Source organism: Acinonyx jubatus, chromosome B3 (genome assembly GCF_027475565.1).
Source record: "Acinonyx jubatus isolate Ajub_Pintada_27869175 chromosome B3, VMU_Ajub_asm_v1.0, whole genome shotgun sequence".
Lineage (NCBI taxonomy): Eukaryota > Metazoa > Chordata > Mammalia > Carnivora > Felidae > Acinonyx > Acinonyx jubatus.
The window spans coordinates 117,471,220-117,600,111 of NC_069386.1; the positions used below are offsets into that span (position 1 = coordinate 117,471,220).

The 128,892-nt window shown below is 40.1% G+C and overlaps 2 protein-coding genes, 2 long non-coding RNA genes and 1 pseudogene across 7 annotated transcripts; 3 read left to right on the plus strand and 2 right to left on the minus strand.

Annotated features, from left to right (window-relative positions):
• The first annotated feature begins 11,470 nt into the window (after positions 1 to 11,470).
• Positions 11,471 to 86,000, plus strand: YLPM1 (YLP motif containing 1). Of its 4 annotated transcripts, XM_027066169.2 has the most exons (21): positions 11,472 to 12,531; positions 21,583 to 21,819; positions 22,743 to 22,922; positions 23,689 to 24,683; positions 41,426 to 43,546; positions 46,170 to 46,290; positions 53,330 to 53,750; positions 53,863 to 53,955; positions 54,175 to 54,370; positions 55,049 to 55,167; positions 56,073 to 56,227; positions 59,655 to 59,717; positions 60,005 to 60,124; positions 60,593 to 60,769; positions 60,849 to 60,932; positions 61,221 to 61,304; positions 63,507 to 63,587; positions 66,729 to 66,780; positions 71,831 to 71,961; positions 85,087 to 85,269; positions 85,585 to 86,000. In XM_027066169.2, exons 1-20 carry the CDS (start codon positions 11,656 to 11,658, stop codon positions 85,231 to 85,233), a joined length of 6,453 nt encoding a protein of 2,150 aa, XP_026921970.1. In that variant the 5' UTR covers positions 11,472 to 11,655; the 3' UTR covers positions 85,234 to 85,269; positions 85,585 to 86,000. The 4 variants fall into 4 exon arrangements, 3 of the variants coding, with proteins under 3 accessions (XP_026921971.1, XP_026921970.1, XP_053080695.1); XM_053224720.1 differs by lacking the exon at positions 41,426 to 43,546; XR_008299520.1 differs by lacking the exons at positions 66,729 to 66,780; positions 85,585 to 86,000 and having other exon boundaries at positions 11,471 to 12,531; positions 85,087 to 85,225.
• On the minus strand, positions 51,298 to 52,238 carry LOC128316075 (homeobox protein NANOG-like; annotated as a pseudogene).
• A 10,138-nt stretch (positions 86,001 to 96,138) lies between the features above and the next one.
• Positions 96,139 to 110,639, plus strand: LOC128316076 (uncharacterized). The gene is made up of 2 exons (XR_008299522.1): positions 96,139 to 100,988; positions 106,815 to 110,639. It is a non-coding gene; the product is annotated as an uncharacterized LOC128316076 (long non-coding RNA).
• Positions 103,982 to 115,891, minus strand: PROX2 (prospero homeobox 2). The gene is made up of 5 exons (XM_027066174.2): positions 113,666 to 115,891; positions 112,494 to 112,505; positions 109,581 to 109,682; positions 108,356 to 108,550; positions 103,982 to 106,900 (listed from the first exon to the last, which is right to left on the minus strand). Exons 1-5 carry the CDS (start codon positions 114,980 to 114,982, stop codon positions 106,715 to 106,717), a joined length of 1,812 nt encoding a protein of 603 aa, XP_026921975.1. The 5' UTR covers positions 114,983 to 115,891; the 3' UTR covers positions 103,982 to 106,714.
• LOC113601385 (uncharacterized) lies at positions 112,461 to 119,581 on the plus strand. Its single transcript, XR_008299521.1, has 3 exons — positions 112,461 to 112,660; positions 116,495 to 116,658; positions 116,748 to 119,581. It is a non-coding gene; the product is annotated as an uncharacterized LOC113601385 (long non-coding RNA).
• Positions 119,582 to 128,892: the final 9,311 nt, after the last annotated feature.

The window sequence follows — 128,892 nt, forward strand, 5'->3', positions numbered from 1 at the left end:
TTCAGATTCTGTGTCTCCCCCTCTTTCTGCCCGTCCCCTGCTCATGCTCAGTCTCTCTCTGTCTCAAAAATAAACAAACACATTAAAAAATTTTTAAAAAAAGAATAGACAAAAACAATGGAATTGGAGAGTTTTGTACATAGGAATGTGACAACTATTAAGTAAAAGGAATGATAGAGATATAAAATCACTGTTTAACAATCACCATTGTAATACTGTTTCAGGGAGGAATCATCAGTGGATGCTAGAACCATTGGTGAACAACTGTGGGGAACAAGATATTTCCAGAGCCTCAAAGTATCATGCCACAAATTAGTTATATATTTTTTTGCAATAGAGAAATTCAGCAGACATTACCTTAACAAAATGATCATACTTGATGTTGCTATTAAGGGGACAAACTGACATAATGTACATCATGATGTGATAGATATAAAAGGATACATTACACATGTAATATTTCTCTCCCAAATTAAAATTATTTTACCTAAATCTAATTGTGAGGAAACTATCTGGCAAATCCAAAATTGAGGGACATTCCGCAAAATAATTGACTTGGATTCTTAAAAAATGTCAATGTCATGACAGACCGACAAAAAAAGGCTGGTGAACTATTTTACATCAAAGGAGACTAACAAGGCATGACAACGAAATGCAACGTGTGATCCTTGATTGGACTCTGAGTTAAAAGAAAAAAAGAAGCCATAAGGGATATTGTTAGGACAATTGGGGAAATTTAAATATGGACTGATGGTTAGATAATACAATTATATTTATGTTATATTTCCTTATGAACATTATATAGTAGATACATGTAAGGATACCCTTGTTTTAGGAAATACACGTTGAATGTTTATGTATGAAGGGTCACAGTATCTTCAAGTATCTGAAGGTTTGGGGAAAGATGGATGGATGCATAGATAGATACGATAGATCATAAATAGATGAGAGAGAAAGAAGGAGGAAGAGGGAGAATGTAAGAAAACATTAACCAATGTGTGCCTAGATGAATGGTAGAGGGTGTTTATTTACTATTTACTATTCTTACTATTTATTTACTATTCTTACTTATTTACTATTCTTACAACTTTTCTGTAGGTTTGGCATTTTTCAAAATAAAAAGTAGTGAAAAAGATAAGTGACACATATAGTGGAGAGAAAAGGTAAGCGACGGAATAATATCGAGGGATGGAATCTAGAACATGAAGGCCAGCATTAACTTGGGACAGGAGAAGAGCACTCAAAACTGGAGGAAGTACCTCCTACGTACTCTACCTGCTAAGATACCTAAGTACTTTAGTACCTCTGCCTAAGGAAGTAGATCCTCTCTTGGGGGAATTTAGGTCTCATGACATGAAGAGTTGAACAGTTATAGCCAGAGTAGAAGCCATACATAAAAGCAGGGGTGCATCTAACACCAGTCCTGGGGTAGGAATTGATCAAGAACTTTCTAATGCCGAGGGAGTGACAGCTACATCTACTTTGGGTCCTAAGCACCATTCATATCCTGATACACATTCCAATCTCTGTAAGGCCCACAGGTGCGGCCCTTCTTGTAGTGCCTAGTGGAGTTTCTGAGTTTCCATGGGGCCCAACTGTGTATCTGAGATTCTTGTTTCCATACGTGTCCTTAGAGTATATATCCGGGTTTCAGTTAGGGTGCTTTCAGTGCAAACAATAAGGAGATGCATCTTGAATAACAGGAATTTCAAAGGTAGTGCAGCTCTATGCACAGTACAATCAGATCTGAAGCTCTACATCCCTCAATTCCCAACTTTGCCTTCTGTTGGCTTTGTCATCAAAGCCCCCAGTTGGCTGTAAACAGCAATCACAGCCAGAAGCTCCTTGTTCACATCCACTGGAAGGAAAGAGGGCTTCTTTCCCAATCACTTAATAAAAATCCTTTGCTTCAGTATGATTGTACCAACTTTGGGCAGATGCCAACCCTTGGGTGGCCAAAGAAATATCACGTGCTGATTAGGTTCCTACAGAACCTCCCAGTAAATGCCAATGGGATGATCTAATCACAATGGACTTAAACTAATTGGGACCTACTCTTAGGGCTGGAGATGGTTGGCTTTTCTGAGTGACATGAGATACATAATGGGAGATGTGAACACCTGAACAACATTGGAATTTTATTAAGAAGGAAGAACAAGGGGCGCCTGGGTGGCGCAGTCGGTTAAGCGTCCGACTTCAGCCAGGTCACGATCTCGCGGTCCGTGAGTTTGAGCCCCGCGTCGGGCTCTGGGCTGATGGCTCGGAGCCTGGAGCCTGTTTCCGATTCTGTGTCTCTCTCTCTCTCTGCCCCTCCCCCGTTCATGCTCTGTCTCTCTCTGTCCCAAAAATAAATAAACGTTGAAAAAAAAAAAAAAAAGAAGGAAGAACGAAGGAAATGGATGTTCTGCAGGCAAACAGTAGTATTCACTACACCTAATTCTCAAACACTTGACTGAGGTGGGATTACACAGCTTGAAGCTATGTTTTAGAGTATAGAACAAGTGTCTTAATAATTTTTTCTAATTTTTCCTCAATTAACCCACTTTAATATTTCTCCATTCTCCTTTAATTTTTCCACATTAAAATATATAATATATGCATTTGAAGGTATAAGTTTATGTTATATATTTAAATATATATGCCTTCGAATTATGAAAGGTAATATAACATAAAATACGGCCCATATGGAGCATATTTAAGGTAAAAGATTACTAAGATGGAACCCCTTTGCACCCCATCCCAATTTAAGAAAAAGAACATTACCCATAACTTTGAACCTTCCTTGTAATCCTGCCTGATGACATTCACTTCTCCCAACTCCACCCCACCTCAGAGGTAATGGTATTTTGTGTTTGTATTTGTCATCCTCTTGATTTTCACTATAGTTTTACCCATTATTTGAATACCTTGGCAATATGTTTGTAAGGTGTATGTTTGTGAGCTGCCTATAAACGAAATCATTTGTAGTTTTTTTTAATGTGGTAAAATACACAAAATTACCACTTTAACCATTTGTAAGTATACAGTATGGCGACATGAAGTGCATCCGTGTTGTGCAACCATCACCGTCAACCAATTCCAGAATTGTTTTTCATTTTCCCAAACTGAAACTCTGTCCCCATCAAACAACTCCCCATTCTCCTCTTCCCCCAACCCCTATCAATCATGATTCTATCTTTTGGGTCCATGAATTTTAGTACTCTAGGTACCTTATTTAAGTGGAATCATACAGTATTTGTACTTTTGTGACTGGCTTATTTCACTTAGCATAATGTTCAAGATCCATCTATGTTGTAATGTGTCAAAATTTCCTTATTTTAAGGTTGAATAATGTTCCCCTGTATGTATAAACCACATTTGTTTATCCATTCATCTGTCAGTGGACACTTGGGTTGCTCCCACATTTGGTTATCATGAATAATGCTACTATGAACATGGGTATTCAAATATCTCTTCACATCTCTGCCTTAGTTCTTTTGGGTATATTCCTATTATGTATAGTCTTTTTTTTTTTCTGAATTAAGTTTGTGAGATTCATCCATGCTAATACATTTAGCTGTCCTTCATTTGCCTTAATTGCTGCATGAAATTTGTGTGAATATTAAACATTTTGTTTATCCATTCTCCTCTAGATAGTCTCCTCTAGATTTTGAGTTTCCAAGTTTTGCTATTACAAACAGGGCTGCGTTTTTTTTTACATGCCTTCTTGTACATATGTATAAAAGTATCTCTAGTCCAAGATATATATTTAGAAGTGAAGTTGTGTCATAAGGCATTATGTGTCTTCAGTTCTGTTAGATACTGTTAAATTACTCTTTAAGTTCACATTTGTATTCCCATCAACAGTGTATGAGAGTTTCTGTTGCTCCACAGCCTTATTAGAACTTGATGTCGTCAGTGTGGCAGATACTGCCAGTTGTCCCCAGTATTCACTCTTTCATCTTCCCTTAATAATATATCTAATGAGTTTTATCTGGTTTCCAAACCTTCCTGAGGCTAAGCAGAGCCAACCAACTAAGTTATAGCCAACAGGATGTAACTGAAAGTGATATGTATCACTTCTGGGTCATGACTTTAAAAGGCATGCTCCTTAAACGTCTGCTTCCCTAATCCATCTACTTGCCTATTAGCTGGATGCAGATTTGATGGCAGGAGCCAGAGCAGCCACCTTGAACCTAGAGGCGGAAGCTTTATGTTGAAGACTACAACTTTGGGCTGCTTACCTCTGAACTGTTGTATAAATGAAAAATAAACTTTTATTTTGTTTAAGCCACTATACCTCAATGTCTCATTGTTACAGCAGCTTAGTCTGCATCCTAATTAATACATGAGTTATTCAGTTTTAAAGTAATTCGCAATTTTACCCTTGCTAAAAGTGCCTGTATTTGTTCTTAAGATCTTCTTGGTGATGTTCTTTTTGCATTTGATCTATACTGCCTAAGTCCTTTTTATGCTCCTGTCTTTAAGCATATTTGCCTGACAACAGAGGCCCAGGGTAGTGAATGCTTGTTGTTTTTGCTTGCCCACATCCACTCCTCCTTCCTAACAGCACCCGAACTTTTTTGTTTTGCTCTGTTTTTGGAGTGTTACATTCTCCCCAATTGTGTGCAGCTATGATGAGATCAAAGTACCCAGCCTTTTCACTATAGAAGATGAGGGGGGCACTGGAGGCTCTTTCTTCCAGATCTTTCCTCTCACCATCCCACATATCTGAAAAGGCACTGAATGGCTAAAGGTGTAAAAAAAAAAAAAAAAAAAAAAAAGAGTTGAACTTTGTTTCTTATAGAATTCAGAGCTTTGATGGTAGAATACCTCCTGCCTTGGTTTCTTCCTACTCCTAGATCTAGTTAAATGACCTTTTGGTCTATTTTGTGACTTCCACAGTATCTTTTCAATACATTTTTTTAAGTTGCAGCTGTTGCTATGGATAACATCCAAAGAACTGTAATGGACACAACCATCCTCAAGGTCCGGGCTCACCTAAGCTGTGATCCATTGGGAATGGTTGAAAGGACTGTCTACATGGCAATTGGGATTCCATAGGAACAGCTATGGGTTTCTTTAGGATAAAATGAGAGCATGACTCCATGGTAATAGGGAGGGGAAGAAACACTAACGTTGCCTAGGTTACGCATGACCAGGTTACTCTAAGTCTAGACACCATCCAAAATCCTTATGGAATGCCTGCCGAAGGATGCATAGGTCCAACAGTAGATGATCTGCCTCTAGATGTTGTTTAGAACAGGACATGCTGCAAGAGCTAGCAGAGATTTTTATTCCTCAAAACGGCATGTAAGCCATCAGCCAATCAGAATATGACCTCAAACCACTAACCAATCAAGTGCTACCTCCCAGCCCTCACTCAAGTCCCCCTAGCAACAGCAAGAATGAAACATAAAAGAGAGAAGTATAGCTGGGTTATAAAACTACTCCAGAGAAGACTCATGCAAGTTGACTATGACAGCATTGACAGTTAAGAGCTAACCCCCTCTGGAATCTCCTACACAAAACCTTCTGTGTGATTTGTGCTTTAATTCATCCCTTAGTTCATTTTGAATAAGAGCGCTCTCTCTCTCTCTCTCTCTCTCTCTCTCTCTCTTTCTCTCTCTCTCTCTCTCAGAGAGCACAGGGGTGGGGGGAGAAAAAGAGAGAGAGAGAGAATCCCAAGCAGGCTCCACACTGTCAGCACAGAGCCTGACATGGGGCTTGAACTCATGAACCCTAAGATCATGACCTGAACCAAAATCGAGTCTGATTCTTAACCAACTGAGCCACCCAGATGCCCCAGAGCACTTTATATTTTTATTGTTATTTGCTTTTTTCATGCTAGATTAGTAAAAATTTATCTCTGAAAAATTGGCCTGGGGTTGGTCACATAATGTGAAATCAGTGTTATTAAAATGTCACCAGGAGAGCATTACACAATGAAGCTTTTTTTACTGGTATAGATAGGGGTTCTGTATCATAAAGGCGGCTGTGATTTTTGAAAATCGTGCAGGCTTAGAAGGTTTGAGTAGCCAACTATATCTTTGTTCCCTGAGAGTAAGAATCTAGGGCATAGGATTTCTATCGCATCTCAACAATGCCCAATTGGATCTTTATCTTGAAACAATGAGGAGAAAGAATGTGGAATGGGCTGTTTAAACAAAGGTGCTGTCTCCCAAGTAGGTGCTGAAAGACGAATGGTGGTTGAGAGATGGGATGGTGGTCACGACAGCTAGAACCTACTATCCCTGAAACCTTTCCACTTCCCTCCACCTAATCTCATCTTTCTCAGCTTTCTGCTAATATCACTTTTCTCCTTCCCACCTTTTTTTTTAAAAAAAACCTTTTTTTAATGTTTATTTTTGAGAGAGAGACAGAGCACGGGCAGGGGAGGGCGGAGAGAGAGAGGGAGACACAGAATCTGAAGCAGGCTCCAGGCTCTGAGCTGTCAGGACAGAGCCCGACGCGAGGCTCAAACCCACGCACCGTGAGATCATGACCTGAGCCAGAGCCGGACGCTTAACTGACTGAGCCACCCAGGCGCCTCTTTAACTTAAAAAAAAAAAAAAAGAAAAAAAGTGAAGTACATCATACAAACAAGAAAGCACGAAGGATAAACACACAGCTAAATAAGTTTTAACAAAGCAAGTATCTGTGTAATTACTATTTGGCTCAAGAAATAGAACATTGTTAGCACTTCCGAAACCCTACTTGTACCCCCTTCCAGTCCCTACCCTTTTCCTTCTCCCCAAAGGCAACCACTGGTGTCACTTTTAACATTACAATTTCATTTTGCCTATTTTCGAACTATATGTAAAGCCAATTATACGGTAAATATTCTCTTGAACTTCCGTCTTTCAGGGTTTTCTTAGGTACATTCATTGAATTATACAAACAGGAAAGTGCATAAATCCTACGTGGCACAGCTTGATGAACCTTTCACAAACTAAACATACCCATGTAACCAGCACCCAGATCAAGACACCAAACGTTACCAGAAGACGTCTTCATGCCCCCCTTCAGTCACTATCTCTTCACCCCAAGGGTCTATCCTGAATTCTAACACTACATATCAATTTTGTATATTTTTGAATTTATATATGTGAACGCATACAGGACATATTCTTTTTTGCCTAGCTTCTTTTGTTCAACATTATGTTTGTGAGATTCACCTGAGTTGTCGCAGGTGGTTATACTTCGTTCATTCTCACTGTTCTGTATTCCATTGTATAAATATACCACAATTCCGTTATCCGTTCTCATCTAGGTGGACATTTGGGTTGCTTTCCAGTTTTCAGGCATTACAAGGAGTGCTGCTGTGAACATGCCTTCTGTGTAACATCTACATGCATTATTACGGCATTATGTGCCTAGTAGTGGGATTCCTGGGTCATATATGTGTCTGTTCGGCTCTAGTAGATACTGCCAAATAGTATTTCAGAATGGTCATCCTAGTTTACACGTGTGCCGTCAGTGTCTGAGAATTCTATCTGTTCCACTTTTTGGCTTGCAGCTGCATAACTCCAATCTCTGCCTTCAGCATCACGTGGGCATATCTGTGTCTTCACATGGCCATCTTCTCATAAGGACACTAGTCATATTGGATTGACCCGACTATAGGATGATCTCATTTTAACTAATTACATCTTCAACGACTTTATTTCCAAGTAAAGTCACATTCCCAAGTCACATTTTTGGCGGGGAGAGGGTGGTACGCAATTCAGTCCACAGCAGATGTGATGGTCGTGGGCATCTGTTGTTGATCCTAGTGGGAAAACTCGCAGCGTTTCACACTTAAGTATGATGTTTGTCGTAGTGTTTAAAAATAAGTGCTCTTGGGGCACCTGGGTGGCTCAGTCCGTTCGGCGTCTGGATTTGGCTCGGGTCGTGATCGCACGGTTGGTGGGTTCGAGCCCTGCAGCTCTCTGCTGTCAGCGTGGAGCCTGCTTGGGTTCCTCTCTCTCTCTCTCTCTCTCTCTCTCTCTCTCTCTCTCTCTGCCTCTCGTACCACCCCCTCCCACCCCGCTCTCTCAAAAATAAATAAACATTAGAAAAAATACTCTTGAGGCACTGCTGAGGTCCAGCCCCAGCAGGTCCAGGGGTTCCCGAAGGATGAACGGTGTCAGTGAAACTAACAAGTGGACACAGACAACAGCAATATGTTAGACTGGCCGCTTTATTGTGGCAAATGTGGCATTATATTTGTTAGCAATTTCCCTGTAGCGTGCGTCATCTATGTTTCTCGGCTTTACCTAATTCTAAAAATGTTCCTTTGTGTAATCACCCATTAAGGAACCTCATGGTTATTTCTTTGTAACGTTCCCTCCTGCCTTTTGCTTATTGATTAATTTCTTCATATTATTTTCATTATGTATCTATGTTTGCCTATAAAGCATTTGCCCTGCTATTTTCATGAAAGGTCATCTATCTCTCAACACCTCAAGTGGAACGTTTACAAGGATATGACTTCTTTTTTTTTTTAATGTTTTTATTTATTTTTGAGACAGAGAGAGACAGAGCATGAACGGGGGAAGGTCAGAGAGAGAGGGAGACACAGAATCCGAAGCAGGCTGCAGGCTCTGAGCTGTCAGCACAGAGCCTGACGCAGGGCTCGAGCTCAGGGACTGTGAGATCAGAACCTGAGCCGAAGTCAGACGCTTAACCGACTGAGCCACCCAGGCGCCCTGGGATATGACTTCTTAATTGTTCCTTTGAACCATTTGCAGTACAAGGAACAAAGGTATGCACTTTGGTCTGGGGTGCCGGGAGGGAGCCAAGAGGGCCCTGGGAACCCATGCCTTATGCGTTCCCAGAGAGACAATATATACCTAGGAACTAATGAACCATTCTGTACCTTAACCCACCAGGTCCAATCATCATCTGGAATGCCTCCTGGGGCCCACGTGGGCCTAGGGGTTGGAGTATCCATAGATACATTCCTTTGTTCCCAGAGTGGGGATTTTGAACCCATTTGTCCCCTCCTTGTCTGGGAAATGTATGGGGCTATCCTTCCTTTAGGTAGAGGAATCTTTATAGGGGGTGGCAAGGGCTAGATGTAGGGCCGCATAATTTCCCTGCGGAATCTTATTTCTTTCCCCAATGATTCTTTTCCCGGGGGGCCTGTCGTGGGCAATTCCCCAAATGACAAATCCCCAGGTACTTTCATTGGTAGGGTGGCTGCCCTGACCAATGCTAAGGCCAAGTTACATAAAAGCAGGAGTACAAGAAGCTTCACTTTCAGTGGGCCGCCATGCAGTCCCAATCCGTCCACTGCCCAGGCCCTGCCATCAGGCTGGTTGGATAGCTTGGCTTTCAGCAAGGCGCATGAGTGGCTCAGTCGGTTAAGCATCAGATTCTTGATTTCAGTTCAGGTCATGATCTCATGGTTTGTGAGATCAAGCCCCATGTTGGGCTCTGTGCTGACAGCTCAGAGCCTGCTTGGGATTCTCTCCCTCTCTCTCTGCCCCTTCCCCCCCCTGCCCTGTGTGTGTGTGTGTGTATGTGTGTGTGTGTGAGCATGTGCACTCATGCTATCTCTGTCTCTCTCAAAATAAATAAACTTTAAAAATAAGTAAATACTCAGGGTTGCCTGGGTGGCTCAGGCGGTTGGGCATCCGACTTCGGCTCAGGTCATGATCTCGCGATTTGTGGGTTCGAGCCCCACGTCAGGCTCTGTGCTGACAGCTCAGAACCTGGAGCCTGTTTTGGATTCTGTGTCTCCCCCTCTCTCTACCCCTCCCATTCTCATGCTCTGTCTGTTTCTCTATAATAAATAAACGTTAAAATTTTTAAAAAAATAAGTAAATATTCTTCATAAGATTTGGGTGTTCCCTTTTATTTCTGGTTTGCTAAGCTTTTTAAAAATCATGAATGGCGGGGCACCTGAGTGGCTCAGTCAGTTGAGCGTCCGACTTCAGCTCAGGTCATGATCTCACAGTTCGTGGGTTCAAGCACTGCATCGGGCTCTGTGCTGACAGCTTAGAGCCTGGAGCCTGCTTTGAATTCTGTGTCTCCCTCTCTCTCTGTTCCTCCCCCGTGCATGCTCTCTCTCTCTCCTTCAAAAACAGATAAAAACATTTAAAAAAAATAAAAAAAAATAAAAATCATGAATGGATGTTGAATTTTATCATATTCTTTTTCTTCATCTAATGCAATGATCATCTGATATTCTCCTTTAGGCTATTACTATGGTAAATAACTTGTATTTTTATATTTTTCAAAAGAGAATTTCAATAGCAAATATTAAAATTGCAAGTAAATGGGGTTTATGAGTTGGATAATGTTTTCTTTCTTTCTTTCTTTCTTTCTTTCTTTCTTTCTTTCTTTTCTTCTTCTCTTTTTGAGAGATGAAGGGGCACAAGGGCAGGCATCTGACCTGGCCCTAATATTCTGTTTCTTGATCTGGGTGCTATTTACACAGTGTGATTGGTTTGTGAAAATTCACTAACCTGTACACTTATGATGTTTAATTTCATGTATATATGGTATACTTCAAAAAGGAAAAAGAGAATGAAAAGCTCTCCCCTCTGAAAGATCCTTGGATGCCCCACTTTCTACTCACATCCACCTCCTAAGAGAGGTGAAGATCTGGGTTTGCTAACATGGAAGAAAGGTCGAATCTTTAAGTGGTGCACGACTGACACACTGACACACTTAGCGTTCTCAGAGTTAGGTTCTTCTTTTCTTTCCAGAATTCAGGGTGTATCAGCCCAGTTTTTCAGTAATTCACTCAAGCCAAAGTTGAGTATTTTGCTGACAGATTGGATTATTTTCTAGGTCACCCTCTCTAGACAATCTTTGCATCTGGTTTTTGCTATCTTTGCTTTAGCTGAGATTCCCCAACGTGAATTTTTATGTGTTGAGTTATTCTAAGGAATTCTATTTCTCACCTTTTACAATAACTGCAGATGTTACCTTTCATGTAAGTGTGCACCATATATTGGTGTAGTCTTACGTTCTGTCTTCAGAATGTTTCTATTCTTCACAGATTCGTTCCTAATTGGAATTTTTGTTAGAACTGAACTGAATCTATTCATTGAATTTGAGAGGAACTGACATCTCTACAATTTTTCCTCTTTTCATTCAGGATCATGGTAAGCCTCTCCATTATTTCAAGTCTAACTTATCCCCGTCGGATATGATCCTGTATGGTTCTGTAGTTTTCTTCATATAAATTCTACATATTTCTTATGAGAGTTATTGCTACTTGTTTCATGGCATTTTTGTTGTTGTTGAGATTGTTGCTATTGTGAATGGAACCTTTTTTTTTTCCATTCAAAAATGAACCCGTGGAGCGATACGATCTCTACCACCCCTTTCGGCTGTGAGACTCTATGGTTCCTCGATTCTATGAGAACATTCTACTCGCGCCTACATTATCCGAACCCGAAGGAAGATGGCAACCGAGAGTCTCCAAGCAAAGGGTCGCTCTATCTCGCCTTTGTTCTCCTCTCGGTGGCTACTGCGCAGGCGTAGTCGCCCCAGTGCCGTCCCCGCCTTCCCGGTCGCGGGCCCAGCTCGGTAGCGCCGGCGCACTGGCGCGCTCCGTTTACACGCTCCGGGGCCTGTAGGCACCGCGAGTTCCGGCTGTCGCCGTCGCCGCCGCAGCTCCTGGAGGTCGGTTGCGACGAGTAACGGCGCCGGGACGAGCCCTGCGCCGCCTTCTCCGATATGTACCCGAATTGGGGCCGGTATGGCGGGAGCAGCCACTATCCGCCGCCGCCGGTCCCGCCGCCGCCACCGCCGGTGGCGCTTCCTGAGGCCTCGCCGGGGCCCGGGTATTCGAGCTCGACGACTCCCGCGGCCCCCTCCTCCTCGGGCTTCATGAGCTTCCGCGAGCAGCACCTGGCGCAGCTCCAGCAGCTGCAGCAGATGCACCAGAAGCAAATGCAGTGCGTGCTCCAGCCCCATCACCTTCCTCCGCCCCCCCTGCCGCCCCCGCCGGTGATGCCGGGGGGCGGCTACGGGGACTGGCAGCCACCGCCGCCACCGATGCCCCCGCCACCTGGGCCGGCCCTCAGCTATCAGAAGCAGCAGCAGTACAAACACCAGATGCTCCACCACCAACGAGACGGGTCTCCTGGTTTGGTTCCCATGGAGCTGGATTCCCCCCCTGAATCTCCCCCTGTACCGCCGGGGTCATATATGCCCCCGTCTCAATCTTACATGCCCCCACCTCAGCCACCACCCTCGTACTATCCCCCGGCCTCGTCTCAGCCCTACCTGCCTCCCGCTCAGCCGTCCCCTTCTCAGTCCCCACCTTCCCAATCCTACCTGGCGCCCACCCCCTCTTATTCTTCCTCTTCCTCCTCCTCGCAATCCTATTTGAGCCATTCCCAGTCCTATTTGCCCCCTTCTCAGGCATCTCCTTCCCGCCCCTCCCAGGGCCATGCTAAATCCCAACTATTAGCTCCACCACCACCGTCCGCCCCTTCTGGGAATAAGACAACTGTCCAGCAAGAGCCTTTGGAGAGTGGGGCCAAGAACAAGAGTGCTGAACAGCAGCAAGCTGCCCCTGAGCCAGATCCCTCAACAATGACTCCACAGGTAAGAAAGCATCTGCCTGAACTGCATCTTTCACCTAGAGGGCCCTAAGTGAGCAGGCCTCAGTGCTTTAACCAGTGCTTAGGCTAATTCCAGCACAATGAGTAGCTAATTTACACTCCAAAGGATTCCTTGAGAGTCAGAAGTCTGACATCCCAGCTTTTCAAGTAGCTAAATGTGGATTATTAAAAGAACAGTTCTTGAAGATGTTCCTAAACACCATGGAGTAGTGAGGTGGGTTAAGAGTTACTTCTCAGATGTATTCTTTGGTTTCCTCTGACTGACCTCCTAGATTTTGTTGCTCTCGCAAAGCGCTTTGTTTTAAAATTGTATTTTAAACTCAAATTGCCGTTTGAGAGGCAGCATAAAAAAGAAGCTTCCCAAAGGGCTGATACCTGAAGTGCATATGAACCTTATGGCCAGTTAGCTTCTTTAAAAAGTTATTTAGGGGGCCACCGATAGCTCTCAGCTACGTGAATTACAAGGTGTTAGCAGATGAAGAATGAAGTCATGTTCTAACAGAAGCATCCTAATTATGCTTATAGATACATATGCAATCCATAGGAAGTCTCTTCACCTTTTACCCTTTTGGGAGTATCTTGGTAATTTGAGGAGTGGATCCATACATCCTTTTCTCACATCACTTAAAGTTGTAAGATATAGCCAGTTTGCTGCATTGCACTGTTACCATTCACTCCAGAGTAACTGCTGTGGAATGTGGCCAAGGTGGAAAAAAGTTAGTGATATCTCTTCCTTTATGAGAGAGCTGTTCCTCTAAACTTCTTTAAGTGATTCTTCCTACAGAGCAAAGATATCTAGGATAGCAGTAATAAATGAGTTCCTCCCTTAAGAAAAAAGACAGAACGAAAGTAAATATAGATAGATAACTTGTAGATAAGAGTAGATAACTTGTTATGAAAACTTGTTATAGATAAGAGTAGATAGCTTGTTATGATTTCTTGAAATAGACACTTTTAGCAATTACTAATCCACCTTAGATTCCCTAATGAAAAAGGAGTCTTTTAATCTACAAGCTGAGATTTACATATAAAAGATTACCAAAAAATAGGGATATGGTACTCTAATTTTGTGGTGGTTTGGCATTAGAAATTAAGAACATAAGTAAGTTGTTTTAAGTAAGCAAGATGTTGTGTTTGGCACATCATCAGGAGAAAACACTTGTAATGCTGGAGTAAAATAGAAGAAGGGATTCTGTTGGCTTATACCAAATTAGTACCATCCCACCAGGTTATTTCCCTCAGATTCCTCTATAATAGAGACAACATTTCTGTCCCCCGTTCCCAACCCATTCTGAAATTACCAGTGCTTTTGTTGTCAAACACTCTCAGAGGTAGTCCAAGCCAAAGTACGACGTCTGTATCCTCCTCTGTTTACTAGACAAACGAATTGTTTTTGGAGGGAAAGGAGGAGGAATCAGACCAGTCCTTAATACAAATACCATGAACACTGGTTTCCTGGTTTTGCTTTTCTGCCTTTGTACCCTTGTTTGTATTGAACTTCTTTCAATGCTTTCAGTATTCATTGCCTCCAGTTTTTTGTGGAGATCCGGGGGAAAAAAGTGGAAGATGACTTGAGAAGTGTGGGGGTCAGACCAAGAAGGACTTTGTAAGCTTGTTTAGGCTTCCTTCCCTCTGTCTAGAATTCATCCCAACTTCCTCAACCCTCTCTCCCTGCTTATATAGTTGTATTGCTTTAAAGGTACATCTCAAATGTCAGGTCTCTTTAAAGCCATCCCTGAGCTCACCCACCTGGTTTGGTTCTGTTTTTCAGATAGTAAGTCCCTTGCAGACAGGGACTATCTCACTCATCTTTTAATCTTCTGTAGCACCTAGGACAGTGCTACAAAGTTGTCATGTTCTAGACTTAGGATACTTTGATTTATTAGATTATAAAGGTTTTCTTCATGCCAGTGCCAATCTCTTACAATGAACCCTTCTGCACATGTATTATTCTTTGCTTCATACTTTACTTTTGGAATATGTCATTGGAAATTTTTATGGTGAAAGATTATAAACATACACAAAAGTAGAGACAATGGCATGGTTCCCCCTATATACCCATCGTTCAGATTCACCAACTATCAAGATTTTATCATGTTTACTTCATCTATACTTTTTTATTATTGCTGCTGAAATATTTTAAAACAAATCTTAGATCTCATGTTGTTTCATCCCTACATTCTTAGTCATCTTTCATAAAAAAATGGACCTTTTCTTAGGTAAATACATCATAACACCTACTAAAAGTAGCAATAGTTTCTTTGTATCATCTAATACCTGACCCATTTAGATTTCCCCTATTATCTCATCATACTAATGGAATTTAAAATAATTCTCTGATATCATCCATGTTAAAATTCCCCAGTGGACTCAGTTATGTTTTATTAGTTTGTTCAAATCAGGATCCAATATAGACACCGTGAAGCAGGATAATTCTTTGTTGTGGAGGGCAGTCTGTGTGTTGTAGGATGTGTAAGCAGCATCTCTGGCCTCTAACTACTAGATGTTGGTAGCAGCCCCCAGTGGGAAACAGAAATGTTTCCAGACATTACTAAATATCCCTTGGGGGTTAACATCACCCTCAGTTGAGAACTCCTGATCTAGACCAGTCTCTTCTATTCTCTTTTTCTATCCCATGCCATTGAATTTGAGAAATCTATCTCAGTGGTCCTGTAGAATGTCCTGCATTCTGGATTTGTCTGCTGTCTCATAGTTTTCCAATCATTTGAGTTGTTGCATTCTCTTTCACAGTTCTGGTAAACTCTGAAAACTTAGGTTTAAGTTCACCTTTCTTTTCGCAAGTGTACTTCATAACCAGAATGGTCCTGTGTGCTTCATTTGCATCCCATCAAGAGACACACAATGCCTGGTTGTCCCACTATTAGTGGTGCCAAGATTGATCGGGAGGAACAGTCTGGTCCCTCCATTGTAAACCTTCCCATCAGTTTTGCCTCTAATGTTTCATCCATTATAGTCTCTGCCTGAGTAAATTATTTCTCCATTAAAGATTATAACGTAATTTTTTTTCTGTCATTTCTTCATTTTCTATATGGAATTCTGTAAAGAAAAGCTTTCATAAATTAGGACTATTTAATTAGAAATACGGTTGGTATAGGAAAGACAGGATAAGTGCTTGATATGCTTCCATTTAATTTCTAGTTTTCAGAGTAAAGCATTGATGATTTAATGGAATGTATCTTTTTTGAAGCATTAACTTTTCTGTATGTTTAAAGGACTGGCTAGGTAAAGTGCATACTACCCTTTATTTCATAAATTGTGACTTTATCCTTTTATTCTCAAAACTTATTTAGGTAAAGCTGTTGACTTTGATTAGAATTTTTAGTCATTTATTTAAAATTCAGCTATTTATTGAGTAGCAACTATGTACCAAGTATCTTCCTTAGTTTAGTACCAGAGATGAAATGGTGAAGAAAATTTACATAGCACCTGCCCTCATTGACTTGTTCCAATGGGAAGAACAAGCCATTTAATAGGTAATTCTGAGCAGCACAAGGTGCTGTGGAATTGTAAAAAATGCCTAAAATATCACTAGACTGTTTGATGAGGAGTGGGAAAAGGTGAGGTTTTTTTGCTTTTTTGTTTTAAGCTCACCATTGTATTTACAGTGCCCTGCTCAGGGTCTAGCACATAGTAGGTGAAGAACAAATATTTTTGTAAATGATTGGATATAGCTGACAGCTGTAACTGAGTTGAAGAAGTTTCCCTTTGTAAGTGATATTTAAGTGAAACCTGAAGAATGAGTGGGAATTATCCAGATAGCATTTAAAGTAAGGCTTACTGAAAGCTCAGGGTGTGAATGGTAGACACAAACCAGATCAGGGTGGGCCTATGAGGACTTTTGGGAAGTAGGACGACATTGAAGGATTTTATACAGTCAAATGTGACAGATTGGCATTTTTGAAAACTCACTGTGCTTACAGTGTGGAGAGTGGAATTGAAAAGATCAAGGGTGATTTAGAGAGAGCACTTAGAATAATCCAGGCAAGAGATAATAGTGGCTTGGACTTGGATGGTAAATAGTGGAGATAGAGACAAGTGGAAAGTCTGGAGAAGTATTTGTATACTAGAATCTAATTGGAGATTGAGTAGTAGTGGAAAGGGAGGTGGCAAGGATGATTCCTGAGTTTCTGGAATAGACTGCTAGGTACATGGTAGTCCCATTTACTAATAAAATAGGAAAACCTGGAAGAGGGGGAAGAGCAGGTCTGGGGAGGAGGGGAAAGCATGAGTTTGGTTTTAAACCTACTAAGTTTGAGGTCCTTGAGACACATGATTCCAAATGGAGATGTCCAATTGGAAGTTAGATACAGGTCTAGAGTCTAGAATCAAGACCTTGGAGACATGATAGACTTGTGAGTCATCAGCATAAAAATGGTATTTGGGGCACAGAAATAGCATCATTCAGACATGTCCTCAGTGACTCCAAAAGAAGGGTGTTTTTAGCTCTATCGTAGAAAGGAATGAAACCTGTCTGGACTTCCTAATGAAGCCAAAGCCAAACTAGTGGTCAGTTCTTCTGATTGTTCCATCGTGTCAGACAACTCCATCTCACATGGGATGTTAGTTCCTCCTGAGGTCTCCTGAGGAGTGTGTGTAGAGTAAGGATAGAGTTTAAAGGATATTGAGCCTAGCCCCGCAGAGTCTCAGTATCTAGGGGAACCAACAGAAGAAAGACCAAGTGGATAGATGGAAAGTCAGGCCAGTGCAGTCCCACGGAAGTGCAAAGAAGACTGTTTCTAGGAGGAGGGAGTGGTCAGCTGTGTCACTACCACTGAGAGGTCAAGCAAGATAAAGACCGTGAGTTATCTTTTGCATTTACTGACATGTAGATTATTGTTGACCTTGGCAGGAGCAGTTTCATAGTGACTGAAGCCATATTGCATTGATTTGAGGAGTGATGGAAGGTGAGGAAATGGGGATGGTGAGTATAGACAACTCTTTCAAGAAGTTTGACTGAAGGAGAGAGAGAGAGAGAATGAGGGCAGGAGCTGGAGGAAGAGGTGAAGTAAAGGAGCATTATTTTTTAATTTTTAATTTTTTTAGATGGGACTAAGATTCCTGGAGTAGAATGTGCACTTCAAGAATACTGAAAATAAACACTTTAAATAAATCTAAAAGATGGAAAACCAATTCATTATTTTACCAGATCTCTCCCCACCGCTTGCTTTAGGATGTAAGACATAGGACATTTAGTGTTACAGGCATTTATAATAACCTGGATAGGAAAGGCAACCTTCTAAAATTAATCTCTAAAACATCTCTCTCTCTCTCTTTCTCTCCCCCTTTCTCTCTCCCTCTCTGTGTCTCTCCTTCCCCTCCCCACCTCACACACTCTCTTGCTTTATACTTCCCTGCTTGGAAAATCATTTAGCACATAGTTCATTACTGTACCAGCAAGTGGTCAGTAAGTGTTGAATAAATTCGCATCTTTTTTGGTAATGATATTTGTGGCAAATAGTTCTTACATCCTTTTTAATTGTCTTCGTTCAGTCTCTTCTTGAATGCGACATGTGCAATGATTTTCCTCTACCTATGAACTAACATCCCATGTGAGATGGAGTTGTCTGATACGATGGAACAACCAGAAGAACTGACCACTAGTTTGGCTTTGGCTTCATTAGGAAGTCCAGACAGGTTTCATTCCTTTCTACGATAGAGCTAAAAACACCCTTCTTTTGGAGTCACTGAGGACATGTCTGAATGATGCCCATTTGTAGAGCTTTAAAAATGTGCCAAAGCCTAGTCCTAAGATTGAATTAGATCTGGCTTCTGCTTATTGTGTTCATATGAAGTAGAAATTGAAATTGACCTACAATGCATGCTATCAGTACATCAACAACTACTCAAGCTCCAACAAGGTGTTTTGTTTTGTTTTGTTTTTTTTTTTTTTAGGTTTATTTCTATTGAGAGAGACCGTGAGTGGGATAGGGGCAATGAGAGAGAGAGACAGAGACAGACAGAGAGAGAGAATCCCAAGCAGGCTCCACACTGACAGCACAGAGCCCAGAGTGGGGCTTGATCTTGCAAACTGAGGTCATAACCAGAGCCAAAATCAAGAGTCAGATGCTTAAGTGACTGAACCACCAAGGTGCCCCTCCAACAAGGTTCTTCACCCTAGACTAGGTCTAGAAAACATTGATAATAAGATGGGTATAAATTGATTTAGAATCTAGGTCTTGTACAGTCTGTAGCTATTGGCTTCTAGTTGATGTAAGGTGGTTTGCGTCTTTGTATCTTTTAGCGATGCTTTCAAAGCAACTAAAAACTAAAGGAAACTTTTAACTTCTGCTTGAAAGAGACTGAGTTTATTAATATTTTTAAGCTGAAAGATAAGACTGTTGCTGTTTTCATCAAATAGTGGAAGAAAGTTGAAAATGTTTTAATGGTACATTATTGTCACCTGCATGGTCAGTGTCCTGTTTTTTTGTTTTGTTTTTATGTTTAATAGGAAGAGTAATTATATCCCTGGAGCTGATGATTATGTGCATGGTAATTAAAAACAGAAAGGCCCAATCATGACCCAGACTGCAAGATGTAGTTAGTGAGATGGAATTTATTCTTCCCAATGGTTTGAAGCAAGGTTCAGGTCATAGAAAGGAGTGGCCTAGAAGGGAAGTCTTCATTTGATCAATAACCATTTATTGACGTTCTCTTGTGCTCCAGCAGTATGTGTAAGCACCAGATAGGATATAAGAAAAACATGAGACAACTCTCTCCCAAGAAAATTCTATTCTGTGGGTGAAAAAACAGATAACAAAACATGATGTTTAGTGAGAAAAGAGTCTATATTATGTATATATTTTATGCATCTTGTTTGCATGTGGGAAATTAAAGAGGATGTATAATAAAATATTAACAATGTAGGAAATCCTGGTTATCCAAAGATGATGAATTCCCCTGAATCTAAGGAAAATGAATCCATTTAACACAGGAACCAAAAGTTTATTGTAAAAAGTAAAAAATTTGACTTGGAACACAATCTTAAAAAACAAAGCCCAAAATCATAAGAAATAGCTGAGTCTTTTTTTTTTTTTTTATTGTTTATTTATTTTGAGAGAGAGGGAGAGAGAAAGTGTGAGCAGGGGAGGGGCAGAGAAAGAGAGAGAGAGAATCCCAAGCAGGCTCCACTCTCAGTGCGGAGCCTGATGCAGGGCTCAATCTCACGAACTGAAATCAAGAGTCAGACACCCAAATGACTGAGCCACCCAGGCGCCCTAGGAATAGCTGAGTCTTAGAATGAACAAAGACTGGTGTTGATTTGGTTTCTGTACTACAATTTTTGTGACAAAGTCGTATGGCAGTATTATATATCATCTTGTATTTTGGTTTTGGATATGTTGAAAAAAATGTAGGGGTTTATCAATTTTCCCAGGAGCTGTTTTCAACCTTTAATATTCATGTCCTTCTCTTTTGCAGTTCTTATTCTAAAAAATGTTTTGGTTGTAATTGACAGGACTTAGGCTAGATCCTCAACTATCAGTAATGAGTTCCAAAGTTCTCCAACATCACTTTCGTAAAATCCTGCACCTTTATAATTATAGTAGAAATGCATGCTGTTGTTAATTATGGAACTATAAAGGGTATTACATTAGTGAATATTTTAGTGTTATGACAACTTTTTTCTTATGCAACCTTGTAACCATAGGGAGTTATATAATGAATACTGGGAAAATGAAGATCCTGTAGTTATGTCTGCGTGGTGAGATTTTTTATTGATTTTAATTCATCAGTTACTGCTTATTTGTACAGTTGATTCTCCTTATTTGTGTTGCCAGGAACACTGGCAAAAAAGTGACCAGGAACATTGAATTAATGAATATTAAACCACTGCTCCCAGGGGAAATACAGGGTTAGGTTCCTATGAGCTTTTGGTCTCATGTTCACCAACCAGTTAATACATAACCTTGTTTTATATGTGTTCCTGTTTAATGACACCTTATTTAATGTATATTGTTGATTAACATTGAACTCACAGCCAATAGCACTATAACACATGGGTGTGAATGAAGTTAGTATCTACAACAGATTTTCTGTATTAAACACATCAGTCACAGCTTTCTTGCGCTTAGGAACACTAGACAGCACACCACACTATACTTGGGGCCATTTTAAACAGCAAAATCACCAACAAAAAGCACAGAAATCTGAAAAATGTGGTCCTCAATAGACCATGAAAAGGACACTTATTTGCAGTATGAGAGCCAAACAAAAAGGCAGAGCAAGGCCTTGTTCTGTCACAGCAGGAAATGTGCAAGGCAGGCAACTCAGATTTTTCACTGCTCTGCCACGCATGTCCACAAATGACAGCCAAAGATTCCTGAGTATTGATTTTGGAGTTAGAAATAAATTTTAGCAAGTGGGCAAATTTGCAAATATGGAAGCCATGAATAATGAGGATCAGGTGTATTTTCTAATTATTTCTGCATTAAACTTGTTTTTGTTGTAACTTTTTTAAAGTGGAAGCATAAAACAAGCTTCCAGAAAATTGAATTATTGGAAGTATAATTTGGAAGACAAAGCTGAGACTTTTAAAATAAATAGCATTCTAAAACACAGTATATTCTCATTTATGTGTATATAACTGGGATATAACAGGTGTTTAAAAGAGAGAAGAGCACTGGAGAGAGAGAAGGCAGAGAAGAGACAGAACTACTTGGTTATATTCATTAACTACAAGACTCCTTGATAAATCCACACCAAGTAATGGCAGATTAAAAACAAGCAGCTGTGAATATTGAAAGCATTTATCAAAAAGACTGCTCTCACTTCCAAAAGCGTATGTGTTGAGAGAGTAGAGAAGTATGTTGAATTAATATATTTGCTTAACTTAAATGTGTAAATTTAGAGGAGGAATGGAAAGATCTCGTGTACTTAGGTGCCTTTCTCAGTCCAGCTTTGCCTTTTCTTACATATAGACCTGTGAACACAGATACCAACGCAGGTCTCTGTCAACACTGAGTTTCAGATATGTAGGATTGTTAATTACAATTCTTAAAAATGGCTTCTGTTGTAGGAACAGCAGCAGTATTGGTATCGACAGCACCTGCTTAGTTTGCAGCAGAGGACAAAAGTACATTTGCCAGGACACAAAAAAGGTCCTGTCCTAGCAAAGGATGCCCCCGAGCCAGTAAAAGAAGAAGTTACAGTACCTGCCACCAGTCAAGTACCAGAACCCCCTTCATCTGAGGAGCCCCCGTTACCACCTCCTAATGAGGAGGTACCACCTCCTCTCCCACCTGAGGAACCCCAGGTAACCATAAAATTAATTACTTGGTGTTTACTAAATTATTCAGCTTTTTTTCCTGATTCATTTATATATACCTTTGTCAAAACGGATATATGTTTTTATGTATGTTTTTTTTTAAGTACATGTAGAATTCTGTTACGGAATAATCAGATGAATGCCTGATCAAATTTAGAAAAGGCATTTTTTTTCATGGTTTCAGTGAATAAAGAATTAGACACTCTTCTGAACTGAGAGTCTCTAAGGACTAACGGGCTACCAGGGTGTTTTCATACTGGCAGCACAGGGCAGTATTTAAGAGCTTCAGCTTCTGTTGTCAGACTGCCCAGCCTGTAGTCGAGGCACTGCCACTTGCTGGTGGTGACTCTGCACAAGTTAGTTAACTGTTCTGTGCTGTAATTTCCTCATCTGCAAAATGGGTGGTAGCTATCTTACAGAGCTGTTGAAGCATGAAATGTGATAATCCTTGTCACTTAACATATTAACTGACACATGGAAAGTTCTCACTTTGATCCAAAGGCACCTTTTCTCCCAGAGGCCATGTGGAAACTTTATTGAGCCATAATGAGTACATTGTCATCTATTGGTGAAAAGTGGCTAACGTGAAAAAGGTTTCTCCTAGAGGGCAAAGGACATAGCTGTAAATTTGCTTTTTGGGGGAAATGATCGCCCTACTTAGGGACAGCGGGATGGATTATTATTCCAATGAAGACTGTGGAATTTATAAACTCCATTGTATTAGTATTTGTAACCCGTAGTCTGAATAGAGCCAGGTCTTTTATCTAAACATAAAATAGCTTTTCTCAGTCAGCCAGGGTTGTAGGGGTTCTGGACTTTATAGTATACTACTTTGTAAAATATTCAGGTTTCTTGTTAGTTTTGTTGCTGATTTGTTACTTACATAAGAATATATTCTCTCTTAACTGTAGTCTGAAGACCCGGAAGAAGATGCCCGGTTGAAACAGTTGCAGGCCGCGGCAGCACACTGGCAGCAGCACCAACAACATCGAGTCGGCTTCCAGTATCAGGGAATAATGCAGAAGCACACTCAGTTACAGCAGATCCTGCAACAGTACCAGCAGATTATACAGCAGCCGCCGCACATGCAGGCAAGTGCTTCCTCCGCTGACACGTGGGAAGTTGCCCCAAGTCATTTAAAGGAGTTGTTATTCCTGAGAGAGATTTAAGTATGAAGAAGGAAGGATGTTAAATACTGACAGATAGATGTTTCCAAGGAGGGCCCAGGTAGTTTGCTATCTGTCACATCACCAGGGATTTGGGAAGTATGGTTTTATGGAAATGCTCTTGGGGTGGGGCAGGTATAGTGGAGTCTCCTGGTCATGTCAGCCGAGGTGGATGTTAGAGCACTGTTGCTGAGGATCTTAAGAGCCAGAGATTCTTACCAGGTAGCTTCAGGTTGCCTACAAATCACTACAGTGACAGACAAGCCAAAATCCATCAGAAAGATCAAAGCCACCACCATAAAAACCTAAGGAAATACACCATAAAAGATACTTGTTTTTCTTGTATCTTGAAGATACAAACTTGTGTTTGTGTGTCTATAATAATGGATCATTTCTCAAGTTCTTAAAATGATCCACGGTAATATTAAAAACCTGAAAAGTAATTATTGCTGAGATAGGTATTTGCTTTGGTATTTAGTTGGTTTCTCCATCTCGGTGATAACTTACAGAAACGAGTCAAAGGAAGAAAGATCATCACTGAAGAGATGTAACAAGCTTATCCTTAGTGTCCCAAAGTCTCTAGGGTTTTAATTTCCTAAGACTTCAAATGCCCTGGATTCATTAATATTTTAACTTTTGATGAATTCTCCTCTATGAATGTCTTGAATAATTGTTACCCCTTTATTCGTAGACCATGTCTGTAGACGTGCAGCTGCGGCATTATGAGATGCAGCAGCAACAGTTTCAACATCTCTACCAAGAGTGGGAGCGGGAGTTTCAGCTGTGGGAGGAGCAGCTCCATTCTTATCCTCATAAAGATCAGCTTCAGGAGTATGAGAAGCAGTGGAAAACATGGCAGGGACATATGAAAGCGACTCAGACCTATCTCCAGGAGAAAGTCAATTCATTTCAGAACATGAAGAACCAGTATATGGGGAACATGTCAATGCCACCTCCTTTTGTTCCATATTCTCAGATGCCTCCACCTCTACCAACAATGCCCCCTCCGGTATTGCCTCCATCATTGCCACCACCAGTGATGCCCCCTGCCCTGCCTGCTTCAGTGCCCCCGCCTGGCATGCCCCCACCTGTGATGCCACCTTCTCTCCCAACCTCCGTGCCCCCACCTGTGATGCCTCCATCTCTCTCTTCTGCAGGGCCCCCACCGGTTCTTCCCCCACCTTCCCTCTCTTCTGCAGGGCCCCCACCGGTTCTTCCCCCACCATCTCTCTCCTCAGCGGCACCTCCACCTGTCCTGCCCCTCCCACCATTGTCTTTAGCCACACCTCCTCCAGGATTACCTCCCCCTGGGGTTCCACAAGGGATACCTCCTCAGTTAGCAACGGCCCCAGTTCCACCCGCCTCCAGTTCTCAGAGTTCACAGGTTCCAGAGAAACCTAGACCAGCACTGCTTCCCACTCCTGTGTCTTTTGGTTCAGCCCCACCCTCAACCTACCATCCTCCACTGCAATCAGCTATTAGCCCATCAGAACAAGTGAATTCTAAAGCCCCTCTGAGCAAGTCTACTCTGCCATATAGTTCGTTCTCATCTGAGCAAGGACTTGGGGAGTCTTCAGCTGCTCCATCTCAGCCAATCACTGCAGTCAAGGACATGCCAGTGAGGTCAGGTGGACTGCTTCCAGATCCTCCTAGAAGCAGTTACTTGGAAGGCCCAAGAGGCCCAAGGTAGGTCTGCCTTTGTTTGGATGATTGGTTGGTTTGGCTTGGCTTTTTTGTTGATTTAGGCTGGGTAGGCCTTGGTATAAAAAGCTTTTTTTATATGATTTTTATATTCTCTCTGTACTTTTATATATATTCCTGGTTTACAATTAATAATGTTAGTGTTGTTCACTTACTCGATGTGACATAATAAAATCTAGAAATAGTAACATGCCCCATTTCTTTGATGTCACTGCTTTTATTCTATATGTAAAGATTATAATTCAGGGTGAACGTCGTGTTTCAGAGTAATGCTTACCAATTTTTTATTGACCTTTTAGCTATAAAAGTAATATTTATTAAATTTATTTATCTTTTTTTTTTTAATTTGACAAATAACTGAATTGGTAACTTCTCTTTGTTAGATAATACGCTAGCTGTTGGAGATAAAAATGAATAAGCCAATATTCTAGTGAAATAAAGCAACAAAATTTAGTGTAAGGGTAAATAGGACTTTTATCCATTTGCTCAGCAAATATTGATTCCTGCTCTGTGCTTATGGCAGTGAATATAATAGAACAGACAAATCCCTGCCTCCATGGAGCTTATTTCCTGTATATTTCACTTAATCTGGGAGATATTTTCCTTTTGTCTGAACCACATTTTTATTTAGAAAAGCACACAGAAAAATTAACTAGTAGTTTCTGAGTTTCTTCTTTGCTTTTTAAAAAGTGTTAAATTCATCTTTTCAAGTTTATAGAAGTGTATTCTTCTACCCAAGTTGACCTAAATGTTAATTTTCCTATAGAAAAACATTTTCAATCGTATTTTTTCCAATTGAAAATTGTGATAGAAATACATATTCCTTATACTAAATCTAGATAGTACAGAAAAACATTTTAAAAAGGAAGTCCCCTAATTTCACCATTTAGAAACAATAATTTAAAAACATATACATCAGAAAAATTCGATCGTACTGAGTATGTTGTCTTGTAAACATGCTCTTTCCACTTAGTATGTTGATTAATTTTTCACCTCAGGGTCAATGTATCTACATTATCATTTTTAATTTAAACTTAATTTCAGCCTTTGGAAACAATATATCATTTGTTCCCCAAATTTGTAACTCTGAAAACAACATGGTGCAAAACTCCATCCAAAGTCAAAGCTATTTAGAGGCGGGGCAACTCCACCGTGTAAGGTGTTGACAGTTTTCTAGACAGTTTATTTCTTGCATTAAACCTAAATGTGTTGCTGTAACTACTACCTGTTCTAGATCTGCCACTGGTGCAACACATAATTAACACGAGTTCCTCTGGGTACCAGAAGCCTTGCCAGAGGCTTTACATATGTTATCTCATGGAATCTTCTCAGCAGCCTGTGAACTAGGCAGGTTCATATCCTACATTTACCCTTTACAGACTGGGACTGATCAGTTTGAGTAATTTGTTCAGTATCACGTAACTGGGAAAGTAGAGCCTGAGTCCACACCCAGTGGGAGCAGAGTCCGGAGAGTCCCCAAAGTGAAAGCACTATTAGTTAAGCACTGTGTTTCATGCCATGATTCAGTGATATTAATACTGTCAGTGATTACAAGTGCATTTTGTAGTCTTGATTTATTTGGAATGTGTAACTTTTTAATTTGTATTCTTATCTCTTGGATTAAGCATTGCCTTTTAGATCTGGTGACTAATTTGCTATCAGAAAAGTACATTCTTAACACCTTGTGAAACAGATTTCCTGCTCTCTTTTTTTCTCTCATATTAATATTTTCTGTCTTGCCTACCAAATCTTGTTGTAAATTTAGCACCTATTTTAAGTTTTTTCTTGCCTTAAGGTACCTTAATAATTTCAGTGCTAGGAGGATCTTAGCAACTATCTAGTGCAGTATCTCCTCTGTAGCAACTTGTATATGTGCTGCATATGGTGCTGTCATCCTGGGTCTTGCACCTATTATTAATTACTTCTTATTACCTGATTTATTCTTCTCCGTGATCTCATGAAGTAAACATAGGAAGCTGAGATTTGGAGAGGTTATAAATGAATTGCCTCAGATGACGTAGCTAGTAAATGGTTGAGATAGAATTAGAATCCAAGGCCTTCTGATCCACATTTAAGTTCATTTTACTTCCTGTGACAAGTGGTTGATGGCCTCTGATTAAACACTGGCACTGTGATCAGGCATACCACTATATAAGGTGTTGACAGGTTTGGGGGAAGTTTATTTATATTGAGTGAACCTGAATGTGTTGCTGTCACTTCTGCCTGTTGATTCGATCTGCCTTTGTGTGCAACACATAATGAATTACCCTGTCCCCCTACTATAGTGTGTCCCTGCAGTTATTTAAATGCCACGCTCTTGTCTCCCCGATCCTGCCTTACCTGCTCTTCTCTGCCGTCACATAAACTCAGATTCTTCTTTTCTTTTCACACTAACATTGGTTCTAGCCTCCTCCTGCTACGTTGTTCATTGTCTTGTGAAGGGCCTTTGGTCAGTCTCCTTCAGAACAAACACTTCAGACGCAGGGAGCCATAGAACCCATTACCAACTTTGCTATGAAGAACATAAATGGATAACTAAACAAATTGCTTTTGTTGGTCCTCACTCTCACAGCGTTGGCTTATGTTGAGCTTAATTAACACCCATTTGGCTTCCCTGGTCTTTTTCACATTAGCTGTTATTAAACCAGGTCTCTCTCATCCTGAACTTGTGCAGTTTTTGTTTTGTTTTGTTTTTCTCTTTTTCTAAGACTTGGTTTTTACACGTCATCTGGTTAGGTTTGGGCCAACATTCTGGCCTGCTGAAATCTTAAGAAACATTGATTACATTGCTTTTAGATGTATGTTCCGCTCCAGCTTTTTCGCCTGCAGCTTAGATAAGGATGGCTTTTTTTGTTGTTTTTGAATTGGATCCTGCTCACATGTACCCTGTTTTTAAAACCTTCCCCCAGTCTAGCTTATGTCATTTCCATTTCTATTATTCTTCTGCTTTTGCTCTCTGGGCTCATATTGAGTGTAGTTTGTGACTATTTACCAAGCATAGTTCTTTTTTCTCTTGTGTAACTAAGTAAAAAAAACATATATCAGTGGACACTGGTGAATGAAAGAGAATGAGGTAGAAATAATCCACACTATTAAGGAAACTTGTGAATTTTTCTTACTAGTTGAATCCAGAGTTTGTTATAAACACGTAACTGATACGGTAAGCCACTCTGTTTTGCCTTGTTTTTTTTTAACACAGCTGGGTAGAAAAACAAGAATTCAGAACACAGATAACTGATTTACCAATAACACACTATTGAAATAACACACGATTAAGGGGTGCCTGGGTGGCTCAGTCAGTTAAGTGTCTGGCTCTCAGTTTCAACTCAGGTCATGATCTCACGGTTTCGTGGGTTCGAGTCCCGCATCGGGCTCTGTGCTGGGACTATGGACCCTGCTTGGGATTCATTCTTTCTCTCTCTCTCTCTCTCTCTCTCTCTCTCTCTCTCTCTCTCTCTCTCCCCCCGTCTCTCTGTCTCTCTCTGCCCCTTCCCCACTCACACTGTCTCTGTCTCTCTCATAAATAAATAAACTTAAGAGAAGTTTTAAATAACACACTGTTAAGATAGAGTTTTTGCAAAATCCAGATTTAGGCTGCTGTTTAAAAAAACTGAAGGTTTCCAAAAGGCAAGTGATAGACCTGCATCATGTGTAAATATCATACTACATTGTTGAGCATCTGGAGCAGCTATTTTGAAATTGTGTGTATGTGTGTGTATTGTTGGATTCATCAAGTCTTCTAGAAGACTGCCCTGCTCCAAGAATCTATTAGAGGTCAGTGGATGTTGGTTTCCTAGAACCTTTTATTTTTCAATCGTAAAACTTATTTATTGAAGAGTAACATACAGAGATGTGCACAATCCTGGGTGTGCAGCTTAGTGAATTTTGACAAAGGAAACACACTCATGTTACAGTACCGAGATCAAAAAATAAAAATTACTGGTGTCTGAAAAGTCCTCCTCATGCCCCTTCTGATTTTCCCTTGCCCCAAAGATAATCACTATACTGATTTTTTATGCCATAGATTAGTTTTGCCTATTTTTGAAGTTTCTATAAATGGAATCATACTGTACATACTCGGTGGAGTCTAGCATCTTTCACTCGACATTATGTTATTGTGAGGTTTATCCATGTTTGTGTAGCTGTAGTTTGTTCATTCCCGTTGCTTTACAGTATTTTGTTGTATGAATTTACCACAGTCTATCTGTTTTCATAGTGATAGTCATTTAAGTTTTTTGGTTATTATGAAGAATGCTGCTTTGTGTCTTTTGGTGTTGTATGTGTCCCTTTAGGTGCATCTGTGTGTGTGTGTGTGTGTGTGTGTGTGTGTGTGTGTGTGTGTATTTAATTTTGTTTAGAAATGTACAAAGGATTGGAATTACTTGATCATGGGGTATGTGCGGTCCTGCTTTGGTAGATGTTGTCAAACAGTTTTCCAAAGTGATTGTATCCATTTATATTCTCACCAGCAGGTTTTTTGTGTTCCAGTTTTTTGGGGTTTTTTGTTTGTTTGTTTTTTGCATCCTCATCAACACTTGGTATTATTAAAATTTTAAATTACAGTAATCTTGGTGGATGTCTAGTGGTATTGTACTATGGCTTTAATTTGTATTTCCCTGATGACAAATGAGGTTAACTTCTTTTTCCATTTGATTATTGTTAAGTTGGATTTCCTCTTTTACGAGATGCTTATTGAAATCTTTTCCCCATGTTTCTATCAGGTTATGATTTTTTCTTACTGATTTGTAGGAGTTCCTTATGTACACGAGATAGCATCCTGTGTCTAGATTGTCTTGACTGTTTTCTCATTGTGCAGTCCTTTTTCTTTCTTATCTTCAGTATGCCAAAAAAAGTATCACCTAGATCCAGTGGGCCATTTTTATTTTTGAAATTTTAAAGTAATTTTACAAATAATGTACAGAAGTAACAAAGGGATAGTGAAAAACTGCTTATTCAAAATTTTAATAAAAATTTTAGAAGAGCAAAACCCTGCATCAGGTAAATTTTGGCACAAAACATAAACATAAAAGATGAAATAATCCTGTCACTTATTCTTCTGGCAAAGCAGAATGGTCCAGGTTCTTGGCACAAAATATTATGTGGTGACATCCTTGCAGTTTAATAACTAAGTGGATGATAGTACTACATTTCCTTTCTGTCCTTAGAAATATATTGTTCATTCACCGAATCTTGAATTTGAGAATATTCATCTAGGATACTGTCATCTGAGGACTTACAGTTGGAGATTTTACTTACATGATCAATGTCACATCTTTATTAGAGCTTAGAGTCCTTCTGTCTCTGTGTTTATTTTTTGATTTGGACACAGCTTTCTCTCTCACTTTTCTCTGCTGTTATAGTCAGGAAATGAAAAATTTTTAATTCTCAATTGTACTCAGTGAAGCCTAAAAGTAGGCTGTAATATTTTGGGCAATACAAAGTGGGGGGGTGACAGCTTATTTCACTTTTGCCTCATCTTTAGGCAAGTCCATCATTCCTTCATTGTCTTTGTATTTTAATCTTCTTTAGCATAGATGGGGATAATTGATAAGTAATGATGAGTAAAGATTTTGAGGGTAAGGAAATTGCAGAATGCTTTAAGATTCAGAGAAAAAGTCACTTAGGATCCCATAATGTGTCTTAGATTTATGAAAGGTTCTAATGGACCCATATAGTAATTGCAAGATAATGTAAGTTTCATTCTGTTTTTTAAGGAGTAAATTTTCTTTGTTCTTGGGGAAGCCTATGAGAGAAAAGTCACAAAGTTTCAATCCTTATGATGGAGCTGTTTATTTTTTATTTTTTAAAAGTTTTTATTTAAATTCTAGTTAGTTAACATGCAGTATAATATTAGTTTCAGGTGTACAATGTGATGATTCAACACTTTCATACACCACCCGGTGCTCATCACAAGTGCACTCCTTAATCCCCATCACCTATTTAACCCATTCCGCACCCACCTACCCTCTGTAACCATCAGCTCGTTCTGTGTATTTGAGTCTGTTTCTTGGTTTGTCTTTCTTTTTTTCTTTTTGCTCTGTTTTGTTTCTTAAATTCCACATATGAGTGAAATCATGGTATTTGTCTTTCTCGGGCTGACTTATTTTGCTTAGCATGGTACTCTGTAGCTCCATCCACTTCATTGCAAATGGCAAGATTTCATTCTTTTAATAGTTGAGTGATATTCTGTTATATGGACACACACACACTACAACTTCTTTATCCATCTATTGATGGATGTTTGGACATTTGGGCTCTCTCCATAGTTTGGCTATTATTGATAATGCTGGTATAAACATGGGGGTGCCTGTACCCCTTTGAATACATTTCAGTATTTTTGTATTCTTTGGGTAAATACCTAGTAGTGCAATTGCTGGATCACAAAGTAGTTCTATTTTTAACTTTTTGAGGACCTACCATACACTTTTCCACAGTGGTTGCACCAGTTTTCATTCCCACCAATAGTGTAAGAGGGTTGCCCTTTCTCTGCATCCTCACCAACACCTGTTGTTTCTTGTGTTGTTGAGTTTAGCCTCTCTGACAGGTATGAGTATAATAGAACTATTAAAAAAAAAAACAGTTCTTGGGGCACCTGGGTGGCCCAGTTGGTTAAGCATCTGACTCTTGATTTTGGCTCAGGTCATGATTTCATGATTCGTGGGTTTGAGCCCAGCACTGGGCTCTGCACTGACAGTGCAGAGGCTGCTTGGGATTATCTGTCTTTTCCTCGCTCTCTGCCTTCCCCCCCACCTTGTGTACACGTGCGTGTGATCTCTCAAAACAAACAAACGAAACCTTAAAAAAAAAAAAAAAACAGTTCTAAAACTAGGATCTGAACCCAGAGGGAACCCCAAGGGTTAATGGTGTCTTTTTTTTTTTTTTTTTTGGTGAGTGTGCGTGTGTGTGCACATGCAAGGTGGATGGGGGAGCAGAGTGAGAGAGAATCTTAAACAGGCTCCATGCCCAGCACCCAGCAAGGAGCCCAATGCAATGCAGGGCTCCAACTCATGACCCTGAGATCATAATTTCAGTCAGAATCAAGAGTCATATGCTTAACGGCTTAACCAGCTGAGCACCCAGATGCCCCTGGTGTCTTTTTTATTTTTTATTTTTTTAATGTTTATTTAATTTTGAGAGACAGAGAGAGCAGGGGAGAGGCAGAGAGAGAGGGAAACACAGAATCCGAAGCAGAGCTTCAGCATCTGAATCTGAGCTGTCAGCACAGAGCCCAACGTGGGGCTTGAATGCATAAACTGTGCTTTCATGACCTGAGCTGAAGTCAGACGCTTAACCGAGACACCCAGCCGCCCGTGGTGTCTTTTGATTAATAGAAATTCTTGATTTTAATTTAGCAGTCCAATTTATCGATCCGTTTTTCTTTTATGGTTAGTACTTTTTTGTGTCCTGTTTAAGAAATCTTTGTTTACCCCAAGGCCATAAATATATTATCCTATTTTATCTTCTGTCTCGTTTTACCCTTTATTTTTAAATCAACAATCCATATAGAATTGATTTATTTGTTAATGAGGTATGAGGTAAGGATCATGGTTTATTATTTTTCATATGGCTATCTAGTTGACCCCAGCCCATCTTTTCCTTACTACTTCATGCTATCTTCATTGTGAGTCAAATGGCCATATGTATGGATTTGTTTCTAGACTCTATCATTGTACCAGTGTCATACTGTTTTAATTACTGTAGCTTTAGGGGCGCCTGGGTGGCTGTCAGTTAGGTGTCTGACTCTTGATTTTGGCTTACAGTTCATGGGATTGAGCCCTGCATCAGGCTCTGGGCTGACAGCAGGGAGCCTGCTTGGGATTCTCTCGCCTCGTCTCCCTCTGCCCCTCCCCCACTCGTGCTCCCTCTCTCTCAAAATAAACACTTTTAAAATATTTTTTAAAAAATTACTGTAGCTTTGTAATAAATCTTGATACCTCTTAGTGTAAGTCCTCCAGTTCTGTGTTTCTAGATCAGAGGTTGCAAACTTTTTCTGTGAATGGCCAGATGGTAAGTATTTTTAGGCTTTGCAGGCCATGTTTGGTCTCTATCACTTATTTTTCTTTCTTCCTTTTGTTTTTCACATTTAAAAATGTAAAAGATCACTCTTAACTGGATTTGGCCCTGGGGCCCTGGTCTACTGACCCCTGATCTAGATTGTCTTGATTATTCTTGGTCCTCTCTGTTTCCCATGTAATGCTTAGAATCAGCTCGTCAGTTTTCAGAAACCTGCTGGAATTTTGATGAGCATTGCATGGAATCTGTTGACCATTTTGTGGAAGAATTGACATCTTTGTAATATCTAGGCTCCTGATTGGTCATACATACTTTTTGATTGGTTTTCGGATTATAATTGTGGACCTCTTCTATTCTGTAGCTGTCTTATTTGCATTAGCAAGGGACTGTAAACAATACAATTTTACTCTGTGCTTCCATTTGCCATGGTTGTTCCTATTTATAGCAATTACTTTTTGGAGGGAGAGTTTTGACTTTAGGGTTTTAGTTATACATATTAGAAAATACTTAGAAAAATCATCTCGCATGAAAACTAAAAGGGCAGGAATTTGACTCCAGAATTTAATATTTTGTAATTCCCATGGTCAGCTCATTTGACTATGTTTATGTAAATATTGTGATAATAAGACATTTGTATTTCTGCGCATACCTCTTAAGTTTTTATACCCACTTGGGGTCTATTTTTTATGTTAAATCGTGAAATTTTTATACATACCTCTAATGTTTTCATACCCAGCTTTAGGGTTTTTGTTTTTTAGAAGTTTATGAAATACCTAACTGTATACAAATTTTCTAAATATTTAAACACCAGATATTTGTTTTACTTTTCATCTAACCAATGGGCAATACATGTGTTTTTCTGTGATTGTATTTAGTGAATATATGCTATGTTTGTACTTTATTTCAAATGTTTTTATATGTTAAAAAGGTCATAGCATTTCATTGTATTAATGTAAACATGGCTAATTTTTGTGCATATTTTAAAATTGAGTATCTCTTAATATATTTATTCCAAAGGCTTTAAAATTCTTTTATGAATACAAAAGGTTTTGATAGTCTAACATTTTGTTACATCCTTGAACTTTGAAAATTTGAAAGTGCAGTATTGATACATAATTGCCATTTATATGTAGTGTTGAAAGTATATTTCAGTTGGTTTTTTTCTGACCCCCAAAATAAAAATAAAATGATGACCCTTGGCTGTTGATCAGCAATTTAATCTGAAAGCAAAGTACCCTATCCTGTCCTGGAAATTGCATATTATATGTGCAGGCATGAGGCTTGCAGTAGTGAGTTAATTGCCTTTTACAACCTTGTCACCATGTTCTCTTTTCCTTATCTGTACGTCGTTTAGTGCCTCTTGCTTCCTTTATCTTTCCCTCTGGCCATTCTGTATACGTGCTCTTCTCTTTGTTCAGAGTTCCTTTCCTGCCAGTTTTTGCTTTACTAATTCCTAGTGCAGGGAGCACTTCAGTAATTATGTGTTGAAATCCTTTGGTGAGTCAGACAAAGGGGATACCTCTGTAAAGGCCAGCCATCGTGTTCCATTTTATCAAGTTATGTTCTAAGTTTTAAGTAAATCAAATTGTTGGTTTACCTGTCTCACTCTTCCCTTGGACTGTGAACTCCTTGAGTTAAGTATCCATTTATTTCCAGCACTAACATAGTGCCTGACAGATGTTCAGTAACTGTTACTTATGCTGGAATGTCTCAGTTATGGATGAAATTCTCAAGGCATTCACAAATTGGTTAGGAAGGCAGTTTGTTTATATTCAAAATTTGATTATAATATTAGGTAACGAGTTGACAAGGGTTCTTACTGACTCTACCTTGTGGAGAATAGTCTCCTCTTAGCACTTCCATGAACTGATCATTGCTGAATTGAATCCAAAGCAGATGGTTTTACACAACTTTAATGATCTAAGGTGTTTTTCCAGGCACTTTGAATTAATAAATGGCACTTCAAGAAATGGAACGAAACCCTCACAAGCCCTGAAACAGTATCATATATAGCTAAATAAGTAAATAAGTGGTCTCCCTCTTTAGTATTGTGGTGTGTCCTCTGATAAGTCTCTAGTCAGCTCCTGTCCCTGTGGGCAACAGTAGCTGTGCCAAGCCTTCACTGCTGTGCAGAGACCATCTGCACTGTTGTCTCCACAAACATTTTTCTTTCGCTTTGTATCTTTAATTTAGATTCCTGCCTCCCAGAGGAAATCGAGACTTTCAGGCCCAGTGAAACTCACTTCCCACCCTTGTGTTGACCTTACCTTATTGTCCTCATCTTTCTTCTTCTAGTCTCAGAAGAAGCTCTTGTTTCTCCCAGTTAGGGCTAATCTCTCTGTGTCACTTAAATTCATTTTACATTTTTATCAAAGTGGTACATACATAGTTTTCAGAAATCAAGAAAAACAGCCAGCCACTGCCCCAAGCCACCCTAGATGTGTTTTCTAATGACATCTTTTCGTTCTTTAGCTGTTTCTTTTGGTAGTTACCTTCCTATCACTAAAAAATATGCTGCTGCTTTCTTGAACTTCCACATTTTAAACGTTATATATTTACTCCCAGTTCTAACAGAGATTTGCTTCTTCCACTACTCTAACCCCGTATGTCTAATACGTGTCACTGTTTTTAGATAAGTAAACAATGTCCGCTGTAGAGATAAGCAGTGTGTTATAATTATATTTCCTTTAGTGTAATGACTTTTCTAGAATTTCCAATTGTCTTCTTGAAAAATCTTTAAAATAATTCTCCAACCCTAGTCCCAAAAGCACCATCTCTTTTTCTCTTGAGGTGATCTCTCTCCCATATTTATGCATCTTCTTGCTTTTCACCTGGCTGGGTTGGCTGCTTGGTTGCTTTCAAGATCTGCCATATGGCTGTTACTCCAGCATTTCCCTTGATTACCCTCCTGGATTGTATTCACTGTTTACTGAATGTCATGGCTTCCTGTTTGTGGTTTAATGCCTCTTTTTCCCAGAGTGCATGCTCAAGTAACTTAGTAAGAAATTGTGGTTTGGAGGCAAATTGTCTGCGTCTTGTGTGCCTGAAATGTTTTTATTCTAACCTCACACTTGATTATAATTTGGGTATAGACTTTAAAGTCAAGCATTTAAAATTTTTTAATTTATTTAAACTAAAAACAAAATTAGTTCACCCATTTCTCCTATGCCCACCCCTGCCTCTGGCAACCACCAATCTGTTCTTTGTATCTATGAGTTTGGCTTTTATCTGTCTATCTATCTATCTATCTATCTATCTATCTATCTATTTATTTTTAGATTCCATGTATAAGAGAAATCAGTATTTGACTTATTTCACTTAGCATAGTACCCTTGAGGTTTATCCATATTGTCATAAGTGGCAAGATTTCATTCTTTTTTGTGGCTGAATAATCGTGTGTTTGTGTGTCTGTGTTACACATACATACATTCTTCCATTGATGGACCCTTAGGTTGTTTCCATATTTTGGCTATTGTAACTCATGTGCAGTGAACATGGGATGCATATATCTCTTCAAGTTAGTTGTCTTGTTTTCTTCAGGTAAATATCCAGAAGTGTAATTGATGGATCATCTGAGGGTTCTACTTTTAATTTTTTGAGGAGCCTTCATACTGCTTTCCATGTGGCTGCACCTGTTTACATTCCCCTCAACAATATACAAGGTTTCTTTTTTCCATATCCTTGCCAACACTTATTATTTCTAACCTTTTTGAAAACAGCCATTCTCACAGGTGTGGGGTGATATTGTGGTTTTGATTTGTATTTCTTGGCTGATGAGTGATGATGAGTCTCTTTCCATGTGTCTCTTGACCATTTGTACATTGTCTTTGGGAAAATGTCTGTTCAGGTCCTCTGCCCATTTTAAAATCAGATTATTTGTATTTTTGCTAGAGTTATAGGAGTTCTTTGTATATTTTGATCAGTAGCCCCTTATCAGTTATAAGATTTGCAAGTATTTTCTCCCATTCGGTAGGTTGCCTTTTCGTTTTGTTGATGGTTTTCTTTGCTGTGCAGAAGCTTTATAGTTTGATGTCATCCCACCTGTTTATTTTTGCTTTTATTCTCCTTGCTTTGGATATCAGATTCAAAAAACCATTGCCAAGGCCTGTGTCAAGGAGCTTACACCTATGGTGTTTTTCTAGGTTTTGTCCTAGGAGTTTCATGGTTTCAGGCCTTACGTTCAAGTCTTTGGTCCATTTTGAGTTAATTTTTGTGTACAGTGTGAGATAACACTGTAGTTGCATTCTTTTCTGCATGACTCTTCACTTTTCCGAGTATCATTTATTGAAAAAACTGTCCTTTCTCCATTTTATATTCTTGGCTCCTTTTCATAAATTAATTGACCATATACACATGGGTTTATTTGGGGGCGCTCTGTTCTGTTCCATTGATCTGTGTGTCTGTTTGTATGCCAGTACCATACTGTTTAATACCATTTATGTACTGTATAGTAAAGTTGAACATAATTATTCCTCAAAAGTTTAGGATCACCATTCTATTTTCTTCTGCCAGTCACTATAGGTGCTATACTGTTCTGATTCTCTTCCTTTTTAGATGATGTCTCCCTATTGCTAGAAACTTGATTCCCCCCTGGTATTCTAAAATTTCATAGTGGTTTTTTTGTTTGTTTAGTTTTAATAGTTATACTTATTATTTACTAAGCTAGACCTTTTCTGTCTGAAAATTAGAGTCTTTTAACTCTTAAATCTTTCTATTTCTTCATTAATTTTATTTTTCTTGTTTTCTGTTTTTCTGGAACTCCTCATTAGTAGGTTTTTGGACCTGCAGGATTGATTATATTTGTCTTTTTTTCATTTGATTGTACTTTCTGAGATACTTCTAATCTTTTTATTGCATTTCATTTGGAGAATTTTTAAATTTTTGTGCAGTTTTCTTGGTTCTGATCAAGTTTTATTCTTGATTTATATTTACAGTATCTCATTATGAATCTTTCTGAGGATACTACTTGAGGGTTTTTTAAAAGTTATCTTCTGTTTTTTGCATTATCTCTGTTTTTTCTCCAGATTTATGACCCGTTTACCTTTGGTCTCTTCCTTCCATTTTGGAGACATTCCTCAAGTTTCTAGTGATCCTTGGTTGTCCATTTATATTTAAGAGCGGGGGACACTGACAAGCTAATTGGAAGCTCTGTGTGCATATGAGGCGCTCATCAACTGTTGATGCGCCCAGTCAGCAGATTCAGGCCTTGCTTATGTGGTAGGGCAGAGAACTGTCAATGTTAGAGGACCCTCGGATTCAAGAATATAGGGACATTCGTCCCAGAGAAAGTCTAGTTGATGGTTCTGAATATAGATTTTAATTTACACATTTTTAGCCCCAAGTCTTACCCCTGTCCTTCCCCAGCACCTCTGGTAACTGAGAATTCTGACTCGCCCTGGGTTTCTGTGGGCAGACCAGCCCCGTTTTGATTGTATCTCCTTCTACCAGCATTCTAAACTCCAGCTTCTTCTTGCGTATGTTACCACTCATGTTTGCCCTTTGTCTTCCAGAATTTAAAAACCATTTGCTGGCGGTCCCCTTTCTGTTTATAGTCAATTTACGTATATTGACATTCCTTGTGATGACTCTGTGTGGTGTCAACTTGGCTAGCCTATAGTACCTTTCATAGAGTTCCCTTATGTGTTTCTGATTAGGGTGGGACACAAAGAGATTTTTTCATCTGATGTGAAATATTTATCCCTGAACAACTAAAAAAAAAAAAAAAAAAGATTCTTACCTGTTTCCCAGAAAAGGATATATAGTCCCTTTCATCTTTTTGTCTTTGGGAAAATCTTCATTCTTCTCCTAGCTGGTTCACATTCTCTCTTTGATACTCTGTAATTGAAATTCTGAGATATAGGGGCACCTGGGTGGCTCAGTTGGTTAAGCATCCACCTTTGGCTTAAGTCATGATCTTGCAGTTTGTGAGTTCGAGCCCCTCATCAGGCTCTGTACTGACAGCTTGGAGCCTGGAGCCTGCTTCACACTGTGTCTCCCTCTCTCTCTCTCTGCCCCTCCCCTTTTTGTGCGCCGCACCTCTCTCTCTCTCTTTCTCTTTCTCTCTCTCTCTCTCTCAAAAATAAACATTAAAAAAAATTAAATTCTGAGATATAAAAGTAACTATTATTAGTACATCTAATGTTAGAGGATGACAAAGAACGATCAACCAAGGACATTTAACTAATACATGTGTATGTATTTAAACATATAGTATCAAATTAAGGAAGAAATACTTGTAGCTATTACAGTCCTGCTTTCTGCAACTGGTCATGTAACCATAGTTGGTATTTATAACTATATTCTTCCACTACACCTTTCATAGTCCCTTTGTTCTCAACATGCATTTCAGTTGGTCCTCGTTTTTTGCCTAGTGGAGTGACCCAAACCTTCATTCTTGAAAGGTCTGGGCTCTTGGCAGTCCTGCCTGGATTGAGTTATTGTAGTTTTCTGTTGACTTTGATCACAGGACATGAAAGCGCTAAGAGGTGTTCTAGAGGCTCTCCGTTCCAGACATCTTCCTCCGTACCCTCATTGTGTACTAGTGACCCAATTTCCCCTTGCAACTCAGGACCAATCACTACCAGCCAATGTAGTTACTTCTTTCTTGGCCTGTTTATTCAGAACCCAAGTAGCCAGGTGGCAGTCTCAAGTTGAATTTAATGGAGTTACTGTGGTGTTTCCTGATGGAAGCATTCTTCCTTTGAAACTAAGACTTCTAGACCAGCAGAAAGCCTAATGTCAACAGGGATAGGAAATAAATATTCTCCTGAAACTGAATTTAGCATTCTTCATTGATTTCCCAAACAAATGAAAGAAAAACTCTCTGTTTCTCATTAAAAACATGAAAGGCATCATCATCCATTTCGTCACCTAAGCCAGGAAACTTGGAATTGTCCTAAATTTTTCCCTTTCTATTATCATTTTAATTTCACTTGTTAGAAAGTCCTATCCATTTTACCTTTCTTCACATCTTTCACTTTACAATCTCCTCTACATCCTCATATCAGTCACTGCCTTAGAACAGGCTTCACTTTAACTTACTCAAATTGTAGAAACAACCTACGGTAAACTTCTCCTACCTATCTGCTACTTTTCTGCTAGAGGAATCTTTTAAAAATCAGACCATCTATAGTGGCTCTAAGTCTCATTAGGTAATTCCTAACTTCTTACCCAGCTGAATTAATTCATTGGTGGTAACAGAGATCTGAAGTCCTACGCTTTAATAAGTTAAAGGCTTATTCTCTTTTAGCACTTATGTGATGACTCTACAGTGTCAAGAATCCAAGTTCCTTCTGATTTGTTACTTCTCATCCCCTAGTATATTGCCCTTATCTACATGGTCCAGGATGCTTCACCACCATGTCAGAGCCAGCATGAAAAGGAGATGGTGAAGAGGAGGATGTGCCCTTCCCTTTGAGGCTATAACCCGGAAGAAGCTGTCGGTCATTTTCACTCTCAGCCCAGCCAGAACATGTCTACAAGTTTTAGCTACAGGAGAGTTTGGGAAAGAGAATCTTTAGTCTCGCTAGCTTTGTGTCCAGCTAAGAATGAAGAAGCTCAGATACTTTAGGAAAAGGGGGAATGCATATTAGAGGAGCACCAGTAGTCCCTGCCACACAGAGTGTACAAGGTCTTCTGGAGCTCGATTCTTGCCTACTCTTTACCTTATCTCTTTGTTCCCTACCTTTCCACTCCTTTCCCAGCTTTCCTACTCTCTTTGCTTGAGCCATGTTTGCACTTCCAGACTGCTTTGCTGGTGTGTGTTTCTCTGCCTTTCCTCATAATGCTTCCTTAACCTTAGATGTCCTTGCCACCCATTTCCCTTATCTCCAACACACTCTGTTAGCCTGGCCTCAGAGAATTTGTCTTTCAAGACTTAATTTAAGCATCATCTATTATATAAAGCCTCTATTGGACAGCACCCCGTCCCCCCTTACCCTGGTAGAATTGACCATCCGCTCCTCTGTTGCCCTTGTTGTATGCAGATAGACTTCTGTCATTGCACCTTTGGGCGTTTATTTATACTTAGATTCTCTTTCTCCTTGATTGTAAACCCTTTGAGGCACAGATGACGTTTTATTTGTATATCCCCTAGGTGTAGTATAGCTAGACAGACAAGGAATGTAAATATTTTCTGAATGGGCGAGTGGGTCCGTAGCAAATCGTCAGGGCACTGTCCAGACTTTAAAATATCAGGGCACATTCTTAAGATATAGCTGGCTACTGGCTTTTTGAATTTTTGTCCAGTAGTCCAGGTGATAATGTTAGCTCCAACAATATTTATAATCATCCTATATTATCTTGTTAGTTGTTTCCTACTTAGATTTTAGTTATATTTTAATTCTCAAAGTACTCTCAGAGTTAGCTGTGGCACTTTTTCCCCCATTTAAGATGAGTGGGCTTTTCTGTCTACTAAGTCACAATACTTATGATTGCTTTTTAACAATTTAGTGTATCAGTGACTTGCTGCAGGAGTTGTTTTGGAGTGGATGATAATAATACTGACATGATTTCCAAAGCCTGTCCTAAGACCTCTGAGCACTGCCACTTTAGCATACCGATTCTAAGATAGATACCTCAGGATTTATTTAATGACTGAAAGAGTCATTTTTGTAAACAGATTCTAAGGCAAGATTGCCTTAAATATTCTTACATGGAGAATATTTTTTTTTCTGCTTTACTGTCTTGAGTAATATCTTTTGTTTTACTTGTAGATTTGATGGTCCTCGAAGATTTGAGGATTTAGGGTCAAGGTGTGAAGGACCGAGACCCAAAGGGCCTCGTTTTGAAGGAAATCGCCCCGATGGGCCAAGACCCAGATATGAAGGTCACCCAACAGAGGGCACTAAAAGCAAATGGGGAATGATTCCCCGGGGGCCAGCATCTCAGTTTTATATTACCCCCAATACATCCCTCAGTCCTCGACAGAGTGGACCACAGTGGAAAGGCCCCAAGCCAGCTTTTGGACAGCAACATCAGCAGCAACCTAAGTCACAAGCAGAACCTCTTTCAGGAAACAAAGAACCATTAGCAGACACCAATAGTAACCAGCAGAAGAATTTTAAAATGCAGTCAGCTACATTTTCCATTGCTGCAGATATAAAGGATGCCAAGGCGGCTCAGTCAAATGAGAATCTAAGCGACTCTCAACAAGAGCCACCTAAAAGCGAAGTCTCGGAAGGGCCCATAGAGCCTTCTAATTGGGACCAGAATTCTCAAAGTATGGAGACTCAAATGGACAAAGCCCAAGCTGTTACTCAGCCTGTACCCCTTGCAAATAAACCTGTACCTACTCAATCTACTTTTCCCTCAAAACCAGGGGGGATGGAGGGAGGAGCAGCAGTGACAACATCATCATCATTAACTGCAGATAATGATTTTAAGCCTTTGGGTATTGGTCTGCCCCATTCAGAAAACAACCAAGATAAAGGGCTGCCTCGGCCAGATAACAGAGATAATAGGTTAGAAGGCAATCGAGGCAGCAGCTCATCTTACAGAGGTCCTGGGCAAAGCAGAATGGAAGACACACGGGATAAAGGACTAGTAAATAGAGGTCGAGGTCAGGCAATCAGCCGTGGCCCAGGGTTGGTCAAGCAAGAAGACTTTCGTGATAAGATGATGGGTAGACGAGAAGACAGTCGAGAGAAGATGAGCAGAGGAGAAGGCAGCCGGGACAGAGGGTTGGTGAGGCCAGGAGGCAGTCGGGAGAAAATGCCAGGTGGTCTTCAAGGCAGCCAGGACCGGGGTAGAGCTGGCAGCCGAGAAAGGGGACTACCTCGGAGGGCTGGCAGTCAGGAGAGAGGACCTCCTCGAAGGGCTGGGAGTAGGGAAAGAGTACCACCACGAAGAGCTGGGAGTAGGGAGAGGGGACCACCTCGAGGGCCTGGCAGTAGGGAAAGGGGACTGGGAAGACCAGATTTTGGTCGTGACAGAGGTCCATTTAGACCAGAACCAGGAGATGGTGGGGAAAAAATGTATCCATATCACCGAGATGAGCCTCCTAGAGCTCCATGGAATCATGGAGAAGAGAGAGGGCATGAAGAGTTCCCATTAGATGGTAGAAATGCTCCAATGGAACGAGAAAGACTTGATGATTGGGATAGAGAGAGATACTGGAGAGAATGCGAACGTGACTATCAAGATGATACACTAGACCCATATAACAGAGAGGACAGGTTCTCAGCACCACCATCTCGATCTCATGATGGAGATAGACGAGGCCCTTGGTGGGATGATTGGGAGAGAGATCAGGATATGGATGAGGACTACAACAGGGAAATGGACAGGGACTTGGACAGGGATGTGGATCGGATTGGAAGACCCATGGATATGTATGATAGAAATTTGGATAATGAGTGGGACAGAGATTATGGGAGACCACTGGATGAACAAGAATCACAGTTTCGTGAACGGGATATTCCATCTCTTCCACCTTTACCACCCCTCCCACCTCTTCCACCTTTGGATAGATATCGGGATGATAGATGGAGAGAAGAAAGAAATCGAGACCATGGGTATGATCGAGATTTTCGTGATAGGGGTGAGTTGAGGATCCGAGAGTATCCAGAAAGAGGAGATACATGGCGGGAAAAGCGAGATTATATCCCTGACAGAATGGACTGGGAAAGAGAACGGTTGTCAGACAGATGGTACCCATCTGATGTGGATAGACATTCCCCCATGGCGGAACATATGCCCTCCTCACATCATTCTTCTGAAATGATGGGGTCGGATACAAACTTAGACTCTGACCAAGGCCTTGGAGGGGTAATGGTTCTCAGTCAGAGGCAGCACGAAATCATTTTGAAAGCTGCACAAGAACTGAAAATGCTTCGGTAAGTTGACTACTTAAGATTTTCTTTTAGTCAAAACCGCATTCAGACTGCTCTTTTTTAAAGTGATGCGATGTATGTGAATGGAATCATTTTGCTTCAAGTTCTTGTAAATTTTAATTTATATTTCTGGCCATTCAGTGCTGCTTTAGTGTTAGGAAATGTATTTTGGAACTGTGTTAATTGTAAGCTTATGTCCTGAAATGTGAAAGTTTGGTAGCCATTCTTGGCTTTTATAGATGTGTTGCTGACATATCATGCCTGTACATGTTTCAGTGTCAAACTTCAACTCTCCAGTGCTCTGGATTTCACAGAGCTCATATGTAACATCCTTTTTTTTCCCCAGGAGGCATTTTGTTCTTTGGTATTAGATCTTATAGACTTCATATTCACGTATCTTTGATAAAACTTTGGAAAGTGCTGTAAGGTTTTTCCTCTGTTGAAGCTCAGAATGGTTTACCTGAAAGCGTCCTCAGATTTGGCTAACTGCTGACACTTTCTTTCTGGGGTGTTTTATCTTTTCCTTATAACTAAAAGCAGATATCTCTACTTGAGGATGTTACTTATTTCTACATAATCAAATATTTTCTTTGTGAAATGGAGAATAAAATTTGGATTTCTTGATTTAAAATCACCTCTGTATAAGTATCTATCTAATGCTTTCCAGGGAGTAACAATTAAAAAAAAAAAAGAAGAAGAAGAAGAAGAAGAAACATTGCATGCTTACTGTGTGCCAGGAACTGTTCTGAATACTGAATACTTTGTGTATGTTCATTCAATCCCTAAACCAACTATGTCCTGAGATAAGAATTTAGCAGTCATTGATAGATTGTAAGCTTTTTGAGTAAGTTCTTAGGAATGAGCAATGTTTTGAGAAAATAAATTAATGGTTAGGTTTTGACATATTCCAGTGTATTGTGTTTCCTTCATTTTTCAATTCTGGTCTATGTTTGTGGATTGTACCAATTGAAATCATAACTGAAGCTTTATGACTAGAAAAGTACAATGAGGAAAAATCCCTGTAGGTAAAGATGAAACATCCGGTGCCTCGGGCAGCACAACAGATTTCTGTGTATAGAAGATACGCTCTGAGAGATTTTACTTTTCCAGATTACTCGTGAAGAAAATGTGGAAAGCATGATAGAGAACGTTTAGTTACCACACCATTCACTGTTAAATTACAGACGCCTTTAACTTAACACCCACCATGTGCTGGGCACTGTGCTAATAATTTAGCCTACATTGTCTTAGTCTTCCTGTCTCAGATCCTTTTATCTCAAAGGCCTGCGATGATAAGTAGACATACCCTACTTCACAGATGACACTAAAGCTCAGAGAGGTTAAGTCCACTTGGCTAATCAGTGGCAAACCCAGAATTTGAACCCAGTCTGTCCAGCTCTAAAATCTGTTTTGTTTATGGAGAACACCAAGCTGGTTAGTGTTCCCAAACTGCCAAGTTTTCTTTCCTTTTCTTTTTAAAATTTCCTTTTCATCTGTTATTACTTTGTATAGAAAACCTTTTGATAAAAGGTGCTTCTTCTTCATCATCCTTTTTTTAAGCTCTTTCTAGGCAACATAAGCATAACTAAAATATATGAAGTGATGGATAAGAATTATCATAGTTGAATACAAGTAAGCTATGTTGTATTGGTGTGAAGTCATAATACGATTTACATGAGGTAGAAAATAAACTTTTTTGACCCTTAGTTTGTGTCCATTTGGGGCACTACATCCAGTGTAGGAAGAAAATTGTAAAAAGTCTAAAGAGGTTGTAGTAGATGTACACCTGTTTATGGTGGGCATTGTAATGAAAACTCAAAAAAAAAAAAAAAAAAGGAAGGAAGGAAGGAATTGGACCAGAGAATTCAAGAAAAGCATGAAGAGTTCCATGAATCCTTTTTAGGAATATGAAGTGTTGTTTTTAAAGGTATAGACTGACATTAGCTCTCACTGGGCCATAAACTAAAGTACCCACAAAAACCAGACAGGTAACTATAATGAGTGAAAGTGGGCCAGGGTAACTCTACCGAATGTGGTGAGGACTATAGCAACCCACTTCATCTAAAGTGGACGGCCATCACTCCAGTCAGCTGATTGTTGGCATGTGGGGACATAGACCCATTGTTACCAAATCTCTTTACAATTTGAATTTATATGTGAAATATTTTGCTTCGTAAATAACAGCAGCTAATTCAGATTTTAAAAACTGATGGGAAAGCCAATTAAAAAAAAAACAAACAAGAAACTTTGTAGGCCGTATTTGGCCACCAGTTTGCAACCTCTCATCTAGCGAGAGAGTATTGAACAAGGAAAATAGTGAGAGAACTTTTTGTTCAATGAAAGAAAAAGGTGACCAGTAGATGCTATTTTAGAATAGACTAATGAGGCAGGTTGTGGAACCTGTCCTTGAATAGGTTTAGTAATTTATAGTCATTTATAGGTTGTAGAAGACTAGTCAGTTAGCTACATAAAGGCAAGAGAGTGTTACCCTGGAGATGCCCTGGGGGCACCATAGAGGGTTTTGGAACAGGGTTCTTAAGATCTCTTTGTCTTTGATATCAGTTGTAGTCACTGGGTCTGGAGTAAACATGCCTTAATGTACAATGGCAATTTTATTTGTTCACAGGGAACAGAAAGAACAGCTTCAGAAGATGAAAGACTTTGGGTCTGAGCCACAGATGCCTGACCATCTGCCACCCCAGGACTCGAGGTTGCAGAATGCATCTTCAAGGCCTGGAATGTACCCGGTATGGAAAAACGTGTGCTCGGGAAATGAAATGATTCCTACTTTGTATGTTTGTATGTTGTTTGATTTTTTCCCATTGTAATAGGTATAAATTTCCTCTATAAAAAATGTAAATTTGCGGTGCCTGGGTGGCTCAGTCAGTTAAGTGTCCGACTTCAGCTTGGGTCAGGATTTCATGGTTAGTGAGTTCGAGCTGCATGTCGGGCTCTGTGCTGACAGCTCAGAGCCTGGAGCCTGCTTTGGATTCTGTGTCTCCCTCTCTGCTGCCCCCCCCCCCCCCCCCCGCCCCACTCATACTCTGTCTCTCTCTGTCTCTCAAAAATGAATAAACGTTAAAAAAAATTTTTTTAATGTAAATTTGGGGAAAGTAAAAAGCTAATGGTAATTGGCCTTTGAAAATCTTTTAAATGTGGTCAAAAGTGTGGCAGCCACTTTTTCCCCCTAGGTTTTGATAAATACACCAAGCACACCTGAGCTACATGGCTTCATGTTCACACAAGTGTAGAATTTTTCTAATAATCTCTTTTGTTGAAATGGTCCTGTTTTTCATCTGGGCAGTGCAGAGGCCCCTTATGAGCCCGCCTCCTGTGAGCCTCAGAGTCTCCCCACTGCCTTGGGCTACTGGTTCCTCAGCTAGGGAAGGGATCAAACATCATGCTCTAGTTCAGGCAGTAAAGTTCTGTGAAAGGTTTGTGTGATCAGGTTCTCCCTTTGTTTTGCGTTCATTGTTGTTGTTGTTTGTTATTTTACCTTTAAGCCAGTGATGACCTTTAAAAATGTTGTCATGCAAATAACTTTATAACAACACAATGAGAGGGAAAACCCAAATCATTTCATGAAATTAACTCTTCACTTTTCAGTATGCCCTTTCATCATAACACATAGTCTAACACAAAACAGATTACATAGTTGTCACCAATGACCACCATGATGTTGCCTCCCCATATCATATCTCCTGACTTGTGTGTGCATCTGTCTGCCTCCAGTGTTTCTCTCTGGATGTGTCTCCTGTCAAACTCAGCATATTCAAAATGGACCTCAGTATCATTTTCCATTAACCTTGTTCTTTCTCCTCACCATCACCTACTCACCCAAACTGGAAACCTGAAACTCAGCCTTAACTGTTTACTGTGTCCTGCCCTTCCGTATCCAGTCATTCTTTTGATTGATTTTACTACCTTTTTAATATTGTTCAAATATACTGTCCTCCACTTCCCCACAACCTCAGTTTTGTCCTTCATCAGTTCTTGCCTAGATTATTTCAGAAACATCCCAATTCATCTCTCCATCTCATTCTCCTCTGATCCATTCTCCATTCTGCTAGAGTGATTATTTTATTATATTTTTGAATCAAATTTTGAGGTATAGTTTACATATTTTAACTCACTTTAAGCCCACTCATTTTAAGCCTGCAGTTTGAGTTTTGACAAATATAAAGAAGAACAAAATTTCTATCACCCCAAAAAGTTCTCTAGTGCCACTTTGTACCCCTACACTTCACCTTAGGCAGCACTGATGGGACTTCTGGCCAAAGTGGACACTTAATTTTTTTTTTTTTTAACATTTATTATTGAGAGACAGAGAGACAGAGCGTGAACATGGGAGGGGCAGAGAGAGGGAGAGACACAGAATCTGAAGCAGGCTCCAGGCTCTGAGCTGTCAGCACAGAGCCCCACGTGGGGCTCGAACTCACAAACCATGAGATCATGACCTGAGCCGAAGTCAGATGCTTAACCGACTGAGCCACCCAGGCGCCCCAAAATGGACATTTAAAAACATAAATCTCACCATGTTGCGTGCACCCTCGCTTTAGAATGCTGTATTCCCCGCTGCTTATGTGATAAAATCTAAAGTCTTTTGCATGACCCTTTATGTTTCTCCTGAGCTGGCTTGACCTCTGCTTACCATTACTTGCTCTTCTCCTCCCTTCCACTCTGCCTTCCTTCCACGTGGAGCTTCTTACAACTGTGCGAGTGTGCCAGACTCTTAACTTCCCCATGCCTTTGCACGTACATGTTGTTCTCTAAACCTAGAGTTTCTTTTCTTTCTCTTATCCTCTTCTCCAACTAGTTAATTCTTGTTCGTTTTTTAGAAGTCAGCTTTGTATCTTCTCTTCCCCTTGGGTAAGATGGTTGCCTTCACATGTACCCCTGTAACATCTTGTACAAGCTTCTGTCATAGCCATTATCCTATTGTATTTTGTCTGTTACCTTGTCTGTCTTTCCTTCTAAACAGAGCTCCTAATAATAGGAACTGTGTCTTTTATCTTTGTATCTCTTAGCAAATAGTTGAAACTCTAGATTATAGTTCCACATTTCTGCCTTATTCACTTAACAAATCAAAAACATTTTTCATATTCCTACATATGTTATTACTTTTGATGCATAATTTATTAAAACTATTCCACTTCTGTTGGACATTTGCTTCTAATCCTTCAGTCTTATTATTAGTATAACTTCAGTGAATGTCTTTGTATCAAGTTCTTACTCTAGGTAACTTATTTTTAAAAAAAAAATTTCATGTTTATTTATTTTTGAGAGAGAGAGACAGAGCGTGAGCTAGGGAGGGGCAGAGAGAGAGAGAGAGAGGGAGACATAGAATCTGAAGCAGGCTCTGGGCTCTGAACTGTCAACACAGAGTCTGATGCAGGGCTCAAACTTACGACCTATGAGATTATGACCTGAGCCAAAGTCAGATGCTTAACCAACTGAGCCACCCCGGGTCCCATAGATAACTTCTTAAATTTTAAGATCCCCAAAATCCCAAAGTAGGATATTTCAGTTACAGAATAAGGACATTTTTAATGATTCCTGGAATATAGCTAATGGCTCTCTAAAATAGTTGTATAAAGGGGCTCCTGGGTGGCTCAGTCTGTTAATCATCCAACTTTGGCTCAGGTCATGATCTTGTGGTTCGTGAGTTCGAGCCTCGCGTTGGGCTCTGAGCTGTCAGCACAGAGCCTGGATCCTGCTTCAGATTCTATGTGCCCCTTTCTCTCTGCCCCTCTCCTATTCACACTGTTTCTCTCTCTCTCTCTCTCTCTCTCTCTCTCTCTCAAACATAAACATAAAAAACATTTTTTTTAAATAGTTGTATAAAATGTATGCTAGAGCCTTGCAAGCACCAGCTACTTGATATTTTTGGTCGATTTAGTAGCTTTAATAAAATGTTTTAATATGCATTTTTGATAGTGAACACGAGTATTTTTCCATATTATATTTCTTCTTGTAAAAATTCTATTTTTGTCCTTTATCCATTTGTCTGTTTGACTTGTAAGGTTTTTTTTTCTTACCAATTTATATTACTCTTTTTCTTTTAAGTTTCTTTATTTGGAGAGAGAGGGAGAGAGCACTCGCATGAATGGGGGAGGGGCAGAGAAAAAGGAGAGAAAGGACCCAAGCAGGCTCTGTGCTATCAGCACAATGCTGGCTCGATCCCAGGACTGTCAGAGCATGACCTGAGCCGAAATCAAGAGTCAGATGTCCAACGAACTGAGCCACCCAGGCGCCCCATTCTTAATATACTGTAGATAGTAATTCTCATATAAATACTGTAGGGATTTTTTTTTTTTTTTTAACAAATGTATCTATTGCTTTCACTGTGTAGTGTAAAGAAAACACTTTTATTTATAGACATAATCTGAAGAGTTCTTAAGATATTTGGAACAGGTCTGGATAGCTGTACTCCAGACACCATAGTTTTTATCCTATATTAGCAATTTTTTAGAGTGCTACAATCAAATGTTTACCCTTAGGTAGCAACCATTTGTCTTTTACTGTGGGTTGTAGTGACCTCTAGTTAAACAGTGTTCCTTACATAATGGCCAAATCCCTTTTGTTACCCAAAGTTTGTTCTTAAAGTACAGCCCATACATGAGTAAATAGGTAAGTAACGTATGTTGTTGGGTCTCTAAGGTCTAAAATAGCTGTCAGTGAAAAACAAACCAGAAACAACGAACTAAGAGAAAAGGATAATGAGTGTTCGAATCAGGCTTGCAGAGATTAAAATAAAATTTGACAGTTGGGTTTCAGCATTGAGTAGATAGGACCTATCTGTCAAGAGATTCTACTGTCTCCTTAATACACATTTCTATTGACATTCGGTGATTGCTTTGGGAAGACAAATGCAAACATTGCACACGACAGTGGCACTTCCTCTTGGAGAGGTTACTAAATGTCCCATTCAGTTTCTTTGTTTTGTTGTTTCCTGGTGCTGATGTTGTGTGTTGGTACTAGTCTTGCCACAGACTACTGTTGTCAACCAGACAACAGAATTACTCATGGAGGTTTTGGTTTTTAATTAATGCCAGGATCTCCCCCTACAGAAATTCAGTAGATGTAGGGTGGGCCTGGGACATTTATATCTCAAGTGGCTAGCACCCTACTTTTTAAGTAAGGAGAAAAAAGAGAGGGTGATACATTGGTGGGAGGATGATAGTGTTGAAGACAATTTTTTTAAGTGGGTATTTTATTTATTTGTACTTAAACCTATAAACCAACCAGCCAAACTGATACTATTACCATGATACATTAAAATACAAAACATCTTTCTACAAATAACCAGAATAACGAAGAAATTAGGAGTTGTAGTAAAATAACACAGGGGGCAGAGGAAACCAATGAAGCACATTATAGCTTGACCCTTCATCATAACATTTGAGGTTACTAATAAGTAAAGCCTCACAGACTCAGAAAATACAAGTAATCCTTCATCATTTGTCTTTGTATTTTTACTTCCTATTCTTGAAGTTGGATTCTAGAACCTAAAGATATCCAAATTAGTGTTATATCTAGTTACTTGTAGCCAGAAGCATCTTTTATCATGCTGTCCATAGCAGCCAATGCTACTGAAACCTCTTCGATTAGATTCCAATCGTACCTTCTCAGTTGAAACAATAAGCATAATGGGATACAATATCAAGGCAGAGATACAGGACCCTAAAAGACAAATCGTAAGAGAAGTAATACAGCCACTGCCCAAACTGAGATTGAATAATATACTCATCATGTCACACATCTTCAGGCTGTGTGTTCACAGAGTACTTTGGGAATAAACCTATTACTTGCTCGGTACTAAGATGCTTAGCACTTTAATAAAGTGCTAAATATTAAGTAACATTAATTAATATTTAATTAATTAATTAACTAATATCAAAAAATATTTATTAAAGCATTTTACACTATGGCTTTCCCCAGCAGTTTCTAAGATGGACTCCAAGTCACTGACAGAATTTTGCTGGAACTGGATCTGGGATTGCAGGGATTCCTCTCCACAGTTGTGGAGCTGGCTATTCCAGGCTTGGGGGCACCAGGTCTAACTGTTCCAGAAATGGTTGCTCCAAGACTGGCTGTTCCAGGTCTGGTTACTCCATATTGGAAGGTTTCCAGAAGTGTTCGTCAGGTATCCCCGGTGATAGGAAGAGAAGCCTGGGTATTCTGTAGTTGCTGAGCCATTCTGAGTCATACTGTTGCTGTTCTTTGGCCAGTTCTGCCACCTCTTACATTTCATTCTCTGGTTCTGGGACCAGGATTTAACCTGCTTATAGCTAAGGTTCGGAATGTTGGAAAGTTCTTGCATCTGCTGGAGACTGAGGTATTTCTGTCTCTGGGATCTGTCATTGCGTACATATAGCCGGGTCTGAGAGAACACGGTTCTGATCTTCTGTTTCTTGCCCTGGGCCATATCTTCCTTCTTCACTGTGCTCTCCTCTACAAAAGTGGGTAGTGGTTTTACTCTGGGACTGGTGGAAGAAACGAAGCTGTCCTGAATGAGCAGACCATGGAGGAAGGAAGAGGAGAGACGGTCTCCGTGTAGGGTATCTCAGCAGATGACATGCAAGGATGCATAATTTTCTTCAGGCCCATAAATCTCAGGCATTGGAGAAGAGCCCCTAGAATTGGGTGCTTCGGGGCAAGGAGGGCACTGGGCCTGAACTGGATCCACATTCATGTTGCTGAACTGAAGGTAGAAGGAAAAAAAAAAAAAAGAGAGAGCAAGATTATAAGAAAGGCCCAGTTTACATATTGAGGTGGAAGAACTTAGAGAAATATGAAGATCTCCAGATGTAAGAGTGTCAGAAGGATGGGAATGAAGTGGGTCACCACCACAATGGCAGGAGCCAGCCAGTCCAATCTAGCGAAAGGTCGAGGACAATTTTTGATAACCTAATTGAGGTATAATCTACATACCATATAATTTGCCCATTTTAGGTGATTTTTAGTAAATGTACTGAGCTGTGCAACCATCATCTATTTCCCTAATGACTAATGATGTTGAGTGTCTTTTCAAGTGCTTATTGGCCATTCGTGTATCTTCTCTGGAGAAATCTCCAAATTTTTTGCTGATTTTTTTCTATTATTTGTCTTACTATTAAATTATACTAATTTTTCAAATTTTAAATACAGTTCCTTTATTAGATACATGATTTGCATATTTCTCTCCAATGGTGTATTTTGTTTTATTATTTTTTTTTTTAATTTTTTTTTTAACGTTTATTTGTTTTTGAGACAGAGAGAAACAGAGCATGAACGGGGGAGAGTGAGGGAGGGGGAGACACAGAATCTGAAACAGGCTCCAGGATCTGAGCTGTCAGCACAGAGCCCGACGCGGGGCTCGAACTCACGGACCGCGAGATCATGACCTGAGCTGAAGTCGGATGCTTAACCGACTGAGCCACCCAGGCGCCCCTGATTATTATTTTTTTAAGTTTATTTATTTTGAGAGAGCTAGAAGGTGCACTAGTGGGAGAGGGGCAGAGAGAGAGGGAGAGAATCCCAAACAGGCTCAGTACTATCAGCACAGAACCCGATGTAGGGCTCGAAAACTCCCAAACTGCAAGATCACACCCTGAGCCAAAGTCGGACACTTAACTGACTGAGCTACCCAGGCACCCCTCCAATGGTGTATTTTAAGACACAAAAAGGTTTTAAAAAGAAAAAGAACTTTTTCTTGTATGGACGGAAAATCGGGTTTTAATTTCTACCGACGTGTGAGAACATGATGGTATGCTCCTCCACTAAACCATTTACCCTATTCTCCAGCCTCCAGGGGCCTATAGACCACCCCCTCCTATGGGTAAACCACCAGGAACAATTGTAAGACCCTCTGCTCCACCAGCAAGACCATCTGTTCCTGTGACCAGGCCGCCTATCCCAATACCACCACCACCACCGCCTCCTCCTCCACCTCCACCTCCTCCGCCAGTAATAAAGCCACAGACTTCAGCTGTGGAACAGGAGCGCTGGGATGAAGATTCTTTCTATGGCCTCTGGGATACAAATGATGAACAAGGACTGAATTCAGAATTTAAACCAGAACCTGGAACAATCCCATCTGCTCCAGTGTTACCACCCCCACATGTTCACCCTCCCATCCCCCCTCCTGGCCCAATGCCTATGGGTCTGCCACCGATGTCCAAACCACCCCCAGTGCAGCAGACTGTTGATTATGGCCATGGCCGAGGTGAGTAATGGTGACAGCTTTGTATTTGGGATTCTCAGGAAATCGTGAGCTTCAGCTTTGTCTTCTTTAGGCTTCATTCTTACAGTGTTTTATCCTTGATTTGGTTCACCAGATATGTCCACTAATAAAGTTGAACAGATACCCTATGGAGAAAGAATAACTTTGCGCCCAGATCCACTACCTGAAAGATCAACTTTTGAGACAGGTAGGAGTCCCAGAGAGATCAGTATTCTTAAACCTTTTAGGACCTAATTATCATGTGATTTTGATAAGGTTATCTGGGCCTCTCTTTAATATAGCTGAAAGATTCATAAGTTGAATTTAGGACAATAATTTGTACTAGCTCTAAAGTTAGATTTGCACGTTTCTGCTTTTATTTCAGAAAAGGGATATAGCTCTTACTTTGTACTAATTGTTTTTGTAGAACATGCAGGCCAACGTGATCGTTATGATAGAGACAGAGACCGTGAGCCTTATTTTGATCGTCAAAGTAATGTCATGGCAGATCATCGAGATTTCAAAAGGGATCGAGAGACACACAGAGACCGAGAACGGGATCGTGGTGTTATTGACTATGACCGGGATCGATTTGATAGAGAACGCCGACCTCGAGATGATAGGTACGTGTTATGAAAAATACCTTTTTGCCAGGTGTACAAATTACCATAGACTTAAGTTCAGCAAAAGTCATTGTATCTAAGGGAAATTTGGTAAATGATGTATACGTCTCATACATGTGTGTGTAATTTGGAGAAGGAAAAGCAGTTCCAGACCAATCTGCAGGAAACGAGATGCTTGAGTTTTATGAGCTTGAATTCCAGAGAATTAAATGGGAGATGGAGATAGCCTGTAAGGAAAGGAAATAGTATTGTCAATAAAGGTACAGTCATTACTTCATTAGTAGGTCAACAACGTATTTTTGCAGTTCATGAGCCCTTTAGACGTCTGTGTGCAAGGCAGATCTAAATGGAAGAGTGGGGCACCTGGGTGGCTCAGTCGGTTAAGCATCTTGATTTCAGCCCAGGTCATGTCGTGAGATCATGCCACGTGTTGGGCCCCCCTGTGCTGAGCACAGAGCCTGCTTATGATTCTGTCTCTCCCTCTCTCCCTGCCCCTCCCCCCTCAAAAAACTAAAATAAAATAAAAGAAAAAGCAAAATAAAAATAAAAATATTGACTATGTGTAGTAGCTACCCATGGAGAAAATTGGGCAGATAGTGGTATTGCATTGTAATACAGAGACCTCCTTTTTTTTTTTTTTTTTTTAATTTTCTAAAGTACTTCCTGTTACACCGCTAGGACTCAGTCATATCGAGACAAAAAAGACCATTCCTCATCTAGAAGAGGGGGATTTGATAGGCCATCCTATGACCGGAAGTCTGATCGACCAGCCTACGAAGGACCATCCATGTTTGGAGGTAGAACAAGTGCCTTATTAACTATGAGGATGTTGAGAATACAGACCACTGGAGATGTTTCCCCCTATAGCTGTGAATTTAAACTTTCAGAATAAAATGAATGCACTGATTTATCAGAGATGGGAGCATTATCATCAAAAATAGCAATGTAATTAATGAAAGAAAACATAAATTGTTGTTTGGTATTATTAAAGAAGTTTTGGAAAATAGAAACAAAATCAGTTATAATCCCACCTCCTACCATACCACAACAACTATAATTTTGTATGTTTCTTCTCATTCTCTTTTCACGTATGTATTAATGAAGTTGTAATCAAAGTGTAAGTAGAATTTCTTTATCATGTTTATTCTCAGTGATATGTAACATTTTTCTGTATGTAAACCTATTATAATAATGGTTCTATGATATACCATTGAGTGGATACAGTAGAAGACTCTTATTATTGGACATTTAGGTTGCTTTTTGTTTTTCACTGTTATACACCTAAACCAAAAATGCATACCTATTTGTAAGAACAAGCTTTCCTAAGCTAGTAACTCTTGTTCTTAAAACTGTAAAACCAGAAGTTATAGACAGACCGTAAGTCATACTTGGGACTATCGGCAAAGTATGTATTATTCTCCTATGTCCTGTTGCTTAACTTTTTCCCTAAATTTAATACAAACAAAGATGAAGTCAGTATTTTTCAGAACATTCTATTTGCCCAAAATCATATACCTAAATCTTTTCATTTTCTTGATTTCAAGAAATGTAAATTTACATTACTTTAAACTTTCTCTGATTAAGGTTTAGAAGTGGCCTCCAAATCATCATGAATTTTATTACCTTAGGATGACTGAAGAGAGTTAAAATTTTAAATAATTACCATATAAATAGTAATTTTGTTCAATTGCTGAAATCCTAGGAGAACGAAGAACTTATCCAGAGGAGCGAATGCCCCTGCCAGCTCCTTCACTAAGCCACCAGCCACCTCCAGCCCCACGGGTTGAGAAGAAACCCGAATCTAAGAACGTAGATGATATTTTGAAACCACCTGGCCGAGAGAGCAGACCTGAGAGAGTGAGTCCTGTGTAGTTGACTAGCTTTCTTGCAAATCAGAAGCTATCAGGAGATCTTTTTAATACCCTGAACGTAATTTCTCTACTTTTCTGTGACATGGTAATAATATCAGATTCAAGGCATTTTATCATCTACAAGTCATCATATAAATTCATAAATTGCCTACCCTATAGAATTTAAGAAATTAGAACTTAATTGCTTGGCAAAAAAAGATGTTGAAAATTTTAGAAAACAATTCATAAGAACTTCATTAATTGCATTTTGAAGAGGGGAGGAGGGGAAGTGGATTTGGTTCTATGGTATGTGGAACAAAAAAAGGGAGAATTAGGAGACTTGATTTATTTGGGCTTATTTTCCTTGTGACCCCCAAATATATATGTTCTTTATTTTGTTTTCTTTCGTTTTAATTTTAATTCCAGTTAGTTAATAGTGTTACATTAGTTTCAGATGTACAAGATAGTGATTCAACAATTCCATGCATCACCCGGTGCTCTTTAATCCCCATCACCTATTTAACCTATCCCACCCAAGCCCCCTTCCCCTCTGGTAACTGTTAGTTTATTCTCTATACATAAGAGTCTGTTTCTTGATTTGTCTCTCTCTGTTTCTCTTTTCTTTTCCCCCTTGCTCGTTTGTTTCTTAAATTCCACATATGAGTGAAATCATAAGGTGTTAGTCTTTCTCTGACTTATTTCACTCAGCATTATACTCTCTTGCTCCATCCATGTCATTGCAAATAGCAAGGTTTTATTCTTTTTTATGGTTAAATAATATTCCGTAATTTATATATGTATATAAAAATTTATGTGTGTGTATTTTTATATATATATATATATATACACACACACACACATATATAAATGTATGTTATATATATATACCATATCTTATTTATACATTCATCTGTTGGACACTTGGGCTGCTTCCATATCTTGGCTATTGTAAATAATACTGCTATAAACATAGGGGTGCATGTATCCCTTTGAATTTATGTTTTTATATTCTTTGGGTAAATACCAGTAGTGTTATTGCTAGATCCTAGAGTAGTTCTATTTTTAACTTTTTGAGGAACCTGTATACTGTTGTCCACAGTGGCTGCACCAGCTTGCATTCGCATCAACCCTGCACGAGGGTTCCTTTTGCTCCACATTCTTGCCAACACCTGTTGATTCTTGTGTGGTTGATTTTAACCATTCTGACAAGTGTCACATGCATACGTTCTTAAATTTATATTGCAGAATATTTAGATTCTGTTTCAGTAAACTGATGCTAGAGATTTCCATCAAATATTTTGACTACATATGACTATATAAGTCATTGTTGTAAAGTCTATTTCATCTATTATTAGTATAGCTATTCTAGCTTTCCTATGGTTGTCTGTTTGTATGATTTCTTTTTTTGCATCCTTTAATTTTCAGTCTATTTGTCTTTGAATCTAAAGTATGTCTCCTTTAGGGAGGTGGGTGGGGGTGGGCTAAATAGGCATTGGTATTAAGGAGGGCACTGGTTATGATAAGCACTGGTTATGATGAATCACTAAATTCTACTCCCGAAACCAATGTTACACTATATGTTAACTAACTAGAACTTAAGTAAAAAATTGAAAATACAAAATAAAGCATGTCTCCTTTAGAAAGCACAGCATATAGTTGGATCATGTTTTCCATTCACATTTTATTGTTATTATTGATATAGTTAGCTTAATTCCGTTTTTGTATTATTCAATTGTATAGAGCTAAAACTGACTTTTGTATATTGATCTTATATCCTGCAACATTGCTAAACTCTTTTATTCTAATTAATTTTTAGTGGATTCCCTAGGATTTTTTATATCTGAGGTCATGTCATCTGCCAATAGAGAAGGTTTAACTTCTTCTTTTACAATCTGAATCCTTTTTTTCTTTTTTTAACTCCCTCGTTGTCTGGCTAGAACCTCCAGTACAGTGTTGAATGGATGTGGTGAGAGTGGACATCTATGTTTATTCTTGTTTTTAGAAAACTTTCAGTATTTCACCATTAAGTATGCTGTTGCTATGGGTTTTCAGTAGATGCCCTTTATCAGGTTGAAGAGGGTTCCCTTCCCTTCCTAGTTTGTTGAATGTTTTCATCATGAAATAATGTTGAATTTTGTTGAATGCTTTCCCTGCATTAATTGAGATTTTGTTTGTTTGCTTTTTAATGTGTGTGATTTTATTCTTTTATATGTGATTTTTGTTTTCTTTATTCTGTTGATAATGATATATTAATTACAGTAATTGGCTTTTGGATGTTAATTTGCATCCCTGGGATAAATCCCATTTAGTCATGGTGTATAATTCTTTTTCTATGTTGCTGGATTCCTTTTGCCAGTATTTTTTTTAGGGATTTTTGCATCCATATTCATAAGAGATATCTATAGTTTTCTTGTGATGTTTTGTCTGCTTTTGGCATCAGGGTATCTGCTTGATTTGAGATGCTGGCCTCACAAAATGAGTAGGGAGTTCCTTCCTGTTCTATTTTTTGGAAGAGTTTGTAAAGAGTTCTTTAAATGTTTGTTGGAATTCAGTGATGTAGCCATCTGGGCCTCTGAGCTTTTCTTTGTAGGTAGTGTTTTTTGGTTACTCAATCAGTCTCTTCACTTGTCACAGATCTATTCAGATTGTCTGTGTTTTCTGGGGTCAGTTTCAGTTGCCCTTTGTCTTTCTAGGGATTTGCCCATTTCACCTGAGGTGTCTAATATGTCGCTGTACAATGGTTCCCAGTATCCCTTTATAACCATTTTTTATTTCTATAAAGTTGGTAATCATGTCACTCCTTTAATTTCTGATTCTAGTAATTTGAATATTTTCTCTTTTTTTCTTAGACTAGCTAAAGGTTTGTCAATTACGTTGATCTTTTCAAAGAACCAGCTTTTGGTTCCATTGATTTTTCTTTATTGTTTTTCAATTCTCTATTTTATTGACTTCTGCTCTAATATTATTTCCTTCTTTCTGCTTGCTCTAGTTTAGTTTATTCTTTTTATAGTATCTGAAGGTTAGGTTATTGATTTGAGTCTTTCTTCTTATTAATATAGGCAGTTATAGCTATAAAGTTCCTTATAGGCACTGCTTTGGTTGCATCCCGTAAGTTTTGGCATTTTTATTTATCTCAAAGTATTTTCTGATTTTTAAATTTCTTCTTTGACCTATTGGTTATTTAGGAGTATGGTGTTTAATTTCCCCATACTTGTGAATTTCTCAAATTTTTTCTTACTGTTCATTTCTAATTTCATTCCGTTATGTTCAGAGACATACTTTGTATTATTTCTACCCTTTCAAATTTGCTAAGGTTTGTTTCACGGTCTGTCATATGGTGTATCCGGAGAATGATAGGTCTCACTTAACTGTAAGACCTCATTGTAAAAAATATCTTCTCTGAGTGATTTTTTTGGTTTTTCATTGTGTTTCAGATTGTTGTTATAATGAGAGGATTGCCTGGCAGTGGAAAGACACATGTTGCAAAACTTATTCGAGTGAGTATGGGAAAGCCAGAGAATTGGTTGCTTTTGTTAGTCACTTGCCTTCATGCAAGCAGCATGGTGTCAATCCAGGTATTTCTCGTTTGATCCATTCTTGTTGGCCCATGTGGGAGATGCTATCCCATAAACATTTTGTTCTGCTTAAACAGGTATTTTTGCCTCTGCTTGATTTGAATCCACGAGATTGCATATTATTTAGCCATAAGAAGGAACTTTGTTATTAACGTTCATTAATATATTCTATAAATGCTCTTTAACTCTCTTGACTGTATGATTCTTAGGATAAAGAGGTAGAATTTGGAGGACCTGCACCCAGAGTCCTAAGCTTGGATGATTACTTCATCACTGAAGTGGAAAAAGAAGAAAAAGACCCAGATTCTGGAAAGAAAGTGAAAAAGAAGGTATGGCATATTCCTCTCAGATTACATCTTGATTCATTAATAGTATTAGAAGGAAAACATGTTCAGAGAGTAATGTGGCTTTTTTTTTTTAATGTTTCTTTGTTTTTGAGAGAGAGAGAGAGGGAACAAGCCTGGGAGGGGCAGAGAGAGAGACGGGGAGACAGAATCCGAAGCAGGCTCCAGGCTCCTAGCTGTCAGCACAGAGCCTGATGCGGGACTTGAACTCATGAACCGCAAGATCATGACCTGAGTTGAAGTCAGACACTCAACTGACTGAGCCACCCGCTCGCCCCAGTAATGTGGCTTTTTTGAAGACAAAGAAAGACTTCTCTTTTTTGAACACAAATTTTAGTGCTTAGGTGTGAAGGAAAGACTACGAAGTTATCTCTATCCTGGTGGTAACTAGGGAAGAGGTTTAGGAAGATTCTTTGTCTTTGCTAACTCCATATCTCTTCTGGGGTATCTTAGGTAATGGAATATGAATATGAAGCTGAGATGGAGGAGACCTACCGGACCAGCATGTTCAAAACTTTCAAAAAGACTCTGGATGATGGCTTTTTCCCCTTTATCATCCTGGATGCCATCAACGACAGAGTTAGACATTTTGACCAATTTTGGAGCGCAGCAAAAACCAAGGGATTTGAGGTAAAAGAACTGTAGAGTACTTTGTGTTACCATGTAAGTGCTACATTTGTTTGCTTAATCACTGTTCATTCTTGCTTAGGTATATTTGGCTGAAATGAGTGCAGATAACCAGACTTGTGGCAAGAGAAATATTCATGGAAGAAAGCTTAAAGAAATAAATAAGGTGATTTTTGAAAACATAGGAGGTGTTGTATTCCAAACTTCATTTTGTTTGTATGATCACTGTTGTCTGGAAATAATTGTTTATCTCCTTTACTTTCAGAAAATCTTTTCTACCTTCTTTAGTAAATGTTTCTTATCCTTTGTATCTAAGTGAAAGAGGTGTGGCCTACCTCTTCCTGGAAGTAGCCTGTTAGACTTCACAGTATCAGTTAAATTTGTCTTAGGTGCTCACTTGGTCTTTCTTTGAGTAGTTTCCCGAGATAACTTGACCTCCTGAATCTCTCAACAGATGGCTGACCACTGGGAAACTGCACCTCGTCATATGATGCGTCTGGACATTCGTTCTCTGCTGCAAGATGCTGCTATTGAAGAGGTAAGTGTCCTTTGCCTTGAAAGCAGTGCAAAAGAGACCTTTTTTACACCTGCTTTATTTCAAAACAATTTTAAATTACAGAAAAGTTGCATGAGTAATATAAGAACACCTATTCAACTTTCATTGAGATTTACTGATTAATATTTTGCCACATTTTTCTCTACACAGAGAGATAACGTCTTCTTACTTCTACTGTTATCACTGTTATTGTGAAACCGTTTAAGAATTAAGTTGTAAACCTCATAACCTTTAACCCCTCACCTCTAAATACAGTATTTGAGTAGGTATCTCCCTAGAACCTCCCGAGAACAAGGGCATTCTCTTAACAGAACTAGAAGTCTCAATTATCAAATTCAGGAAATTTAATACTGATAAAGTACTGTATTAAGTAGTACAAATTTCCTAAATTAAATTTCTTGAATTATCTCATATATAGTCCATGTTCACATTTCACCAGATGTTCCCATAATGTGCTTTAGAGCTATTTTTAAAAATCCAGGACCTGGTCCTTTAATATAAAAAATACTTTCTCAGCCATGTCATCGTCAAGAAAAACAAAGAATTTTTGGAGAGTGTAGACCATTTGTTTTGTAGAACGCGCCTCAATTGGGTTTTGTCTGGGTGTTTCCACATGATTAGTTTTAAGTTAAACATTACCAGGAATGCTACATAAGTGATGCGGGGTCCTTAGTGCATCATATTAAAAGCCATGTGATGTCAGTTTATTTCATTCCTGATGATTGAAATGTTGATCACTTGGTTCCGGTGGTATCCATCAAATTTTTCTACCTTTATGCCATTGTAATAATCTGTAATTAGATACCTTGTTAATATCCTGTTCCTCAAAAGATTTATCACTCATTGATAATTTTTGCCTACATCAGTTATATCATGGAAGAAGAGAGAGGTTTGTTTTTTTTTTTTAAATCAGTTGTGTGCTTCTGTTTGGTTTGACAACCTGTGAATGAGGGTTTTCTATACTTAATGTTATCATTGTATTTTTATGTGTTTTTATCCCCCAAAGTCGTTCCTCAACCCATTTCCTCTGGTTTCTGCCCCAGCCATTCTCGAGAGACTTTCTCATGAAAGATTTCCATGACAGTAGATAATTCTCACTTCTGTTTCTTAATTTTGCAGCCACATATGACTTAGTTGACCCATGTCCACCTTCTTGACAACCTATTTCTTTTGGCTACTGTGAGTCCACCTTCTCCCAGTTTTCCTCCTGCCTCTCTGGCCGTCCGTTTCAGTCTCCTTTGCTGGCTTTTCTTGCTACTCAGCCCTTAAATGTTGGAGTTCTTTAGGGCTCTGTCTGTCTTAGGCTCTTATCATTCTGCACATTTGATATAGATAATCTTTCTGGTAGCTTCGATTGCCACATATGTGCCCTTGATATTAAACTGTCAAGACTGGAATGAATTTTAGCAGTATCGTAACACTAATTACGTTTTGGTAGAGAGGTTATGGGTGATTTTTATAATTCTACCATTGTTTTCCAAATTCTCTACCAAAAAACATATACTACTTCAGTGCATCTCAAATGCAGCCTATCCAGTATGTAAATCATACAAACCTGTTCCTCTTCTGGTATTCTCTATCTTAGTAATTAGACCCACCAATCACTTGGTTGCCGAAACCTTGACTCTTAGTACCTGTGTTACCCTTTGGTCTTTATTCTCTGTCCTACCAACCTTCAACCTTATCCTTCCACCATGTAGTCAGGCTCCAAGTTTTGTCAAGTTTACCTTATAAACACTTTTCTTATCCATTTCCTCTCTGTTTGCATTGCTGCCATTCTGGGCCAGGCTACTATCATCATACTTTTCACTATGTCCTTTCTTACATTTTGAAATTTGAATCATACACATGTTTTACTTGATTGGAAAAATGCCTGCTAAAGGTTTAGAAAGAAATCTTAGTAATCCATAGGCATTCAAAACAGGTAATCATCAGCTTAGAATAGATTATTATTCTCAAACTCATAGGGAATTATAAAGATGGATAGCCCGAGAAAACGAAAAGCAGGAATATCATTCTGTCTTTTATAAGTTCTGTTTCAAAGTTTAGGATTTAAGCTTCCTTAGGGTATAACAGTGAGTCTGTGCTGCCTTGCTCTGGGCACCTGTGCTTGTTTGAGATCTCAATAAGGAACTCAACATTTTCCTAAATGTTAATTCATTGCTTTTTATTGGGATAATGTAGGTAGAGATGGAAGATTTTGATGCAAATATTGAAGAACAGAAGGAAGAAAAGAAAGATGCAGAGGAAGAGGAAAGCGAACTGGTAGGAGACAGACCAACCACTTTGAACAAAGTGTCTCTATTAAAATCCTTAAGGGTTTAATCTCAGATCTGTGATCAGATTACTGCTGCTGATATGCACCTTAATGGTCAAAGTTTCCATAATCATCTTTAAGGAGATTTTTGGATACTTTTTATTTTTCCCCTGACCAAAAGAACCTTCTACTGTACTGTTACATGAAAATTTTAGAATGCTAAGAAACATACCCTCCTAGTCACTCATCTATTATGGGTGGCTTTAGGGGAGTATACTTTTCAAGAAAATCAATTACATATGAAAGGGCATTCTCACATTCCAGCAGATATGTGGTACAACCTACCCAACATATGCATAATTGTCTCGTCTTTGCTACAAGATTTCAAAATTGAGTTTCTGTCAACTGAGGCAGAAGATCTTCTAGAATGAGGAGGCAGAGGGTTGCCACTGACTGCTGGATTTGTTCTGCATTTTATCCTATTGAGTGATGGGGAAAATGATTTGACTGTGTAGGCAATGCATTTTGCTTAGGCTGATTAGAGGCTTTGTAGTGTGAGTTCAAAGTTCCCGTGTACCTACTGTAAATGCTTTTGATCACACTTCTGTAGAGATGTTTGCCTTACCCTGTCATTGAAAAATACGCGACCTGTAGAGTTATGTTACTTTTCAGTGTTTGCTAATGAGACACAGAGATTAGCAATGCCTTGAAAGAGTGTGTCTTTTTTAATTCAAAACATTATTTGTTTTATTTAATACTTCAGCCCTTGCTAAAGCTGCTTCTCATATTCTTCTGAAAATGTACAAAGCGAGAACCCTGATTCCTACCCCTAGAGAATACAGACTCTCTAAGAAGTGGTCCCATCAAACCCATGTGTGATACAGAGGACTCTGAAAAGAAACTGTGTGTACATAGAGATGGTGTCAACCTCTACATTCCTAGATTTCATATGCGGATTAAAAAATAAGCTTTAAAGATAATGGCATTTGAGTCTCAGTATGTTTTTTTGTCTTTAAACAAAATATTTTTCTTAATTAGTTTGTTTTTTGACATATATGATCTAAAATGTAGGCAGGAAGTTCATTTAAAGGTCCACGCTGTTCTGGAATATGGCTAATGACCTCGTTAGCTCCTTGCAGCGTGTGTACTAGGAAGTGATCATGTGAGAATTCTATAATGTTAGCTTTCTGAAGCTCCGTCTTCCTTTTGTGGAGATTTCAGTTCAGGACATGGTTCATAACATCTGATTTGTGTAGGTGTAGATCAAAGCTTGGAACTTTTCATTGAATGTACTAATTATTTTGAAAAGTGAAACACGCTGTAAATACTCTATTTTTACACCAGAAACATGGCAAAGAAGCCTTAAAACTCTACCCTGCTGGACTATCTCTTTTATTTCCAAATGGCCTAACATTTCAAGCAGTGAGAAGATGATACAGTTGTAAGGAAGAACAGGGTGGTTCCAGCAGAAGGAAATTAATATACTCATTTTGCTTATCTTTATGTTATAAAACTTATCTTAACCCATTCAAAAATGCAGAATCCAGATCTTCTACTATTGGGTTCTATTCCAACAGTAAAAGATTCTTGGAGAATTTTAACCAAAGGGTTAAGAGCAAGTCTCATGTCATTCAGACCATTTTCATTGAATTCTCAATAAACTTGGCATTTTCTACTCTGTGCTGATCAATGCAACTGGGTGAAATCCAAACTTTTCTTGGTTAAGAGAATCTTTTTTGGGGGTCATCGGTATATTTTTCCTTCTTTAGTGCTTTAGTGAATTTAGTAGATACGACTCAGAATTTATAGATATATTATTCTAGTGATGCTTAAGGTTTTCAGGTGATTTTTGAGATATCACTTGTACAGATTTCATCAGTACTTTTAGCACCATCACTTCAGCATAGCTTTGTCTTGGTTTGTTCTAGAAATGTATTTGGGAAAGATGATATGACTTATAACCTGAAGTACTACCTAATAAGTTGAAAGTGAATTCTTAGTTTGACTTAAACACTAGAAATGTACAAAACCTATAGGTTTCCTGGAAGAATTCTGATGCTCCAGTACTCTAACACAACAGTTACTGTCATGAAACATTCAACACACTTTCCACCTTACCTTTGTGGCAGTCTGTTCCATGACCTTGAATATTCCCAGTAGTAGATATATTAGTTCCTACAAGAAGATGCTGACACCTTTGATGAGTCTGTTCTGTACAGTAAGTCCTAATATTAAAGCTTTGTATGTTAGGGTTTAATTGAGAACAGGGTCCAAATGAAGGTAAAGAGGAATCATCACCATACACTTGCTAGGTGAATAAACGAAAAGGATTACTACATAATTAAATAGGTACATTGGAAAACTTGAAAATCTTATGGGACTTTGTTTGAAATAAACTACCCAGTTATTTTATTAAATAAAATATAAATTGCCTGTGGAGATTTCTGGTTTTTCGTATAATAGGAAAATATCATTTTAAAAGACATTGAAAATAATAATCTGGGTTCCAACTGACGCAGAAGAAATGCTCTCACATTGATTCAGTGAAACCAGCCTTTGTAAGATCTAACTGGTAAATGGGTTGAGTCATTTTTAAATGAAGTTGGAACTTCATAGTTGTGTTCAGTGATACCATTGTTTTCTTCTTTCTTTTGAGTAAAGTTACACTGAAATATAAAGTAGCTGTCTTGAAGAACACTCTTTGTACCTCATGGCTACTATCACTTGAGAATTGCAGTTGTATTTAGAAAATAAGCTAGCTAGTTATTAGAAGTCTTCTGTTACTCTGAATGATATTAATACTAGCACAGAAACGACCGTACGTCCTCTCCATATTTACTGTTTACCTGTTGTTCAGACTACAGCCGGGTGTCCTGAACTGTAGCTGCCTCAAAGCGCCTTCATGATACTATTCTGAAGTGACTACTCTGAAATCTGGGCAGGGAAGTTTGGTGAATTGGTAATTCAGTTTCTTCAGAGATAATGAGACTGTGTTTTCCCTAAGGATATATATATAGAGATATATATATATGTAACTAGTGAGTGGAAACTGAATCCGTTCCCAGTTTTAATGCTTTTCCAGTTCAACAGTGATATGCATGTATGTGTCTCTTTCTAACCCTTCGAGCTTCTCTCTGTGTGCGATTTAGGGTTACATTCCGAAAAGCAAATGGGAGATGGACACATCTGAGGCCAAGCTAGGTGGGTATTTCCTTTTTCCTGTTTTTATATGTGATACCTGATGGTAATGGTCATAGATCTTTCTGCTGTAAGAAGAACAAATTTCTCCCAAATTTCTGCTTTAAGCCAAGATTCTTGGCCTACCTTACGTCCTCAGTCTGTTGTGCTAGCTACATCTTGTTTAACTAGTTACATCTTGGGACAGAGTGAAAGAAGAGTATTTTAGAGGAATTGCCTTCAGTACCACTTCAGGGTATTAGAGTAAGCGGAAGTATGATGCATTTAGCAACAAAATGCTGTCACTTGTAAAATCCGTTCTGTTATATTGATCAGAAATGTTGGTGCGATGAGATTTCTGCTTTTTTAAAAGAATATTTAACTGCAGTCCAAAGTTGAACCTGATTGTGAATACTTTGGGTAACAATAGTAGTAGGAATAATAAATATTGAAGTTTAAACATTAATTTAAAGGCAGTTATTTTCCTTGTGTAATAGACTAGAGTTTCTGGGTACGGGGAGGTAGATCTATAATTTAGGTTTTTGAAGAGCCTGCTTTGTAAGAGTCAAGTTTCCTTCAAGTTGTTTTTAGCGCCAGATTACAAGGTAAACTGGTTAAAATGATTGCCTAAATCAAAACTTGGAGTTGCTTAACGTGAGGTATCCCGTCAAGCAGAACATCCTACATATCCAGTGGATTTTCCTCCCAATATTTCATGGTCATAACTGCAAAACTTTTTTTTTCGTTTACTTTTTTCACCTCACTTAAAGAGAATCCTTTAACACATCGATTTCAGATGTATTAATAAATAATCTAAGAAAATGAGATGAGGACTTTCTAGAAGATTGACCTTACTAATGTATGTAGTATGACTGTCAGTCTCTGCGTTTCTCTTCCTGGTATCATGCTGTTACTCCAAAACTGAAGTAGCCTTCTAAATATCTTAAGTTCCTAGAAGAAATCCGAGTCATTTAGCTGCTTCACTGTTGGGGACACATTGTGTTTCTGATGTAAGAGGAGTGCATTTTACACACAACCGCGTAAGTTTTGCCTTTTATTTTGCTCATGTGATCACGTGGGCAATTGAGGTTCACTAGGCCCTGTGTAAAAAGCAGTTCCATAAACTTCATTGTTACTACATTATTGGGAGAGGTACTTTGTTACACAGTCTAGAATTTTTTTCTACTGTATGATATGTGAAAGTTATATGTGATTACTGACATATTCTTATGCTAGTCTTCCCTCCGTGGGAAATCCTAGTCAATGATCTCTTCCTCTAAATTTTCAAAGCATTCATAAATGTTTAAGTGCAATTACATATGTAGGAAAATAACAGGCACAAATTACTTTATAAATAATAATGCTTAGGTCTGCTTATTTTGATATTAGATTAAGTCTGTTTGAAGTTCTGTACTTTGAGAATAACTTGTAAGACTGTAAGATGATTTCCTTCTTCTGGTTCTCTAAATAGCAATTGTCTTTTGGGGCAAAAAGAGATCATAATAAAGAGACAACAGGATTGTAAAAGTGATAAATATTTTAGCCAAGTGTATAATGTTCGCAGGCATTACAAATACATGATCTAGGATAATACTTTTTTAAACTTGAGCTAGTCCATTTTCTATTTTTCTTTCTAATTTCTAATGAGAAAGGAAAATGGAATTTAGCTCTGATGACTATTCAAGAATATATGATATTAAACTTGGTACTGATTTCTGGAAAAAATTCTGGCCTACCATTTGCTTCTCAGAAAATATATTTTATACAAATTCACTCCAATTTAAAGAAAGAGTGTTAGGCAGTTAATTCCAGAAATGGATTCGTCAAATCTTTTTTATTTACTTATTCAGTTAAAGGCACTGAAGGTGTAGTAATGAATCTAGAAAATAAATCCTAACATGTTTGCTGCTGCTATTTTAGTAAGAGTGACAGTGATGTTTTATATAATGACTGGCATCTTGCACCACGGTGTTATTTTGAGAGCTAATCTACCTGTGGAGGAAGGCAAATTGAGTGTGAGCATTCTTGAAAGTGCTTTTGCTTCTTTGAGATTGGTCCATGGAGCCAAATGAGAAGAAGATTCTTCTCTAAAACATGAGGCTCTTCACCCGAGAATCAGCCTATTTATAGTGCCCTTCCTTATCTTAACAAATTTAATAGATTACAGGGTACAATTTATTTTTCTAGGTACTTTACCAACATTCGTAAATTCCTTTTGGTAACATGACTATGCTGGATGGAAACATACTAAGCTTCATCAGTGTAACACACTGAGCCAGAAGTGATAAATCTGTGTAACTGAGGCGTTTTGATTTACAAATGAGTCTGCCAGTGAGAAAGTGCTCGTTTACCTTTCATGCAACTGGTTAAATCTCATTGCAGATTCTTGATCTGTGTTAATTAAGTACAGTATGCAGTTTAGCCAATGTTTGAGTGTTAAATTGGAAGTGGTGTAATTCTAGAAAGATTCAGAACCGGCCTGAAATACATCCGGCATCGGTGTCATGGAGTTGTTAAAGACCGCCTGTGGCCCACTTCACTTGCACCCGACTGGCTCCTTCTCAGCTGGGACACAGGCACCCTAATGCAAGGGTGGGTGTTACATGCCACGTCGGATGCTGGGGTTCAGCACTGAAGCTACTTAAATTCCAATGATGTGATTTTGGTTTCTCAAATTGTGAGAAACTGAAAGAAGGTTTGAGACTGTTACCCTAATTTAGGTTTCTCCATACCGAGTACTTTTACTTTTCTCATCTGTCATTTGTCTCTGCTTATGAGTTATTGTGTATTGGCCTTCTACATGTCAGGCAATATCATCTCTTCACAGTTGGAATGAAATTATTATTCATATAGGCACATAACCCTTGTGTGTTTACCATGAACAGATTTTCAGAAACACCATTTATGTTTAGAAAATGCATACGTGTATGTCTACAAAATTTTTCTGTTGTGCTATAATAATATATACTGTTCTGAAGATGTGGGAAAATTCTGTGACCTGCCAAGTTGGGTATTTAAACCTTCATCTTCATCGTAAAACTTCATTTTTGAAATTGAAACCTCTGAAAATCCTTAGTATGAGTGTATGGGATACCAGCCGTCTGCTGTAATTAACACCCCAGATTCCTCTTCCCTCACCTTATGCCATACGTCTGTGTGTTTGGGTTTCCAGGATGCCATGTGGAAGAGGTATGAACCTTTCTTCAGCCCCAAGAAGGAAGCTTTAAACATGTGTGCACAATGAAATTTCAAATTAAACATTACGAACAAGGGTGTTCAGACTAGTAGTTCATGTTCTTCTGATCTTCCATGTTACACATGTGGGACTCCTGGTCTGTAACTCCTGTCACATACCCAGTGTATGAGGCACAGTTCTTACAGTTTTCACACCTGGCCATGCTCCATTCCAGGGGTTCAGATACGAAATTATTCCTTTGAAGTATGTTAACGTCAAAGTTGATCTTAAGTTTGGAAATCCTCTGAGGTGTATTTAATAAGTCTGTTGGAGCTTCCTACTCTTCTGGTAATACTGTAGACTGTTGAACTAGAACAGTTCTATCGTTTGTGAGACTTCATTGGGTTTATAATACCATAATCTACATCCCTGTGCAATCAAGGGGTCACTTCTTTAAGCATTTGTATATCATGGCCTGTCATATACATGAAAATAGAGCCATTTGGTACAGCATGTGATTTGCAGAGGAGATTAGGAAACTGTTTCTGTTGAACTCGTCCACGTTAAAAAATTTTCTAAAGCAATATGATAAAAATTTATTGAGTTTTGTACAGTGTTGTAGTTTGCCTTGCCGATTTTTCAGTAATATTGCTTTTATCGGGGAGGGTTTTAGGAAATAAAAGCTTTGCCAAGTATGTGAAATCTTACTGGTTTTTGAAGCCTGTATGGTATGGTACAGTTAGTTGTGTGTGAATCTTTTACATTTGAAGCATAAACTCCCCCTCCCTCCTGCCACGGCTTCCATTGTGCTTTTCTTTTCATATCAAGTTCTCTCCAACTTGGTGCCTAAAAGACTTCTATTAATACACTCTGCACCCTTTTTGGAGTTTAATGAGGTGTGGTTATTGTGTATTTCTGACATTTTGTAGGTTTTCTTTTATTGACTTGCTTAATAATAGTGTGTGTGTGTAACCGCAGATGATTCCAAAGTTCAGTGCTTCAATGTAGTTAAAAATATATATAGCTCATGATATTCTACATACAGAATTCAAAATCAGTATCAATAACCAATGGAAAACACTACACATTTTCATCGCGTGTTCTTCTTGCAGACGCCTAAACTCCTATCTATCTCCTAATTTCTGAATCTGCAATCTCCATTCATTTAAGTGGTTACAGTTTGGGCCCCTTAGGAAACCCAGCCCTCTCAGATTGAGGATTCAGAAAGAAAATTTAGATCTGGTCACTTTGGCTGACTAGTTCTTAGCCTCAGAATGGTCAACAGCATTTCATAATATAAACAAAGAAAAGGGCGATCTGTACAATCATCTTACTCAGAAACATTAACTTAACGGCAAATCCTCGTACAACCGTTCCCAAGGAACCGTTCATCTAAAACCTTCTTTAAACGTTAGCTTGGCTCATTAAGTTGTTGGTACTACCTGCTTTTCGTATGACACAGTATCACATGTGATTACTGATCAAATGGGTGGTGTTAATATTGTGTCAAAGGGGAAATTAAAAAAAGGAGAAGAAAGAGGTTTTAGAAAAACCCGTCTTTGTATTTTCCTTCAGGACATGAGAGCTGAAGTGTGACTTGGCGGGGGGCAGGGGCAGGGAGGCCAGGAGACCAGTGACTTTCCTTACTCTGCCTGTATTTGTTACTTAAACCAACATCGTAACGTAATGCCTGCCAGTATGAACATCAAATAAACGATGGAAATTGCACAGAACTTGGTGTTATCTCCGCCAAGAAGATAGTTGGATCTGCAAGTGATGCTGCCCTCAAAAATGTGGATGTGCCCTCTGACAGTGCTCCAGACTTCTTTTCCTTTAGTTGTGTGTTGTGTGCAAATTCACACTCTCCCTTAATGCTGCGGCTCTGTGTTTGTCCCTCAGACAAGTTGGATGGCTTGAGAACTGGTACTAAAAGGAAACGTGACTGGGAGGCAATTGCCAGCAGAATGGAGGATTATCTTCAGCTCCCTGATGATTATGACACTCGTGCTTCTGAGCCTGGGAAGAAGAGGGTAAGAGACGTTGTCAATAATTGCCAATAGGGGAAGGGCCCTGTTAGGCATCTGGTTTTGGAGAGTTATAGGCAGATAAGAATATGAATGCTATTTTTAGAGTGATTTAGTTTATATTCTATCATATTACAAAATTTTAAAAAATGAGTCAGACCTTACAAATTACCAGATTAAAAATGTATAGGTACTTTAAAAAATGAAAAACAGAATCTCACGTGCCTAGCACGTTGTCAACCTTAAAGGAGTTTGAAGGGGCCGCTTGTGCTGTTTTGTCTGGGGCAGAATAGCTAAGTGCAGAGTAAAGTGTGGAAGACGATCTGTGGAATATCTTAATGGATTAGATCTAGAGAGTCCAGGAGTGGATGGACTCAAAGGTGAATCCTCGGGGTTCTGGCCATGAGCACTCCATGTGTGTGGTGCCATTTACTGAGTCAGAGAAAACTGGGGAAGTCCAGTTACAGAGTAAAACATGAGAAGTTCAGTGAGAGACCATTTAAGTTAGAAATGATAATAGAACTCAGGACTCCAGAATTTCGAAGTTCAGGTAGAGGTAAATGTTTCAAGAAGTAAAGAGTAGTCAATTGTTACATGATACAGAGAAGACAAGTAAATTGGGAGCAGAGAAATGGCTATTGGATTTGGCAACATGGAGATTGCTGATGATTGATCAACAATCAGGCAGGTTTTCTTAGAGAGTTGAAGGGCACAAGCCAGTTTGGAGCTGACTGAAGAAGGAATGGGAAATGAAATATAGAACAGCCAAGGTAGACAACTTCTTGAAGTTTTGCTGTGAAAAGGAGCAGAGAAATGAAACCAGGATATTGCATAGGCTTTCCACATAGACGTTTATGCATATCCTTTTAAAACAAAATAACGAAGCAAAAAATACCATATTATGTGTGATCCAGATAAGCCTTTTCTAGCTAATTTGTCTTGATTTTTGTATATAAGTGTATACAAACTACCATTCTTTTCAAATAGCTGCCCAATCTCGATTGTTTGGTTGTTGAGGTATTTATCCAGCCCTTTATTGGTAGATACTTAGGCTATTTTCATTTTATTGTTAATATAAACACTATGGTGAAAGTCATAGTGCATATGCATATTGTTTTGAAAGTATACCCCTAGGGTAGATTTTTAGCACTAAAGCTGCAGTCTTATAGAGTGTGATTTATCATTTTGACAAATACTGTGAGGTTGTTTTCTAAAAAGGTTACACCTGTTTATATACCCACTGTAAGTAAATGCCTGTTTTTCCACACTTGCACCAAAGGTGCTGTTATCAAACTTTTAAACTTTTGACATCTGATGAGTAAAACAAAAATGGTATCTCAGTTTGCATTTCCTTAATTAAGATGAGGTTGTGTATCAGGGCGCCTGAATGGCTCAGTTGGTTGAGTATCTGACTCTTCAATTTGGCTCAGGTCATGATCCCAGGGTCATGGGATCAAGCCCCCTGTTATCAGGCTCCATGCCAAGTGTGGAGCCTGCTTAAGATTCTCTCCGCCCGCCCCCCCCCCCCCCCCGCCCCATACGCCCGCACTCTCTCTCTCTCTCTCTCTCTTCTCTCTCTCTACTAAACAAAAAAGAAGATGAGGTTCTGTATCATTTATCTTTACATAGCATTTCTTTTTTATGAATTTCTTCAGTACTTTTAATATTAAAAGAGTATTTGTTGTAAGAAAATAAAAATGCCAGTAACACATCATGACATTGGATAACATTACAAAGCACCTCAGTTTTCAAAAGCTCTTTTAAATACTTCATACAGTCTCTAGGCCCACCTCTGTGTATGTGGCTTGTGAGGAAGGGAAAGGGAGATTAGTGGCATTCTATATGTGCCTAGCTCCACCCAGGCACTACTTGCATGGATTCATCCTATTCCAGTTTTAAGGTTGGAGCAACAGAAGCAGAAACAGCTGCAGGCGCCTGGGTGTCTCATTCAGTTAATCGTGGTCCATCTCTTGATTTCAGCTCAGGTCATGATCTCACAGTCGTGAGATTGAACCCTGTGTCAGTTCCATGCTGGGTTTGGAACCTGCTTAAGATTCTCTCTCTCTCTCTCTCTCTCTCTCTCTCTCTCTCCCTCTCTCTCTCCCCCCCTTTCCCCCTCTCCCCCTCTCTCCCTCTCTCCCTCTCTTCCTCTCTCCCTCTCTCCCTCTCTCCTTCTCTCCCTCTCTCCCTCTCTCCCTCTCTCCCTCTGTCTCTCTCTCTCTCTCCCCTTCCCCCTGCTCGTATGCACAGGCTCTCAAAAAAAAAAAAAAAAAAGAAAAAAGAAATAGCTCTTCCTTGAGAATAATAATTTGGTATAGTACAGTAACAATGCATAATCTCAAATGAGAAATATTTTTCTCTAGTTTATTTTTCGTCAAATAACTATTACTCTACAGAGTATGTGATCCCACGTTGTTTACTTCATAAGCTGGGTGGACAAAGTGACGTGAGCTGTGCACATCCTAGTTCTTTTTTAAGTTTTAATTTAAATTCCAGTTAGTTAACATAACAGTATATACTCGTTTCAGGTGTACAATATAGTGATTCAACACTTTCATACAACATCTGGTGCTCATCATGACAATTGCACTCCTTAATCCCTGTCACCTGTAATATACCCCCCCACCCCCTCCCCTCTGGTAACCATCAGTTTCTTCTCTGTACTTAAGAGTCTGTTTCTTGATTGTCTTTCTTTTTTTTTCCCCTTTCATCTTTTGTTTCTTAAATTCACCACATGAGTGAAATCAGATGGTATTTGTCTTTTTCTGACTGACTTATTTCGCTTAGCATTATACTCTTTAGCTCTATCCATGTCTTTGCAAATGCAAGATTTCATTCCTTTTTATAATATTCCATTGTGTATGTTTGTGTATATCTATAGATATAGATATAGATATAGATATAGATATAGATATAGATATAGATATAGATATAGATATAGATACCACATCTTCTTTATCCAGTCATCAATCGCTGGACACTTGGGCTACTTCCATAATTTGGCTATTGTAAATAATGCTGCTATAAACATAGGGTGCATGTATCCCTTTGAATTAATGTTCTTGTATTCTTTGGGTAAATACCCAGTAGTATGATTGCTAGATTGTAGGGTAATTCTATTTTTAGAATTTAGGTTTCTGAGGAACCTCCATACTATTTTCCACAGTGGCTGCACCAGCTTACATTCCCACCAACTGTACAGCTGTTCCTTTTTCTCTGCATCCTTGCCAACACCTGTTGTTTCTTGTGTTACTGATTTTAGCCATTTTGCCAGGTGTGAAGCAATATCTCATTGTAGTTTTGATTTGCATTTCCCCAATGGTAAGTGATGATGAGCATCTTTTCATATGTCTGTTGGCCATCTGTATGTCTTTTGAGAAATGTCTGTTCATATCTTCTGCCCATGTTTTAATTGAATTCGTTTTTTGGGTGTCAAGTTTCTTATATATTTTGTATATTAACCCTTTACTGGATATGTCGTTCACAAATATCTTCTCCAATTCCATAGATTGCCTTATAGTTTGGTTGATTGTTTCCTTTGCTTGCAGAAGCTTTTTATTTTGATGTAGTCCCAATAGTTTATTTTTGCTTTTGTTACCCTGGCCTAAGGAGACCTATCTAGAAAGAGGTTGCTATGGCCTGTGTCAAAGCAGTTACTGCATGTGTTCTCTTTTAAGATTTTTATGGTTTCAGGTCTCACATTTAGGTCTTTAATCCATTTTGAATTTATTTTTGTGTGTGATGTAAAGAAAGTGGTCCAGTTTCTCTGTTTTATATGTTGCTGTCCAGTTTTCCCAACACCATTTATTGAAGAGTCCATCTTTTTACCACTGGATATTCTTTCCTGCCCTGTTGAAGATTAATTGACCATATAGTTGTGGGTTCATTTCTGGGTTTTCTATCCTGTCCCATTGATCTGTGCCTATTATTGTGCTGTTACCATACTGTTTTGATTACTGCAGCCTTGTAATATAACTTGAAGTCCAGGATTGTGATGCCTCCAGCTTTGGTTTTCTTTTTCAAGATTGCTTTGGCTATTTGGAGTCTTTTGTGGTTCCATACAAATTTTAGAATTGTTTGTCCTAGTTCTGTGAAAAATGCTGTTGGTATTTTGATAGGGATTACATTTAGATGTGTAAGTTACTTTGGATAATACAGACATTTTAACAATATTTTTTCTTCCAACTGATGAGAATGGAACGTCTTTCCATTTCTTTGTGTTGTCTTCAATTTCTTTCATCAGTGTTTTATTGTTTTCAGAGTACAAGTCTTTCACTGCTTTGGTTATGCTTATTCCTAGGTATCTTATTATTTTTGGTGCAGTTGTAAATGGGATTGTTTTCTTAATTTCTCTCTCTGAACCTTTATTATTAGTCTAGAGAAATGCAACAGATTTCTGTACGTTGGTTTTATATTCTGAGACTTTAACTAACTTCATTTATTAGTTTAGCAGTTTTTTGGTGGAGTCTTTCTTTTCTTTTTCCTTTATAAGTTTATTTTATATATTTTGAGAGAGAGAGAGAATGCGTGAGTCAGGGAGGGGCAGAGAGAGAGAGAGAGGGAGAGAGAGAGAATCCCAAGCAGACTCCTCACTGTCAGCATGGAGCCCAGCACGAGGCTTGAACCCACAAACTGTGAGATTATGGCCTGAGCTGAAGTCAGATACTTAACTGACTAAGCCACCCAGGCGCCCGTGGGGGAGTCTTTCTGACTTTGGGTAGTAGCATGTTGTCTGCAAATAGTGAAAGTTTTACTGCTTCCTTACTGATTTGGATGCCCTGTATTTCTTTTTGTTGTTTGATTGCTGTGGCTAGGACTTCCAGTACTATGTTGAATAAAAGTGGTGAGAGTGTTACTGACCTTAGAGGAAAAACTCTGTTTTTCCCCATTAAGGATGATGTTAGCTGTGGGTTCTTCATGTATAGCCTTTATTATGTTGAGGTGTGTTCCCTTTAAAGCTACTTTGTTGAGTGTTTTTATCACAAATGGATGTTGTGCCTTGTCAAATGCTTTTTCTGTATCAGTTGAAATGATCATATGGCTCTTATCCTTTCACTTATTGATGTGACATTGATTGATTTGTGAATATTGAACCACCCTGACAACCCAGTAATAAATCCTACTTGATCTTGGTGAATGCATTTTTTAATGTATTGTTGGATTTGGTTTGCTAGTATTTTGTTGAGGATTTTTGCGTCTGTGTTCATCAGGGATATTGGCCTGTAGTTCTTTTTTTTTTTTTTTTTTCAGTATATGAAATTTATTGTCACATTGGTTTCCATACAACACCCAGTGTTCATACCAAAAGGTGCCCTCCTCAATACCCATCACCCACCCTCCCCTCCCTCCCACCCCCCCATCAACCCTCAGTTTGTTCTCAGTTTTTAAGAGTCTCTTATGCTTTGGCTCTCTCCCACTCTAACCTCTTTTTTTTTTTTCCTTCCCCTCCCCCATGGGTTTCTGTTAAGTTTCTCAGGATCCACATAAGAGTGAAAACATACGGTATCTGTCTTTCTCTGTATGGCTTATTTCACTTAGCATCACACTCTCCAGTTCCATCCACGTTGCTACAAAGGGCCGTATTTCATTCTTTCTCATTGGCACGTAGTACTCCATTGTGTATATAAACCACAATTTCTTTATCCATTCATCAGTTGATGGACATTTAGGCTCTTTCCATAATTTGGCTATTGTTGAAGAGTGCTGCTATAAACATTGGGGTACAAGTGCCCCTATGCATAGTACTCCTGTATCCCTTGGGTAAATTCCTAGCAGTGCTATTGCTGGGTCATAGGGTAGGTCTATTTTTAATTTTTTGAGGAACCTCCACACTGTTTTCCAGAGCGGCTGTACCAGTTTGCATTCCCACCAACAGTGCAAGAGGGTTCCTGTTTCTCCACATCCTCTCCAGCATCTATAGTCTCCTGATTTGTTCATTTTGGCCACTCTGACTGGTGTGAGGTGATATCTGAGTGTGGTTTTGATTTGTATTTCCCTGGTGAGGAGCGACGTTGACCATCTTTTCATGTGCCTGTTGGCCATCCGGATGTCTTCTTTAGAGAAATGTCTATTCATGTTTTCTGCCCATTTCTTCACTGTAGTTCTTTTTTTTAATGGTGTCTTTATCTGGTTTTGGTATTGGGGTAATGTTGGCCTCACCGAATGAATTTAGAAAATTTCCTTTCTTTTCTATTTTTTGGAATAGTTTGAGAAGAATAGGTATTAACTCTTTAAATGAATTTGCCTGTGAAGCCATCTGGTCCTGGACTTTTGTTCGTTGGACATTTTTTGATTACTGATTCAATTTCTTTGCTGGTTATCAATCTGTTCAAATTTTCTGTTCTTTCCTGTTTCAGTTTTGGTAGTTTATATGTTTCTAAGAATTTATCCACTTCTAGGTTGTCCAATTTGTTGGCATACAGTTTTTCATAATATCCACTTATAATTGTATTTCTGTGGTGTTGTTTGTTATTTCTTTTCTCTCATTTGTGATTTTACTTATTTGACTCATCTCTCCCTTTTTTTTTAATAAGTCTGGCTAGAGGTTTATCAATATAATTTATTGACTTTTTTTTAGAGAACCATCTCCTGCTTTCATTGATCTGTTAGTTTCTATATCATTTATTTCTGCTCTAATCTTTATCATTTATTTTCTTCTCCTGATTTTAGGTTTTGTTTGTTGTTCTTTTTCTAGCTCCTTTGGGTGTAAGATTAGGTTGTTTATTTGAGGTTTTTCTTGCTTCTTGAGGTAGGCCTGTATTGCTATATACTTCCCTCTTAGAACCACTTTTGCTGCATCCCAGAGTTTTTGGACCATTGTGTTTTCATTTTCATTTGTTTCCATTTCCTTTTTATTTCTTCTTTTTTGTCCTGTTTGACCCATTCGCTATTTAGTAGCGTGTTATTTAACCTCCATATATTTGTGCTCTTTCCAGTTTTTTTCTTGTGGTTGACTTTTAGTTTCATGGTGTTGTGGTTAGAAAAGATGCATTATATGACTTTGATCTAATTGAATTTCCTGAGGCTTGTTTGGTGGACTAATATGTGATCTATTCTGGAGAATATTCCATATGTACTTGAAAAGAATGTGCATTCTGCTGTTTTAGGATGGAATGTTCTGAATATATCTGTTAAATCCACCTGTTCCAGTGTGTCATTCAAAGCCATTGTTTTCTTGTTGATTTTCTGTGGATGATCTGTCCAATGATATAAGTAGGCTGTTAAAGTCCCTTACTATTATTGTATTATTATCAGTTAGTTCCTTTATATTTGTTATTAACTGTTTTATGAATTTAGGTTCTTCCTTGTTGTGTGCATAAATATTTACAATTGTTATATCTTCTTATTGGATTGTCCCTCTCATTATTATATAGTGTTTTTTGTCTCTTGTTACAGTCTTTTTTAAGTCTATTTTGTCTGATGTAAGTATTGCTACTTGTGCTTTCTTTTTTTTTTTTTTTAATGCTTATTTTTGAGAGAGAGAGACAGAATGTGAACGTGGGGGGAGGGGGCACAGAGAGAGAGGGAGACATGGAATCTGAAGCAGGGTTCAGGCTCTGAGCTGTCAGCACAGAGCCCAGTGCGGGGCTCAAACTCATGAATTGCAAGATCATGGCCTGAGCCGAAGTCAGATCTTAACTGACTGAGCCATCCAGGTGCCCCTACTTGGTCTTTCTTTGGACATCCATTTGCATGATAGATGTTTCTATATCCCCTCACTTTCAATCTGCAAGTGTCTACAATGAGTCTCTCGTAGGGAGCATATAGATGGGTCTCGTTTTTTTATCCATTTGGTCACCATATGTCTTTTGATTGGAACATTTAATGCATTTAAATTCAAAACAATTTTTTTGAGAGAGAGGAAGAATGTGTGCATGTGTGAGTGAGGGAGGGGCAGAAAGAGAAGGAGAGAGAATCTTAAGCAGGCTTCATGCCCAGCATGGACCCCAACATGGGACTCGATCTCACGATTGTGAGATCATGACCTGAGTTGGACACTTAACCTACTGAACCACCCAGGCACCCCCAAAGTAATTATTGATAAATATGTATTTGTCATTTTATTATTTGTTTTGTGGTTTTGTCTGGAGATTTTCTTTCATCCTTTCTTATCTTTCTCTCTTTTCTGATTTGCTGATTTTCTTTAGTGATATATTTGGATTTCTTTGTCTCTATTCTTTGCATATTTATTAATGGTTTTGATATATGGTTACCATTAGGTTTGTATATCATTTCTTTTGAATATAGCAGTCTATATTAAGTTGATGCTTATTTAAGTTTGAACCCATTCTTTTCTCCTCTCCTCCCCACATTTTTGGGATATGTTGTTATATTTTACATCCTTTTAGTTTGTGAGTTCCTTGACTGATATTTTATAGAAATTCATTGTTACTGCTTTTGTCTTTCCTACCTTTATACTGTCACTTCTGGTTTCTCCTTTCCACTCAGAGTTCCCTTTAACATTTCTTACAGGCCTCGTTTAGTGATCATGAACTCCTTTAGTTTTTTGTTTGTCTGGGAAATTGCCTTTCCTCTTGGGAATGATAGCCTTTGCTGAATAAAGTATTCTCAGCTGCAGATTTTTCCCCTTCAGCGCTTTGAATATATTATGCTATTCCCTTCTGGCTTAGAAAGTTTCTGCTGAAAAATTTCCTGCTAGCCTTACAAGTTTTCCCTTGTAAGTTACTATCTTCTTTTGTCTTGCTCCTTTTAAAACTTTGTCACTACACTTTGCCAATTTAATTGCAATATGTCTTCGTGTAGATCTGCTTTTGTTGATTTTGATGTGCTTCCTGGTTCTGGATATGTTTCCTTCCCCAGATTAGGAAATTCTTCAGCTATTATTTCTTCAGATAAGTTTTCTGCTCCCTTTTCTCTCTCTTCTTGTAGGAGTCCTATAATATGAATGTTCTTACATTTGATGAAGTCACTGAGTTCCCTAAGTCTGTTCTAATTTTGCATAATTCTTTTTCTCTCTTTTGTTCAGCTTGGTTACTTTCCATTACTCTGTCTTCTAGATTGCTAATTCATTCTTCTGCTTCTTCTAGCCTGCTGTTTATTCTATTAACCATGTTTCTCATTTCATTTATTTCATATCTTTGCTATGTTATTCCTTATCTTTGTGTTAAGAGTCTCACTCATGTGTTCCACTCTTTTCTCAAGTCCAGTAAGTATCCTTATTATCATTACTTTAAATGTTCTATCAGGCATGTTACTAATATTTGTTTTACTTAGCTCTCTGGCCAAGGCCTTGTCCTGTTCTTTCATTTGCGGTAAGTTTCTGTCTTCTCATTTTAAGTCTCTGTGCTTACTTCTGTGTGTTAGGAATGCCAACTATATCTCTTATTCTTAAGGGTAATGGCCTTATGAAGAAGAGGTCCTGTAGTGCTCTGTTTTGTGGTATCCTCTGTTCCCTAGGGCCTGGTGCTTCTGGGAGTGTGTCCAGTGTGTTTTGCGTATCTTCTGCTTTTTTGTCCTGGCCATTTTATCCTTCAGGCCAGTCATCTGCAGAGGCTTTCTTTGTCTGTTGTGGGCAATGATTGGTCCCTAGCCTAAATGTGGTGTGTTTTAACTATATAATGTGGTGCATTTTAAAACTATATGTGCTCTGGTCTGTCTGTGAAATGAGACCTGTCACCATCACTGCCAGAACCAAGGCTCCAGAAAGTTCCTACATGGGGAGATACAGTGTGAGCAAGGGTTTGGGCTGGTCTTCTGGAGGAGGGAGCCTACCATGCTGGGACTGAGGCAAGTGCGAGTGGGAGAGGCAGTTCTACCAGAGCACAGGGAGGTGGGGCTTGGTTTAAGCAAGTTAGGTAGCAAGTGTTGGCACTTTACACTGGTTCCCACGGGAAGTCCTATGCTTGTGCTGAGGGGCAGGGTTGAGAAATGGTGCGGGCCAGTTTCTTTGTTCCCAGAGGGGTCTCTCAGTGAACTCTGTCTTTCTGGGACATACTCTGAGATGAGCGAGTAACCTCCCCAGTGCTCTTCAGATCGCTATTTCCATGCTGTATGTTTGCCTGCCTTCTCTTTAAGAGCAAGGCAGTGCCCTAAGGGCTCTCTTCCAGCCAAGCCTGCCAACCTTTAAAACTCCATGCTGGTTGCCATAAATCATGAAATTTGGCCCCTCTTGCTCTCTTACTGTGGGAATTTGTTTTTCCCGGATGCTCCCCAGTGTGTTAGTATGTCTCTCACCCTTCTCTCCCACCACTGCTCCCTGCCTACCATAGTGGCCACCATCCATTTCTCTCCCAAACTGTTGTCTCTGCACTTTCTGCCTTCTTTGATGTGGCCTCCTCTCTACCTTTAATTGTTGCAGTTGGTTCTGCCAGTCTTCAGATCAATATCTAGGTATTTAGAATGATTTGCTAGTTATCTAGTTGTGTTCATGAGCCGAGGTGAGCCTAGAGTCCTCCTACTTTGCTGCCATCTTCTTAACCCCACATCCCAGTTCTTTAAGCGGCTTATCATTGTCTCTCCTCCCCTGCCTCACATCCTCATTTCAAATAGTTTTTAACTCTCAAACCACTCACGAAAATCAGACTACAAGGAGATCCTTTGGGTAGCAGCAAATGCAGAATTCATAATTTATTCATTTGCAGGGGTCTCTTGATTCCTTTAATTCAGCTTTTTACAAATACCAGATATGTTCCTAGGATTGATGTCCACTGTAACAAGTAGTTATGTAGAGTTGATCATACTAGAGTTTTACCAAAATGGCTAGGTTTTTTAAATACAATTTTTCAAAAATTTTGCTTGCTTAATTGGGCATAAAAATGGCAGGTCAAGGCGACTTTGTGTTTCTTTGATATCTGTAGAAGGTGAACAGATCCCTTATTTGCTGGACATTTACATTTTATAGATATTTTTAGTGACAGTGGATAAAATATATGTACCTCAAACCTTTGAGTGTTAGTCAAGATTTTTCTGTATTATAACATTTTTTTAATGGCTAAGATAAGTGGCAAAAAAGATTATAAATCTCAGTAAAAGTACCTCTGGGAAGATTAGGACGGACACTGACATTTAAGAAACCATTTCTAATTGAAAGTCATTATTCTGCTTCTTATATATTTCGTGTTTTGGTAATCATTCACTCATTCTACAATGTTGAATGTCTGTCAGGTCTGTGGATGAGACCTCTTAAGGAGCGGACCTCCAGTGGAGGAGTCTACCATGTAAATAAATAATACAGCACCAGTATACATTAGTGATACGAATAAAACATTTTCATTTCAACTTAAAATTGTGGGCATTTGTGCTAAAACATATTGCTTATCTAAGAAATAATTACATACTTTTTCTTTCAATCCTGTGTTCTTTATTTTATCTGAGTTTTAAAGACTTAGAATTTATACCACAGGCTTAAAAATTAGCTCTTAGTTTGTTCAGGGTGGCACTGACCAGTGTGTTTAACTCTGTGTCAAGGATGTACTATGGACTGGTTACAACATTTCTTTGTTCACTGGCCAGTCTGTCCATCTGTCCATCCTTCATCCTCCTCAGCCATAGTCATCTTTTGCTAAACGTATTCCCCTGATCCCAAGGGCAACTGAGAGAGTGTATGAGTCCCTCAAAATAAATATAATCAGCATAAATACATAGTAGGAAGTCCAGAGACGTCTGTATAAAAAGCCCACATTAAGTAGGCTTTTTTTTTCTTTTTTACTAAAATCCATGAAGGAAATTTAGGTTTTCCACGCACTAAATCTACTTTAAAAAGAGTTGGGTGGTATCAGTTTTTCCCCACCGCTATTACTACATATCCTCTCTTTGGCCAAGTGGTTGCTGTTTGGATTCATTACCAGTCCGGTAAATAGTAATACGGAAGGTCAGTGTGCCTCTAAGAGCCCTGATGCATTTCCATGTCCAGTGTGAAGAACATGAAATATGCATGCTCTGGTTCCCATTCCTTGTCGCAGAGAATAAATCACAAGCTATATTGAAAATACAGTCTCTGCAGACTTTGGTGTTATGTCCACAGTTTCATAGTTTCTCAGGTGTTTCAACTTTTGCAGAATGTGATATATCTGCTTGTTCTTTTAATTGTTAATATAAGAATCTATATTTGATATATTATTAAAATTTAAAATGTATCTCCTTACATTTTTAAATGTCAGAATACCTGCCAATGGGAAATATCCCTGATCTATGCATTTATAGTTATAATTTTTCCACAGTTATAATATAATAACTGATATCCAAATGATATCAGTTGAGTCCATCTCTTCATCTCTTTATCTCATGGATGAAAATGATAATACTCTCTCCCTGTTTTCTAAGATTAAATTTCAAGAAATAATTATTGTGTAGAGATAAATAAAACTCAGTTGACCTAGGGTATTCATAGTCTATTAGGGAATGCAGGTCTATAAGTAGATCATTGCAAAATAGTGTGAAAGTTCAAAAGTAAACGTGTCAAAACCCAGAAGTAGCTCTAAGGAAGCAATGGTTAATTATTTGATTGGCAAAGAACAAGAGAGACAAAGCAAGGATTGATGACTAGACTCATGCCAGATGGACAGGGTTAGGGCAAAGACGTTTCAGGAAGGGAGGCTAGAATATGCAAGGTTACAGAGGTGGGAAGTGGCCCATTGTGCTCTGAGAGCCAGAAATAAGTGTGTACTACTTATACAAAAGCTGTAGGCACTGCCCAGAAATGCCACTGGAGAGTAGAAGGGCCAGATCCAGAGGGACCTATTGCTTGGATTTTATTCTTCAGGCAGGGGACGGATTTAAAGCCGGTGAGAGTCATGACTGTGTGTATTTGGGGATCATTCTGGCAGGATGGATTGGAGGGAGTGAGCATGTAAGGTAGGAAGACTAAGCAGAGGAAGAAGTGAGGTCAGTGAACCAGAAAGGAGCCACAGAGGATAATGGAGGGGCCAGGACTGAGCTGAGAGCTGAACTTTCCAGGGGCTGGAAGGGTTAGGACTTGGTGACTGACTAGAGAGTTTCCTTTCTGTAGCTTAAGACATGTGGCTTTCTCCACTTCTCCCCAGTTAATCTCCAATGTTTTTTTAATTCTTAGTTTCAAATTAGTTACCTACCCCTTAGACTATCCAGAGAGGGAAGAGGCCCTTTGCTTATTTATTTTTCCTAAAGCCCAGCCTAATGCTGTGTTCTTTTTAGGTGAGATGGGCAGACCTGGAAGAAAAGAAGGACGCAGATAGGAAAAGGGCCATAGGTTTTGTGGTCGGACAGACTGATTGGGAGAAGATCACAGATGAAAGTGGTCACCTGGCTGAAAAAGCCCTCAATCGAACCAAATATATATGAGACTTAGTTTTTGAACGGAGTCATTGTTCCTCTAAGGTAAGATTGCACACTCATATGAATAGCCTCTACTGTGTGGTTGTTTTGCAGGGTTTGAGATAAAGGAGACAGCATGCTTTGCTAAAAATGCTTCTCGTATTATTTTTTGGTTTTTAAGTATGTGCTAGTTGCCAACATTTACAGTGCAAGGTATTGGAAAATGGAGCAGTTTTCTACAACTCAGCTCACTTAACGTAAGACTTGAGAAAAGCTTGGATTCTGTAGATTTGAGGAGTAGAGTGTTGAGATACTAAAGTCTACTGAACTTTTCTACCTGCTATCTCCTGGCATGACAGCCTTTTCTTTTCTTTCCAGGTGGTTCGCTTTGAGGTGATCTGAAGCCACGGCCTCATGGAGCTTCGTTGTGTGTCACCTTGCCTTCCACGTTTCAGTTTTTGTTTTGTTTCTACCACTTTAGTTTTTTAAAGTTCTCCAGTGTCCCCAAGAGGTATTAGAATCTTGCTGTACCCAAGCAAGACATTGATTTTTCTTTTTAACGATTTTGGGGAGGGAGGGAGTGATAGCTTAACTGCTGAAGCCAGGTGGGGGTCTGCTGGAAGATTCCAACAGAAAATATTTCCTCCACTGTACAATGTCACAGACTATCTCTATCATCATTGCTTTGTGGCTGTTTTTGTTTTTTACTGTATGTAACTGGTAGCTGATTGTACTAGGATTAAAAACAATAAACTTTCACGATAAAGCCGATGAGATTCATGGGCTATACAGCATGGGCCCCTTTCTCTCGTTTTCTTAATTTTATTTTTTTTGCTTTTTTAATATGGTGTGTTCTAATTACGTGCTAGCCGAACATCCCAAAACCTCTTTCCTATAGAATATTATATAGCTCAATATAATACATAGCACATATTGTAAACACAAGGAAGTCTCCGTAATCTTTGTTTTATAGCTTTCTTTATCTTTGCATCTTGAAGACTAGTAGAGACAACTGCAAATATTCATCAGTTCCCTGGAGCACATCAGTTCTGTAGCATGATGTTTTATTGTTTTTTATTATTATTATTATTACTTTGATCCTCTTGCTGTTGCCTCATGCCCCGTTACGTTTTGATTTTTCCCTCATCTGGCTTTGACTCCTGGTGGACAAACTGATGTACTCCATAGAACTCAGGAACTTGTTGCCTTATTGCTGAACTTGAATTAACTGATGTTTGCATCAAGATTTCAGGGAAGGAGTATGGAGATGCGCAGCCCTCTGGCAGGCAGCCTTTAAGCCCTTCAAGTTTTCAGGTTCTTGCCAGATTGCTCATGATTGGAAAGCATGGCCTTCTGCACAGAATTTCCCCTCTTGTGGATAGTACCAGGTGGAACCTAGAAATATATGGTGCTAAAACCCAAATATCATTCCAATTTAAAAACAGAAAAACATTCTTTTCCCTCTTCTATTCTGCAAAGCAAAAAAATATCATTTTCTAGCATGAGAGAAGACCTAGAGAAGAGCCTTCCTCCTCAAACACCGTTTCCACTTTGTAATCCAACTCTGCAAGTTCTAAATGTGTTCACAAAAGGCTTGAATATTTTGAAATACTCACTTTTGGGCTACAGACAAAAACCTTTTAGTTTTATGACCTACATTAAATACCGTGTGACCAGAGATGATATTTATTAGCATTCAAATAGTACTGCTTTGGGTGTCAAGAACGTGAAATTACAGTACTGAAGACCAACTTAACGGGAATCCTCACAACTTTCTGTTCTTTTTATCTTCTCTGAAATTCTGAATGTTTACATGTAAGAGGCTTTTAACAAGTCAATATTGAACGTGTAATTTGTTTCATTAAATAACACCTACTGTTTGTAGTATTTAACAACTTTGGTTGCTTATTGGCTGACAGTAGACTTCTATGTACTGATCTTTCTCAGCTGCGTTTATGACGTTGAGTGAAGGTCCATCACAAGATAGCCAATAGAATTATTGTTTGTACAGAGACTCACTTGAATCTACCAAATGCCTGTTCTTATCAAAGACAGTATTTCCAGAATGTGTTCTCTAGTTCAGAAGGCAATGGAGATATATATGTTCTTACAGAGAATGTCTTACTTTAGTTTTCTTAACCATTTTATGTTCTAACAGTATTCAGAATGCCAATGAAATAAGAAGTGGTAATCACCTGTGAATCACCATAAACCTGCCATATTTTTGCCTTGCAGCCATGGCTTTGTGTCTATGATCTTATACCAAAGGGGATAAGGGGAGAGGAAACAATCTGTAGAAGATACAGATTAACATGACCTTAGGGGATAAACATAGAATGTTGGCTACTTTCGGAAGTTGGTCTGACAAATAACTTCAATGAAAGAAGATTAATGAAAAAAAGATGAGGCCCCAAAAAGAAAGTAATAGAGACTGTCAGTTGATATTTGATTTTGCTAGTCTAAAGGACTATTACATTCTTGAATTTGCATTATCACTGGACTCAGAATAGAACACCCAAGAATATCTTGGAGAAATTTCGTGTTGGTAGAAAATAGCTTGATAACACAAATATTTTAAGTTTATTAAGAGATATCCTTGGAATACAGGGGACCAAACTTGGATTCCATTTGTGTACTAGCATTTTACTGTTGTTTTATTTACATAGTTCTCCTTATCTCCGAAAGCTGCTTGGTATGTGTCTTAAATTTTTTATTTTAATCCTATCAAGTTGATTTAAAATCTTTTGTGGTGTCTGGTGTCTTAATAATAATCTGATATTGGGGAGAGTTCCTCATATCTTTAATGTTTCAGACCTTTTAAATTGTGAAAAATCTCATTTCAGTGATTCAGCTCTGCTTGATGAGATGCAGAAATTTTTTCTATTTAGAAATCATTTATTTAGGGTTAAGTTGGCATATTCAAAATACATTGTAATTGATTACATGGATCAGAAGCCATCAGTTACACACTCTCTGTTGGTTGACACTGACTTGGATTCACATAATTTTTGAGAAGTTATATTTGAGTCAGATATCAGTGATTAATTCAGAAGTTTATTGACAGAGACAAAGGTCTTAAATTTTCTGGTTGGATTTACTTCCTTTGTGAAAGAATTCCAGTTGTTGATTGAGCAAACCAAGTATTAAATTCTGAGTTGGACTGGCTGAAACTTTCAAACTAGGTTTTCTATTAGGTATTTTATGTTAAGGTAGGCTTTTTCGTTAAGTATTTTGTCCTGCTGACTGCGAGTTTCAGGTATTTTTGGTAATAGTGGTGTCTACAGCCTGTCTTACTGGTGGGACCGTAAAATCAACAGGTTGTCAGCTACAAAGAGACCATATAGTTGCTTCACATACAGTTTAGAAATCCCAAAACTGAGGTGAATTTTACTAAGCCATACGAGAATGATTCCTCATTCTTAGTATCGACGGACCCTGGTACAAGTTCAAGTTCTTCTCTTACAAGCCATGTGACCTTAAGCAACTCATTTAACCTATCTGAGCTTCCATTTCCTCATCCATAAAGTGACAGTAACAAAACTCACCTAGCAAAGGTTGCAGTGAGGAGTAAATGGATGATGCTTGTAAGCTGCTTGGCACAGTGCCAAGCACCTAGTAAAAGGTGAAAAAAAATTGGTAGCTGTCATCATCGTCGTTAATTCGTTTTTGACTCGTACTTATATGTGCTTTAGAAATTTGACATTTTTGCTTGGCTTGAAGGTAATTGTCATCTTTTATAGCCAGCTCTTATAGACTGAGCTATGCCATGTGAAATGGTGTGGCGTGTGTGTGTCGGGAGAGTAATACTTCGGAAGCATTTTCAGGTAAGCAATGAAACTGATTTTCAGAACCAGTATGGAAGCTTAAGAGGTTAGGTGCAAAGGTTAGCTAATATGCACCAAGGAGGGGATAAGTAGTAACAGAAAGCAGTTACCAGACAACAGGTGTGTACAAAGGTGAAAGCGCTGAAGCATTGATTTGTCTTGATTTTCATATATTCAAAGAGAAAATAGTAATTTTATGAATAAGTAATACATCCATGTGGCATAAAATTCAGAAGGTTCAAGGGCAAGTGAATTAAAGTCTCCCATCCCAACCCTCAGCCTCCTCCTATCCCATCTGTAGAAGCAACCAGTGTTGCCTGTTTCTTTTGTTTCGTTTCAGAAATAATTCTGTGGACAAGCGTTGATTATTCACATTTTTGTTTTTGTTTACTCAGATGGTAGAGTGCTACACAAAGCACCTTATTTTTGTGTTTTCTTTCTAATAGTATGTCTTAGAAGTCATTCAGATCATCTATAGAACACTCCCATTCTCAGTCTCCCTCCCCCTCTTCTCTTCCTCTCCCCCCCCCCCTTTTCTCCTCTCTCTTCTTTCTCTCTTTCCTTCTCTCACCCACTCCTTCCCTCCTTCCCGGTCTCTTTTTCTCCCTTTCTCCCCCCTCCCTCCCTCCCTCTCTCTCTCTCTCCCTTTCTGCCTCTCTCCCTCCTTCTCGCTCTCTTTCCCTCTCTCCCCCCCTATTTAGTTTCCCAAAGTTACCTTCTTATTTTAAGGAGCTTTGCTGAAAAATGTTAGCAATTGCTTCATTTATATTTCTGTTCTTTTCATGGTATGGGATATATATTGTATAGGTATATTTCTTTACAGTTTTATCACATGGGTGGGTTTGTGTGTCCACCCCCATCTTCCTCCCACCCCCATCTCTAATCCTTGGCAGCCTTTAATCTGTTCTCCATTTTTGTAATTGTATCATTTAAAGAATGTTATGTAAATGAAATTATAGAAGATGTAACCTTTTGGGATTGGATTTGTGGCCTTGTTTTACTTGACGTAATTCTTTTGGCATTCATTCCACTTATGATGTGTATCAGTAGTTTGTTCCTTTTTATTGCTTAGTAGCGTTCCATCCCTTTTCCCTTTTACAGCTGCAGCATATCGTATGTCTTTATCGTAATTTAATATAACAAGTTTTCGTTGATGGATATCCGTGCTGTCTTTGCTCTTATAAATTTTGAATTTCGTATATCATCATCACTCTGCCACTTCCTGTACTTGCCTGATTTCTAGCAATGAAGGAATACTACCAATGGCATCCTTTACATAGACATCTTCAGAGAGTGACAGGTGCTTGAGAGCCAGCACAGCATAATGGTGACCTGTCAAGAGAAATGACAATAATGAAATGACAAAAACAGACCTTGTTTCCTGGAAAGCCCTGCATGATAGGATTCTGACAAAGCAAAGAATCATGATGCATCTTAGAGGGCCAGAGACTCTGATGATTCCCTGGGCCACACATAACTGAGAGTTAAATCCTTATGCCTCTCTCCTCTGTACCTCTGGATATTTATGCTTTTCAGTGACTGATCTGATTCACTTCTTAGGCCCCAATGCTTTCACATTAGACCCTAGTCAACGAGCATCCCCATGGCTGGGGCTGAGCTGCAGTTAGGCACAGCCCTCTGCCCGCCAGCAGGACCTTGCATTTGTGATCCTATGAAGAGTTTGTAGATTTAATGGTTTATTATATAAGAAAGGACTTGACTTTGAGTCTTCTACTTAAGAAGCTTAAACTGCCTACCAAATACTCACATTCTTGTTTTTGACAACGTTAAGCTAGATTACAGATCCCTCTTCTGTATTTCAAGAATTGAAATAATCTCTTCCACCATAACTTGAAATCCCCCTCACACCTATTACTTCTGACAGTGAATTCTAATTCTTGACTTAAGTATGTCTAATGTCTATTTCTTTTACAGCATCTAGCTAGCTTGGTGCATGGCTCATGTATCGGTAGAGTGAACAGAGAGGCTATCTCCCGCGAGCATGGCAGTAGTCACACACTTACTCAGAGTCGGACAGGTAACTAAGGAGTGAGTCAGAGGGTGGAGACTGGCCAACTGGAGAACAAGGTAGGTCCAGTTACAGGGGAGGCAGCGCCTGCTTAGCCACAGCAGATTGTGGCCATCTAGGGACGTGGGCCATTGCCAGATTTTCTGGGTTTTCAAGAGAAGTGAAAAATCAGGGTTTTTATGTGAAATCGGCGTTTGGGCACTAGGAACCTATTTTGGGTTCTGTTTAGTTTGGTAGGGGGTTTTTTGGCAAACGCTTTGGCCTTTGCGGTTCACCTGCCATTTCAGACTTGAAGGCTGCCGGTTTGAAACTCTTGATGTTTAGAGAAGAGGTTGGAAAGACCTTAGGGTTCATTCCTGTCCAGTCCCTTCATTTTAGAGATGAAGTTTCTGAGGCCGAGAGAAGACCAATGACTTGGTCAAAGTCTTACAGTTACTTGATGGGGAAACAAGCCTAGAACTTGGGTTTCCTCATCCCTGACTCGGCACTTTCTTTTTTCCTTACTGTGATACCTTCTTTCTGAGGGCCTCCATAAGTGCTAAGGTGGTGAATGCTCCAGTATTGTGTGTGTTGTATGCACATGCACATGTGTGTGTTTTCTAAGTTCTGTGGACCTGAAAGTGCATTCTGATGTAAACATATCTATCAGGAACAATACAATTCACTTGGTTACCTCTAAAATCATCTTCCTTGCACTCTCACAGGTATACCTGTACACTTGGAGTCTCATTTATTATTTGTTAGATTGTTTACTGTTTTTAATCACAGAAGCTTAAAATTTTGACAAGTATTGAATTAATTATTATGTAAGAACAGAGTAGAGGAAATCATGTTTTGCTGTTCAGATGGCTCCTAGAAGTAATTTTGAGTTCTGTAATTTGTGATTTCTTATGTAATATAACTAACCTGTTTGTTCCAGCTCCAGTGACAAGCATCGCAACCTACTTCACTTGGAAGTTCCCTATTACCCATCTTATTAAGGACAAACTCAGCAGCTTGGTAATTAAGTCTGTCAGTAACATGATCCCAACTACTTCTCCAGCTTCTTCTTCCACCCTTCTTACCACATGCACACTACACTGTAGGCGCTGTCCCTAAAATTTCCTGTTTCCTTTAGAAATTGTATCTTAAGGCCCAGCTCACATGCTACCCTCTACCTGAAGCTGTGTTCTTCCTGATCTTCCTGTTTTGCTCCCTCCTTCCAGCTCTCACAGGGTTTTGTTTGATTTGTCCTATGATCTCTCGCTCGCTCGCTCGCTCTCTTTTGCATGTAGCTTTGGTATATTTAATTTTTTTAGGCAGAATTAACATACAGTGTTAATATTAGTTTCAGGTGGGTAATATAATGATTCAACAGCTCACCACAATTAGTGTGATCACCATCTGTCACTAAACAGTGTTATTACCGTCTTATTGTTGATGAGGATGCTAATTGACGGAGCCACTGTGGAAAACAGGGAAGTTCCTCAAAAAATTAAAATAGAATTATCCTATGGCCCGGTAACTCTACTACTGGGTATTTACCCAAAGAAAATGGAAAAATAGATGCACCCCTGTGTTTATTGCAACATTATTTACAATAGCCAAGATACAGAAGCAATCTAGGTATCCATCCGTAGGTCTATGGTCTCCTCTCAATTTATCTTTCTAGTGGAGTAGCTTATATACCTGTCTGTTCTTTCTTCCCCATCCCATTCTTTCTTCCCATTCCCATATGCAAGCTCCTAGAGGGCAAGATCTATATTTTGCTCCGCTTCCATCCTTGTAACACCTAATATGCAATACCTGTCATGTGTAGTTGGTGCTCAACAAGCATATTTAGAGTTGATGTGATTAAATTTAAATATAAATTAATTCATATGTATAATTCACAGAACTCTAATTCTTGAGTTTGCTTTTTCACTGCCTCCGTATCTTCCAGTTGGTGGTATATCCATAAGTATTCTATAAACCAGGCATTAAAATTCAAATACCTGCTATGGACAGGAAGATAAGTGAGAATTGGCCAATGGTTTCATAATGGCATGTTCTGTTCTTTCGTCAGGAACATACATGTTTGGTTCTTTCATCAGGAACATACTTTGTTTACAAACTAGACATGTAGGAATATTCTTCATTCTCATGGAAAAATGTCCTCTTTCTAATTTTTCTTGAAACATTTTTCACTGTGTATCTTTAGTTTTCCCACATTTAGTAGATGTATAAGTACAAGTGTTCATTTTCTTTATTGTGTGAAAAACAACAATGGAAGCAGAATGATAATGGTACCTGACTCTCAGCCTGGGGAGGCAGTAGGGCATGGCAGGGACTGGGATGATGCAGGTACTTGCCCTATCTCAGGAGACAGTTCTTCTCTAGCCAGTGGTTGCCATGAAGCAAGGTAGACCAAATGTTACCAGATGAAGATAAAGTTGAAAGCTGGATTTTTATGTGATGTAGCCTTTTCAAAATACTATGGAGACCACATATTACCAACAGGCCATCATTTTGGGACTTCTGACATACACCATAAAAGATGTCTGAAAGACAATTACTGTAAAGAAGATGTCCATAGGAGAAGAAACATCAGGTTTGCTACATACATAGTATGTAAATATTTTGACCAGTACCTTGTAACTGATATTTTGGAACGAGCAATTCTGTTTCATTGAGGCAGATAGCAATACGTACATATACATAATACACTGATGCTGAATTTGCAGTAGGTTATTTTTTGTCCACTGCTTGCTGTTACATGGATGCATGTATTTTGCCTCCCCCTTGGGCACATCCTTTCTGTGCCTCCATTTATCAAGATGGTAGGTAAGCACCTTGTGTGTGCACAATTCAATAGTGTGCACGCACCTATCCCAGAGAAAGAAGACAGCAAGAATTCCCTTTGGTTAAGTGGAGCAGCTGAGCAGCCATACTCAGATGTGAATTTAACCAGAATGTTCTGCTCACAACTCTCCATTGCTTCCTACTATTTCTACTGGGGAAAGAGGATGAATGTCATTAAAGCTTCTTTGTTGGCACCTGTCAGTGTCAAGGTGGGTATACTTTTGCTATGTTTGATTTCTTAAAGTATGTTTTTGGGCATTATCTTTTTCAAACCCATTTCAGCCATAAAGTACGAATTCGTTCATTCTTATCATTTAAAGAAATTAAAATACTACAGATAATACTAGAACCCCTATTGAGCAACAAACCTTTTGGAGGTAATTACTGTTATCATTTTGGAGTGTGGCTTTCCAAACCTTTTTCTGTGCATTTATACACATATATATGTACTTATAAGGATATAGTTTTATTGTTTTTTTTTACATGAGTGATATTCTTTACATGTTGTCTGCAGACCCTTATGTCTGTGTATACATATATACACACACATACATATATATAAATATACATATGTGTATGGGTATATTCCATAATATCTGTATAACATAGATTATTTCTCTTATTTGTGACAGTTTTTCACTGTCATGACAATGTTGCCTTGAACATTCTTGTAAATGCCATTTTGGGACATAGTTTCAAATTTTCCAGGAAAAATACAGAAGAATTTAATTATTAGGCCATAGGGAAACAATTCTTCCTTTTATGTCCTCCTAATAATTTTCTGTATATGTGTTTTAGAAAGAGTCCTAACTAATGGCTGGTATATCAAAAGAAGTTCTTTTCTTGGTATTTTAAAATCCAGGTTTTTATGCTGCTCTCATTTGAATTCAGTCTTTTGAATAAATTTAGAATTGATAAGGATAAGCAAAATAAGTTCAAAGTAGACCTACATAGATCAAAACCATTAAGCTTTTGGGAATAGGTGCTGTTTCAGTGGTGGGGAAATTGTCATTTGAGAAGATTATCTCTCTTAATCATGAAGTTGTTTTTTCCAACTCTTTCTCTTCTTCCTTTGGAATTATGACAACTGGATTCACAGGTGCTATGAAAATATCTTCTCACATTACACATCTTGTTTAATACTAGTTTGAAAAATCCTGGAAAATAACAGGTTTTGATACTGTACCCTTGCTTTAAAAAAAAAAAGTATTGGTTTGGTGAAATCTGGAATACCCACTTCTCATGAGAGTGTCTAGTTCATTTTTTTAGGTATGAAAACTTTTATTAAAAGGACATTCTTTACATGAATAACTAATATCAGAAATGAAAGGGAGGGGCCATCACTAAAGAGCCCATAGACTTCAGACATTAAAAGAGTAACAAAGAAATACTGTGAACAACTCTTTGCCCACAGATCTGATAACCTAGATGAAACAGACCAGTTGCTTAGAAGACACAATCTTGCAAAACTCAAAAAAAGAAAAAATAGACAATTTGAATAAGCCTGTATCTGTTAAGGAAATCAAATCAATAATTATTAACCTTCAAAAACAAAAAGCACCAGACCTAGATGGGTTCACTGTATCCCAGGATACAGGAAGAAATTATACCAATTCTCTATGATCTCTTTTCAGAAGATAGAAGCAAAGGGAATACTCCCTAGCTCATATTATGAGGCCAGCATTATCCTGACATCAAAACCAAAGACATTACAAGAAAAGGAAACTGCAGGCTACAGACTTCTCATGAATATCTATGCAAAATTCCCTAACAAAATATTAGCAAATTGAATACAACAATGTCTAAAAAGAATTATGCACCATGGCCAAGTGGGAGGGTATGCAACATTCAAAAATTAGTTAATGTTGTCCTGCACATCAACAGGCTAAAGGGAAAAAAAAAAAAACACATCATATAAACAGATGTAGAAGAAGCATTTGACAAAATCTAATACTCATTCATGATAAAAACCCTCAGTAAACTAGGAATAGAGGGAAACTTCCTTAACTGGATAAAGTGTAACTACAAAAAGCCTACAGCTAACATATTTCATCATGTTTAATGTTCCTACTAAGATCAGGAACAGGCAAAGATGTCCCTTCTCACCATTGCTTTTGAAAATTGTATTGGAAATCCTGGATAATGCAATAAGACAAGTAAAGGAAAGAAAAGATAGATTGGGTAGAAGAAATAAAACTGTCTTTGTTTGCAGAAGACAGTACTGTTTATATAGAAAGAAAATCCAAAAGAATCAACAAACTCCTGGAGCTAATAAGTATAGCAGGGTTGCAGGATACAGGGTTAATATATAAAAGTCAATTGCTTTCCTATGCACCAGCAATAAACAAATGGAACTTAAAAACAATACCATTTATATTACCACCCCTAAAAATAAAATACGTAAGTATAAATCTAACAAAATGTGTGCAAGATCCGTACGAAGAAAACTATAAAACTGTGATGAAAGAAAGAACTACATAAATGCAGAGATAGTCCATGTTCATGGATAGGAAGAGTCAATATTATCAAGATGTCAATTCTTCCCAAATTGATCTATAGATTCAATGCAATCCAAATCAAAATCTCAGCAAGTTTTCTTGTGGATATTGACAAACTGATTCTAAAGTTTATATGGAGAAGCAAGAGACCCAAGATAGCCAACACAGTACTGAAGAAGAACAAAATCGAAGGACTGATATTACCTGACTTCATGACTTACTTACAGAGCTACAATAATCAAGACAAAATAGACAACAGGCAGAAATAAATGGAACATAAATGAGATCCCAAAATAGACCCACATAAATATAATTAGCTGATCTTTGATGAAGAAGGAAAGGCAATACAGTGGAGCAAAGATGGTATTTTCAACAAATGGTGTCAGAACACCTGGACATCGATATGCAAATAAGTTGAATCTAGACACAGACCTTACACCCTTTACAAAAATTAACTCAAAATGGGTCATAGAACTAAGTGTAAAACATAAAACTATAAAACTCTTAGAAGATAACATAGGAGGGGTGCCTGGGTGGCTTAGCTAAGCGTCTGACTTTAGCTCAGGTCACGATCTCATGGTTCATGGGTTTGAGTCCCATGGGGCTCTGTGCAGATAGCTCAGAGCTACTTCGGATTCTGTATCTCCCTCTCTCTCCGCCCCTCCCATGCTCCCACTGTCTCTTTCAGATAAACATTTTTTAAAAAAGGAGAAGAAAGTAGAAGAAAGAAGGAGGAGGAGAAGGAGGAAGGAGTGAGGAAGCAAGAAGAAGAAGAAAGGAGGAGGAGGAGAAGGAGGAAGGAAGGAAGGAAAAGGAGAGGGAGAAGAAGAAAACATAGGAGTAAACCTAAATGACTTTGAGTTTGGTGATGACTTTTTAGATCACCAGAGACACAACCCATGAAAGAAAGAATTGATAAGTTGCAAATTAAATTTTCTGCTCTATGAGCGACACTGTCAAGAAAATTAAAAGGCATGCCACAGACTGGGAGAAAATATGTGCAAAATGCATATCTGATAAAAGACTATTCTCCAAAATACTCAAAGAACTCTTAAAATTCAAGAATAAGAAAACAACCAATTTAAAATTGGGCCAAAGACTTTACCAGGTAGATCACCAAAAAGATATACAGTTGGAAAATAAGCATATGAAAAGATGCTTCATATCATATGTCATCAGGGAAATGCAAATGAAAACAACAAGGTATCCTCACATACCGTTAGAATGGCCAAAATCTAGATCACTGACACCACCAAATGCTGATGAGGATGTGGAGCAACAGGAACTCTTCTTTGTTGCTGGTGAGAATGCAACATGATGCAGCCACTTTGGAAATCAGTTTGGCAGTTTCTTAGAAAAGTAAACATACTCTTACCATATAACTCAACAGTCATGCTCCTTGGTATTTACTCAAAGGACTCAAATACTATGGCCAATAATAATCTGAACATGGATATTTATAGTAGCTCTATTCATAATTGCCAAAATTTGGAAGTAATCAAGATGTCTTTCAGTAGGTGAATGGATAAATAAACTGTGGTACATCCAAACAATGGAATATTATTCAACACTAAAAAGAAATGAGCTGTGAAGCCATCAAAAGTCATGGAGGAAACAAATGCATATTAATCAATGAAAGAAGAATCATATACTACACACTATGTAGTTCCAACTATATGATGTTCTGGAAAAGGTAACAATGTGAGGACAGTAGATATTAATGGTTGCTAGGGTTTAGTGAGCAGAGAGGTTTTCCAGGGCAATGAAACTATTCTGTAGGATACTATAATGATGGATACATGTCATTTACACCTGTCAAAACTCATAGAATGCACAACACCAAGGATGAAACCTAATGAACACTATGGATTTTAAGTGATGCTGATGTATCAATGTAGTTTTATCAGTTTGTAACAAATGTACCACTCTGATGGGGGTGTTAATAATGAGGGGGCCTGTGCTTTTATGAAGGCAAGTAATTTTATGGGAAATCTGTGTATCTTCTGCTCAGTTTTGCTATGAACCCAACATGACTAAGTCGGTTGTTAAAAAAACAAACAAACAAAAAGTACTTCGGGGAGGTTTTATTTTTCATAAGAGTCTTCTGCTTTCACTACATGTGAATCTGAGTGTGTCAGTAAGGCCTCTACAGGATTTGAAAGGCATTCCTAAAAGTTTATTGTCAGGGAAGCATGCTGACATTGGAAGCCTTGAACCAAGAATTGGTAAGGTTCTGGTTGAATAATTGTGTAGATTCCATAAGCATAGGATTACTCTTTATGTGTGCATGTTTGGAAGAATTACAAAATACGAATAGTGCTCCATGTGAAGAGTCATATGCTAGAGCAGTTAGTTATAAAACTTGACATGTAAGAATTACCTGGGGATCTGTTAAAACTCCAAAGGCTCAAGCTATATACACCTCATAACAATTAGAATCTAGAGAGGTGGGACTGGGGCACCAGTAATTTTTAAAAATTTTTTAAAGTTTATTTTTTTAGTAGTCTCTACACCTAGTGTGGGACTTTGAAATCACAATCCCGAGATCAAGAGTTAGATGTTCTTCCAACTGAGCCAGCCAAGCACCCCAGCACTGGTCATTTTTAAAGCCCACCAGGGAGTTTCAGTGTGCAGCAAAGTTTGAGAACCAGAGTTCTAAAGGAAGTGTTTAATTTTATTCCATCTCCATATGAAGATAAGTTCATTAATAATAATTCCCAAAGGCCCTGGTCTGTTAGTACTTTGCAGGTGTGGAAGATGTTGGAGGTGTTGGAAGGATACTTGTTAATAATAATTTTTTAATTTTTATTTTGAGAGAGAGTGCACAAGTAAATGCATATATGAGCGGGGGAGGGACAGAGAGAGAATCCCAAGCAGGCTCCGTGTTGTCAGTGCAATGCCCAACGTGGGGCTCAATCCCACGAACTGTGAGATCATGACCTGAGCCAAAATCAAGAGTCGGATACTTAACCGACTGAGCCACCCAGGTGCCCCAATAGCAATAATAATCAATAAAACTTATTAAATGCAAAATAAAATCCATAAGCCTCAAAGAGTTAATGCAGTTTCCAAAGGTGTTTGACAGAAAAGAAACAGTCTAGGCACAGGGAGAATCTGGCTTATTGGGAGCAAATGAAGCCAAGATTTTAAAATGTCTTTTAATGTGAAACACGTATGTGCCCCTGGGCCTGAAAACAAGCCACAACCTTCCCAGTTGTGGTGAAGGTTCCTAACAATAGAAATGAGTTGCGGTACAATGTTATTTAAACTGAAAAGTTCTGAGGAGAATTTTGATTTGTAGAGGAGGTCACAGATGGGAGAAGACAAGTGCAGAGGGAGAGGCTATTTTTCTATGACTCAGATTCTGATTACAAAGAGAGCAGATTTAGCTGCTAGTTCTCATTATCTGTGTATGCAGAAGAGAACCAAACAAGCCTAACAAAATGAAAATTGATATTTAATCACAAAGCTAGAAGGTACCTTATTAAATTGACCTGCTTTGGTATTGAGATAATTAGTTGTGGTTTTAAGTGTCCTTATGGAAGCACTCTCATTCATGGTGGTGTGGGCTTCTGTTTGCTTCTTGCTTAAGGGACATCAGTTCTTCAATAGAACTCTGTCAAACATTCTGATGCTACATGGGCTGTGTGGTTTTTGTTTTAAATTTGTATTTTAAAATAATCATAGATTCATAGGAAATTGCAAAAAAAAAAAAAATGTGCAGGGAATTCCTTATGCATCCTTCACCAAGTCTTCCCCTATGGTAATGTCATATAGAGTTATGTCTCAAAACCGAGAAATTGACATTGGAATACTCCACAGAGCTTATTCTGATTTACCAACACTCATGTGTATGCGTGTGTGTGTCTGTGCATCTGTGTGGTTCTACGCAATGTCATCCTGTATAGTTTCATGTAACACCACTGTGATCAAGACACAGTGTTCCACGTGGGGTTTGAAGAACTGTAAAGGGATTCAGAATGAGTCACTTTGCTTGTGGTCCCACCAGCTTGAGTTCAGGACTTTTTATTTTGGGGGACTGCTGCTTTGTGGGGATAGGTAGCATAGCTTTTGCAACATAAAGTGACTTTTCTTATGTGATCATCATTAAAGGTGTGTTTCTCAAGGACTATGTTTTGAGGAAGAAAATCATGGTCACTTTATGTGAAGGAAGTGAAATGGTAAATTTGTACCCCAAAACATAAAATCTGTTAGTGGTCTTTATTTTGGGGGCAAGTCCACCGATTCTGGCATAACAACAATGGACTCAATCCTAGAAAAGTTCCTCTTCTGCCAAGTTTTAGAACATTTGAGGCTTGTTCAATAAATGGTGCAACTTTCTAGTTCCTGAAACAGAAGACTGTCGATCCCCCAGAGAAATGCCCTGGTATGTTTGAAGTGAATAGGTATGATTCTACAATAAAGAAATGGAAAGTCACTTAATAGCATCTTCTAAGCATTGTCAACATATTAAAATCCGCCTCACTTATGTTTTATAGGTAATTGCTGTCTCCAGAACTTAAGGATACATAATCCTATCTACTATTTACATGGCGTGAGGATTTTAATTGTCTCTGCACCTAGTATATCAAAACTAAGGTGCTTAGGAATGTAAGTTCAGTGTCATTAAACTTTTTGTTCCCAGGATTTGCTGATAAATCTATAGTCTAGCAAAACCGTTTGCATGCGTGGTTTGTTCTAACACCTGCAACCCAGTCTTTCTTGGAAACTCTTATTTCTGACATTATTTTTAGCAAGAGTTCTAGAGGAGAGAAGAGTGCTAGAGTGGGTTGGTTGGAAAATTCTGGTGGATCCAGCAAGCTCAGCTCTGATGAAGTAATGAGATATGTGATGAGAAGTGAAATGTCTAAACATCAAGATAGTAATTTGGCAAAAGCAGCTTTGGGGTGTTTATAAAAAGAATACATCCCACTAGATGTAACTGTCTTAGGGGTCTTAGGGTCTTAGGGATTTAAAAGAGTAAGACTTCAACAAAGCATTGTCTCCTAACACTGGATTTGAAAAAGTCAGTTTATTTGGGAACAGAGTAGCCAAAAAACATTAAGAGCCTTAAATTCTGAAAAAGATAATCACAAATCCCACATTCATGAAAGAGCAGAGGAGGAAGATCATCATTAATGACGATAAAATGAAAAACAGAAAAGAGGCCAGATTACTTGCAATAAAAAAGTAAGCTTATCTTTATAGAAATGTGCTCCTGAATATAGATTTTAAATGTTAGGAGAGGAAAACCAAGGTTGTGTCAGTATGTGCTCCCCCTACACACCCATCTAATCTTCTAAGGAGTGGAATAACAAGGATGGTTTGAACAACTGTGCAGGAGTTAAGAAAATATTCAAGCCAAACAGTCTATTCAATGGACATTGAGACATCCCCCAAAAATATTTGTGAAAGATGGCAAGTTGAATAGTTTTAGAAATAATGTCTTAGTCACTAAGCTTATAGTTAGGAGGGTGTCAGACTGCAATGTATTGGCCTGTAAAAGACAAAAGCAGGTCAATGTCTTTGGTAACCAACTAGCAAATAGCAATAGTAGTCATGTCATGTGCCAAGTAAACACGTCAACATAGGAGTATTGTTATAAAGAGTAAATGAGGGAATGCACAGAGACTTTATAGCACAAGGCTTTTTTTTTTTTAGCTGGACTTTCTTTACCTCTCAGAAAACATTAACATCTCAGTTTGAGGCTAAGTTCTATGTTGTCATCACAGGTATTAGTGCATTTTACTGCATGGTTATAGTAAAAACAAAATTCAGAGTATGTTTTACATCTATAATGTCACACATCCATGCCATTCTTAAGCTAAGACTTCTTTTTCAGCTGTGGAGCAGTACAAACTCATGACTTTGCTAACAGTTCATGACTGCTGTGTAATAACATGCACTAGGAATGTGCTGTATTATTTTACCTAAACATGTATTATTTTACCTAAACCTTAGAACAGTGCTGTGAGGTAGGTTACTATTTTATCTCTATTTTACAGATGGGAAAGCTGAGGCAGAGAGAGTAACTTGCGGAGGTCCATAGCTGGTAGGTGCTTGAGCCAGGATGAAACCACGCTCCAAGGCTCATGCGCTTTACTGAAGTCTCTTCTTAAGGAAGCTATTGGTTAAGAGAGAAGTGAGGGTGGGAGTGGGGCAGCAGATTAGATACCTGAGGATCAGGTAGGGAAAAGGTTAGGGTACAGACAACATTCTTGCCCAAAGCTAAATTTCCAGACCAGAAGCTGTTATAAAGGAATAGGAGTCTGAGCCACAGCAATCAGTAAATGGAGGGGATGGGGTGTTCAAAGGGAAGACTAGGACCTAATGCATGTTTGAGGGGTGACTGGAGAATTTGGAAATAGCAAAACAAATCTGTGAGCATGAAGGGGTGAGATTGTAAGAAACCAAATGACCTGAAAGACTCTTGGTGAAGGAGGAGCAGATTCTTCAGTGAGTAGGTGGATGTGTGAACTGGTGAGGCTTGGGGTGGATGTTCCTCTACTGTTTTCATTGTCTCAACCTGCCCTCGACATTTCCTCAGATATTCCCATCTTCCTCTAGAGGCTAACATCTAGGAGCTTGAGGGTTTTCTTTTTAGTATGACTGAGTATTCAACTCCTGCATACTTAGGTTTGTATAGTCTGAGAGAATTACTTCAATAGGAATTGTATACCCCTGAAAAATACACTGCTCATGAATTATCTTTTTCTACAGGTGAGCACTTAATACATATTTTTCAATCTCAGGTACCGTGATCTACCTCCAAGATACAGTATGCATTATTAATACTCTCAAATAGGTAATCAGAGCTCATTCCTTACAGTGTGTGTTATATGTACTTGAATCTGACCAAGAATGTCTTTATAACATTACTTTCATAAGAAGTATTACGTTTGTTATATTTTCACAAGCTTATGTTTTCCCCCCAGAGCCTCAAGTCCTGCAGCAATTGTTAAGAGTTGTAGAGCACTTCTCAAATTCAAGTGTGCATAATTTAATCACCAGCCTGGTAGAACTATAACTTACTTTAGCCAACGCGTTCTTCATCCCTCTCTTACCCATAACTCCCTCATTATTGTTTTTTATTTCTCAGTCCTGAGAAAATGAAATTGCATTATGTGAAATCTATGCAAATGCATAATAGAGTTTCTATAGAAAACATCAAAGGTTTCTTTAAATTTCTATTTTGTTCTGAATGCATACATCATAAAACTTGATCTACTTTACAGAGCAAAAAGTTGAAACTACAAAGAAAAGAATCAGAATCAAGGATTATGAAAATTTAGATGATATCATCCAGGAAACTGCTTACCAAAATTTTAGCTACTTTTATAAGGATTTTTTAAAAAGTATTTTCTAGCAGCGCCTGGGTAGCACAGTCAAGTGTCCAACTCTTGGTTTCAGCTCAGGTTTGTGAGATCGAGCCCTATGTCAGGCTCCCCACTGACAGCACAGAGCCTGCTTGGGATTCTCTTTACCTCTCTCTCTGCCCCTCCCCCCTCTCTTTCACTCTCTCTCAAAAGGAGTAAACTTAAAAAATATTTTCTAAAGGCATATGTAAAAGTTATACGAGAGATGTCTTGTTTTAGATTTTTTTTCCTGATGATTCTGTATTTTGTTACTGAAAACAAAGACCTATAGATCTCCATGTAGTAATGGGGCTGAGGTGCAGAACCTTATTAAAGATTGCTTTGTTACCTCCACCCCATATGCTTTGCTCTTCCTTGGATGCAAAGGAAACAGTTCAGGCACCATCAATATGCCTGGGTGGTGCCTTTGTCCTCCTCACTGTGCAAATCTGGTTTGGAGCTGGGTGTACCTCTTTGAAGCCATGTTTGAAATAGGGTTCCTAGTGAACCTTTTCCTGCATGCAATGCCAACTAACTGCCTACTTTTACTCATTAATAGGGCATTAATTCCCCAGTGGTGCCAAAATCATAAACCACACTCCAGGTCCTACTGTCTACCCATGAAATTAGACTAGATCATTAGACATAAAAATATGTCTACCATTGAAAGACTCTGAAAATGTCTAATTGGGGAGAGAACAGTACCCACATATACCTTAATGGAAAGAATGGCCAGATCTTTAGCATTGTTATGACAGCTAAAAGAACTTAATAACCGGCTCAGAATGTGTTCCCAACAGAGAAAGAGAGATACTTGGTAGAAACAGAAAAACATAACAAAGATAGAATTCTTATGTTGGCAGGCGTGTATATTTATACATTCTTCTGTGTTTAGGTCAGTGGTTAGAGAACACTTCTGGAAGGACTGTAGTACACAAATGTTTTCAATTTGAGCATGTACATTTCATCTAATTGGTCCCTGGGACAAGGTTCACTGCCCTGGATGTGGCGTGGCTAAATCTTTAAAACACACGCTAATGAATTTCAGGTTTGGGACAGAAAATGGCAGCTCCATATCAGACACTCATGTGAACTTGGAATTGTTTCTCATGAATATCTTCAATAGTTATTGAAGTGGGTTCTTCTGCCGTCTCCAAACACAGATAACTGTTCTTGCTCAAGATACTCCGTGCTTGCCTACTCTTAAAACTTAAATTTGGCAGATTCCTTCATTTTTGAAGGGAAAATTCTGGGAGAAAATATGGCAAAGATCATCTGAGTGCAACTGGATATATCAAAGGGCACTTACAAATAACCTTAAAGCAACCTGAAGATTAGTTTGGGCTGAGTACATCTGTTTTGTTTTTCCTCTCAGCTGTTTGAAGTAAGGGAAAATTCTAAAGAAAGTTCTTTATTCGTACCTTTTTTTGTTGATACATCTAGTAATAGTTTAGGGATTTTATCTCCTCTGATCCAGCCCACCCAAAAAGTCAAGGAAGTGGGGTAGTTGAATATAGAAACTTGTTTTATGTAGATGGGAAACAAGGAAGCTAATGAAGTCACAGACATCCCTTATTCGGAATGACAGAGCCTGAACTCTGTAGGACACCCCACCCCAGCTCACACACCTTTACAAAGACTTGGCTCTGACTAGCTCACAGGACAGATGCAGTTACTCAGCTTTGCACATGTCTCGCCTGTATACTCAGAGTGCGTCACAATTTGTATTGGGCCAGTGTGTGTGTGTGGGGGGGGGGGGGGCATTGATTTCATGAACTCCTGAGTCTGTGAAAGATTGGCCATGGCCTGTACTTTCCTTATGGAGTGGGAGAATTTCTGTTTCTGTGTGTGATGCTGTGTTTCACCCCGATTTATGCCATTCATTGTGAGACTATGCACAGGCTGTACAGATCTCCTATCTGGACCTCAGTTCCCTCCTTCCTAATTTAAGCTGGGTGGGCCAGAATCTCCTAAGGCCCTTTCTAAGCTTCCAAGTCTGAAGTTCAGTTTCTTCTGCACGTAAGAGGCTGGGCATCAGTTGCATCAGTCAGCTAGAGAGTAGTTGGGCTGTCCTGCTGATAAACTCCCAGCTGATGAATGAATGAACAGCAACACTCACGTCCTACAGAAAGTTTGCGTTGGGCATGCTGGAATGCGCCTGGAAATCCTGGGTGATGAAGCACTCCTGAGTGCTAGGCAGGGCTTGTCAGATGACAGCGTCCCAGCAGTGCTGGATACTTCCTGGCCATGGTAGTCTGTTTGCAATCACAGAGCAGCATGAGGTGGTCGAGCATGCAGTCTGGCTTCGGAAGGGCTTGGGTTCCTCCATACTCCTGACCGTCCCCGCCACCCCAAATGCCCTATCTTCTACTTTGGCAAGTTACCTCACAGCTCCAAAGCTTGGGTGTGGTTGTTTTTCAAATGAAGCTAATATCTACTTTTCAGGGTGAAAAGCTTAAAGCTAATGTATTTGAAAGTGTCTAGCAAACAAGTGGAGCTCGATAAATAGGTAACTAAAACCAGCAATCTGTAAAAACCCCACAAAAGGTAACTTTATCTGAAAGCCAAGTTGGGGAAAACACTAGCCTTTGTGTAGTGAGTAACATTTCACAGAGTACTTCAGGACTTACTATCTTTTAATCCTCACAATCTGGTTTTACAGACGCAGTGATCCCAGCAAGTTCCCAGGGTCACAACACCCAGAAACAGTGAAGTGGAGATTTAAGTTCTGCTTCCAAACTGTTGTGTTCCTTTTACAGTATGCTACCAACATGCCGTTACATGTGGTTGATATATTTTATAGTTGAGATTAAACCTCTGATGATTCTGAAAAGGGAAATAAATGATCAGAAATGGTACTAGTGCCTATGTTGGGGGGGGGGGGTTCTCCCTGTGCCCTTTTTATATGACTACAGCTGTACTGACTGCCATTTAAGACAAACCCAGGAAGACCTGATCAGTTGCACCTCGCTTTGTGAGATCTTAATTCCGAAACAGCTCCTGGGGGTAGCTGGAAGATTTGAATATCTCTGGGATGTCACTGTCCAGTTTCGAAATAATTTTATAAATGGGTTTCTTCCAGGAAGGATCTGAGTCTTTCCCTGCGGAGACAGCCCTGAAGAACTCCTGTAACGTCAAGCTGGCGATTTCCAAGAAGCAATCCGGGACCTACATTCCCAAAGAGACCCACAAGAAAGAAAAGACATGAGGCTCTGAAGCACCGACACCATGTAGATCTCAGTGCTGCCTGTTCCTGGGGTGGGCTGATAAGAGCATCCCTGCTCTCCCGGCCCTCGACTTCTGCAGCCCTCAGAATCCCCTGCTCTCTCATCAAATACAAACTTTAAAACGATGGTACCCATGAGACAGCCCTGGGAAAAAGCATATTAGGGACACTCCTTATGGAGGAGAAGCTGATTCTACTAATGGTGCGTTTTCAGTAAATGAGAAACGGACTCTGATCGAAATTAAATCTGTGGTTCAACGAAGGTTTTTAGTATTCTCTTCCTTAGTGCCTAATGTGGAAAGGTATGCGCCCAAGTTTACAACTGTTTTCCTCATCCCACCATCCTTTGGGGTTGGATCCAAAAGACTTGGAACCATTCCTGCTTCCCAAGTCAAGCACCAGGTTGAGGGGGACTCAGTATGTTCCAGGCCCTGACACAGACTGGCATCATAAATGACGGGGAGTCCCACAAGTCCTCCAAACCCAGTCTGGCCCAGGGCTTGCCACCACCACATGCCAGATGGCCACCCCACATGCAAAGATGTGGCAGCACCACCCTCTCCACACACCCTGACCCCACGGGCCTCAGAAAGGAGGCTCAGGTTCTGACAGAACATCTGGTGAATACCAGCATTCTTCCCCTTTGTTGGAAGTATTAGAGTCACGTGAGAGGGGTAAGGCGAGGGAAGGGTGGTCCGTGACCTGCAGAACAGAATGCCCCCCCAGCAGAGCTGTTCGCCGCACACAAGGAAATGCGTGTCTAGATTAGGAGTACTCACCGGTGACATCTAGGCCACTTGCTCACCCTTTACACCTTACCCTCTAAGGTGCCACCAGTGTGCCTTCACAGAGGTCCCCAAAGGACCCAGAAACTGGAGTACTGCTTATTCATTATTTCCAGAGAGAGAGAGGATCTGAGGTGACTTGTCGTGAAAGGCCCACAAATAAAACTGATCAAGTGAGAATAAAGAATGAAATGATGAAATGAACAAAAATTGTCGTAAAGATAACGGAGGCCAAGTCTGGGTGCGGCAACAGCGTAGCATGTAGTCGGATGCCTCCTGACACTACGGGGAGAAGTTCCACAAGTTACGGCCAGTTGTAATTACAGAGTATCAACTCTCAAATGGCACAACACCCGGCTGGCTTCTGCTTCCGTTTCAGATGAAAACTGGCTGTACATTCAGCTTGTGATATCTACGTGTTGCCTAAAAGATGTTGAATCTCATCTGTGTGGGTGATACAGAGATTGGCCCTAGGCTGCCCTGGCTCTCGGTGATTTGCGGACAGACACGGAAGGAGGTCTTCTCGAAAACTCAATCACAAAGGGAAGGCACTCATCAGACCTCAAGGGACCCATAGTCTGGTTCCAACTGTCAGAGCTTGATTTTCCTTACCTCAAAGTCATTTCCTTTGTTATAGTGCATATTGAGAGCTCGAAAAAGTTCTGAGTCTCGGAGTACCACCAGCATTTTGGGATTTGTGACACCATCTGAAATCGCTTGCCGGGCAGATTTTTCCATTTGGATGTAATAAAACTCACGAAAGTTGCTGAACCACTTGATCATCTGGGAGGTAATGCAGCGGTTGAACTGTACAAACAACAGGGCCCATCAGGTCGGATGTTTGCCATGAGGTGCTCAGAGCCAGAACTCTCAGCCTCCATTTCAACATAGGGCTTAATAAGGATGGCTTCAGCCACCATGAGAAAGGGCTTTCTTTAAAAAAGAAGTCACAGCCGTTTTCCTAGCCTTTTCACTTGTACACAGAAAAATCCAAATTAGCTATAATGCCGATTAGAAAATACTGTTTTGATGTACTTACTATATTTATGACTTTTTTACCCACGAAAAGATTTCCATGGTGTCTACTGTGACTTTGGGAGGGTTTCGGGTCAAAGCCAGTGTGGTACCAGCTTCTGCTGCACCTGGGCAGGTGGCACAGCAGCCCCAGAGCTCTCTGCCGAGTCAAGGGCAAAAGGAAGGGATAAGGGTATAGAGCAGAGAGCAGGCCATTGCAACCTTGGAGTTGCAGAATGAATCGAAATCAGAGCTTGGTGCAGGAGTCAACCAAGCAACCGAATATGAGGGAAAGATCTGGAAAACACAAAGAAGTAGATTCAAAGTATTAGCTGCCCTCTCCCAACACCCAGGGTAAGGGAACAGGCATAGTCTGGTTCCAGCTGTCAGAGCTTGATTTTCCTTATCATCATGCTTGATGTCTACATACCTTCATTCAGTGTTGAAATACAGCAATTTGAATATAAATGTGACAATGTCCAACCCTTTACGTATTCTATCTTTTTCATAGTCTTCCCCAGCAGAGATAAAACACTAGGCCAAAAATGCCATTTACTTATGTTTCTCTCTCCCCTCCACCCTTCCTCCCCATGGGTTTGTATACCTACAGGTCAAAAGCTTAAAATTCAGATACCCAACCTTTGTGGCCCAAAGTTATTCATACAGAGTCTCAGCCCAGAACTGGGAATTGTACCGATCCCATCAGCAACATGAAGGGGACCTGAGGTGCACATAAGATGACCTAGGACTTGCCTCCCACTGGGCAAAACCATTCCCTCTTGGGAGTTTTTCAGAGGCTTTCAGAGGTGAAGAATGACTTTACCTGGACATCAGGGAAATAAGCCTTCAGCAGGTTGGAGCTGGGGTAGCGTGTGAAGAAAAACATGAGTTTGGCCTTCTTCAAGTGACCAGGATTTAGGCCCTCCTGGATTTATCTCAGCGTCAAGGAAAACTAACACCGCTTTATCACGTGATTTTTATCCGTTAATCCAAATAATGACTTGTCCTGTTCCTGACGGTTTCTTTTTTTCTTTTGTTTCATTTTTTCTGGGCGAATGGTGTATTAGTTCCATTCTTCTGTCTGATCAGATAAGCTCTTTCTTAGGGCGCCTGGCTGGATCAGTCGGTAAAACCAGTGACTCCTGATCTCGGGGTTGTGAATTCAAGTCCCACACTGGACCTAGAGCTTACTTAAAAACTAAGAAAAAAGCTTTTGCTTTCCAGATGCTCAATACCATATATGTACCGTAAATTTGCAGAATTCAAAAAACATTTTGAGTGTGAAAGTTCTACAGCCTTTATGACATCAAATACAGTTTGTTGTACTTTGTGTGTGTGCTTTCAGAACAGGATGGGGAAAGATGGCAGGTCTGTCCCAGATTTCAAAGCCCCACGTAGAGATTTCATTCCCCTTCTGGGCCTCAGTTTCTTCATCTGTAAAATGAGACAAGCCCACTAGATGGTCCCCATTCTATTCGCAGAGCTCCCTTTGCAGTGTTTAAGCCAATGAACACCTAACCTGCCTGAGTACAAGAGCACAGTTGGCTCCAGCTCAGGAAGCTTGAACTTCTCGGCTGTGTCTGCTCCTCATTTGCCTGGCAGAGCTTCCCTCACCCTTCCCAGTTCAGCCCAGACACCCTTCCTCTGTGAAATATTTCCTTGCTGAATGAGGCCTTCCTTACCCTGGGCTATCAAGGCTTTTTGTACAAACCTCTGTTGTAGCAATGACCTCCCTGGAATTTTTACTGCATGTTTGTCTCCCCATTTAGACTGTGAGCTCCTTGAGGGCAAGGACCTTATCTTTTCATCTTTGTATTCCACATGCCTAGCCCGGTGCTAGGAACATAGTAGGTGCTCAATAAATGTTGGTTGGATGAAGGAATGAATGAGTGATTATATGGTCAGCCTTAATCCGTACAGAAATATGGAAATGATATTCCAACCCATACGTCACTCTGAGAACAGATTGCTTCCCCTCTAACAAGAGAAGGGAGCTGTGTTGTGACTGCCTGGCACCAGCATGGGAAGGAGATAAAGGTTCTTGCACGAGAACACATAGCATTCCCAGGGACAGTCCTGGGGCTGGGTGAGAAGCATTATACAGGGTAACCTTGGCGCTCAGGTCGGAGACCTGTACCTTTAGGACGATTAAGACTTCTCAGTAGGACATGCCAGTTTAGCCAAAGGAGACTAAACCAACTGATTTTCAGTTACAACTGGCCCTGGCATCCAGGCTGCTGCCCAGAAGACCCCTGCCCTTGCCTCACTGGACCAACTTCTTATCCTTCTTAAAGGCTTACAAATGCTGTGGAAAGAATCCTGGATTTAAGAGTCCAAAGACCCAGTTTCAGATACTGATTTCGCCACCTATTAGCTGTGTGATCTTGAGCAAGCCACTTATCTTCTCCGGGCCTCATTTCTAAAATGTGAGTATAGTAGTTAAAACTTGTGCTTGGGTTTGAATCCCGGCTCTGCATGTGTCTGTCTTGTGACCTTGGGCAAGTTAGTTTGCTTCTCTGTCCCCGCCTCCCAGATACCTGATCTAGAGTGGCCGCTTGAGGATTGTGACGTAACACAGGCCCACAACCTCTTATCCAAAACGCCGGGCCAAATGGGGTTCGGATTTCAGAAGTTATTATTTTACAACGGTAATATGGTGCATAGACCATACGTCAGTTAACGGCCAGAGCAGGGGCTGTGGCAGCAGTCTGCAATCCAATACGTTAACATTGCCACGGCAAATTGGAGGACTATTTACACTAAGTGGGATAGTCTATAAATAGCCTCCAACCAGTGCAGGTCGGGTTTTGCCACCAAACATGTTCCCATCCACCTTAGGGGAGAGAAATCACAGGGATGTTCAGAGCTCCGAGTTTCAGAATGGTGGCTAAGTGCCGGTGGACCCTCACTTGTGAACTGTTGGCCGACCTCAGGGAACGGGCGCAGCAAACGCTGCCCCCTACCGTCTCATCACTCCCGCTCTACCTGTCTCGTGGGTTGTTGTGGGAATATGAATGGGTGCTGGCGCTCGGTGGCTTTCCCGGCCGACGGGAACACATCTCTAATGCTGGAACATAGGCAACAGGGATGAGGGGACAGTTGGGGAACCAGGAAGCTGCCTGGGAGCCCCAAATCTTTCCATGCAGCCAGGCCCGGTCGATGGCCTCCCCAGCCTCCCCAGACTCTGAGTCCACTCCTCATTTTACAGAGCGGGGCTAGGCACGCAGTAGGTGCCCCCAGAAATACCAGCATGCTCCTGCCAAGGGAAGTACAGCAGAGAATCTTTGGGCTCTGAGTCCTTCAGGCTCTTCCACCACCGCCTGACTTTAACAGGGAGTCTTAACCAGTGGCCTCTTACCAAAGGCCCAGACAGGTAGCCTTTGTCAGCCGGGGCGATTTCCTGGCAATCTCTACACCTCCAAGAAGATTTCCTACTGCCTGACGAGGCAGCAGTGGCCGGTGAGGTGTTCTTAGCCTTGGTTTTATAGTCAGTCTGGCCTGCCTGGGAAGCACGCAGCGGTGCCCAAGAATTAGGGGTGTTTCCAACACCCGTGACAGGCAGAGGGCGCTCGTGGCATTTAGGACACAAGAGCCCACCCTCTTGTGGCAGTGAGCTGGTCCCACCCCATCCTGTGGCCATTAACACAATCCACCTACCCCCCCCAACCCCCCTACCCCCCCACCCCACCCCCCCACCCCCCCGCGCCCTCTGCCAAGAGGACACAACCGTTCATGCCTGGATATGCAGCTCCACAGATGCGTTGACCTCTGGAGGCCGAATTACAGTCTGCTTATGAGAAGCAGCGGTGTTGAGCTCAGCTCGCTAAAAATGCAACATCCAAAATAATGTCGTCAGGAACTTCACTCCCACGAGATGCTTGCTGGAAGAGGATCTTTGGTCATGTGAGTCTGAGGCTGCATACATTCTCCTCTTAGAGCTTCACATAGGACATCAGCATGTTAAAGCCTCTAAGAAGTCCCACAAACTACCCAGTAGTAGAAATAACCAGTGTTTAATAACCAGTATTTAAGTAACCGGTAGAAATAACCTACCCAAGCTGCTTTCTTCCTATTTACCCAAGCTGCTTTCTTCCTAATTTAACAACTATTAATATCCTGAGGGAGGGTTACTCTGGGCAACACTATTTGAAAGAGTGGAGTCTGCCTAAGGGTTGCAAAGTTTTTGCAATAAGATCCAGACCCCTACAGCCCAGCCTGGGCCCCTCAGTCCTCCCCTCAGGGGCCCCCCTTCCCTCTACATACCCAGCCCCCAAGCTCTGGTTCTCTCAGCTGCAGCTTAGAAGCTGTTCCTTAAACTAAAGGCTTCTTACCCCTTCCAGCTGCCTCTTGAGTCTAGTCCCTCAGGAAAGCATCCCCTTTTCCATCTGCCTCAGAAGTTTCTAGTCGCTCATAGCTTCCCTGTGAATTACCTAGACAATGCAGGCTTTTCTGCCTGTGCAGCCAAGGGATTGGGGGAGCCATGCTTCAGATGAGGTCATTCCCTCTCTCTGTTTAGCTGTACAGGCCGCTGACAACCGAATTATGGGGTTTTTCCTTCCATAGAAGGAAGCCCATATTTTGGAAGCCCATTTGAGTTTAAAAACAAAACTCTTTTAGACCCAAAGGAAAGAGTCAGTAGTGGTAGGATCCAATGTGTCCCAGAAGAAAGTAAATGAATCTTCCCAGTATCCTTAAATCCCAAAATGTGGCTGCCACTTTCTCAGAACCTAAAAACTATGAGCCCCAGGGAAGGAAGGCCTGGAAGCGACAGTAAGAAGGCCGCCAGGGAAGCAAAGCTATTTAAAAGCCATGGAGTTATTTGTCCCCACCTCCCTTCATCTTCCAGATTTCCCATTTCTCTGAGCTGTGGCACTGAGAACCTCAGTTACTAGTAAAGGATATGTGGACTGAAGAAAATGGAAGCACATCCGGGGCACACTGCAGGCCGCCCTGTTCCACCTTCACTGAGGGAAGAAAGGGCAGTCTTTCCAAACCGGGGGAAGTGAAGGGCAAGGGGTACTGCTGTTGGCTCAGAACCGACGGTCGCAATTTGACTGCTCCCCAAGGTCGCAGGGCAGACTCTGGGGAGGAGTGACTTTGGGAAGATGAATCTTGGGGAAGACTGCTATCCCAGTGGTCACTGGGTCCATGACTCAGTAGCTGGCTAAGAATCTGATTTTCCTGGATGTGGGAAGGCACAGTCAGAGGACAGTTTGCTGGCCGACCCTGATAGGGTCTGGGGATCATTCTTGAAGAGACAGGGTACCTGGGAGGATCTAGAGGGTTGGCCAATGATAAGTTTCGCAACAGGACCCCAGTCTGTGGCTGGGCCCTCCTGGGCAAGGTGGCAAAAGGAAACAGATCTTTACAGATACCTCTCTCAGGAGGCGAGGGCTCACTGCTACCCTCTGGCACAAGCCCCCGGAAGCTTCTACCCAGCTGGGTCAGGTGGCCCGGTGGATCCAAGAGTACCTTTTGTAATACTGAGTCCACAGCTTGGGACACGGCCCCGGTCAATTCTTTCCTCAGAATCTCCAGCAAATCCTGTGCTCCACAAGGAAGGCACCTGGGCTCCTCAGACTGGTATTCGACTTCAGACGCTCTGTGTTTTTCTTTCCGGGAGAGGTCCCCACGGGAACCCTGATGGTGGTGATCACTGTCCATAGCCCAGGGCCTAGATCCATAGCCCTTCCTCTGCTTTACGCTTAGAGGGCCCTTGTCCATCTCAGAGCCTCCTGGGTCCTGAGCTGCATCCCTGGGCTCAGCAGCCTGCAAGATGTGCTTTTGCAAATGCCTTAGCTGTTGCTTCAGCTGATAGAGCTGTTCTCTTACCCGAGGGCCCCCTTTCCTGCTGCCATGGTCTCCGACAGGGCCCGGCTTCAGAGGGCCTTGCTGCGTGGGAAGGCTCTGCTTCCTCTTCCGCTCCTGGGCCTTCTCTGGGCAATACGGACTGTCCCTGGCTTGGGCATTGCCTGGCACCAGAGCATTAAGAGAGAGGCACATGCCTTGGACAATGGTCTCCACTCTGGCCCTCTTTGCTTGGATGTTCTCATCGCAAAACCAGTCAGGGTCAGCAAAGCTAGAGCTGGGGACAGGGCTCCAGGGAAAGTGGGGGTCTCCGCCTTGCTCTCGGGGGGCTGGGCTTCTTTCACCTTCCATACAGGGTTCTGCCAGGTGGGAACAGGCCCGGGACAGAGGAGAAAGCAGGCCAGAGTTTGGGTCCATCCCCTGGCTCACAAGGCTCTTGCTCAGAAGGTCGGTTGTGGCTCTGTGAGGGAATTCTTTCTCCCGATGTCCTCAACGAGAGGGGTACCTTGAGGGAGCTGGGGGTTCCTCCTCCACACTCAGAAAGATGAGAAGCAGCTGTCAAGGATTCAGACTCTGATATGCCAGAACTCACAAATCTGAGTAGACTCTGAATTAGAGACAGGGAGAAAACAGCGTATGTGATTTTGAGCAGTGCTCTTCAAACTTGCATGCGCAAATAACCCAGGGATCTTGTTAAAATGAAGATCCAGATTTAGCAGGTCAGGGCCGGGGCAGAGATTCTGGATCTCTCACCAGCTCCCATGAGATACTGTGCTGCTGGGTGGGACCCTACTCTGAGGAGATTCCCAAGAGGGATCCTTCAGGGAGGAATTGTCTTGCTAGGGCATAATTATGATAGAATTATAATAAAGGTAATAGCAGCAGCTAACTGCACAACTGGCATTATGCCAAGAACTTTACATCTATGACCTAATTTAATTCTCGTCACAAATCCCTGAGAATGTTGTCATTCTCACTTACGGAAATAGGCCCAGAGAGGTTGAGTTACCTCCGGAAGGTCACACAACTAGTCAGTGGCAGGCTGGAGTCAAAACAAGGTCTGTCTGATTCAGAGTAACCTTCTTAGTGCCTGCCACAACAGAATCACCCAGGGCACTTGTTAAAAATAGCAAATTCAGGGGGTGCCTGGGTGGCTCAGTCGGTTGAGCATCCGACTTCGGCTCAGGTCATGATCTCACGGCTCGTGGGTTTGAGCCCCGCGTCCGGCTCTGTGCTGACAGCTCGGAGCCTGGAGCTGCTTCAGATTCTGTGTCTCCCTTTCTCTCTGCCCCTCCCCTGCTCATGCTCTGTCTCTCCCTGTCTCTCAAAAATGAATAAACATTAAAAAAATTTTTTTTTAAAAATAGCAAATTCAGTAGCCCTCACCAGCCCTGCAAAATCAGAATCCCTCCATCCTGGGGGGCAGGGGAGAACCTGCATTTGAAACAAGCAAACTGAAGTTTGAGAACCAGCTGTTTGACCACTACACTGTCCTGTTCCTAGAAGAATCAGATCAGGTATTCATTGCTCACATTCAACAACTATTTCCTTAGCTCCTACTGTGCATCAGGCCGTCTTCTGAGCACTTGGAGCGACGGTGGAGGACAAGACCAGCAGAATCCTGCTCTCATGGAGCTGGCCGTCTCCCCCGGGGAGAGAGAACGAACAAGTATATTTTCAGGTCGTCGTGATATCTGCTAGGAAGAAAAAGCACAATAAGGGGTTGTAAATTGGGATGAGGGTGTGGGAAGAAGGAGGCAGCTAGTTTAGAAAAGGCTGCCTAAAGCTATTTTTCCCCCACAAAGTATCAAAATACACTGTACTTTAGGAGGCCTCAGATAGCAAGTTTAAGGGCCTTCAAGTTTACAAAACATTCACACGTTACCTCATTGCACCTCACACCAAACTTGTAATTCTCCCATTTTACAGATGAGGAAACCAAGGGTCAGCAAGGCCGCAGAGTGGCTCTCAGTTACTGAGATTCCAAATTCTTTGACACAACCACACTTCAGCTGCCTCCCTGCGGATGGAAAGACCCGTATAAGAGACTGACTCCTCTGTCTGCCAAGGGGATGCTTCCTTTCCTCAAAGAGGTACATTCATGTTTCTCCTCTACAAATTCCCACTATCCTTTTGCTTCTCTCTCTTTTTTTTTTTTAATGTTTATTTATTTTTGAGACAGAGAAAGACAGAGCATGAGCAGGGAAGGGGCAGAGAGAGAGGGAGACACAGAACGTGAAGCAGGCTCCAGGCTCCGAGCTGTCAGCACAGAGCCCGACGCGGGGCTCGAACCCACGAACTGTGAGATCATGACCTGAGCCGAAGTCGGACTCTCAACCGACGGAGCCACCCAGGCGCCCCGTCCTTTTGCTTCTCTTGCATAAGTCCTTTCAGGAAAGGGTCCACTAGCTTCGTCCTACTTTTGATCTAAAATTTACCTGGAATTCTCTACCTGGGGCGAAACGTGGCTCTTCTGTAGCCGCTGGATGTGGATATGGACACAGCCTCCACCCGGAGCTGCCAGACCACCAGCAGACACAGCTGGCACAAGCCCGCCCTGAGCAATGTCCCTCCTGGTGCCCGGGGCCGAGGGTGGGAGGTGGCGGTGGCTCCAGTCCGTCGCAAGGAAAATGCCACTGGAAGAAAGCCGGGTTCGTGGGTCGGAGTACGTAGAAGGATTTTGCCTTGAGTGAGACACTTACAAATTACTAAAACAAGACAGATAACTTGCCTAATTCATGTTAACTTTAAAAATGTATCCCAACCGTTTGGATGGTTTACCACCTCTTGGAGAGAGAAACATTTTTTAACTTCCTGTGATCATTTGACGCGGAATATATATTATTTGTATAATAGGAGAAGTTATTTTTACATTAGCTCTTACCATCTGCTAAGCATAACCCAATCACTCATTAAGCTTCCGTTGGCTGTTTTCTAACTAATGATGACCACTGAACTGGCAGAATTGATATTTGAACCACAGAAACTCACCATAATACAAGCTGTGTATTTTTTCAGTTAAGTACCTTCCAAAAAGAAGAGGGGATTGGTTATGGTTATCCTAACTGCTGAGTGAACATCTCCTGCTTAAATTCGACATTTTCTTTTTTTTTTTTTTTTAACGTTTATTTATTTTTGAGAGAGAGAGAGAAAGAGTGTGAGCGGGAGGGGCAGAGAGAGAAGGAGACATGGAATCGGAAGCAGGTTCCAGGCTCTGAGCTGTGTCAGCACAGAGCCCGACGAGGGGCTCGAACTCACAAACCGCGAGATCATGACCTGAGCTGAAGTTAGACCCTTAACTGACGGAGCCAGCCAGGTGCCCCAATTCAACATTTTCAAACACAAACTCTGTAACTGCCCCTCTGCTTCAACTCTCACACTACCTATCTTGTTTAAGCTGGAAGCTGGGAGTCTCTCTGACTCCTCCCCGGACCACTGACTTGGTCTGGTCACTTATGGTCAAAAAATGGCTCTGAACCACAGTCCACTGCTTTCCCATTACCGTTTCTGGATTCAGGGTTTCAACTTTTTACCTAGACAATTCCAATACCTCATGACTGGTCCCCCAGCTTCTAGCCTTTCCTCACTCTGGTCCTTCTACACTCATTCATTCATTCATTCATTCATTCAACAAACGTGGCTCAAATGCTGGCAACAGACAAAATCCTCTGCCCACGTGGAGCTCACATTCATGCAGCGGGAGCCAGATGGCATAACATACGAAGTTAGTAATGGAAGGCCACTGTGAAAACATTAGCCCTTGCTCCGAGATAAATGAGGAGCCACTGGAAGGTTGTAAGCAGCATGACCTGACTTAGTTTTAAAAGGATCATTCTTCACTGGATGGAGAATAGGCCGGGGGTGGGGGAGCAAGGGTTGAAACAGCCCTAGGAGGCTCTAGGCATCTAGGCCTCCAGGCAGTGACCTAGATGGTAATCACAGAGATGAGGTGTCTTGGACCAGGACGGTAGCAAAGCATCAGATCCTGTATAGATGTTGAATGTGGAGCCAGTGGAATTTGCTAACAGACCAGATGTGGAGCGCAAAGAGAAATAAAGTGTCACTGATGATGACTCCAGCGTGTTTGGCCTGAGTGAGTTGAAGGATGAAATGGCACGAGCTGAGTCAGAAGGACCATAGAGGAACGGGTTTGGTGAGAGATATCAGGAGCTCGGTTTTGCATGTTAAATCTGAGACAATTATGAGACAACTAAATGAAGATATTGACAAAGCCGTGGGGTAAATAAGCCTGGGGCGTCAGTGGAGAGAGATCTGGACTAGAAATAGAAAGTTGATGGCTGTCAGTATGTAGATGGATGAGCTCCGAGGAGTGAGTGTAGACAGAGAGGAGGAGGGGGCCAAGATCCGAGTCCTGGGACATAGCAGCATGAAGAGTCTGGGGTAAGAGGGGAATCAATAAAGGGAGCAAAAGGAGGGGCACCTGGGTGGCTTAGTTGGTTAAGCGACCGACTTCGGCTCAGGTCATGATCTCGCAGTTTGTGAGATCGAGCCCCGTGTCGGGTTCTGTGCTGACAGCTCAGCCTGCTTTCGATTCTGTGTCGCCCCCTCCCCTGTTCACACTCTGTGTCTCTCTGTCTCTCAATAATAAATAAACGTTAAAAAATTTTTTTAAATAAATAAAGGGCGCAAAAGGAGCAAGCAGTGAGATAGGAAGAAATCTAGGGGTGTGTGAGTTCCTGGGAGCCAAGTGAAGAAAGTATTTCTAGGAGCCGGGAGAGGTCAGGTTACACAGCAATTATTAGTAACACAGAGGCTTTCAAGATCTTGATCAGAGCCGTTTCGGTGGAGCCCAGGGAGAAAAAACCTGGTTGGAGTGGATTTACGGCAGAGGACAAGAGGAGGAATTGTTGACATTAACTATGACACCTCTTTCAAGGAGTTTTGCAGAGAGGAGAGAAATAGGACAGTGGCTGGAAGGAGAGATGGGGTCAAGAGAGGGTTTCTCAAGATAGAAAGAATAACAGCATATCTATAGGTTAATGGCAATGATGCCGTATAAAGATAAAGTTTATCTTTGTTATATGGCGCCTGGGTGGCTCAGTGAGTTAAGCGCCAACTTCGGCTCAGCTCACGATCTCATGGCTCGGGAGTCTGAGTCCCACATCGGGCTCTGTGCTGACAGCTCAGAGCCTGGAGCCTGTTTGGATTCTGTGTCTCCCTCTCTCTCTGCCCCTCCCCTGCTTGCGCACTCTCTCTCTCTCAAAACTAAAATAAACATTTTTAAGAAAAGATAAAGTTTGTTAATGTAGGCCACAGGGGGAGAATTTCTGGAGCTGGTCCTTAGGTAGGAAGGTGGGGGCAAGATTTCATACATGGGAAGGGATCGATTTTAGAGACGAGAACACTTGGTTCATCCATGGTGGTGGAGGAAGGCAGTGTCCGTGGACAGGTGCTGGCAGGTGGGTGCCCCAGTGACGAGAGTGAGTGCAAGTTCCCTTTTGATGTCTCCATTTCCTCAGTGACATTGGCATCGGCATTAATATTCCAAAACATGGGTCTGCTTATGCCCCTCCGTGGAATCAGTCTTTGCTAGCTGCCTGTTGAATATAAGGTACAGCTGCCTCCCCTCCTCTGGAGCCACTGTCCTCAATACTCACCATTGCCACTGAGCTGTCCTGGGCACTGTGTCAGGTCTCTGCCCTTACTCCTTACTCCTCCCTCTCCCCGGAAAGCCCTGCCCTCCTTTTTCTACCCGACACACCCCTATTCCTTTTCCAAAATCCAACTGAAATGTCACCCCCTCTCTGAAGTAATCAATCTTCCCCTTTAGACTGTGAGCTCCCTCCTTGTGTCTCCAAGTAGTGCCTGATTGCCAATTGTCACCAAATAGATGTTTGCTGACTCGGTTGAATAAATTGTTCTGTATGCACTTCATTTAGACTGATTTTCATCTCTTCATTAGAGGTACATTATTTCAGATCTTTCTAGCATCTAAGTGGAACAAAATCAATACAGATAGATGATAGATAGATAGATAGATAGATAGATAGATAGATAGATAGGGCATAGAACCATCAACGTCACCAAATCTCCCTTGTGGGTTATTTAAGGCATTGTTTCTGAGGTTCCATGTAGTCCGTATGCTCCAGAAGGCAGAACTACTAGGGTAAGATATGGAGTCTGTGTGCTTAATGAAGCAACAATCAGCGGGAATGTCTTGAGGCCAGAAACTAGAAATCTAGCCAAACACCACTGCGGTTGGACACCCAGAGATGTTTACGCCCATCTCTGTAGGACAATCATGGAAACTCTGCATCTGGGCAGCTGAGAAACAGGAAACCTCTGTGCAGGGCCAGCAAGCCACTCGGAGCCCTTCACCGGGGTGTGGCATATGAAGCAGCAACACTTTCTGTTTAAAAATCAACTAGCAGCTCACTCACATTTACAGACAGAGTAGCAATTGCCACAGCCCTTTAAAAATAGCTTTACTGCTTTTCATAGATGATGAAAGCAATAAAGAGTCATTTTACTTCCCAAATATAGAAATGTATTGAGAGGAAAAGATGAAAGAAAGAAAGGAAAAGAAAGAAAGAAAGAAAGAGAAAGAAAGAAAGAAAGAAAGAAAGAAAGAAAGAAAGAGAAAGAAAGAAAGAAAGAAAGAAAAGGAAATTCACGGTTAACATTTTGGTGCTTGTCATTTTTTCCACACTTTTTTCTCTGTGTACAGAAAACTTACATGATTTCCCCTAATTATATCAGTTTTTGAAATGGAATTATAAATACATAGTCCTATAACTTCCTTTTTTTTTTTTTTTTGGTCTCTCATGTTAATGAATACCCATCTGTAACAACATTGTAAAAGCTGATGATATTCCACTGTATGTATATATCATAATTTATTTAACAAATTCCTTTTTGATTAGACAGATTTTTTTCTTATGTTGTCACTGGTGTAGCAATATAGACAAGATAGTATGGAGGTGGAGAGTGCGGACTGCAGAGCCGGACTGCCTCGATTTGAATCCCTAGGGCCACTTACTTAGCTTTGTGACCTCTCTGTACCTCAGCTTTCTCATCAATAACAGGGAAATAACCACAATACCTGCTGTTATTATAAGGTTGTTGTAAGGATCCAATGAGTTAAACCATTTTTAGACCAGTTCCTGCCATATCATAAATTACTGGTAAGTGTTAGCTATTGTTATTATGAATAATATTGGGATGAACAGTCTTGTCTATATCTCTTAGAACTTACACTATTTTTTCCTTAGAATGCATTTCTAGACGTAGAAATTCTGGATCAAAGACTGGACATGTGTTAAACTTAAATAAAAAATTTTTTAATGTTTCTTTATTTGTGTGTGTGAGAGAGAGAGAGAGAGAGAGAGAGAGAGAGAACACAAGAGGGGAGAGACACAGAATCTGAGGCAGGCTCCAGGCTGCCCAACATACAGAGCCCAACGCAAGCCTCAGAACGAACAGTGAGATCATGACCTGAGCGAAAGTCAGACACTTAACCGTCTGAGCCACCCAGGTGCCCCAAACTTTTATACTCATTTCTCAACTGCCCTCCAGAAATGTACCAACTGATTGGTAGTGGAGTTGAGAGACTGAAGGAGAACTTTCGATTTTTACTCTGTATATTTCTGTATTAACTGAAATTGTATAAGGATGTATTCATGCGTTGTTTGTATATATACTTCTAAATAGCCAATTTTCTTTCTTACCAATATATCTATAAAAGAACACATATGCCCTCATCCTCACCAACACTGGGCATTGCCAGCCTTTTAAATCTTTGCCAATATGGTGGGTGAAAATATTATCTCAACATTTGAACCTCTGATTCTCAGCAATCTGGCGTATTTTTCTCATCTATTGGAGGAAATACTTATGTGCTATGTATTATGAAACTTAAACATGTTTATACCATTTGAGTTAATGATTCTATGTCTAAGAAGTGAAATCAAGAAAATGATGCCATACCCACAGATTTATGTCAAAAATGATCATCCCAGCATTAGAGTAGAAACTGATTAAATATAAAGTATGGTATTATCTATGTGATGCTATATTATGTAATCATTTTTCAAAAAATCATGTTTAGGAAGAGTTTATAGAACATTATTTTATAGTATATAGTAAGTAGGGAGAGAGAAAAATGCTTTTGAAAATACAAAGGGAAAAAGATGCGAAAGGAATATATTAAAATGTTAGCAATAATTGTTTACAGATGATGGAATTGTAATTTTTTAATGGGTAATTTTTTTCTCTATTTTTTTCTTTTTACTTTTCGGTATTTTCCATATTTTCAATGGGTATGTTTTCACTTTGTAATTTAAAAAAAGCAATCTTTGCCCTTGCTAATTTAATTTTTTAATTTTTTTAAATGTTTATTTATTTTTGAGAGAGAAACAGAGCATGAGTAGGGGAGGGGCAGAGAGAGAAGGAGACACAGAATCCAAAATAGGCTCCAGGTTCCGAGCTGTCAGGACAGAGCCCGATGCCAGGCTCAAACCCATGAGCCCCACAAGCCATGAGATCATGACCTGAGCCGAAATTGGTTGCTTAACCGACTGAACCACCCAGGCACCCTGCCCTTGGTAATTTAAAAGTTGCCTTTATGGGAAAGGCTATGCATGTGTGGGGACAGGGGATGTATGGGAAATTTCTGTACTGCCTGCTCAGTTTGGCTGTAAACCTAAAACTTCTCTAAAAATTAACAAAATTAACAAAACTAATTACATTAACTAACTAAATTAACAAAACAAACGAACAAAGCCTGGATTTTCTCTCATTGACTCTTTCTTGGGTATACATTCCTGGACACCAGACATACAAAACTCCACTAGAGAAGCAAATTGAGCTACAAACGAGCACAGACCACAGGGCTCGTGAGATAACTATAAAGTTATGTAGGATTTTACAGCTAGGAAGCGTAAAATAAGAGTTAAGTGGAATTTCAAGTAAATAATAGGCCTAAGAAAGAAACTGTGTGTCTGAAGTGGTAAGAGGCCGGGGTGGAGGTGGGGGGGTACCGGCTGAAAAGACAGCCAACGTCCGTGGAATTTTCAGCCGCACAGATCGCTTCGTAGCAGGGAAGCCCTTCTCCCTGAGAGTTCATACCCTTCCAAGAAACCTTCCTTGAGATCTCCCAAAGTTCTGCCCAAGGAGGCAGAGGGAAAGGGCAGCCCACAGAGCCCTAGCTAAAGTAAGACCAGCAGTGTGCAGGCTGTATCTTTCCTTCTGTGCTGTGCCCACGTTTCGGGAACAGCGAACGCCTCTGATACACTCCAGCAGGGCCACCAGAGAACCACTCAGTAAAGCAAGGCAGACTATGAGGGCCTTAGATAAAACGCACCACGCAAGGTCCAAGAGATGCCAGTTCATTCTCATGGCTGCCACTGACGCTAAATTCAGATTTGTGAAAGAAGGTTTACTGTTATTTCCTTGTTAAAGTTTCTGCCAGGTTTTTGTTGAGAACACTCAGCATTTCTCTTCGCAGAATTTCTTTCGTTCCTTTCCTAGATCCCGCTGGATTCCAACGGGACCAGCCTTGTGCCTAGCAGATAACCACCAATAAGATGATTGGAGAAACATGGAGGAAAAGCCTTATCCTGAAACAACCTCTCCCATGCAGACGTCACAGGGTCTCGGGGTCCACCACCGGGATTCATGCTGTGATCACACATTATATATGATACAGTATCCCTGAACAGCCTCTCATCCAGGTACTTACCAGGCCTAGCAAACTTTAGCTGTCAATGTAAACTTGTTCGGGGGGTGGGGGTGGGGGCGCATTTCAAGGTCATATAGCATTTGCACACTTTACTAAGGTGTTTTCATGTCCAGCCTCATCTCTGTTTCATTCTCTGGGAGCCCCCTGAATCATCCCCATGTGCGTATGGGTTGGGAATGACCCTGTCCGTCTCTGGCCCAGCCCTGAGCACTTCTCTCTGCATTGGCTGATGGTGGAAATGGGTAGAGGAGGTCATTGTGACAGCCCAGTCCACACAACCCCGTCATAGACAGGCATAAACACAACCAAGTCAGAACCCTGTGGGTCTGCGTCATTGGTGGCTGTGAGGATGATCCACGGGGTGTCAGACCTGGATCAGACTCACTAGCTCTTACCTAAGTTAGCTTTGCCTCTTTCTCCTCTCAGTTTCTTCATCTGTAAAAGGGAATTGACCACAGTGCGGTCTCCCAAATCATCGTGCCTGCCGTCTCCAGCACTGACAATAGGCACTCCTTAATTCCTCTAGGACGGGTCTGGGAGGCCCCACAGCCCTGGAACTTTATTTAGCCCTGCAGGGGACTCGGGGATCATCTGGCACAGCGCACAGTTTCCAGACTTTTAGATGTCAACCATTAATAAAAAGGAAAACAAACAAAAAATTGGACCAGCCAGAGAGGTCTTGACATTTTACTTGCAGGTAAGAGCCCCCCAAAATAAGTGTATAAGGCTACAATCCACCATCATTTTTGTTTCATAAAAGAATCTTAACCATCCTGTTTTTTTTTTTAAGAAAAACAGGAGGAAGGGCATAATACCCAAATAAGTTTAGCTTTGTAAAAAAAAACTCTTCACAATGTCTTTTCTTTTTTTTTTTTTAATTTTTTTAAAATTTATTTTTGCAAGAGAGAGAGAGCGAGAGAGTGAGGGAGGGGCAGAAAGAGGGGGACAGAGGATCTGAAGCAGCCTCTAGGCTGACAGCAGAGAAAACCAATGAAAACATCACAGACCAGTACTAGGGAACCTCAGATCTTCATGCATTGGATGAGGCAACCGAAGCGTAGCAAGGTGAAGTGACATGCCCAAGGTCACAAATGTCTCATTGCAATGAGACATGTGCAATGTCTCATTCTATCTAGCGAAACACTTGTGGACGTGAGATCCCCTCCTGTGGCCCAGACAGGTGCCCTGGGCTGGGAGTTAGAAGGTCTGGGCTCTTCTACAGCCATTTGTCCTCAAGCCACACTTTCTGCCTTTTCCACTTGTCTAAAATGGGGATGAAATCATCCCGTCACTCAAGACTGGTGTGAGAACCTGATGAAAGAAGCGTTTTAAAAGTGCTCTGGAGATGTGTATCAGGGTATGAGAGTGAGGTACTAGGAGCGAAAAGTCCTGCCGTCCTGCCTGTGACTTGCTCGAAAATACTTCAGCCAACAAAAACAGGTGGAGCAAAAATGGCACCATATTAACCATGATTAAATCTACATGGTGGGTATTGCCAGGCTAGCCTCCCCACTTTTCTACATACTTGAAAATTTTCTTAAGAAACATTCCATCATTTTTTTTTTTTTTAAGTGCTCTGGCAAGGTAAATGGAAGGGGACGGTATTACTCACAGAGAAGACGCCCTCAGGGAGATCCAAGTCCTGGGCTCTGCGGCCAGGTGGGGTCTACCACCCCAGGAGATGGAGCAGCCCACTCTTCACCAGCCCGGGGCACAAAGAGCCATGGTCAGGAAGTGATTGGCTTCCTCCCCAGGCAGGCCTGGTGCCTGTGGCCGGGTGAAGGAAGCCTCCCGCCCACCCCTTCTCAGTGCGAGGCACCATCTGACAGACCCAGCCCTGCAGCGGCCACCGGCAGTGGGGACCTTGGGGGCTGCCTAGCGCAGCCAACCGCTGTGGGGGGCTTATGAATATGCAGATAGAGGCCAGAGCTGGTTGGCTGCCACCCCCCCATGCCATCTCCTACCCCCGCCCCAACTTAGATGCCCAGAAAAGCCAGCCGAGAGAAGACCTTCCTGAAATGCCATCTCTTCTGCCTTTTCTTAAAAATTGGGGGACTTAATTACCCAGCTTCTCCCATTGCACTCACTGGCTTTCGGGGAGCTCCTGACCTCTGCTTCCAAATTCCCCAGCGAGGCTGCTCCAAAGCGAACATCATTCTCCCTGTGCCTCAAGCATCCTGAGGATACTAAAACCGGCTCGGCACCAAAATATGGCATCTTGGCTGTGCGGGAAGGAGTGGCTGTGTGGCTTCTCCTTTTAGCAGAGGTCTAAACACTGTTGGGGAGGCTGTTTGCTGGGCCAAAAGCCTCCATCTGTGACAGAGCTGGGGAGAACTCACTGGCCAAATCCACCTACCCCCAGACATCACTTGAATTTTGCCATCTTCTCCTCCTTCAGTTTGGGAAGTGGAGTGTATGTTATGATATACGGCAATGAGAATCAATGAACTACAGCTCAACTCAACATGGGTAAATCCTCAAAACGCACTGTTGAGTGAAAGAAGTAAGTCACAGAATGATACAGATGCTGTGATCCCAGTTACATTACGTTTAAAAATAGGCCCAACAATGTCTACATTTTTATTGAGTTTCATCCATCCATTATTAATTGCAATTGAACAGAAGGGTATCTGGGTGGCTCCGTTGGTTAAGTGTGTGACTTCAGCTCAGGTCATGATCTTGTGGTTCATAAATTCGAGTCTTGTATACTTAGTTTGGGGGGCTCTTACCTGCAAGAAAAATGTCAAGACCTCTCCAGCTGTGCTGACAGCTCAGAGCCTGGAGCCTGCTTCAGATTCTGTGTCTCCCCTCTCTCTCTGCCCCTCCCCCGCTTGCTCTCTCTCTCTCTCAAAAATAAATAAACATTAATAAATAAATAAATAAATAAATAAATAAATAAACAAACACTAAAAAAACTTAACGGAGAGATGGACAGATAGATGGAATCTAGGTATTACGATTAATACTAAGTGAATATAGGATATAGTCTCTATTTTAAGAAGTCCAGAAGATGGAAAGATAGGCTATAGCCCAGCCATCTACCATCTGGTCAATAATATAAAAAATATGTAAACAAGGATGTGAGTGTGTAGTTCAGACCACACGTATGAATATTGGGGGATTTCAGGTAAGAGAAAAGAATATTGTGTGTGTTATTTAAAGTAGGCTGCCTCCTCCATTGTGTTTTTCATAACTGAGCTATTTATCCTTTCTAGAAGCAAAAATTTTTTCTTATATAATTTGAAAGTAAATACATATTTTCCTCAATTTAAAACATAGGCAAAATGAATTTAAAGTTTAAGACACATGCGTATATAAACTATAATGGAAGGGAGGGCATAGGTTAATATATAGTTGAGCCTGGCAGTGGTTAACTCTAGGGGGACCAGCAGGGAAAGACACATAGGGCTTTTCCATTTTAAGCTGGATGGTGAATGTGGGTATTCCTTTTACTATTTTTTTAAAAATAATACACATATATTTATATACCCTTTTGAATATATATTTTACAACTAAAATGTTTTTTAGGGGCACCTGGGTGGCTCAGTCGGTTAAGCGGCCGACTTCGGCTCAGGTCATGATCTCGCGGTCTGTGAGTTTGAGCCCCGCATCGGGCTCTGTGCTGACAGCTCAGAGCCTGGAGCCTGTTTCGGATTCTGTGTCTCCCTCTCTCTGACCCTCCCCTGTTCATGCTCTGTCTCTGTCTCAAAAATAAATAAACGTTAAAAAAAATTTAAAAAAATGTTTTTTAATTCCCTTTTGAGATTAAAAACAAAACAGATGATCCAGTAATCACACCACTGGGTATTTACCCAAAGAATATGAAAACACTAATTCAAAAGGATATATGCACCCCTATGTTTATTGCAACATTACTTACAATAGCCAAATTAAGGGTGCCTGGGGGGCTCAGCCGGTTAAGTGTCCAACTTTGGCTCAGGTCGTGATCTCACAGTCTGTGAGTTCGAGCCCCGCATTGGGCTCTGTGCTGACAGCTAGGAGCCTGGAGCCTGCTTCGGATTCTGTGTCTCCCTCTCTCTGCCCTCCCCTGCTCATGCTCTGTCTCTCTCTGTCTCAAAAATAAATAAAAATATTTAAAAAAAAAAACCTTACAATAGCCAAATTAGGGAAGCAGCGCAAGTGTCATCAATAGATGAATGGATAAATGGTATATATAGTGGAAAATATATATGTATACATAGTGGAATATTACCCGGCCATAAAAAAGAACAAAATCTTGCCATTTGCAACAACATGGGTGGATCTAGAGAGTATAATACTAAGTAAAATAAAACCAATCAGAGAAAGATAAATACCATATGATTTCACCCATGTGTGGAATTGAAGAAACAAAACAAAGGGAAGAAACAAACAAAAAAACAGACTTGTAGCTACAGAAAACAAACTGATGGTTACCAGGGGGGAGGTGGGTGGGAGGATGGGTGAAACAGGTGAAGGGGATTAAGAGTGCGCTTATCTAGGTGGCTCAGTCTGCTAAGCATCCAAACTTGGCTCAGGTCATGATCTCATAGTTTGTGAGGTCAAGCCCCGCATCGACCTCTCTGCTGTGAGCACGGAGCCCACTGCAGATCCTCTGTACCCCTCTCTCTCTCTGCCCCTCCCCCAC

What these genes read in the sequence shown, in the direction of transcription:
- YLPM1 (XM_027066169.2), top strand. Translation starts at nt 11,656, where the DNA reads ATGTACCCGAATTGGGGCCGGTATGGCGGGAGCAGCCACTATCCGCCG. An exon ending in GAGAGAGCAGACCTGAGAGA is followed by an intron (nt 56,228 to 59,654) that starts GTGAGTCCTGTG and finishes ATTGTGTTTCAG; the next exon opens with ATTGTTGTTATAATGAGAGG. An exon ending in AGGAAGAGGAAAGCGAACTG is followed by an intron (nt 63,588 to 66,728) that starts GTAGGAGACAGA and finishes TGTGCGATTTAG; the next exon opens with GGTTACATTCCGAAAAGCAA.
- PROX2 (XM_027066174.2), bottom strand. Translation starts at nt 114,982, where the DNA reads ATGGACCCAAACTCTGGCCTGCTTTCTCCTCTGTCCCGGGCCTGTTCC. An exon ending in CTTATTTCCCTGATGTCCAG is followed by an intron (nt 108,551 to 109,580) that starts GTAAAGTCATTC and finishes TTGTTTGTACAG; the next exon opens with TTCAACCGCTGCATTACCTC. An exon ending in ACAAAGGAAATGACTTTGAG is followed by an intron (nt 106,901 to 108,355) that starts GTAAGGAAAATC and finishes TTGGGAATGTAG; the next exon opens with GTCCCGGATTGCTTCTTGGA.